This window comes from Taudactylus pleione, unplaced genomic scaffold, assembly GCF_031769625.1.
Source record: "Taudactylus pleione unplaced genomic scaffold, aTauple2 ptg000860l, whole genome shotgun sequence".
NCBI lineage: Eukaryota > Metazoa > Chordata > Amphibia > Anura > Myobatrachidae > Taudactylus > Taudactylus pleione.
This window is the reverse complement of record NW_028285262.1, coordinates 812,230-956,408: the sequence shown is the minus strand read 5'-3', so window position 1 is coordinate 956,408 and position 144,179 is coordinate 812,230. Positions and strand designations below refer to the sequence as shown.

Genomic DNA, 144,179 nt, shown 5'->3' with positions numbered 1-144,179 from the left:
GTCAGTGTACAGGGGCCATACAGCCTCTTACTGCTGTGTTACTGTGTCACTATAGTACCTGCACCAGTAAGTGAGATGTGCAGTCAGTATACAGGAGCCACAAAGCCTCTTACTGCTGTTACTGTGTCACTATAGTACCTGCACCAGTAAGTGAGATGTGCAGTCAGTGTACAGGAGCCATACAGCCTTACTGCTGTGTTACTGTGTCACTATAGTACCTGCACCAGTAAGTGAGATGTGCAGTCAGTGTACAGGAGCCATACAGCATCTTACTGCTGTGTTACTGTGTCACTATAGTACCTGCACCAGTAAGTGAGATGTGCAGTCAGTGTACAGGGGCCATACATCCTCTTACTGCTGTTACTGTGTCACTATAGTACCTGCACCAGTAAGTGAGATGTGCAGTCACTGTACAGGGGCCATACAGCCTCTTACTGCTGTTACTGTGTCACTATAGCACCTGCACCAGTAAGTGAGATGTGCAGTCACTGTACAGGGGCCATACAGCCTCTTACTGCTGTTACTGTGTCACTATAGCACCTGCACCAGTAAGTGAGATGTGCAGTCACTGTACAGGGGCCATACAGCCTCTTACTGCTGTGTTACTGTGTCACTATATTACCTGCACCAGTAAGTGAGATGTGTAGTCAGTGTACAGGAGCCATACAGCCTTACTGCTGTGTTACTGTGTCACTATAGTACCTGCACCAGTAAGTGAGATGTGCAGTCAGTGTACAGGAGCCATACAGCCTTACTGCTGTGTTACTGTGTCACTATAGTACCTGCACCAGTAAGTGAGATGTGCAGTCAGTGTACAGGAGCCATACAGCCTTACTGCTGTGTTACTGTGTCACTATAGTACCTGCACCAGTAAGTGAGATGTGCAGTCAGTGTACAGGAGCCATACAGCATCTTACTGCTGTGTTACTGTGTCACTATAGTACCTGCACCAGTAAGTGAGATGTGCAGTCAGTGTACAGGAGCCATACAGCCTCTTACTGCTGTGTTACTGTGTCACTATAGTACCTGCACCAGTAAGTGAGATGTGCAGTCAGTGTACAGGAGCCATACAGCCTCTTACTGCTGTGTTACTGTGTCACTATAGTACCTGCACCAGTAAGTGAGATGTGCAGTCAGTGTACAGGAGCCATACAGCCTCTTACTGCCGTGTTACTATGTCACTATAGTACCTGCACCAGTAAGTGAGATGTGCAGTCAGTATACAGGGGCCATACAGCCTCTTACTGCTGTTACTGTGTCACTATAGTACCTGCACCAGTAAGTGAGATGTGCAGTCAGTGTACAGGGGCCATACAGCCTCTTACTGCTGTATTACTGTGTCACTATAGTACCTGCACCAGTGAGATGTACAGTCAGTGTACAGGGGTCATACAGCCTCTTACTGCTGGGTTACTGTGTCACTATAGTATCTGCACCAGTAAGTGAGATGTGCAGTCAGTGTACAGGAGCCATACAGCCTCTTACTGCTGTGTCACTATAGTACCTGCACCAGTAAGTGAGATGTGCAGTCACTGTACAGGGGCCATACAGCCTCTTACTGCTGTGTTACTGTGTCACTATAGCACCTGCACCAGTAAGTGGCCATACAGCCTCTTACTGCTGTTACTGTGTCACTATAGTACCTGCAGCAGTAAGTGAGATGTGCAGTCACTGTACAGGGGCCATACAGCCTCTTACTGCTGTTTTACTGTGTCACTATAGCACCTGCACCAGTAAGTGAGATGTGCAGTCAGTGTACAGGGGCCATACAGCCTCTTACTGCTGTGTTACTGTGTCACTATAGCACCTGCACCAGTAAGTGAGATGTGCAGTCAGTGTACAGGAGCCATACAGCCTCTTACTGCTGTATTACTGTGCCACTATAGTACCTGCACCAGTAAGTGAGATGTGCAGTCACTGTACAGGGGTCATACAGCCTCTTACTGCTGGGTTACTGTGTCACTATAGTACCTGCACCAGTAAGTGAGATGTGTAGTCAGTGTACAGGAGCCATACAGCCTCTTACTGCTGTTACTGTGTCACTATAGTACCTGCACCAGTAAGTGAGATGTGCAGTCAGTGTACAGGAGCCATACAGCCTCTTACTTCTGTGTTACTGTGTCACTATAGTACCTGCACCAGTAAGTGAGATGTACAGTCAGTGTACAGGAGTCATACAGCCTCTTACTGCTGTGTCACTATAGTACCTGCACCAGTAAGTGAGATGTGCAGTCAGTGTACAGGAGCCATACAGCCTCTTACTGCTGTTACTATGTCACTATACTACCTGCACCAGTGTGTTACTGTGTCACTATAGTACCTGCACCAGTAAGTGAGATGTGCAGTCAGTGTACAGGAGCCATACAGCCTCTTACTGCTGTTACTATGTCACTATACTACCTGCACCAGTGTTACTGTGTCACTATAGTACCTGCACCAGTAAGTGAGATGTACAGTCAGTGTACAGGAGTCATACAGCCTCTTACTGCTGTGTCACTATAGTACCTGCACCAGTAAGTGAGATGTGCAGTCAGTGTACAGGAGCCATACAGCCTCTTACTGCTGTTACTATGTCACTATACTACCTGCACCAGTGTGTTACTGTGTCACTATAGTACCTGCACCAGTAAGTGAGATGTGCAGTCAGTGTACAGGAGCCATACAGCCTCTTACTGCTGTTACTATGTCACTATACTACCTGCACCAGTGTTACTGTGTCACTATAGTACCTGCACCAGTAAGTGAGATGTGCAGTCAGTGTACAGGAGCCATACAGCATCTTACTGCTGTGTTACTGTGTCACTATAGTACCTGCACCAGTAAGTGAGATGTGCAGTCAGTGTACAGGAGCCATACAGCCTCTTACTGCTGTGTTACTGTGTCACTATAGTACCTGCACCAGTAAGTGAGATGTGCAGTCAGTGTACAGGAGCCATACAGCCTCTTACTGCTGTGTTACTGTGTCACTATAGTACCTGCACCAGTAAGTGAGATGTGCAGTCAGTGTACAGGAGCCATACAGCCTCTTACTGCCGTGTTACTATGTCACTATAGTACCTGCACCAGTAAGTGAGATGTGCAGTCAGTATACAGGGGCCATACAGCCTCTTACTGCTGTTACTGTGTCACTATAGTACCTGCACCAGTAAGTGAGATGTGCAGTCAGTGTACAGGGGCCATACAGCCTCTTACTGCTGTATTACTGTGTCACTATAGTACCTGCACCAGTGAGATGTACAGTCAGTGTACAGGGGTCATACAGCCTCTTACTGCTGGGTTACTGTGTCACTATAGTATCTGCACCAGTAAGTGAGATGTGCAGTCAGTGTACAGGAGCCATACAGCCTCTTACTGCTGTGTCACTATAGTACCTGCACCAGTAAGTGAGATGTGCAGTCACTGTACAGGGGCCATACAGCCTCTTACTGCTGTGTTACTGTGTCACTATAGCACCTGCACCAGTAAGTGGCCATACAGCCTCTTACTGCTGTTACTGTGTCACTATAGTACCTGCAGCAGTAAGTGAGATGTGCAGTCACTGTACAGGGGCCATACAGCCTCTTACTGCTGTTTTACTGTGTCACTATAGCACCTGCACCAGTAAGTGAGATGTGCAGTCAGTGTACAGGGGCCATACAGCCTCTTACTGCTGTGTTACTGTGTCACTATAGCACCTGCACCAGTAAGTGAGATGTGCAGTCAGTGTACAGGAGCCATACAGCCTCTTACTGCTGTATTACTGTGCCACTATAGTACCTGCACCAGTAAGTGAGATGTGCAGTCACTGTACAGGGGTCATACAGCCTCTTACTGCTGGGTTACTGTGTCACTATAGTACCTGCACCAGTAAGTGAGATGTGTAGTCAGTGTACAGGAGCCATACAGCCTCTTACTGCTGTTACTGTGTCACTATAGTACCTGCACCAGTAAGTGAGATGTGCAGTCAGTGTACAGGAGCCATACAGCCTCTTACTTCTGTGTTACTGTGTCACTATAGTACCTGCACCAGTAAGTGAGATGTACAGTCAGTGTACAGGAGTCATACAGCCTCTTACTGCTGTGTCACTATAGTACCTGCACCAGTAAGTGAGATGTGCAGTCAGTGTACAGGAGCCATACAGCCTCTTACTGCTGTTACTATGTCACTATACTACCTGCACCAGTGTGTTACTGTGTCACTATAGTACCTGCACCAGTAAGTGAGATGTGCAGTCAGTGTACAGGAGCCATACAGCCTCTTACTGCTGTTACTATGTCACTATACTACCTGCACCAGTGTTACTGTGTCACTATAGTACCTGCACCAGTAAGTGAGATGTACAGTCAGTGTACAGGAGTCATACAGCCTCTTACTGCTGTGTCACTATAGTACCTGCACCAGTAAGTGAGATGTGCAGTCAGTGTACAGGAGCCATACAGCCTCTTACTGCTGTTACTATGTCACTATACTACCTGCACCAGTGTGTTACTGTGTCACTATAGTACCTGCACCAGTAAGTGAGATGTGCAGTCAGTGTACAGGAGCCATACAGCCTCTTACTGCTGTTACTATGTCACTATACTACCTGCACCAGTGTTACTGTGTCACTATAGTACCTGCACCAGTAAGTGAGATGTGCAGTCACTGTACAGGGGTCATACAGCCTCTTACTGCTGTGTTACTGTGTCACTATAGTACCTGCACCAGTAAGTGAGATGTGCAGTCAGTGTACAGGAGCCATACAGCCTCTTACTTCTGTGTTACTGTGTCACTATAGTACCTGCACCAGTAAGTGAGATGTACAGTCAGTGTACAGGAGCCATACAGCCTCTTACTGCTGTGTTACTGTGTCACTATAGTACCTGCACCAGTAAGTGAGATGTGCAGTCAGTGTACAGGGGTCATACAGCCTCTTACTGCTGTGTTACTGTGTCACTATAGTACCTGCACCAGTAAGTGAGATGTGCAGTTAGTGTACAGGAGCCATACAGCCTCTTACTGCTGTGTTACTGTGTCACTATAGTACCTGCACCAGTAAGTGAGATGTGCAGTCAGTGTACAGGGGCCATACAGCCTCTTACTGCTGTGTTACTGTGTCACTATAGTACCTGCACCAGTAAGTGAGATGTGCAGTCAGTATACAGGAGCCACAAAGCCTCTTACTGCTGTTACTGTGTCACTATAGTACCTGCACCAGTAAGTGAGATGTGCAGTCAGTGTACAGGAGCCATACAGCCTTACTGCTGTGTTACTGTGTCACTATAGTACCTGCACCAGTAAGTGAGATGTGCAGTCAGTGTACAGGAGCCATACAGCATCTTACTGCTGTGTTACTGTGTCACTATAGTACCTGCACCAGTAAGTGAGATGTGCAGTCAGTGTACAGGAGCCATACAGCCTCTTACTGCTGTGTTACTGTGTCACTATAGTACCTGCACCAGTAAGTGAGATTTGCAGTCAGTGTACAGGGGCCATACATCCTCTTACTGCTGTTACTGTGTCACTATAGTACCTGCACCAGTAAGTGAGATGTGCAGTCAGTGTACAGGGGCCATACAGCCTCTTACTGCTGTTACTGTGTCACTATTGCACCTGCACCAGTAAGTGAGATGTGCAGTCACTGTACAGGGGCCATACAGCCTCTTACTGCTGTGTTACTGTGTCACTATAGTACCTGCACCAGTAAGTGTGATGTGCAGTCAGTGTACAGGGGCCATACAGCCTCTTACTGCTGTGTTACTGTGTCACTATAGTACCTGCACCAGTAAGTGAGATGTACAGTCAGTGTACAGGAGCCATACAGCCTCTTACTGCTGTGTTACTGTGTCACTATAGTACCTGCACCAGTAAGTGAGATGTGCAGTCAGTGTACAGGGGCCATACAGCCTCTTACTGCTGTGTTACTGTGTCACTATAGTACCTGCACCAGTAAGTGAGATGTGTAGTCAGTGTACAGTAGCCATACAGCCTTACTGCTGTGTTACTGTGTCACTATAGTACCTGCACCAGTAAGTGAGATGTGCAGTCAGTGTACAGGAGCCATACAGCCTTACTGCTGTGTTACTGTGTCACTATAGTACCTGCACCAGTAAGTGAGATGTGCAGTCAGTGTACAGGAGCCATACAGCCTTACTGCTGTGTTACTGTGTCACTATAGTACCTGCACCAGTAAGTGAGATGTGCAGTCAGTGTACAGGAGCCATACAGCCTCTTACTGCTGTGTTACTGTGTCACTATAGTACCTGCACCAGTAAGTGAGATGTGCAGTCAGTGTACAGGAGCCATACAGCCTCTTACTGCTGTGTTACTGTGTCACTATAGTACCTGCACCAGTAAGTGAGATGTGCAGTCAGTGTACAGGAGCCATACAGCCTCTTACTGCCGTGTTACTATGTCACTATAGTACCTGCACCAGTAAGTGAGATGTGCAGTCAGTGTACAGGAGCCATACAGCCTCTTACTGCTGTGTTACTGTGTCACTATAGTACCTGCACCAGTAAGTGAGATGTGCAGTCAGTATACAGGGGCCATACAGCCTCTTACTGCTGTTACTGTGTCACTATAGTACCTGCACCAGTAAGTGAGATGTGCAGTCAGTGTACAGGGACCATACAGCCTCTTACTGCTGTGTTACTGTGTCACTATAGCACCTGCACCAGTAAGTGAGATGTGCAGTCAGTGTACAGGAGCCATCCAGCCTCTTACTGCTGTGTTACTGTGTCACTATAGCACCTGCACCAGTAAGTGAGATGTACAGTCAGTGTACAGGGGCCATACAGCCTCTTACTGCTGTTACTGTGTCACTATAGTACCTGCACCAGTAAGTGAGATGTGCAGTCAGTGTACAGGAGCCATACAGCCTCTTACTGCTGTGTTACTGTGTCACTATAGCACCTGCACCAGTAAGTGAGATGTACAGTCAGTGTACAGGGGCCATACAGCCTCTTACTGCTGTTACTGTGTCACTATAGCACCTGCACCAGTAAGTGAGATGTACAGTCAGTGTACAGGGGCCATACAGCTTCTTACTGCTGTTACTGTGTCACTATAGTACCTGCACCAGTAAGTGAGATGTGCAGTCACTGTACAGGAGCCATACAGCCTCTTACTGCTGTGTTACTGTGTCACTATAGTACCTGCACCAGTAAGTGAGATGTGCAGTCAGTGTACAGGAGCCATACAGCCTCTTACTGCTGTGTTACTGTGTCACTATAGTACCTGCACCAGTAAGTGAGATGTGCAGTCAGTGTACAGGAGCCATACAGCCTCTTACTGCCGTGTTACTATGTCACTATAGTACCTGCACCAGTAAGTGAGATGTGCAGTCAGTGTACAGGAGCCATACAGCCTCTTACTGCTGTGTTACTGTGTCACTATAGTACCTGCACCAGTAAGTGAGATGTGCAGTCAGTATACAGGGGCCATACAGCCTCTTACTGCTGTTACTGTGTCACTATAGTACCTGCACCAGTAAGTGAGATGTGCAGTCAGTGTACAGGAGCCATACAGCCTCTTACTGCTGTGTTACTGTGTCACTATAGCACCTGCACCAGTAAGTGAGATGTACAGTCAGTGTACAGGGGCCATACAGCCTCTTACTGCTGTTACTGTGTCACTATAGTACCTGCACCAGTAAGTGAGATGTGCAGTCAGTGTACAGGAGCCATACAGCCTCTTACTGCTGTGTTACTGTGTCACTATAGCACCTGCACCAGTAAGTGAGATGTACAGTCAGTGTACAGGGGCCATACAGCCTCTTACTGCTGTTACTGTGTCACTATAGCACCTGCACCAGTAAGTGAGATGTACAGTCAGTGTACAGGGGCCATACAGCTTCTTACTGCTGTTACTGTGTCACTATAGTACCTGCACCAGTAAGTGAGATGTGCAGTCAGTGTACAGGGACCATACAGCCTCTTACTGCTGTGTTACTGTGTCACTATAGCACCTGCACCAGTAAGTGAGATGTGCAGTCACTGTACAGGAGCCATACAGCCTCTTACTGCTGTGTCACTATAGTACCTGCACCAGTAAGTGAGATGTGCAGTCACTGTACAAGGGCCATACAGCCTCTTACTGCTGTTACTGTGTCACTATAGTACCTGCACCAGTAAGTGAGATGTGCAGTCAGTGTACAGGGGCCATACAGCCTCTTACTGCTGTATTACTGTGTCACTATAGTACCTGCACCAGTAAGTGAGATGTGCAGTCACTGTACAGGGGCCATACAGCCTCTTACTGCTGTGTTACTGTGTCACTATAGTAACTGCACCAGTAAGTGAGATGTGCAGTCAGTGTACAGGAGCCATACATCCTCTTACTACTGTGTTACTATAGTACCTGCACCAGTAAGTGAGATGTGCAGTCAGTATACAGGAGCCATACAGCCTCTTACTGCTGTATTACTGTGTCACTATAGTACCTGCACCAGTAAGTGAGATGTGCAGTCAGTGTACAGGGGCCATACAGCCTCTTACTGCTGTGTTACTGTGTCACTATATTACCTGCACCAGTAAGTGAGATGTGTAGTCAGTGTACAGGAGCCATACAGCCTTACTGCTGTGTTACTGTGTCACTATAGTACCTGCACCAGTAAGTGAGATGTGCAGTCAGTGTACAGGAGCCATACAGCCTCTTACTGCTGTGTTACTGTGTCACTATAGTACCTGCACCAGTAAGTGAGATGTGCAGTCAGTGTACAGGAGCCATACAGCCTCTTACTGCTGTGTTACTGTGTCACTATAGTACCTGCACCAGTAAGTGAGATGTGCAGTCAGTGTACAGGAGCCATACAGCCTCTTACTGCCGTGTTACTATGTCACTATAGTACCTGCACCAGTAAGTGAGATGTGCAGTCAGTGTACAGGAGCCATACAGCATCTTACTGCTGTGTTACTGTGTCACTATAGTACCTGCACCAGTAAGTGAGATGTGCAGTCAGTGTACAGGAGCCATACAGCCTCTTACTGCTGTGTTACTGTGTCACTATAGTACCTGCACCAGTAAGTGAGATGTGCAGTCAGTGTACAGGAGCCATACAGCCTCTTACTGCTGTGTTGCTGTGTCACTATAGTACCTGCACCAGTAAGTGAGATGTGCAGTCAGTATACAGGGGCCATACAGCCTCTTACTGCTGTTACTGTGTCACTATAGTACCTGCACCAGTAAGTGAGATGTGCAGTCAGTGTACAGGGACCATACAGCCTCTTACTGCTGTGTTACTGTGTCACTATAGCACCTGCACCAGTAAGTGAGATGTGCAGTCAGTGTACAGGAGCCATCCAGCCTCTTACTGCTGTGTTACTGTGTCACTATAGCACCTGCACCAGTAAGTGAGATGTACAGTCAGTGTACAGGGGCCATACAGCCTCTTACTGCTGTTACTGTGTCACTATAGTACCTGCACCAGTAAGTGAGATGTGCAGTCAGTGTACAGGAGCCATACAGCCTCTTACTGCTGTGTTACTGTGTCACTATAGCACCTGCACCAGTAAGTGAGATGTACAGTCAGTGTACAGGGGCCATACAGCCTCTTACTGCTGTTACTGTGTCACTATAGCACCTGCACCAGTAAGTGAGATGTACAGTCAGTGTACAGGGGCCATACAGCTTCTTACTGCTGTTACTGTGTCACTATAGTACCTGCACCAGTAAGTGAGATGTGCAGTCACTGTACAGGAGCCATACAGCCTCTTACTGCTGTGTTACTGTGTCACTATAGTACCTGCACCAGTAAGTGAGATGTGCAGTCAGTGTACAGGAGCCATACAGCCTCTTACTGCTGTGTTACTGTGTCACTATAGTACCTGCACCAGTAAGTGAGATGTGCAGTCAGTATACAGGGGCCATACAGCCTCTTACTGCTGTTACTGTGTCACTATAGTACCTGCACCAGTAAGTGAGATGTGCAGTCAGTCTACAGGAGCCATACAGCCTCTTACTGCTGTGTTACTGTGTCACTATAGCACCTGCACCAGTAAGTGAGATGTACAGTCAGTGTACAGGGGCCATACAGCCTCTTACTGCTGTTACTGTGTCACTATAGTACCTGCACCAGTAAGTGAGATGTGCAGTCAGTGTACAGGAGCCATACAGCCTCTTACTGCTGTGTTACTGTGTCACTATAGCACCTGCACCAGTAAGTGAGATGTGCAGTCAGTGTACAGGGGCCATACAGCCTCTTACTGCTGTTACTGTGTCACTATAGCACCTGCACCAGTAAGTGAGATGTACAGTCAGTGTACAGGGGCCATACAGCTTCTTACTGCTGTTACTGTGTCACTATAGTACCTGCACCAGTAAGTGAGATGTGCAGTCAGTGTACAGGAGCCATACAGCCTCTTACTGCTGTGTTACTGTGTCACTATAGTACCTGCACCAGTAAGTGAGATGTGCAGTCACTGTACAGGAGCCATACAGCCTCTTACTGCTGTGTTACTGTGTCACTATAGTACCTGCACCAGTAAGTGAGATGTGCAGTCAGTGTACAGGAGCCATACAGCCTCTTACTGCTGTGTTACTGTGTCACTACAGTACCTGCACCAGTAAGTGAGATGTGCAGTCAGTAACACGGCAGTAAGAGGCTGTATGGCTCCTGTACACTATGTCACTATAGTACCTGCACCAGTAAGTGAGATGTGCAGTCAGTGTACAGGAGCCATACAGCCTCTTACTGCTGTATTACTGTGTCACTATAGTACCTGCACCAGTAAGTGAGATGTGCAGTCAGTATACAGGGGCCATACAGCCTCTTACTGCTGTTACTGTGTCACTATAGTACCTGCACCAGTAAGTGAGATGTGCAGTCAGTGTACAGGGACCATACAGCCTCTTACTGCTGTGTTACTGTGTCACTATAGCACCTGCACCAGTAAGTGAGATGTGCAGTCACTGTACAGGAGCCATACAGCCTCTTACTGCTGTGTCACTATAGTACCTGCACCAGTAAGTGAGATGTGCAGTCACTGTACAAGGGCCATACAGCCTCTTACTGCTGTTACTGTGTCACTATAGTACCTGCACCAGTAAGTGAGATGTGCAGTCAGTGTACAGGGGCCATACAGCCTCTTACTGCTGTATTACTGTGTCACTATAGTACCTGCACCAGTAAGTGAGATGTGCAGTCACTGTACAGGGGCCATACAGCCTCTTACTGCTGTGTTACTGTGTCACTATAGTACCTGCACCAGTAAGTGAGATGTGCAGTCAGTGTACAGGAGCCATACATCCTCTTACTGCTGTGTTACTATAGTACCTGCACCAGTAAGTGAGATGTGCAGTCAGTATACAGGAGCCATACAGCCTCTTACTGCTGTATTACTGTGTCACTATAGTACCTGCACCAGTAAGTGAGATGTGCAGTCAGTGTACAGGGGCCATACAGCCTCTTACTGCTGTGTTACTGTGTCACTATATTACCTGCACCAGTAAGTGAGATGTGTAGTCAGTGTACAGGAGCCATACAGCCTTACTGCTGTGTTACTGTGTCACTATAGTACCTGCACCAGTAAGTGAGATGTGCAGTCAGTGTACAGGAGCCATACAGCCTCTTACTGCTGTGTTACTGTGTCACTATAGTACCTGCACCAGTAAGTGAGATGTGCAGTCAGTGTACAGGAGCCATACAGCCTCTTACTGCCGTGTTACTATGTCACTATAGTACCTGCACCAGTAAGTGAGATGTGCAGTCAGTGTACAGGAGCCATACAGCATCTTACTGCTGTGTTACTGTGTCACTATAGTACCTGCACCAGTAAGTGAGATGTGCAGTCAGTGTACAGGAGCCATACAGCCTCTTACTGCTGTGTTACTGTGTCACTATAGTACCTGCACCAGTAAGTGAGATGTGCAGTCAGTGTACAGGAGCCATACAGCCTCTTACTGCTGTGTTGCTGTGTCACTATAGTACCTGCACCAGTAAGTGAGATGTGCAGTCAGTGTACAGGAGCCATACAGCCTCTTACTGCCGTGTTACTATGTCACTATAGTACCTGCACCAGTAAGTGAGATGTGCAGTCAGTGTACAGGAGCCATACAGCCTCTTACTGCTGTGTTACTGTGTCACTATAGTACCTGCACCAGTAAGTGAGATGTGCAGTCAGTATACAGGGGCCATACAGCCTCTTACTGCTGTTACTGTGTCACTATAGTACCTGCACCAGTAAGTGAGATGTGCAGTCAGTGTACAGGGACCATACAGCCTCTTACTGCTGTGTTACTGTGTCACTATAGCACCTGCACCAGTAAGTGAGATGTGCAGTCACTGTACAGGAGCCATACAGCCTCTTACTGCTGTGTTACTGTGTCACTATAGTACCTGCACCAGTAAGTGAGATGTGCAGTCAGTGTACAGGAGCCATACAGCCTCTTACTGCTGTGTTACTGTGTCACTATAGTACCTGCACCAGTAAGTGAGATGTGCAGTCAGTATACAGGGGCCATACAGCCTCTTACTGCTGTTACTGTGTCACTATAGTACCTGCACCAGTAAGTGAGATGTGCAGTCAGTGTACAGGGACCATACAGCCTCTTACTGCTGTGTTACTGTGTCACTATAGCACCTGCACCAGTAAGTGAGATGTACAGTCAGTGTACATGGGCCATACAGCCTCTTACTGCTGTTACTGTGTCACTATAGTACCTGCACCAGTAAGTGAGATGTGCAGTCACTGTACAGGAGCCATACATCCTCTTACTGCTGTTTTACTATAGTACCTGCACCAGTAAGTGAGATGTGCAGTCAGTATACAGGAGCCATACAGCCTCTTACTGCTGTATTACTGTGTCACTATAGTACCTGCACCAGTAAGTGAGATGTGCAGTCAGTGTACAGGGGCCATACAGCCTCTTACTGCTGTGTTACTGTGTCACTATATTACCTGCACCAGTAAGTGAGATGTGTAGTCAGTGTACAGGAGCCATACAGCCTTACTGCTGTGTTACTGTGTCACTATAGTACCTGCACCAGTAAGTGAGATGTGCAGTCAGTGTACAGGAGCCATACAGCCTCTTACTGCTGTTTTACTGTGTCACTATAGTACCTGCACCAGTAAGTGAGATGTGCAGTCAGTGTACAGGAGCCATACAGCCTCTTACTGCTGTGTTACTGTGTCACTATAGTACCTGCACCAGTAAGTGAGATGTGCAGTCAGTGTACAGGAGCCATACAGCCTCTTACTGCCGTGTTACTATGTCACTATAGTACCTGCACCAGTAAGTGAGATGTGCAGTCAGTGTACAGGAGCCATACAGCCTCTTACTGCTGTGTTACTGTGTCACTATAGTACCTGCACCAGTAAGTGAGATGTGCAGTCAGTGTACAGGAGCCATACAGCCTCTTACTGCTGTGTTACTGTGTCACTATAGCACCTGCACCAGTAAGTGAGATGTACAGTCAGTGTACATGGGCCATACAGCCTCTTACTGCTGTTACTGTGTCACTATAGTACCTGCACCAGTAAGTGAGATGTGCAGTCACTGTACAGGGGTCATACAGCCTCTTACTGCTGTGTTACTGTGTCACTATAGCACCTGCACCAGTAAGTGAGATGTACAGTCAGTGTCCAGGGGCCATACAGCCTCTTACTGCTGTTACTGTGTCACTATAGTACCTGCACCAGTAAGTGAGATGTGCAGTCACTGTACAGGAGCCATACATCCTCTTACTGCTGTTTTACTATAGTACCTGCACCAGTAAGTGAGATGTGCAGTCAGTATACAGGAGCCATACAGCCTCTTACTGCTGTATTACTGTGTCACTATAGTACCTGCACCAGTAAGTGAGATGTGCAGTCAGTGTACAGGGGCCATACAGCCTCTTACTGCTGTGTTACTGTGTCACTATATTACCTGCACCAGTAAGTGAGATGTGTAGTCAGTGTACAGGAGCCATACAGCCTTACTGCTGTGTTACTGTGTCACTATAGTACCTGCACCAGTAAGTGAGATGTGCAGTCAGTGTACAGGAGCCATACAGCCTCTTACTGCTGTTTTACTGTGTCACTATAGTACCTGCACCAGTAAGTGAGATGTGCAGTCAGTGTACAGGAGCCATACAGCCTCTTACTGCTGTGTTACTGTGTCACTATAGTACCTGCACCAGTAAGTGAGATGTGCAGTCAGTGTACAGGAGCCATACAGCCTCTTACTGCCGTGTTACTATGTCACTATAGTACCTGCACCAGTAAGTGAGATGTGCAGTCAGTGTACAGGAGCCATACAGCCTCTTACTGCTGTGTTACTGTGTCACTATAGTACCTGCACCAGTAAGTGAGATGTGCAGTCACTGTACAGGAGCCATACAGCCTCTTACTGCTGTGTTACTGTGTCACTATAGCACCTGCACCAGTAAGTGAGATGTACAGTCAGTGTACAGGGGCCATACAGCCTCTTACTGCTGTGTTACTGTGTCACTATAGTACCTGCACCAGTAAGTGAGATGTGCAGTCACTGTACAGGGGTCATACAGCCTCTTACTGCTGTGTTACTGTGTCACTATAGCACCTGCACCAGTAAGTGAGATGTGCAGTCAGTGTACAGGAGCCATACAGCCTCTTACTGCTGTGTTACTGTGTCACTATAGCACCTGCACCAGTAAGTGAGATGTACAGTCAGTGTACAGGGGCCATACAGCCTCTTACTGCTGTTACTGTGTCACTATAGTACCTGCACCAGTAAGTGAGATGTGCAGTCACTGTACAGGAGCCATACAGCCTCTTACTGCTGTGTCACTATAGTACCTGCACCAGTAAGTGAGATGTGCAGTCACTGTACAGGGGCCATACAGCCTCTTACTGCTGTTACTGTGTCACTATAGTACCTGCACCAGTAAGTGAGATGTGCAGTCAGTGTACAGGGGCCATACAGCCTCTTACTGCTGTATTACTGTGTCACTATAGTACCTGCACCAGTAAGTGAGATGTGCAGTCACTGTACAGGGGCCATACAGCCTCTTACTGCTGTGTTACTGTGTCACTATAGTACCTGCTCCATTAAGTGAGATGTGCAGTCAGTGTACAGGAGCCATACATCCTCTTACTGCTGTGTTACTATAGTACCTGCACCAGTAAGTGAGATGTGCAGTCAGTATACAGGAGCCATACAGCCTCTTACTGCTGTATTACTGTGTCACTATAGTACCTGCACCAGTAAGTGAGATGTGCAGTCAGTGTACAGGGGCCATACAGCCTCTTACTGCTGTGTTACTGTGTCACTATAGCACCTGCACCAGTAAGTGAGATGTGCAGTCAGTATACAGGGGCCATACAGCCTTTTACTGCTGTTACTGTGTCACTATAGTACCTGCACCAGTAAGTGAGATGTGCAGTCACTGTACAGGGGCCATACAGCCTCTTACTGCTGTTTTACTGTGTCACTATAGTACCTGCACCAGTAAGTGAGATGTGCAGTCAGTGTACAGGAGCCATACAGCCTCTTACTGCTGTTACTGTGTCACTATAGTACCTGCACCAGTAAGTGAGATGTGCAGTCAGTGTACAGGAGCCATACAGCCTCTTACTGCTGTTACTGTGTCACTATAGTACCTGCACCAGTAAGTGAGATGTGCAGTCAGTGTACAGGAGCCATACAGCCTCTTACTGCTGTGTTACTGTGTCACTATAGTACCTGCACCAGTAAGTGAGATGTGCAGTCAGTGTACAGGAGCCATACAGCCTCTTACTGCTGTGTTACTGTGTTACTATAGTACCTGCACCAGTGAGATGTACAGTCAGTGTACAGGAGCCATACAGCCTCTTACTGCTGTGTTACTGTGTTACTATAGTACCTGCACCAGTGATATGTACAGTCAGTGTACAGGGGTCATACAGCCTCTTACTGCTGGGTTACTGTGTCACTATAGTACCTGCACCAGTAAGTGAGATGTGCAGTCAGTGTACAGGAGCCATACAGCCTCTTACTGCTGTGTTACTGTGTCACTGTAGTACCTGCACCAGTAAGTGAGATGTGCAGTCAGTGTACAGGGGTCATACAGCCTCTTACTGCTGGGTTACTGTGTCACTATAGTACCTGCACCAGTAAGTGAGATGTGCAGTCAGTGTACAGGAGCCATACAGCCTCTTACTGCTGTGTTACTGTGTCACTATAGCACCTGCACCAGTAAGTGGCCATACAGCCTCTTACTGCTGTTACTGTGTCACTATAGTACCTGCACCAGTAAGTGAGATGTGCAGTCACTGTACAGGGGCCATACAGCCTCTTACTGCTGTTTTACTGTGTCACTATAGCACCTGCACCAGTAAGTGAGATGTGCAGTCAGTGTACAGGGGCCATACAGCCTCTTACTGCTGTGTTACTGTGTCACTATAGCACCTGCACCAGTAAGTGAGATGTGCAGTCAGTGTACAGGGGCCATACAGCCTCTTACTGCTGTATTACTGTGTCACTATAGTACCTGCACCAGTAAGTGAGATGTGCAGTCACTGTACAGGGGTCATACAGCCTCTTACTGCTGGGTTACTGTGTCACTATAGCACCTGCACCAGTAAGTGAGATGTGCAGTCAGTGTACAGGAGCCATACAGCCTCTTACTGCTGTTTTACTGTGTCACTATAGCACCTGCACCAGTAAGTGAGATGTGCAGTCAGTGTACAGGGGCCATACAGCCTCTTACTGCTGTGTTACTGTGTCACTATAGCACCTGCACCAGTAAGTGAGATGTGCAGTCAGTGTACAGGAGCCATACAGCCTCTTACTGCTGTATTACTGTGCCACTATAGTACCTGCACCAGTAAGTGAGATGTGCAGTCACTGTACAGGGGTCATACAGCCTCTTACTGCTGGGTTACTGTGTCACTATAGTACCTGCACCAGTAAGTGAGATGTGCAGTCAGTGTACAGGAGCCATACAGCCTCTTACTGCTGTTACTGTGTCACTATAGTACCTGCACCAGTAAGTGAGATGTGCAGTCAGTGTACAGGAGCCATACAGCCTCTTACTTCTGTGTTACTGTGTCACTATAGTACCTGCACCAGTAAGTGAGATGTACAGTCAGTGTACAGGAGCCATACAGCCTCTTACTGCTGTTACTATGTCACTATACTACCTGCACCAGTGTGTTACTGTGTCACTATAGTACCTGCACCAGTAAGTGAGATGTGCAGTCAGTGTACAGGAGCCATACAGCCTCTTACTGCTGTTACTATGTCACTATACTACCTGCACCAGTGTGTTACTGTGTCACTATAGTACCTGCACCAGTAAGTGAGATGTGCAGTCAGTGTACAGGAGCCATACAGCCTCTTACTGCTGTTACTATGTCACTATACTACCTGCACCAGTGTTACTGTGTCACTATAGTACCTGCACCAGTAAGTGAGATGTGCAGTCACTGTACAGGGGTCATACAGCCTCTTACTGCTGTGTTACTGTGTCACTATAGTACCTGCACCAGTAAGTGAGATGTGCAGTCAGTGTACAGGAGCCATACAGCCTCTTACTTCTGTGTTACTGTGTCACTATAGTACCTGCACCAGTAAGTGAGATGTACAGTCAGTGTACAGGAGCCATACAGCCTCTTACTGCTGTGTTACTGTGTCACTATAGTACCTGCACCAGTAAGTGAGATGTGCAGTCAGTGTACAGGGGTCATACAGCCTCTTACTGCTGTGTTACTGTGTCACTATAGTACCTGCACCAGTAAGTGAGATGTGCAGTTAGTGTACAGGAGCCATACAGCCTCTTACTGCTGTGTTACTGTGTCACTATAGTACCTGCACCAGTAAGTGAGATGTGCAGTCAGTGTACAGGGGCCATACAGCCTCTTACTGCTGTGTTACTGTGTCACTATAGTACCTGCACCAGTAAGTGAGATGTGCAGTCAGTATACAGGAGCCACAAAGCCTCTTACTGCTGTTACTGTGTCACTATAGTACCTGCACCAGTAAGTGAGATGTGCAGTCAGTGTACAGGAGCCATACAGCCTTACTGCTGTGTTACTGTGTCACTATAGTACCTGCACCAGTAAGTGAGATGTGCAGTCAGTGTACAGGAGCCATACAGCATCTTACTGCTGTGTTACTGTGTCACTATAGTACCTGCACCAGTAAGTGAGATGTGCAGTCAGTGTACAGGAGCCATACAGCCTCTTACTGCTGTGTTACTGTGTCACTATAGTACCTGCACCAGTAAGTGAGATTTGCAGTCAGTGTACAGGGGCCATACATCCTCTTACTGCTGTTACTGTGTCACTATAGTACCTGCACCAGTAAGTGAGATGTGCAGTCAGTGTACAGGGGCCATACAGCCTCTTACTGCTGTTACTGTGTCACTATAGCACCTGCACCAGTAAGTGAGATGTGCAGTCACTGTACAGGGGCCATACAGCCTCTTACTGCTGTTACTGTGTCACTATAGCACCTGCACCAGTAAGTGAGATGTGCAGTCACTGTACAGGGGCCATACAGCCTCTTACTGCTGTGTTACTGTGTCACTATAGTACCTGCACCAGTAAGTGTGATGGGCAGTCAGTGTACAGGGGTTATACAGCCTCTTACTGCTGTGTTACTGTGTCACTATAGTACCTGCACCAGTAAGTGAGATGTACAGTCAGTGTACAGGAGCCATACAGCCTCTTACTGCTGTGTTACTGTGTCACTATAGTACCTGCACCAGTAAGTGAGATGTGCAGTCAGTGTACAGGGGCCATACAGCCTCTTACTGCTGTGTTACTGTGTCACTATATTACCTGCACCAGTAAGTGAGATGTGTAGTCAGTGTACAGGAGCCATACAGCCTTACTGCTGTGTTACTGTGTCACTATAGTACCTGCACCAGTAAGTGAGATGTGCAGTCAGTGTACAGGAGCCATACAGCCTTACTGCTGTGTTACTGTGTCACTATAGTACCTGCACCAGTAAGTGAGATGTGCAGTCAGTGTACAGGAGCCATACAGCCTTACTGCTGTGTTACTGTGTCACTATAGTACCTGCACCAGTAAGTGAGATGTGCAGTCAGTGTACAGGAGCCATACAGCATCTTACTGCTGTGTTACTGTGTCACTATAGTACCTGCACCAGTAAGTGAGATGTGCAGTCAGTGTACAGGAGCCATACAGCCTCTTACTGCTGTGTTACTGTGTCACTATAGTACCTGCACCAGTAAGTGAGATGTGCAGTCAGTGTACAGGAGCCATACAGCCTCTTACTGCTGTGTTACTGTGTCACTATAGTACCTGCACCAGTAAGTGAGATGTGCAGTCAGTGTACAGGAGCCATACAGCCTCTTACTGCCGTGTTACTATGTCACTATAGTACCTGCACCAGTAAGTGAGATGTGCAGTCAGTGTACAGGAGCCATACAGCCTCTTACTGCTGTGTTACTGTGTCACTATAGTACCTGCACCAGTAAGTGAGATGTGCAGTCAGTATACAGGGGCCATACAGCCTGTTACTGCTGTTACTGTGTCACTATAGTACCTGCACCAGTAAGTGAGATGTGCAGTCAGTGTACAGGGACCATACAGCCTCTTACTGCTGTGTTACTGTGTCACTATAGCACCTGCACTAGTAAGTGAGATGTGCAGTCAGTGTACAGGAGCCATACAGCCTCTTACTGCTGTGTTACTGTGTCACTATAGCACCTACACCAGTAAGTGAGATGTACAGTCAGTGTACAGGGGCCATACAGCCTCTTACTGCTGTTACTGTGTCACTATAGTACCTGCACCAGTAAGTGAGATGTGCAGTCAGTGTACAGGAGCCATACAGCCTCTTACTGCTGTGTTACTGTGTCACTATAGCACCTGCACCAGTAAGTGAGATGTACAGTCAGTGTACAGGGGCCATACAGCCTCTTACTGCTGTTACTGTGTCACTATAGCACCTGCACCAGTAAGTGAGATGTACAGTCAGTGTACAGGGGCCATACAGCCTCTTACTGCTGTTACTGTGTCACTATAGTACCTGCACCAGTAAGTGAGATGTGCAGTCACTGTACAGGAGCCATACAGCCTCTTACTGCTGTGTTACTGTGTCACTATAGTACCTGCACCAGTAAGTGAGATGTGCAGTCAGTGTACAGGAGCCATACAGCCTCTTACTGCTGTGTTACTGTGTCACTATAGTACCTGCACCAGTAAGTGAGATGTGCAGTCAGTGTACAGGAGCCATACAGCCTCTTACTGCCGTGTTACTATGTCACTATAGTACCTGCACCAGTAAGTGAGATGTGCAGTCAGTGTACAGGAGCCATACAGCCTCTTACTGCTGTGTTACTGTGTCACTATAGTACCTGCACCAGTAAGTGAGATGTGCAGTCAGTATACAGGGGCCATACAGCCTCTTACTGCTGTTACTGTGTCACTATAGTACCTGCACCAGTAAGTGACATGTGCAGTCAGTGTACAGGGACCATACAGCCTCTTACTGCTGTGTTACTGTGTCACTATAGCACCTGCACCAGTAAGTGAGATGTGCAGTCACTGTACAGGAGCCATACAGCCTCTTACTGCTGTGTCACTATAGTACCTGCACCAGTAAGTGAGATGTGCAGTCACTGTACAGGGGCCATACAGCCTCTTACTGCTGTTACTGTGTCACTATAGTACCTGCACCAGTAAGTGAGATGTGCAGTCAGTGTACAGGGGCCATACAGCCTCTTACTGCTGTATTACTGTGTCACTATAGTACCTGCACCAGTAAGTGAGATGTGCAGTCAGTGTACAGGAGCCATACAGCCTCTTACTGCTGTGTTACTGTGTCACTATAGTACCTGCACCAGTAAGTGAGATGTGCAGTCACTGTACAGGGGCCATACAGCCTCTTACTGCTGTGTTACTGTGTCACTATAGTACCTGCACCAGTAAGTGAGATGTGCAGTCAGTGTACAGGAGCCATACAGCCTCTTACTGCCGTGTTACTATGTCACTATAGTACCTGCACCAGTAAGTGAGATGTGCAGTCAGTGTACAGGAGCCATACAGCATCTTACTGCTGTGTTACTGTGTCACTATAGTACCTGCACCAGTAAGTGAGATGTGCAGTCAGTGTACAGGAGCCATACAGCCTCTTACTGCTGTGTTACTGTGTCACTATAGTACCTGCACCAGTAAGTGAGATGTGCAGTCAGTGTACAGGAGCCATACAGCCTCTTACTGCTGTGTTACTGTGTCACTATAGTACCTGCACCAGTAAGTGAGATGTGCAGTCAGTGTACAGGAGCCATACAGCCTCTTACTGCCGTGTTACTATGTCACTATAGTACCTGCACCAGTGTTACTGTGTCACTATAGTACCTGCACCAGTAAGTGAGATGTGCAGTCAGTGTACAGGAGCCATACAGCCTCTTACTGCTGTTACTATGTCACTATACTACCTGCACCAGTGTTACTGTGTCACTATAGTACCTGCACCAGTAAGTGAGATGTGCAGTCACTGTACAGGGGTCATACAGCCTCTTACTGCTGTGTTACTGTGTCACTATAGTACCTGCACCAGTAAGTGAGATGTGCAGTCAGTGTACAGGGGTCATACAGCCTCTTACTGCTGTTTTACTGTGTCACTATAGTACCTGCACCAGTAAGTGAGATGTGCAGTCAGTGTACAGGGGCCATACAGCCTCTTACTGCTGTGTTACTGTGTCACTATAGTACCTGCACCAGTAAGTGAGATGTGCAGTCAGTATACAGGAGCCACAAAGCCTCTTACTGCTGTTACTGTGTCACTATAGTACCTGCACCAGTAAGTGAGATGTGCAGTCAGTGTACAGGAGCCATACAGCCTTACTGCTGTGTTACTGTGTCACTATAGTACCTGCACCAGTAAGTGAGATGTGCAGTCAGTGTACAGGAGCCATACAGCATCTTACTGCTGTGTTACTGTGTCACTATAGTACCTGCACCAGTAAGTGAGATGTGCAGTCAGTGTACAGGAGCCATACAGCCTCTTACTGCTGTGTTACTGTGTCACTATAGTACCTGCACCAGTAAGTGAGATTTGCAGTCAGTGTACAGGAGCCATACAGCCTCTTACTGCTGTGTTACTGTGTCACTATAGTACCTGCACCAGTAAGTGAGATGTGCAGTCAGTGTACAGGAGCCATACAGCCTCTTACTGCTGTGTTACTGTGTCACTATAGTACCTGCACCAGTAAGTGAGATGTGCAGTCAGTGTACAGGAGCCATACAGCCTCTTACTGCCGTGTTACTATGTCACTATAGTACCTGCACCAGTAAGTGAGATGTGCAGTCAGTGTACAGGAGCCATACAGCCTCTTACTGCTGTGTTACTGTGTCACTATAGTACCTGCACCAGTAAGTGAGATGTGCAGTCAGTATACAGGGGCCATACAGCCTCTTACTGCTGTTACTGTGTCACTATAGTACCTGCACCAGTAAGTGAGATGTGCAGTCAGTGTACAGGGGCCATACAGCCTCTTACTGCTGTATTACTGTGTCACTATAGTACCTGCACCAGTGAGATGTACAGTCAGTGTACAGGGGTCATACAGCCTCTTACTGCTGGGTTACTGTGTCACTATAGTATCTGCACCAGTAAGTGAGATGTGCAGTCAGTGTACAGGAGCCATACAGCCTCTTACTGCTGTGTCACTATAGTACCTGCACCAGTAAGTGAGATGTGCAGTCACTGTACAGGGGCCATACAGCCTCTTACTGCTGTGTTACTGTGTCACTATAGCACCTGCACCAGTAAGTGGCCATACAGCCTCTTACTGCTGTTACTGTGTCACTATAGTACCTGCACCAGTAAGTGAGATGTGCAGTCACTGTACAGGGGCCATACAGCCTCTTACTGCTGTTTTACTGTGTCACTATAGCACCTGCACCAGTAAGTGAGATGTGCAGTCAGTGTACAGGGGCCATACAGCCTCTTACTGCTGTGTTACTGTGTCACTATAGCACCTGCACCAGTAAGTGAGATGTGCAGTCAGTGTACAGGAGCCATACAGCCTCTTACTGCTGTATTACTGTGCCACTATAGTACCTGCACCAGTAAGTGAGATGTGCAGTCACTGTACAGGGGTCATACAGCCTCTTACTGCTGGGTTACTGTGTCACTATAGTACCTGCACCAGTAAGTGAGATGTGTAGTCAGTGTACAGGAGCCATACAGCCTCTTACTGCTGTGTCACTATAGTACCTGCACCAGTAAGTGAGATGTGCAGTCAGTGTACAGGAGCCATACAGCCTCTTACTGCTGTTACTATGTCACTATACTACCTGCACCAGTGTGTTACTGTGTCACTATAGTACCTGCACCAGTAAGTGAGATGTGCAGTCAGTGTACAGGAGCCATACAGCCTCTTACTGCTGTTACTATGTCACTATACTACCTGCACCAGTGTTACTGTGTCACTATAGTACCTGCACCAGTAAGTGAGATGTACAGTCAGTGTACAGGAGTCATACAGCCTCTTACTGCTGTGTCACTATAGTACCTGCACCAGTAAGTGAGATGTGCAGTCAGTGTACAGGAGCCATACAGCCTCTTACTGCTGTTACTATGTCACTATACTACCTGCACCAGTGTGTTACTGTGTCACTATAGTACCTGCACCAGTAAGTGAGATGTGCAGTCAGTGTACAGGAGCCATACAGCCTCTTACTGCTGTTACTATGTCACTATACTACCTGCACCAGTGTTACTGTGTCACTATAGTACCTGCACCAGTAAGTGAGATGTGCAGTCACTGTACAGGGGTCATACAGCCTCTTACTGCTGTGTTACTGTGTCACTATAGTACCTGCACCAGTAAGTGAGATGTGCAGTCAGTGTACAGGAGCCATACAGCCTCTTACTTCTGTGTTACTGTGTCACTATAGTACCTGCACCAGTAAGTGAGATGTACAGTCAGTGTACAGGAGCCATACAGCCTCTTACTGCTGTGTTACTGTGTCACTATAGTACCTGCACCAGTAAGTGAGATGTGCAGTCAGTGTACAGGGGTCATACAGCCTCTTACTGCTGTGTTACTGTGTCACTATAGTACCTGCACCAGTAAGTGAGATGTGCAGTTAGTGTACAGGAGCCATACAGCCTCTTACTGCTGTGTTACTGTGTCACTATAGTACCTGCACCAGTAAGTGAGATGTGCAGTCAGTGTACAGGGGCCATACAGCCTCTTACTGCTGTGTTACTGTGTCACTATAGTACCTGCACCAGTAAGTGAGATGTGCAGTCAGTATACAGGAGCCACAAAGCCTCTTACTGCTGTTACTGTGTCACTATAGTACCTGCACCAGTAAGTGAGATGTGCAGTCAGTGTACAGGAGCCATACAGCCTTACTGCTGTGTTACTGTGTCACTATAGTACCTGCACCAGTAAGTGAGATGTGCAGTCAGTGTACAGGAGCCATACAGCATCTTACTGCTGTGTTACTGTGTCACTATAGTACCTGCACCAGTAAGTGAGATGTGCAGTCAGTGTACAGGAGCCATACAGCCTCTTACTGCTGTGTTACTGTGTCACTATAGTACCTGCACCAGTAAGTGAGATTTGCAGTCAGTGTACAGGGGCCATACATCCTCTTACTGCTGTTACTGTGTCACTATAGTACCTGCACCAGTAAGTGAGATGTGCAGTCAGTGTACAGGGGCCATACAGCCTCTTACTGCTGTTACTGTGTCACTATAGCACCTGCACCAGTAAGTGAGATGTGCAGTCACTGTACAGGGGCCATACAGCCTCTTACTGCTGTGTTACTGTGTCACTATAGTACCTGCACCAGTAAGTGTGATGTGCAGTCAGTGTACAGGGGCCATACAGCCTCTTACTGCTGTGTTACTGTGTCACTATAGTACCTGCACCAGTAAGTGAGATGTACAGTCAGTGTACAGGAGCCATACAGCCTCTTACTGCTGTGTTACTGTGTCACTATAGTACCTGCACCAGTAAGTGAGATGTGCAGTCAGTGTACAGGGGCCATACAGCCTCTTACTGCTGTGTTACTGTGTCACTATATTACCTGCACCAGTAAGTGAGATGTGTAGTCAGTGTACAGGAGCCATACAGCCTTACTGCTGTGTTACTGTGTCACTATAGTACCTGCACCAGTAAGTGAGATGTGCAGTCAGTGTACAGGAGCCATACAGCCTTACTGCTGTGTTACTGTGTCACTATAGTACCTGCACCAGTAAGTGAGATGTGCAGTCAGTGTACAGGAGCCATACAGCCTCTTACTGCTGGGTTACTGTGTCACTATAGTACCTGCACCAGTAAGTGAGATGTGCAGTCAGTGTACAGGAGCCATACAGCCTCTTACTGCTGTGTTACTGTGTCACTATAGTACCTGCACCAGTAAGTGAGATGTGCAGTCAGTGTACAGGAGCCATACAGCCTCTTACTGCTGTGTTACTGTGTCACTATAGTACCTGCACCAGTAAGTGAGATGTGCAGTCAGTGTACAGGAGCCATACAGCCTCTTACTGCCGTGTTACTGTGTCACTATAGTACCTGCACCAGTAAGTGAGATGTGCAGTCAGTGTACAGGAGCCATACAGCCTCTTACTGCTGTGTTACTGTGTCACTATAGTACCTGCACCAGTAAGTGAGATGTGCAGTCAGTATACAGGGGCCATACAGCCTCTTACTGCTGTTACTGTGTCACTATAGTACCTGCACCAGTAAGTGAGATGTGCAGTCAGTGTACAGGGACCATACAGCCTCTTACTGCTGTGTTACTGTGTCACTATAGCACCTGCACCAGTAAGTGAGATGTGCAGTCAGTGTACAGGAGCCATCCAGCCTCTTACTGCTGTGTTACTGTGTCACTATAGCACCTGCACCAGTAAGTGAGATGTACAGTCAGTGTACAGGGGCCATACAGCCTCTTACTGCTGTTACTGTGTCACTATAGTACCTGCACCAGTAAGTGAGATGTGCAGTCAGTGTACAGGAGCCATACAGCCTCTTACTGCTGTGTTACTGTGTCACTATAGCACCTGCACCAGTAAGTGAGATGTACAGTCAGTGTACAGGGGCCATACAGCCTCTTACTGCTGTTACTGTGTCACTATAGCACCTGCACCAGTAAGTGAGATGTGCAGTCAGTGTACAGGAGCCATACAGCCTCTTACTGCTGTGTTACTGTGTCACTATAGCACCTGCACCAGTAAGTGGCCATACAGCCTCTTACTGCTGTTACTGTGTCACTATAGTACCTGCACCAGTAAGTGAGATGTGCAGTCACTGTACAGGGGCCATACAGCCTCTTACTGCTGTTTTACTGTGTCACTATAGCACCTGCACCAGTAAGTGAGATGTGCAGTCAGTGTACAGGGGCCATACAGCCTCTTACTGCTGTGTTACTGTGTCACTATAGCACCTGCACCAGTAAGTGAGATGTGCAGTCAGTGTACAGGAGCCATACAGCCTCTTACTGCTGTATTACTGTGCCACTATAGTACCTGCACCAGTAAGTGAGATGTGCAGTCACTGTACAGGGGTCATACAGCCTCTTACTGCTGGGTTACTGTGTCACTATAGTACCTGCACCAGTAAGTGAGATGTGTAGTCAGTGTACAGGAGCCATACAGCCTCTTACTGCTGTTACTGTGTCACTATAGTACCTGCACCAGTAAGTGAGATGTGCAGTCAGTGTACAGGAGCCATACAGCCTCTTACTTCTGTGTTACTGTGTCACTATAGTACCTGCACCAGTAAGTGAGATGTACAGTCAGTGTACAGGAGTCATACAGCCTCTTACTGCTGTGTCACTATAGTACCTGCACCAGTAAGTGAGATGTGCAGTCAGTGTACAGGAGCCATACAGCCTCTTACTGCTGTTACTATGTCACTATACTACCTGCACCAGTGTTACTGTGTCACTATAGTACCTGCACCAGTAAGTGAGATGTACAGTCAGTGTACAGGAGTCATACAGCCTCTTACTGCTGTGTCACTATAGTACCTGCACCAGTAAGTGAGATGTGCAGTCAGTGTACAGGAGCCATACAGCCTCTTACTGCTGTTACTATGTCACTATACTACCTGCACCAGTGTGTTACTGTGTCACTATAGTACCTGCACCAGTAAGTGAGATGTGCAGTCAGTGTACAGGAGCCATACAGCCTCTTACTGCTGTGTTACTGTGTCACTATAGTACCTGCACCAGTAAGTGAGATGTGCAGTCAGTGTACAGGGGTCATACAGCCTCTTACTGCTGTGTTACTGTGTCACTATAGTACCTGCACCAGTAAGTGAGATGTGCAGTTAGTGTACAGGAGCCATACAGCCTCTTACTGCTGTGTTACTGTGTCACTATAGTACCTGCACCAGTAAGTGAGATGTGCAGTCAGTGTACAGGGGCCATACAGCCTCTTACTGCTGTGTTACTGTGTCACTATAGTACCTGCACCAGTAAGTGAGATGTGCAGTCAGTATACAGGAGACACAAAGCCTCTTACTGCTGTTACTGTGTCACTATAGTACCTGCACCAGTAAGTGAGATGTGCAGTCAGTGTACAGGAGCCATACAGCCTTACTGCTGTGTTACTGTGTCACTATAGTACCTGCACCAGTAAGTGAGATGTGCAGTCAGTGTACAGGAGCCATACAGCATCTTACTGCTGTGTTACTGTGTCACTATAGTACCTGCACCAGTAAGTGAGATGTGCAGTCAGTGTACAGGAGCCATACAGCCTCTTACTGCTGTGTTACTGTGTCACTATAGTACCTGCACCAGTAAGTGAGATTTGCAGTCAGTGTACAGGGGCCATACATCCTCTTACTGCTGTTACTGTGTCACTATAGTACCTGCACCAGTAAGTGAGATGTGCAGTCAGTGTACAGGGGCCATACAGCCTCTTACTGCTGTTACTGTGTCACTATAGCACCTGCACCAGTAAGTGAGATGTGCAGTCACTGTACAGGGGCCATACAGCCTCTTACTGCTGTGTTACTGTGTCACTATAGTACCTGCACCAGTAAGTGTGATGTGCAGTCAGTGTACAGGGGCCATACAGCCTCTTACTGCTGTGTTACTGTGTCACTATAGTACCTGCACCAGTAAGTGAGATGTACAGTCAGTGTACAGGAGCCATACAGCCTCTTACTGCTGTGTTACTGTGTCACTATAGTACCTGCACCAGTAAGTGAGATGTGCAGTCAGTGTACAGGGGCCATACAGCCTCTTACTGCTGTGTTACTGTGTCACTATATTACCTGCACCAGTAAGTGAGATGTGTAGTCAGTGTACAGGAGCCATACAGCCTTACTGCTGTGTTACTGTGTCACTATAGTACCTGCACCAGTAAGTGAGATGTGCAGTCAGTGTACAGGAGCCATACAGCCTTACTGCTGTGTTACTGTGTCACTATAGTACCTGCACCAGTAAGTGAGATGTGCAGTCAGTGTACAGGAGCCATACAGCCTCTTACTGCTGGGTTACTGTGTCACTATAGTACCTGCACCAGTAAGTGAGATGTGCAGTCAGTGTACAGGAGCCATACAGCCTCTTACTGCTGTGTTACTGTGTCACTATAGTACCTGCACCAGTAAGTGAGATGTGCAGTCAGTGTACAGGAGCCATACAGCCTCTTACTGCTGTGTTACTGTGTCACTATAGTACCTGCACCAGTAAGTGAGATGTGCAGTCAGTGTACAGGAGCCATACAGCCTCTTACTGCCGTGTTACTGTGTCACTATAGTACCTGCACCAGTAAGTGAGATGTGCAGTCAGTGTACAGGAGCCATACAGCCTCTTACTGCTGTGTTACTGTGTCACTATAGTACCTGCACCAGTAAGTGAGATGTGCAGTCAGTATACAGGGGCCATACAGCCTCTTACTGCTGTTACTGTGTCACTATAGTACCTGCACCAGTAAGTGAGATGTGCAGTCAGTGTACAGGGACCATACAGCCTCTTACTGCTGTGTTACTGTGTCACTATAGCACCTGCACCAGTAAGTGAGATGTGCAGTCAGTGTACAGGAGCCATCCAGCCTCTTACTGCTGTGTTACTGTGTCACTATAGCACCTGCACCAGTAAGTGAGATGTACAGTCAGTGTACAGGGGCCATACAGCCTCTTACTGCTGTTACTGTGTCACTATAGTACCTGCACCAGTAAGTGAGATGTGCAGTCAGTGTACAGGAGCCATACAGCCTCTTACTGCTGTGTTACTGTGTCACTATAGCACCTGCACCAGTAAGTGAGATGTACAGTCAGTGTACAGGGGCCATACAGCCTCTTACTGCTGTTACTGTGTCACTATAGCACCTGCACCAGTAAGTGAGATGTGCAGTCAGTGTACAGGAGCCATACAGCCTCTTACTGCTGTGTTACTGTGTCACTATAGCACCTGCACCAGTAAGTGGCCATACAGCCTCTTACTGCTGTTACTGTGTCACTATAGTACCTGCACCAGTAAGTGAGATGTGCAGTCACTGTACAGGGGCCATACAGCCTCTTACTGCTGTTTTACTGTGTCACTATAGCACCTGCACCAGTAAGTGAGATGTGCAGTCAGTGTACAGGGGCCATACAGCCTCTTACTGCTGTGTTACTGTGTCACTATAGCACCTGCACCAGTAAGTGAGATGTGCAGTCAGTGTACAGGAGCCATACAGCCTCTTACTGCTGTATTACTGTGCCACTATAGTACCTGCACCAGTAAGTGAGATGTGCAGTCACTGTACAGGGGTCATACAGCCTCTTACTGCTGGGTTACTGTGTCACTATAGTACCTGCACCAGTAAGTGAGATGTGTAGTCAGTGTACAGGAGCCATACAGCCTCTTACTGCTGTTACTGTGTCACTATAGTACCTGCACCAGTAAGTGAGATGTGCAGTCAGTGTACAGGAGCCATACAGCCTCTTACTTCTGTGTTACTGTGTCACTATAGTACCTGCACCAGTAAGTGAGATGTACAGTCAGTGTACAGGAGTCATACAGCCTCTTACTGCTGTGTCACTATAGTACCTGCACCAGTAAGTGAGATGTGCAGTCAGTGTACAGGAGCCATACAGCCTCTTACTGCTGTTACTATGTCACTATACTACCTGCACCAGTGTTACTGTGTCACTATAGTACCTGCACCAGTAAGTGAGATGTACAGTCAGTGTACAGGAGTCATACAGCCTCTTACTGCTGTGTCACTATAGTACCTGCACCAGTAAGTGAGATGTGCAGTCAGTGTACAGGAGCCATACAGCCTCTTACTGCTGTTACTATGTCACTATACTACCTGCACCAGTGTGTTACTGTGTCACTATAGTACCTGCACCAGTAAGTGAGATGTGCAGTCAGTGTACAGGAGCCATACAGCCTCTTACTGCTGTGTTACTGTGTCACTATAGTACCTGCACCAGTAAGTGAGATGTGCAGTCAGTGTACAGGGGTCATACAGCCTCTTACTGCTGTGTTACTGTGTCACTATAGTACCTGCACCAGTAAGTGAGATGTGCAGTTAGTGTACAGGAGCCATACAGCCTCTTACTGCTGTGTTACTGTGTCACTATAGTACCTGCACCAGTAAGTGAGATGTGCAGTCAGTGTACAGGGGCCATACAGCCTCTTACTGCTGTGTTACTGTGTCACTATAGTACCTGCACCAGTAAGTGAGATGTGCAGTCAGTATACAGGAGACACAAAGCCTCTTACTGCTGTTACTGTGTCACTATAGTACCTGCACCAGTAAGTGAGATGTGCAGTCAGTGTACAGGAGCCATACAGCCTTACTGCTGTGTTACTGTGTCACTATAGTACCTGCACCAGTAAGTGAGATGTGCAGTCAGTGTACAGGAGCCATACAGCATCTTACTGCTGTGTTACTGTGTCACTATAGTACCTGCACCAGTAAGTGAGATGTGCAGTCAGTGTACAGGAGCCATACAGCCTCTTACTGCTGTGTTACTGTGTCACTATAGTACCTGCACCAGTAAGTGAGATTTGCAGTCAGTGTACAGGGGCCATACATCCTCTTACTGCTGTTACTGTGTCACTATAGTACCTGCACCAGTAAGTGAGATGTGCAGTCAGTGTACAGGGGCCATACAGCCTCTTACTGCTGTTACTGTGTCACTATAGCACCTGCACCAGTAAGTGAGATGTGCAGTCACTGTACAGGGGCCATACAGCCTCTTACTGCTGTGTTACTGTGTCACTATAGTACCTGCACCAGTAAGTGTGATGTGCAGTCAGTGTACAGGGGCCATACAGCCTCTTACTGCTGTGTTACTGTGTCACTATAGTACCTGCACCAGTAAGTGAGATGTACAGTCAGTGTACAGGAGCCATACAGCCTCTTACTGCTGTGTTACTGTGTCACTATAGTACCTGCACCAGTAAGTGAGATGTGCAGTCAGTGTACAGGGGCCATACAGCCTCTTACTGCTGTGTTACTGTGTCACTATATTACCTGCACCAGTAAGTGAGATGTGTAGTCAGTGTACAGGAGCCATACAGCCTTACTGCTGTGTTACTGTGTCACTATAGTACCTGCACCAGTAAGTGAGATGTGCAGTCAGTGTACAGGAGCCATACAGCCTTACTGCTGTGTTACTGTGTCACTATAGTACCTGCACCAGTAAGTGAGATGTGCAGTCAGTGTACAGGAGCCATACAGCCTCTTACTGCTGTGTTACTGTGTCACTATAGTACCTGCACCAGTAAGTGAGATGTGCAGTCAGTGTACAGGAGCCATACAGCCTCTTACTGCTGTGTTACTGTGTCACTATAGTACCTGCACCAGTAAGTGAGATGTGCAGTCAGTGTACAGGAGCCATACAGCCTCTTACTGCCGTGTTACTATGTCACTATAGTACCTGCACCAGTAAGTGAGATGTGCAGTCAGTGTACAGGAGCCATACAGCCTCTTACTGCTGTGTTACTGTGTCACTATAGTACCTGCACCAGTAAGTGAGATGTGCAGTCAGTATACAGGGGCCATACAGCCTCTTACTGCTGTTACTGTGTCACTATAGTACCTGCACCAGTAAGTGAGATGTGCAGTCAGTGTACAGGGACCATACAGCCTCTTACTGCTGTGTTACTGTGTCACTATAGGACCTGCACTAGTAAGTGAGATGTGCAGTCAGTGTACAGGAGCCATCCAGCCTCTTACTGCTGTGTTACTGTGTCACTATAGCACCTGCACCAGTAAGTGAGATGTACAGTCAGTGTACAGGAGCCATACAGCCTCTTACTGCCGTGTTACTATGTCACTATAGTACCTGCACCAGTAAGTGAGATGTGCAGTCAGTGTACAGGAGCCATACAGCCTCTTACTGCTGTGTTACTGTGTCACTATAGTACCTGCACCAGTAAGTGAGATGTGCAGTCAGTATACAGGGGCCATACAGCCTCTTACTGCTGTTACTGTGTCACTATAGTACCTGCACCAGTAAGTGAGATGTGCAGTCAGTGTACAGGAGCCATACAGCCTCTTACTGCTGTGTTACTGTGTCACTATAGCACCTGCACCAGTAAGTGAGATGTACAGTCAGTGTACAGGGGCCATACAGCCTCTTACTGCTGTTACTGTGTCACTATAGTACCTGCACCAGTAAGTGAGATGTGCAGTCAGTGTACAGGAGCCATACAGCCTCTTACTGCTGTGTTACTGTGTCACTATAGCACCTGCACCAGTAAGTGAGATGTACAGTCAGTGTACAGGGGCCATACAGCCTCTTACTGCTGTTACTGTGTCACTATAGCACCTGCACCAGTAAGTGAGATGTACAGTCAGTGTACAGGGGCCATACAGCTTCTTACTGCTGTTACTGTGTCACTATAGTACCTGCACCAGTAAGTGAGATGTGCAGTCAGTGTACAGGAGCCATACAGCCTCTTACTGCTGTGTTACTGTGTCACTATAGTACCTGCACCAGTAAGTGAGATGTGCAGTCACTGTACAGGAGCCATACAGCCTCTTACTGCTGTGTTACTGTGTCACTATAGTACCTGCACCAGTAAGTGAGATGTGCAGTCAGTGTACAGGAGCCATACAGCCTCTTACTGCTGTGTTACTGTGTCACTATAGTACCTGCACCAGTAAGTGAGATGTGCAGTCAGTAACACGGCAGTAAGAGGCTGTATGGCTCCTGTACACTATGTCACTATAGTACCTGCACCAGTAAGTGAGATGTGCAGTCAGTGTACAGGAGCCATACAGCCTCTTACTGCTGTATTACTGTGTCACTATAGTACCTGCACCAGTAAGTGAGATGTGCAGTCAGTATACAGGGGCCATACAGCCTCTTACTGCTGTTACTGTGTCACTATAGTACCTGCACCAGTAAGTGAGATGTGCAGTCAGTGTACAGGGACCATACAGCCTCTTACTGCTGTGTTACTGTGTCACTATAGCACCTGCACCAGTAAGTGAGATGTGCAGTCACTGTACAGGAGCCATACAGCCTCTTACTGCTGTGTCACTATAGTACCTGCACCAGTAAGTGAGATGTGCAGTCACTGTACAGGGGCCATACAGCCTCTTACTGCTGTATTACTGTGTCACTATAGTACCTGCACCAGTAAGTGAGATGTGCAGTCACTGTACAGGGGCCATACAGCCTCTTACTGCTGTGTTACTGTGTCACTATATTACCTGCACCAGTAAGTGAGATGTGTAGTCAGTGTACAGGAGCCATACAGCCTTACTGCTGTGTTACTATAGTACCTGCACCAGTAAGTGAGATGTGCAGTCAGTGTACAGGAGCCATACAGCCTCTTACTGCTGTGTTACTGTGTCACTATAGTACCTGCACCAGTAAGTGAGATGTGCAGTCAGTGTACAGGAGCCATACAGCCTCTTACTGCTGTGTTACTGTGTCACTATAGTACCTGCACCAGTAAGTGAGATGTGCAGTCAGTGTACAGGAGCCATACAGCCTCTTACTGCCGTGTTACTATGTCACTATAGTACCTGCACCAGTAAGTGAGATGTGCAGTCAGTGTACAGGAGCCATACAGCATCTTACTGCTGTGTTACTGTGTCACTATAATACCTGCACCAGTAAGTGAGATGTGCAGTCAGTGTACAGGAGCCATACAGCCTCTTACTGCTGTGTTACTGTGTCACTATAGTACCTGCACCAGTAAGTGAGATGTGCAGTCAGTGTACAGGAGCCATACAGCCTCTTACTGCTGTGTTGCTGTGTCACTATAGTACCTGCACCAGTAAGTGAGATGTGCAGTCAGTGTACAGGAGCCATACAGCCTCTTACTGCCGTGTTACTATGTCACTATAGTACCTGCACCAGTAAGTGAGATGTGCAGTCAGTGTACAGGAGCCATACATCCTCTTACTGCTGTTACTGTGTCACTATAGTAACTGCACCAGTAAGTGAGATGTGCAGTCAGTGTACAGGGGCCATACAGCCTCTTACTGCTGTTACTGTGTCACTATAGCACCTGCACCAGTAAGTGAGATGTGCAGTCACTGTACAGGGGCCATACAGCCTCTTACTGCTGTGTTACTGTGTCACTATAGTACCTGCACCAGTAAGTGTGATGTGCAGTCAGTGTACAGGGGCCATACAGCCTCTTACTGCTGTGTTACTGTGTCACTATAGTACCTGCACCAGTAAGTGAGATGTACAGTCAGTGTACAGGAGCCATACAGCCTCTTACTGCTGTGTTACTGTGTCACTATATTACCTGCACCAGTAAGTGAGATGTGTAGTCAGTGTACAGGAGCCATACAGCCTTACTGCTGTGTTACTGTGTCACTATAGTACCTGCACCAGTAAGTGAGATGTGCAGTCAGTGTACAGGAGCCATACAGCCTTACTGCTGTGTTACTGTGTCACTATAGTACCTGCACCAGTAAGTGAGATGTGCAGTCAGTGTACAGGAGCCATACAGCCTCTTACTGCTGTGTTACTGTGTCACTATAGTACCTGCACCAGTAAGTGAGATGTGCAGTCAGTGTACAGGAGCCATACAGCCTCTTACTGCTGTGTTACTGTGTCACTATAGTACCTGCACCAGTAAGTGAGATGTGCAGTCAGTGTACAGGAGCCATACAGCCTCTTACTGCCGTGTTACTATGTCACTATAGTACCTGCACCAGTAAGTGAGATGTGCAGTCAGTGTACAGGAGCCATACAGCCTCTTACTGCTGTGTTACTGTGTCACTATAGTACCTGCACCAGTAAGTGAGATGTGCAGTCAGTATACAGGGGCCATACAGCCTCTTACTGCTGTTACTGTGTCACTATAGTACCTGCACCAGTAAGTGAGATGTGCAGTCAGTGTACAGGGACCATACAGCCTCTTACTGCTGTGTTACTGTGTCACTATAGCACCTGCACCAGTAAGTGAGATGTGCAGTCAGTGTACAGGAGCCATCCAGCCTCTTACTGCTGTGTTACTGTGTCACTATAGCACCTGCACCAGTAAGTGAGATGTACAGTCAGTGTACAGGAGCCATACAGCCTCTTACTGCCGTGTTACTATGTCACTATAGTACCTGCACCAGTAAGTGAGATGTGCAGTCAGTGTACAGGAGCCATACAGCCTCTTACTGCTGTGTTACTGTGTCACTATAGTACCTGCACCAGTAAGTGAGATGTGCAGTCAGTATACAGGGGCCATACAGCCTCTTACTGCTGTTACTGTGTCACTATAGTACCTGCACCAGTAAGTGAGATGTGCAGTCAGTGTACAGGAGCCATACAGCCTCTTACTGCTGTGTTACTGTGTCACTATAGCACCTGCACCAGTAAGTGAGATGTACAGTCAGTGTACAGGGGCCATACAGCCTCTTACTGCTGTTACTGTGTCACTATAGTACCTGCACCAGTAAGTGAGATGTGCAGTCAGTGTACAGGAGCCATACAGCCTCTTACTGCTGTGTTACTGTGTCACTATAGCACCTGCACCAGTAAGTGAGATGTACAGTCAGTGTACAGGGGCCATACAGCCTCTTACTGCTGTTACTGTGTCACTATAGCACCTGCACCAGTAAGTGAGATGTACAGTCAGTGTACAGGGGCCATACAGCTTCTTACTGCTGTTACTGTGTCACTATAGTACCTGCACCAGTAAGTGAGATGTGCAGTCAGTGTACAGGAGCCATACAGCCTCTTACTGCTGTGTTACTGTGTCACTATAGTACCTGCACCAGTAAGTGAGATGTGCAGTCACTGTACAGGAGCCATACAGCCTCTTACTGCTGTGTTACTGTGTCACTATAGTACCTGCACCAGTAAGTGAGATGTGCAGTCAGTGTACAGGAGCCATACAGCCTCTTACTGCTGTGTTACTGTGTCACTATAGTACCTGCACCAGTAAGTGAGATGTGCAGTCAGTGTACAGGAGCCATACAGCCTCTTACTGCTGTATTACTGTGTCACTATAGTACCTGCACCAGTAAGTGAGATGTGCAGTCAGTATACAGGGGCCATACAGCCTCTTACTGCTGTTACTGTGTCACTATAGTACCTGCACCAGTAAGTGAGATGTGCAGTCAGTGTACAGGGACCATACAGCATCTTACTGCTGTGTTACTGTGTCACTATAGCACCTGCACCAGTAAGTGAGATGTGCAGTCACTGTACAGGAGCCATACAGCCTCTTACTGCTGTGTCACTATAGTACCTGCACCAGTAAGTGAGATGTGCAGTCACTGTACAGGGGCCATACAGCCTCTTACTGCTGTATTACTGTGTCACTATAGTACCTGCACCAGTAAGTGAGATGTGCAGTCACTGTACAGGGGCCATACAGCCTCTTACTGCTGTGTTACTGTGTCACTATATTACCTGCACCAGTAAGTGAGATGTGTAGTCAGTGTACAGGAGCCATACAGCCTTACTGCTGTGTTACTATAGTACCTGCACCAGTAAGTGAGATGTGCAGTCAGTGTACAGGAGCCATACAGCCTCTTACTGCTGTGTTACTGTGTCACTATAGTACCTGCACCAGTAAGTGAGATGTGCAGTCAGTGTACAGGAGCCATACAGCCTCTTACTGCTGTGTTACTGTGTCACTATAGTACCTGCACCAGTAAGTGAGATGTGCAGTCAGTGTACAGGAGCCATACAGCCTCTTACTGCCGTGTTACTATGTCACTATAGTACCTGCACCAGTAAGTGAGATGTGCAGTCAGTGTACAGGAGCCATACAGCATCTTACTGCTGTGTTACTGTGTCACTATAATACCTGCACCAGTAAGTGAGATGTGCAGTCAGTGTACAGGAGCCATACAGCCTCTTACTGCTGTGTTACTGTGTCACTATAGTACCTGCACCAGTAAGTGAGATGTGCAGTCAGTGTACAGGAGCCATACAGCCTCTTACTGCTGTGTTGCTGTGTCACTATAGTACCTGCACCAGTAAGTGAGATGTGCAGTCAGTGTACAGGAGCCATACAGCCTCTTACTGCCGTGTTACTATGTCACTATAGTACCTGCACCAGTAAGTGAGATGTGCAGTCAGTGTACAGGAGCCATACAGCCTCTTACTGCTGTGTTACTGTGTCACTATAGTACCTGCACCAGTAAGTGAGATGTGCAGTCAGTATACAGGGGCCATACAGCCTCTTACTGCTGTTACTGTGTCACTATAGTACCTGCACCAGTAAGTGAGATGTGCAGTCAGTGTACAGGGACCATACAGCCTCTTACTGCTGTGTTACTGTGTCACTATAGCACCTGCACCAGTAAGTGAGATGTACAGTCAGTGTACATGGGCCATACAGCCTCTTACTGCTGTTACTGTGTCACTATAGTACCTGCACCAGTAAGTGAGATGTGCAGTCAGTGTACAGGGGCCATACAGCCTCTTACCGCTGTTACTGTGTCACTATAGTACCTGCACCAGTAAGTGAGATGTGCAGTCAGTGTACAGGAGCCATACAGCCTCTTACTGCTGTGTTACTGTGTCACTATAGCACCTGCACCAGTAAGTGAGATGTACAGTCAGTGTACATGGGCCATACAGCCTCTTACTGCTGTTACTGTGTCACTATAGTACCTGCACCAGTAAGTGAGATGTGCAGTCACTGTACAGGGGTCATACAGCCTCTTACTGCTGTGTTACTGTGTCACTATAGCACCTGCACCAGTAAGTGAGATGTACAGTCAGTGTACAGGGGCCATACAGCCTCTTACTGCTGTTACTGTGTCACTATAGTACCTGCACCAGTAAGTGAGATGTGCAGTCACTGTACAGGAGCCATACATCCTCTTACTGCTGTTTTACTATAGTACCTGCACCAGTAAGTGAGATGTGCAGTCAGTATACAGGAGCCATACAGCCTCTTACTGCTGTATTACTGTGTCACTATAGTACCTGCACCAGTAAGTGAGATGTGCAGTCAGTGTACAGGGGCCATACAGCCTCTTACTGCTGTGTTACTGTGTCACTATATTACCTGCACCAGTAAGTGAGATGTGTAGTCAGTGTACAGGAGCCATACAGCCTTACTGCTGTGTTACTGTGTCACTATAGTACCTGCACCAGTAAGTGAGATGTGCAGTCAGTGTACAGGAGCCATACAGCCTCTTACTGCTGTTTTACTGTGTCACTATAGTACCTGCACCAGTAAGTGAGATGTGCAGTCAGTGTACAGGAGCCATACAGCCTCTTACTGCTGTGTTACTGTGTCACTATAGTACCTGCACCAGTAAGTGAGATGTGCAGTCAGTGTACAGGAGCCATACAGCCTCTTACTGCCGTGTTACTATGTCACTATAGTACCTGGACCAGTAAGTGAGATGTGCAGTCAGTGTACAGGAGCCATACAGCCTCTTACTGCTGTGTTACTGTGTCACTATAGTACCTGCACCAGTAAGTGAGATGTGCAGTCAGTGTACAGGAGCCATACAGCCTCTTACTGCTGTGTTACTGTGTCACTATAGCACCTGCACCAGTAAGTGAGATGTACAGTCAGTGTACATGGGCCATACAGCCTCTTACTGCTGTTACTGTGTCACTATAGTACCTGCACCAGTAAGTGAGATGTGCAGTCACTGTACAGGGGTCATACAGCCTCTTACTGCTGTGTTACTGTGTCACTATAGCACCTGCACCAGTAAGTGAGATGTACAGTCAGTGTACAGGGGCCATACAGCCTCTTACTGCTGTTACTGTGTCACTATAGTACCTGCACCAGTAAGTGAGATGTGCAGTCACTGTACAGGAGCCATACATCCTCTTACTGCTGTTTTACTATAGTACCTGCACCAGTAAGTGAGATGTGCAGTCAGTATACAGGAGCCATACAGCCTCTTACTGCTGTATTACTGTGTCACTATAGTACCTGCACCAGTAAGTGAGATGTGCAGTCAGTGTACAGGGGCCATACAGCCTCTTACTGCTGTGTTACTGTGTCACTATATTACCTGCACCAGTAAGTGAGATGTGTAGTCAGTGTACAGGAGCCATACAGCCTTACTGCTGTGTTACTGTGTCACTATAGTACCTGCACCAGTAAGTGAGATGTGCAGTCAGTGTACAGGAGCCATACAGCCTCTTACTGCTGTTTTACTGTGTCACTATAGTACCTGCACCAGTAAGTGAGATGTGCAGTCAGTGTACAGGAGCCATACAGCCTCTTACTGCTGTGTTACTGTGTCACTATAGTACCTGCACCAGTAAGTGAGATGTGCAGTCAGTGTACAGGAGCCATACAGCCTCTTACTGCCGTGTTACTAAGTCACTATAGTACCTGCACCAGTAAGTGAGATGTGCAGTCAGTGTACAGGAGCCATACAGCCTCTTACTGCTGTGTTACTGTGTCACTATAGTACCTGCACCAGTAAGTGAGATGTGCAGTCACTGTACAGGAGCCATACAGCCTCTTACTGCTGTGTTACTGTGTCACTATAGCACCTGCACCAGTAAGTGAGATGTACAGTCAGTGTACAGGGGCCATACAGCCTCTTACTGCTGTTACTGTGTCACTATAGTACCTGCACCAGTAAGTGAGATGTGCAGTCACTGTACAGGGGTCATACAGCCTCTTACTGCTGTGTTACTGTGTCACTATAGCACCTGCACCAGTAAGTGAGATGTGCAGTCAGTGTACAGGAGCCATACAGCCTCTTACTGCTGTGTTACTGTGTCACTATAGCACCTGCACCAGTAAGTGAGATGTACAGTCAGTGTATAGGGGCCATACAGCCTCTTACTGCTGTTACTGTGTCACTATAGTACCTGCACCAGTAAGTGAGATGTGCAGTCACTGTACAGGAGCCATACAGCCTCTTACTGCTGTGTCACTATAGTACCTGCACCAGTAAGTGAGATGTGCAGTCACTGTACAGGGGCCATACAGCCTCTTACTGCTGTTACTGTCACTATAGTACCTGCACCAGTAAGTGAGATGTGCAGTCAGTGTACAGGGGCCATACAGCCTCTTACTGCTGTATTACTGTGTCACTATAGTACCTGCACCAGTAAGTGAGATGTGCAGTCACTGTACAGGGGCCATACAGCCTCTTACTGCTGTGTTACTGTGTCACTATAGTACCTGCACCAGTAAGTGAGATGTGCAGTCAGTGTACAGGAGCCATACATCCTCTTACTGCTGTGTTACTATAGTACCTGCACCAGTAAGTGAGATGTGCAGTCAGTATACAGGAGCCATACAGCCTCTTACTGCTGTATTACTGTGTCACTATAGTACCTGCACCAGTAAGTGAGATGTGCAGTCAGTGTACAGGGGCCATACAGCCTCTTACTGCTGTGTTACTGTGTCACTATAGCACCTGCACCAGTAAGTGAGATGTGCAGTCAGTATACAGGGGCCATACAGCCTTTTACTGCTGTTACTGTGTCACTATAGTACCTGCACCAGTAAGTGAGATGTGCAGTCACTGTACAGGGGCCATACAGCCTCTTACTGCTGTTTTACTGTGTCACTATAGTACCTGCACCAGTAAGTGAGATGTGCAGTCAGTGTACAGGAGCCATACAGCCTCTTACTGCTGTGTTACTGTGTTACTATAGTACCTGCACCAGTGAGATGTACAGTCAGTGTACAGGGGTCATACAGCCTCTTACTGCTGGGTTACTGTGTCACTATAGTATCTGCACCAGTAAGTGAGATGTGCAGTCAGTGTACAGGAGCCATACAGCCTCTTACTGCTGTGTTACTGTGTCACTATAGTACCTGCACCAGTAAGTGAGATGTGCAGTCAGTGTACAGGGGTCATACAGCCTCTTACTGCTGGGTTACTGTGTCACTATAGTACCTGCACCAGTAAGTGAGATGTGCAGTCAGTGTACAGGAGCCATACAGCCTCTTACTGCTGTGTTACTGTGTCACTATAGCACCTGCACCAGTAAGTGACCATACAGCCTCTTACTGCTGTTACTGTGTCACTATAGTACCTGCACCAGTAAGTGAGATGTGCAGTCACTGTACAGGGGCCATACAGCCTCTTACTGCTGTGTTACTGTGTCACTATAGCACCTGCACCAGTAAGTGAGATGTGCAGTCAGTGTACAGGAGCCATACAGCCTCTTACTGCTGTGTTACTGTGTCACTATAGCACCTGCACCAGTAAGTGAGATGTACAGTCAGTGTATAGGGGCCATACAGCCTCTTACTGCTGTTACTGTGTCACTATAGTACCTGCACCAGTAAGTGAGATGTGCAGTCACTGTACAGGAGCCATACAGCCTCTTACTGCTGTGTCACTATAGTACCTGCACCAGTAAGTGAGATGTGCAGTCACTGTACAGGGGCCATACAGCCTCTTACTGCTGTTACTGTCACTATAGTACCTGCACCAGTAAGTGAGATGTGCAGTCAGTGTACAGGGGCCATACAGCCTCTTACTGCTGTATTACTGTGTCACTATAGTACCTGCACCAGTAAGTGAGATGTGCAGTCACTGTACAGGGGCCATACAGCCTCTTACTGCTGTGTTACTGTGTCACTATAGTACCTGCACCAGTAAGTGAGATGTGCAGTCAGTGTACAGGAGCCATACATCCTCTTACTGCTGTGTTACTATAGTACCTGCACCAGTAAGTGAGATGTGCAGTCAGTATACAGGAGCCATACAGCCTCTTACTGCTGTATTACTGTGTCACTATAGTACCTGCACCAGTAAGTGAGATGTGCAGTCAGTGTACAGGGGCCATACAGCCTCTTACTGCTGTGTTACTGTGTCACTATAGCACCTGCACCAGTAAGTGAGATGTGCAGTCAGTATACAGGGGCCATACAGCCTTTTACTGCTGTTACTGTGTCACTATAGTACCTGCACCAGTAAGTGAGATGTGCAGTCACTGTACAGGGGCCATACAGCCTCTTACTGCTGTTTTACTGTGTCACTATAGTACCTGCACCAGTAAGTGAGATGTGCAGTCAGTGTACAGGAGCCATACAGCCTCTTACTGCTGTGTTACTGTGTTACTATAGTACCTGCACCAGTGAGATGTACAGTCAGTGTACAGGGGTCATACAGCCTCTTACTGCTGGGTTACTGTGTCACTATAGTATCTGCACCAGTAAGTGAGATGTGCAGTCAGTGTACAGGAGCCATACAGCCTCTTACTGCTGTGTTACTGTGTCACTATAGTACCTGCACCAGTAAGTGAGATGTGCAGTCAGTGTACAGGGGTCATACAGCCTCTTACTGCTGGGTTACTGTGTCACTATAGTACCTGCACCAGTAAGTGAGATGTGCAGTCAGTGTACAGGAGCCATACAGCCTCTTACTGCTGTGTTACTGTGTCACTATAGCACCTGCACCAGTAAGTGACCATACAGCCTCTTACTGCTGTTACTGTGTCACTATAGTACCTGCACCAGTAAGTGAGATGTGCAGTCACTGTACAGGGGCCATACAGCCTCTTACTGCTGTTTTACTGTGTCACTATAGCACCTGCACCAGTAAGTGAGATGTGCAGTCAGTGTACAGGGGCCATACAGCCTCTTACTGCTGTGTTACTGTGTCACTATAGCACCTGCACCAGTAAGTGAGATGTGCAGTCAGTGTACAGGGGCCATACAGCCTCTTACTGCTGTATTACTGTGTCACTATAGTACCTGCACCAGTAAGTGAGATGTGCAGTCACTGTACAGGGGTCATACAGCCTCTTACTGCTGGGTTACTGTGTCACTATAGCACCTGCACCAGTAAGTGAGATGTGCAGTCAGTGTACAGGAGCCATACAGCCTCTTACTGCTGTGTTACTGTGTCACTATAGTACCTGCACCAGTGAGATGTGCAGTCAGTGTACAGGGGCCATACAGCCTCTTACTGCTGTGTTACTGTGTCACTATAGTACCTGCACCAGTAAGTGAGATGTGCAGTCAGTGTACAGGGGCCATACAGCCTCTTACTGCTGTGTTACTGTGTTACTATAGTACCTGCACCAGTAAGTGAGATGTACAGTCAGTGTACAGGGGCCATACAGCCTCTTACTGCTGTGTTACTATAGTACCTGCACCAGTAAGTGAGATGTGCAGTCAGTGTACAGGAGCCATACAGCCTCTTACTGCCGTGTTACTGTGTCACTATAGTACCTGCACCAGTAAGTGAGATGTGCAGTCAGTGTACAGGAGCCATACAGCCTCTTACTGCCGTGTTACTGTGTCACTATAGTACCTGCACCAGTAAGTGAGATGTGCAGTCAGTGTACAGGAGCCATACAGCCTCTTACTGCTGTGTTACTGTGTCACTATAGCACCTGCACCAGTAAGTGAGATGTGCAGTCAGTGTACAGGGGCCATACATCCTCTTACTGCTGTGGTTCGGTGTCACTATAGTACCTGCACCAGTAAGTGAGATGTGCAGTCAGTGTATAGGGGCCATACAGCCTCTTACTGCTGTGTTACTGTGTCACTATAGCACCTGCACCAGTAAGTGGCCATACAGCCTCTTACTGCTGTTACTGTGTCACTATAGTACCTGCACCAGTAAGTGAGATGTGCAGTCACTGTACAGGGGCCATACAGCCTCTTACTGCTGTTTTACTGTGTCACTATAGCACCTGCACCAGTAAGTGAGATGTGCAGTCAGTGTACAGGGGCCATACAGCCTCTTACTGCTGTGTTACTGTGTCACTATAGCACCTGCACCAGTAAGTGAGATGTGCAGTCAGTGTACAGGGGCCATACAGCCTCTTACTGCTGTATTACTGTGTCACTATAGCACCTGCACCAGTAAGTGAGATGTGCAGTCAGTGTACAGGAGCCATACAGCCTCTTACTGCTGTGTTACTGTGTCACTATAGTACCTGCACCAGTAAGTGAGATGTGCAGTCAGTGTACAGGGGCCATACAGCCTCTTACTGCTGTGTTACTGTGTCACTATAGTACCTGCACCAGTAAGTGAGATGTGCAGTCAGTGTACAGGGGCCATACAGCCTCTTACTGCTGTGTTACTGTGTTACTATAGTACCTGCACCAGTAAGTGAGATGTACAGTCAGTGTACAGGGGCCATACAGCCTCTTACTGCTGTGTTACTATAGTACCTGCACCAGTAAGTGAGATGTGCAGTCAGTGTACAGGAGCCATACAGCCTCTTACTGCTGTGTTACTGTGTCACTATAGTACCTGCACCAGTAAGTGAGATGTGCAGTCAGTGTACAGGAGCCATACAGCCTCTTACTGCTGTGTTACTGTGTCACTATAGCACCTGCACCAGTAAGTGAGATGTGCAGTCAGTGTACAGGGGCCATACATCCTCTTACTGCTGTGGTTCGGTGTCACTATAGTACCTGCACCAGTAAGTGAGATGTGCAGTCAGTGTACAGGGGCCATACATCCTCTTACTGCTGTGTTTCGGTGTCACTATAGCGCCTGGATCAGTGCCGTACCACACCACGCAAATTCAGCTCCTGACATGGGCACACAGTATAACGTTGCACAAGGCCCTACAGGTCTCCCATCCGGTTTAGATTCTCAGGTAAGAGTGCGATGGAGCGTGCTGGCACTATACAAGTAAAATGTGAAATAATTCTAGCAGTGCTTCCATCCAGCAGTCCCGATTTTGTAGATATCCACAGTGATAAATGTGTTACTTTTAAATATAGAAAGTTACAATTCTGGCATGTAACGGTTCCGCACTCCTTTAGGTTACACAGGGCCATAAGACACTTGATTGTTTAAATTTTATTATTTTTCTTCAGAAAATAATTTACATATTCCGCCCTGCCATTGGGCGCTATACAGGTGGCACAAAGCTTAATACAAACACACATTATTTTTAAACCAGCAAAAATAAAAAATATAAAACGCATTCATAAAAACTGTAATAAATAAACAACCGCAGTCTTCCATGACGCCTGGTGTTATTCCATTGAGTTCTCAGTAAAAATGTGTAAAAGAAAAAAAAAAAAAAAAAACTAAAACGAAAGGACGTGGAGAGGTCATACCTCCAGCCTGAACCTGGCGAGCAGCGACAGGTGATCGGAGGAGTTGGTCTCGTTGGGAAGGCCATTGACGCTCCATAGATCTTGCTCGGTGAGAAGTAGCAGCCTCCCGAGGAGCTGCAGCCCGTTGCCTGGAACGTTGCTGCCTGGAGAGAGAAAACCATTCCACTCATCTACAGGTCATGCACAGCGGCTGCGGATGTCCTCAGTCACTAACGTTTATTGCTTTGCAAGGCACTATGTACTACCCTGTACCTCCAGCCTTATAACACAACAGTCACCGGTAGGTACGTCCGACATTTCGGTTTGAATAACCATCTTCAAGGACAGATATTTTATCTGTGTCCTTGAAGGTGGTTATTAAAAATATGAGATATGGTAAGAACTTACCCTTGTTATCTCTATTTCTACGAAGTCCATAGGGTTCCACAGGATACCTTGGGGTATAGGTGTGACGTCAGTCGCAGGGCACCAAAGAGTTAAGCTTTCAGCCTCCCAGGATGCACTAGGTCCCCCTCCTATACCCCGCCCCCGGGCCAAGGCACCTCAGTTAGTTACCAAGCCATAGGCCGGAGGAGGAGAAGGAAGAGAGAGAACAAAGATCTGGACACATACAAGAATCACATTCTCACCAGAGGGAGACGGAAAACCGGTGACCAGAGCAAAGCCCATCTGCAGCACAGGTGCGACAGGGCGGGAGTCCTGTGGAACCCTATGGACTTCGTAGAAATAGAGATAACAAGGGTAAGTTTCTTACCATATCTCATATTTTCTACTTCAGGGTCCATAGGGTATCCACAGGATACCTTGGGGATGTCCCAAAGCAGTATCCTTTAAGGGTGGGGACGCTCCTGTGCAGAAAGGAGAATCCGCCGCCCGAAGGAAGCATCCTGAGAGGCGAAGGTGTCAAACCTGTAATACCTCACGAAGGTATGGACAGAAGACCACGTAGCAGCCTTGCAGATCTGAACTGCCGAGGCACCACGTCGAGCTGCCCACGAAGGACCCACAGACCTAGTGGAATGAGCCTTCAGAGAAGGAGGGACCGGTAGGCCTTCATGAAGATAAGCTTCAGAAATAGCCATACGGATCCAGGCTGCCAAAGTTTGCTTTGAAGCAGGCCAACCCTTTTTACGGAAGCCAAAGAGGACAAACAAAGCGTCCGACTTCCTAAACGAAGAAGTGCGGTCAACATAAGTCCTTAAGGCCCGCACAACATCCAAAGAGGCCTCACCCACGGAAAGACCCGGTGAGTTAAAGGCCAGAACAACTATTTCCTCGTTAATATGAAACTGGGAAACAACTTTGGGAAGAAACTCGGGCCGAGTGCGGAGCACTGCCCTGTTCCCATAAAAAACCAAGAAAGGGGGTCTACAAGAAAGAGCCCCTAACTCAGAAACACGTCTGGCCGAAGCAATGGCCAGAAGGAAAACAGTCTTAGCTGTTAGCCATTTAAGATCCACTGAGCCCAGTGGTTCAAACGGCGGTCCTTGGAGAGCCCTCAGGACCACAGCCAAATCCCAAGGCGCCACAGGTGGAACAAAGGGCGGCTGAATGCGGAGAACACCCTGCATAAAGGTGCGCACATCCGGGATTGTAGCAATCCTACGGTGAAACCAGACAGATAGGGCCGAAACCTGTACCTTCAAAGAAGCAAGGCGAAGCCCATGATCTAGTCCCGCTTGCAGGAAGGCGAGAATCCGAGACAGACGAAACTCCCGCGGTGCATAACCTCTCGGTCGACACCACTGGAAGAACGTATGCCACACGCGATGGTATATCCTCGCGGAAGACGGTTTCCGAGCTCGTAACATGGTCCGCACCACAGAGCTGGAAAACCCCCGGGACCTCAGCATGGCCGTCTCAACAGCCACGCCGTCAAAGACAGCCGAGTCAGGTCCGGGTGAAGGCAAGGACCCTGAGACAGAAGGTCCGGTCGTAGCGGCAACCGCAGAGGAATGTCCACGGACAGACCCTGAAGGTCTGAGAACCAGTGCCGTCTGGGCCACGCGGGAGCTATCAACAGGAGCGTCCCTCCTTCCTGTTTGAATTTCCGGATTACCCGTGGAAGAAGGGAGACCGGAGGGAACAGGTATGCGAACCGGAACGTCCACCGGACGGACAGAGCATCCACCAGAGACGCCCCTTCGTCTCTTGTGCGAGACCCGTACACCGGCAACTTGTTGTTGTGCCGGGACGCCATGAGGTCGATTTCTGGAAGACCCCACCTGTCCACCAGTAGTTGAAAAACGTCCGGGTGCAGGGACCATTCCCCCGGATGAACGTCCTGGCGACTTAGAAAGTCCGCCTCCCAATTGAGCACTCCCGGGATGAAGACCGCTGATATGGCCGGAAGATTGCGCTCCGCCCAAACCAGGATCCGAGAGACCTCTACGAGAGCCGCCCGACTGCGAGTTCCTCCTTGCCTGTTTATGTAGGCCACGGTGGTAGCGTTGTCCGACTGGACCTGCACCGGGCGACCCTGGAGAAACCGCTGTGCCTGCTGGAGAGCATTGAAGACCGCACGGAGTTCCAAGATATTTATTGGAAGCTCCGCTTCTGTCGGCGTCCACCTGCCCTGGAACAAGTGTGGACCCGAAACTGCTCCCCAGCCCCGAAGAAGACTGGCGTCCGTTGTCAACAGGACCCAATTTGGAACCCAGAACGGACGTCCCTTGTTGAGGTGGGTCGTCTGTAACCACCACGTAAGGGACAGGCGAACCTCCTGGGTGAGCACAATCGTCTGGGACTTCAGAGACTGAGTCAGCCCGTTCCACTTGGACAGGATCAGGTGCTGCAGAGGTCTGGAGTGAAACTGGGCGTATTCCACCATGTCGAACACCGACACCATGGAGCCCAGTAACCTCATCGCCGAGTGTAAGGACACCCGGCGGCTGTGCAGACAACTGCGCACCCTTGACTGTAAAGCAGAGATCTTGTCCTCCGTCACGAAGATCCTTTGCTGTCCCGAGTCCAATAAGGCTCCAAGATGCAGAATCCTCCGAGACGGGATTAGAGTGGACTTCTGCCAGTTGATTAGCCAGCCGTGCCGTTGCAGCAGTGCAATGGTCAGGTCCAAGTGGCGTAAAAGGAGCTCTGGAGATCCTGCCACCAATAACAGGTCGTCCAAATACGGCAACATGCGGACTCCCTGCAGCCGCAGAGAAGCCGCCATGACCGCCATCACCTTGGTGAAAACACGTGGTGCTGTTGCCAGGCCAAAAGGTAACGCCCGAAACTGGAAGTGGTCGCTGCTGATTGCAAACCTGAGGAACTCTTGATGGCGCAAAAGAATAGGGACATGCAGGTAAGCGTCCTGTATGTCCAATGACACCATGTAGTCCCCAGGTTCCAGCGCCAGAATGATGGAACGTAGGGTCTCCATCCGAAACTTCGGGACCCGCAAAGACTTGTTGAGTGCTTTGAGGTTGAGAATCGGACGATATGACCCATTGGGTTTCTGTACCAAAAATAGATTTGAATAGAAACCCTGGCCCCTCTGGGAGAATGGAACAGGCACTATAACTCCAGCCTGGAGCATAGTGTGCAATACCTTCCGCAGCTCCGTACCCGTGGGAGACCACCTCCAGAACCCAAGTGTCTGTCGTAGTGAACGACCAACACCGGGAGAACTGCAGCAGGCGGCCTCCCACCCTGGGATCCCCCAAGGGGAGACCCGGACCGTCAGGCCGCAGGCTTGTCATCTGGCTTGGGGGCCGGACGTCTGGTACTCCATGCCTGTTTCCGGGGCTTGACCGATTTCTTAGGGCCAGCCTGTCGAGGAAACGACTGTGGTTTGGGCCTGCCCTGGGCCCTAGATGACCGAAAGGACGATAGTCCAGAACCAGAAGGAGCAGCGGCCGACAGGAGACAAGCAAATTTGGCTGCCGCCAGCGTGGCCACAATCTTATCCAGATCCGGACCGAAGAGAACTTCTCCGGTAAACGGCAACGCTTCCAGACCTTTCTTGGAATCTGCGTCCGCCTTCCAGGATCGCAGCCACAAGGTGCGACGAGCAGCTACCGCTGCTGAAGAAATTCTAGACACCAGAGTACTAATGTCTAGAGCCGCCTCGTTGATGTAGGTGGCCGAATCACGGAGATTGCCAATCAACTCCGCCTGTTCGGCCGGACAGTCGGATTCAAAAGAAGCCTCTAATGAATCCGCCCAGCGCTCCATCGCTCTGGCAACCCAGCAAATGGCCATAGCCGGCCGTGCTGCCCCCCCTGCAAGGGAATAAGCGGACTTCAGGCAGATTTCTACCTTGCGGTCCGTAGCATCCTTAAGGGAGGACATGGATGGCATCAGCAATGTGGCACTACGGACAAGACGGGTCACGTGAGAATCCACCTGTGGAGGGGATTCCCACTTAGCAAAATAATTATCCGCGAACGGATAAGCCACCGCCAGGCGTCTCTGCGGCTGGTATCTTTTGCCAGGTTGTTTCCACGCCTCCTCTAAATGGTCCACCAACTGACCCGAAAGAGGAAAGACTGTGGCATCGCCCTTCACATCTTTGAAAAAGGCACTTAGATTTAGCCGCTGGGGGAACTTCGTCCTCAATCACCAAGGCTGTGCGGACCGCCCGAATAAGTCCAGGAATATATACTTTGGACTTAGCATCAGCGTCCTTAGTATGGAGAGGTTCCTGATCGTAAGGATCCAGAATCTCCCCATCATCAGACGTCCCTTCGTCATCCTCATAAGGAGCGGACAGAGACGCCACCGGTCTTTTATGAGGCCGCATCACAGACTCCCCTTGCAACACATCCGACAAGTGCTGTACAGAACTCGTCAGGGAGTTAACCCACGCTGGCTCCTGAGAACCCGGGAGCGGGGAAATAGGGAGACTGTGGGGTACCACCAATTGTCGTGGGAACCCCTGCATGGGTGACGACATCACAGACTGCTGGGACAAACCCATCGGAGTAAACGCGGGCTGCGGAGCTAACTGGACCACTAAAGCTGTTAACGCCTGAGCGAAACAAGCCCAGGGCGGCTCCTGTACCGGTGCTGTAACCGTAATAGGCCGCGCCATGGACAAACACTGCCGGCAAAGGCCCTCCGCGCTACCCTCCCCCTCCGCTAACGGTACTTTGCACGTGGTACACTGTAGCCGGAGGGGAAAATCACTTTCAGACATGATGGCACCACGTATGTGACCTCTCTCACCAATTAAGTATTAAATAGGCGAGAGACCACCCTGCAGCACCGCACCGCACCGCAAGGGCTTTAGCAGAAAATACAGGGACAGTAATAAAGCTGACAGTTTAGAGAAGAAAAGTTACAGGCAGCGCTAGCACAGTCACATACAATGCAGAGAAATAACAATTCCTGCACTAACAGCGCTGATCACTCAACTACACAGACACAGAGCCTGGTAGGACACAGCGATGCATACACAGACCTGAGCCACAGCGGAGGAGAGGTATGCGGGGGGACCCAGACCACGATGCTTCCTTCCAGACTTCCAGCAGCGTTCACCATGCGTTGCAGAGAAGATGGCCGCCGAGGAGCAGAGAGAAGCTGGCCTGGGGGAGGAGCGCTGACACAGGACCAGTCAGCACAGTGCAGAGAGGGCTGTGTGCAGCGGGGGAGGCGCCGGCTGTGAGACAGGGAAGGCGCGCTCCCCTGGCATGCATTTAACCCCTGGGACGCCGCAGCGCTACCACTCTGCTGCGGTCCGCTGTCCCAGGGGGTAGTGGAAAGCGCAGGTTCAGTACCTGGCTCCACGCTGCAGCCAGTCCCCAGGGAGCCCCCTGCCTGGGGACTTAGGACCATGTGACCAGCGGGGACCCACCACGGGACCCCGCTGCTTACCTTTGTCCCCCTTGGATCCGGCCATGGTCCGGAACATCTGGGGTCACCGCTAGCTGTGACCCCAGATGCTCACCAGCATCCCCGGATCGGTACCGGCGTTCTGGTACCGGCGGGGGTGTAGGGAAGACAGCATGGACGTCAGGACTGACTGTCCATGCTGTACATCCAGATGTGCAGCCACAGCTGCACTGAAGAAAGCTTCAGGGGCTCTTCTAGCCCCCACTCCGACAGGTGCACCCGACGCCGGCCGGGCACCAAACTAAACTGAGGTGCCTTGGCCCGGGGGCGGGGTATAGGAGGGGGACCTAGTGCATCCTGGGAGGCTGAAAGCTTAACTCTTTGGTGCCCTGCGACTGACGTCACACCTATACCCCAAGGTATCCTGTGGATACCCTATGGACCCTGAAGTAGAAACTGAAACGTCCGACACACCGGTATGCAGTCTGTAAGCCGGCAGACCTAATCCCGACAACCAGATTCTCGACTGTCATATCCCGGCAAGGGTTTAAAGACAGGCATCGATATGCCACGAGCCCGACATCCCGATCGAAGGGACGCCGGACACGGATAGCCGCGGGGGTTGAGGGTTAGCATTAGGCACAACCAGGGGGGCGGGGGATTTAGAGTTAGCCCCCCCCCCTTAGGTTTAGGCAGCCCCCTGGGAGGTTAGGGTTAGGTACCCCCGGGTGGGGACTTAGATTTAGGCGTCGGGGAAGGGGAGTTAGGTTTAGGCACGGGGAGGGGGGGGGGGGGGGGGGGGGAAGGTTAGGATTAGGCACCTCTAAGGGAGGGTTAGGGGGTAGAATTAGGTTAGAGCAGTGGTTCTCAAACTCGGTCCTCAGGACCCCACACAGTTCATGTTTTGCACGTCACCTAACTGGTGCACATGTGTACTCATTATTCACTGACACGTTGTAAAAGATCCACAGGTGGAGCTAATATCTCACTTGTGATTCTGTGAGGGAACATGCAAAACATGCACTGTTTGGGGTCCTGAGGACAGAGTTTGAGAACCTGTGGGTTAGAGAATACTTACCTTGGACGATCGGGATTTCCTCCTCTGCCGGGATGCAGCTGTCAGGATTCCAACCACCGGGCATGGGTCCGGCGGTAAATCATACAGATTCCGACACACCTACCTGTGACTGTTATACATATACAAGCTCTGGGTGCCGCCCTTTTTCCATTGTAGTTACAGTAAACCCATTATATACCTGCCATATACAGTCTCCTACCTGGCCGCGTGAAAGTGTCGCTCTTCGCAGCGGAGTAGAAGATGTAATCCACAGTGATGGCAGACTTGGAGTGACAGGTGGTGATCTCCGGCATTCCCGTGTCCGGGAAGAAGTGGGAATATACGGAGGACAGGTGGAAGTGATGCTGCAAACTGGGGTCCACCCTGGAGAAGCAAGAATGAGACATTGGAGGCACAGGTGCAGGTATTCCTATACTAGTGACCTACGGTGCACAGACCTGCTGTGCCAAATACATAACCATACAATATTTGCTTTATAAATACACACAAATTTTTATATATATAACAGGTGCCTGTTATGAATATTTAAATACACTTGTTTTCATGAAAGTCTCCGAGTGCCGCCGTCTGTTTGCTGTTCGGATGTATGCAGAGGGCACCGGAGTTGATGACCACTGTATATGCGAGTGCCGATCCACGCAGCTATATATATATATATATATATATATATATATATATATATATATATATATATATATACACATATACATACATACATATATATTCTCTCCTGTATTGAACATCCGACAGGAAAAATACACATGCAAATAGCGCTGTGACTGCACTGTACGTAGACGGGACCACGGCCGGGTGCACAGAGGGACTTAGCAGGATACATAACACAAAAATAACCATCAGGGCGCTGGTCTAACTGGTGACAATAAATAACTAATCAAACTGCAGCTTTCTAAGGATATTGCGCTCTTAAAAACTTAAATATAAATATTTTTGGGGAAAACCTTCGTAAAAAGAAAGCGCTATTCAATTAGTTGGAATTGAAATATTAACATGTATTAAATAAAGGACTGAACTTCACATAAAAGACATAAAAATAAATATAAACAGCAGGAATAATTATTAGATTCAATTACAAGTAGCAGATGCCACCGATATCCATTACTGACAGCAGAAGCAGCAGCCATAGGTCAGATTTTTGCATTCCAATATTGGCCCCGGGAAGCCAACATCACCTCCATATGGCATTAGAAGCTGTGGCTACTGTGTTGCCAATATTACCAGGAGAGGGTTCCCTTAAGAACCATCCCCAGTAATTGCCGCCACACGTGCAGTAAGAAGACCGCGTATGCGCAGGGAATCGGTATGAAACTTGCGTCCGGCGGTACAAATCCCAGCGACTGCCCGACATGGGTGAAAATCCCGATCGTCCCCAGGTAAGTATTTACTAACCTAACCCCCCCTTTCCCCGCCGCCTAACCCTAACCTCCCAGGGGGTTCCTAACCCTAAGTCCCCCCCAGGAGCCCTAAACCTAACCCTCCCCCCCATCCCGCGCTCGGAATCACCTCGATCGGGATGCCAGGCGCCGATCTCCCGGCGGTCGGTAAAATGACAGGCGTCTAGATTTAGACACCTGTCATTTAACCCTCGCCAGAATAAAGCAGTCGGGAAGCCGGCCGTCGGGATTACGTCCGCCGGCTTCCCGACTGCATACCATGCGCAGTGGGTCCTGATAAAGAAGTGAAATAACAGGATTTTGGTACTTGCTCTAGTCTGCTTGGAAGCCGGCCAACCCCAATGGCCGCATCATAAAGGACAAAAAGAGCATCCGTCTTATGGATCCCCTCACGGCGAGATACATAAATTCGTAGGACTCGCACCACATCCAGAGGGTCCAAGGCTCCAGATTAATCCATCAGTGCCACATCCCAAAATAGGTTGATTTATGTGGAACGCCGACACCACCTTAGGCAAGAAGGACGGGCAGGTACGTAGTACCGCTCGGTCCTATAGTAGGGAGACCTGCAAGAAAGGGCGCCCAATTCCGAAACTCTCCTAGCAGAAGCCAGCGCCAACAACAAGATCAGTTTCCCAGTAAGGAATTTCAAAGGCAATTTCAGCCAAAGGTTCAAAGACCATGAACTGAAGGAAAGAAAGAACAAAGTTAAGATCCCATGGGGACGTAGGCGGAACAAAGGGAGGTTTCTACACAAAACTCCTTGGAGAAAAGCCTGAGCCTCAGGAAGCAGCTCCAGACGACGCTGAAAAAAAAAACAGATTAATGTAGAAACCTGCACCTTAAGGGAACCCAACCATAGCCCCATATCCATACCTTTTTGTAGAAAAAGGCGGCGGCCACGTAAATGGAAAGTAGTAGAGGAACCACGCAGCTCACACCAGGACACATACGATTTCCAAATTCTATGGTAATGTGCCATGGTGACCGGTTTACGAGCCCGAAGTATGGTCTGAACAACCTTAAATCGGAATTCCCTGTCTTAAAATGGCGGTTTCAGCCGTCAAGCGAAGATGACGTAAATCGGGGTGAACGAAAGGGCCCTGCTGCAGAAGGTCTGATCGAAGCGTAAGAGGCCAAGGATCGTCCACCAGGAGGAAGAGAAGATCAGAGTACCAAGCTCGGATCCGGAGCCACCAGAATGACTGTCACCAACTCGCGCTTGAGCACCCGTGGAAATTAGAGGAAATGGAGGAAACCGATACACCAGATCGTATAACCAGGGTAGAGACAGAGCATCCGCTCCTACCACCTTGGGACCCCTCGTCCTGCAGAAATACAGAGGTAATTGGTGATTGCTCCTGGAGGCCATGAGATCTGAAGTACGCCCCAACGGAACACCAGGCGCCGAAAGATCACTGGATGGAGAACCCATTCCCCCCGGATGAAGATCCTACTGACTGAGGTAGTCTGCTTCCCAGTTGTCAACTCCCGGAATGAAGATTGCTGAGACGTTTCTTTCTGCCCATCTGAGAATGTGTCTTGCCTCTTGCATTGCCATACGGCTGCGAGTCCCCCCTTGCCGATTGATGTATGCTGTGGCATTGTCCAACTGTATATGAACCGGTGTCCCCCGTAACAGAGGAGCCGCTGCAATGAGAGTATAATAGACAGCTCGCAGTTCCAGGACATGGATTGTCAAGAGAGACTCCTGTCGTGTCCAGTGTCCCTGGTACTGGTTGTTCAAGGTCACTGCCCCCCAACTGTGGAGACTGGCGCCCGTGCTGCAAATGCTGAATCGACGTCGTGCCAGTAGGCGATCCGTCTGGAGCCACCAAAGTAGGGAAATCCGAGATTGCGGAGATAAGGTCACCAGATGATGCAGATGAGATCCGGACCATTGGGACAAAAGAACCAACTGGAACGTCCTGGAGTGAAACCTGCCGAAACTAGATGGCCTCGAAAGATGCCACCATTTTCTCTAGGAGTCTGATGCAAAAGGTGGACAGAAACACGTTTGGATTTGAGGACTAGACGTACTAAGGACCTGATTCAGAGTTGGGAATAGAGAGGGATATCTCTCTCAACTAAATTGTAGAGTAATAATAAAAGCTGTGCAGTATTTGTGGGCTACATGCAAAAGCAGCCAGTATCACCCCACATGCAAAAAATTTTTTTTATGTATTTACACCCCTTGCATTGCAATATGGTTTGTTCAGGTTCACAGTTAAGTGCTTTGTGTCTCTCTATTCCCAAGTCTGAATCAGGCCCAAAGTCCCGAATAGCCTGTGCCTTGTCCGGAGGAAGGAAAATTTGCAGTAACACAGTGTCCTGAATCATCACTAGAAACTGAAGCAGTTGAGATGGCATCAACTGGGACTTCTGGAAATGGATGATCCAGCAGTGTTGAATGAGGAACTGGTGTGTCAAGGCTACATGTTCCAGTAGATTTTCCCCTCGACGATGCTTTGATGAGAAGGTCGTCCAAGTATGGGACAATGTTGACTCCACGTGAGCGAAGATTGGCAATCACCGCCATTGTCTTGGTGAAGACCCTGGGAGCCGACGATAGGCCAAACGGCAGGGCCTGAAACTGGTAATGGCAATCCAGAATCGCAAAGCAAAGAAATGCTTGATGCAGTTTCCAAATGGGGATGTGAAGATACGCATCCTCTTTCAATCACTGACTGGAGGGATTCCATCTTGAATCCGTGATAATACGGATAAAGGTTTATGGATTTTAGGTTCAAGATGGGTCAGACCGAACCATCTAGTTTGGGGACTACGAAAAGATTTGAATAGAAACCCTGGTTCCTTTGGGGAGTCGGAACTGGAACCAGGACCTCTGAGGCCAAAAGTCTGTCGATGGCCTGCAGAAGGACAAAACGTTTCTCCGGATCTACAGGAAGACCTGTGGTGACAAACCGAACTGGAGAAGGAAAGGCAAAGTCGATCTTGTAGCCTTGACCAACCAAACTGCAAACCAAGGAGTCCGAACACATCTTGGCCCAGACCTCCGCAAACCCTAGAAGGTGAGCACTCACCTTGAAGTTCCCCAGGTGGGACAGGTGCCCGTCATGAGACAGGCTTATGGGTAGGCTTGGGCTCAGGACGACGAGAGCTGGCTTGGTCCTCTAGCACGACCTCCTCCGGTAGAGGATGAAGCACCCCTGGGTCTGCTCTGGAATTTTGCAAAAGTGCGAAAGGAACGAAAGAAAGGCCCTTTAAGAGGGCCAGCGTGGAGAAGGTGCTGAAGGCGGCAAAAAGGTATTTTTTCCACCTGTGGCTAGAGAGATCCATTTCTCTAGTTCGGGACCGAATAGGAGATCACCTGTCCTTCAACCGCACGCTTGGATTCCGCATCCGCCTGCCAGGAACGTAGCCACATGGCTCGTTGAGCAGCAACAGCAGAGGCCGAAATCCTAGAGCCTACCTGGCCTATATCACGCACAGCTTCTCCCAGGTATACAGCAGATTCCTGGATATGTTCCGCTAGGGTGATAAGCTCCGATCTAGGAGCATTCAATCTTAGACCCTCCGCTAGATGCTCAGCCCACTTTTCTACCACCTTGTTGACCCAAGAGCCGATAAGGGCCAGTCTAAGTAGAGCCCCAGCAGCTACGTAGATGGTCTTGAGAGTGACTTCTATTTTGCCATCTGATCAGTCCTTCAAGGTCGTAGTGCCTGGTGCCAGAAGGGTAATCTTCTTAGAAAGGCGAGAGACCGAAAAGTCCACCTGCGGAGGAGTTTCCCCATCTACTCCGATTATCTAGAGGAAAGGGTTACAGATAAAGAAAACGGCACGGAAGTTGAAACTTTCGATCTGGATGTTTCCAGGTAGCCGCCATATGTTCGTCTATTTTAAGGGAAACAGGAAAGGTAACAGTGGATTTAGGTTTCTTACCGAACGGGTCTGCATCCACCGATTCCTGAACATCTGTATCTGACACCTGAAGGACCTCACAAACGGCGAGGATCAAAGCCTCCATCCCTTGCAACTGTGGTTCTGGCTCACGAGAGAAGACTTCCGTATCAGTGTCCTCCAGCGTCTCGCCTTCCTCCTCTTCCTGTGAAGAATCATTTCCATCAGATTCTCCTTTAAATTTAGTTTTCTGGGCTGCCGGCTGGTGCCGACATTCGATACAAGGGCCGTCCGATTCTCCTCCCCTTGTATCGGGAGGAGAGCTGTCACTCCCCATCAGTGCAGGCACCAAGTGCCGCACCGAGAGCCCAGACTTAATACAGCTCCTGCTAATCATGAGCGGTGTGTATACTCACAGTCTGCTGCGGCTGGGGTGCTGGGCTAAAGGGGAGTGAGGATCGGCACAAGCTCAAGCTTCTGCTGTGGCGGATCTCACTGAGACTGAGGTCTCACTTGATTACTCATCAGGGCACCGGAGACTGGCAGCAGTAGCCATGGCGGTGCCCTCCCCAGCGACTCCCACGTAGCAGGCAGGCTGTCGCAGAAAGCAGCTGCCTGTCCTCATCAAATCATGGGAGTAACATAAATCCAATAGGGCTGGAGACAGCCCCCCCACAGTGTTCCGGCTTATCTCGGGCACATTTTAAAAACTTGAGCTGATGGGGTATAGAGGGGGAGGAGCCAGTCACAACTTTAGAAATGTTTAAAGTGCCAGGCTCTTCTCCACCCACGTCTATACCCCAGTGTTGTAACTCCAGTGCCCCCTAGTGGATGAAGGAGAAAATAGCATCAGCAGTCAGTTCACCCCTCCAAAATTCTGATAACTAATAAGTCTCTCCCTCATCTGGAAAGAACCCCCTCCCCCCGTCATCATCCAAGTTTCCCCTTTAAGTGTAACAGGTCAGGGGCCGCTCCTCTGTGGCCCAATAGCAGTGTTTTATAAAGGTGACCCTATGGGTTGTACTGGTCAATTCTATTTAGCATCGCGCTACATGGAGACCTACCTTCTATCCGCGTCCTCTATCTGCTCCGCATCCTTAGTGGTTTCTTCTTTTAAACGTTCTGAAAATAAATAAATAATAAAAAAAAAAATCAATCTTAAAAATCTGTTTATAGGTCATATTATTACATCTCCAACTATTTAAACTGAAAAGTTACTCCAGCAGTTCCAGAATATTGGATATGAAATAAATCCAAATCTAGGAGAAAAAAAAAAAAAAAAAAAAACAACACCACACCCACATACACCCCACAATTACAGGCACTGCAGGTGTTACGGAGTCAAAGACATGCAGAAAATAACTGATAGGACATTAGGAAGATCTGGAAAGTCACACACAGAGCGTTAGTCCCCAGTGGGGGACGACATTCAGACCTGGATTTAGAGTGGTTGAGTTTTTCTTATGATCCAAAGTGAAGTACAACTTCCTGTAGATATAGGGATTGTTGATCCCTAATACTAATAGAGTCCTGCACACGCAGGCAGCAGTGACACAAAACAGTAGATGCCCAATTTCCACACATCCATATCTGGCATAATAGGATGACTGCCCACAACATGGGAGGTACGGGGAGGAGGGATCAGCAGACATCAGGGACCCTATACCCGCATCTATCCCTCAGTAAGACACACACAGGACATTGAATAGTCCCAATGCACAAGCTGGGGGCTGTAATGTTCCATTTCCAAGTCTTGCTTCTGGTTTCAAAAGAACATTTTGAAGAGGGTAAAAAGGTTTTAGTTGCAAAGTATAACGTAATATGGCGCAATCTTATAGATCACACAATTAGGCCTAGGAGCCGTTTACAAAGTCATTTATGCATCACCTGCTAAATGCTACTAGTGTAATACATGTACAATTTGTTTGGAAGAGGAGCACCCCCTGTACCAATAACGATGTTCAACGTTCCATTAAATAAACTGTACCCATGGAAATATTTTCGGCAGATGAGAAGGTCTTTGCACTTGTCTTTTCGCCATCCTTACGGGCTTCATAGACGCATTTCTGGTTGATGCCTAAGCTGTCAGGCCAAATTGGAATAGATAAAATCCTTTGTCCTCGGGGATACCATTCTTGGCCCGATACCTACAAGACAAACATCTTACTGGATGATAACCGCAATGGAGCCTTCTCTGCCTTGTGCCATTCACCAATCTCAGATAATACAAAGCGGCTGATATAGGCTCAGTGAGCAGGTGACTAACACTGACCTACATCCGGCTGATATTCACCTGCTCACTGAGCCTCTATAACACTGACCTACATCCGGCTGATACTCACCTGCTCACTGAGCCTCTATAACGCTGACCTACATCCGGCTGATATTCACCTGCTCACTGAGCCTCTATAATGCTAACCTACATCCGGCTGATTCTCACCTGCTCGCTGAGCCTCTATAACGCTGACCTACATCCGGCTGATTCTCACCTGCTCACTGAGCCTCTATAATGCTAACCTACATCCGGCCGATACCCACTTGCTCACTGAGCCTCTATAATGCTAACCTATATCCGGCCAATACCCACTTGCTCACTGAGCCTCTATAATGCTAACCTATATCCGGCCGATACTCACCTGCTCACTGAGCCTCTATAACGCTGACCTACATGTAATGTGATAATCAGTGCGTCACAGATGTGCCCCTACACTGCGCAAGAACCCCAACATAAGCGTATTCTGGCTTCAGATATTTAGCTCTTGTAGACGCCGGGACTTCTCTTATAGACTTCAGGTTTTTCCTGAACACGTCTTAATGGGTCAGTCACCTGGAGGGCCACTTATTGCCCCCTCCCATCTATTCTAGAACCTATTATTCTAATGAGGGGCGTAGTGGAAAAAGTCAATATTCCGGAGGACGACATGTCAAACGTTGACAGTCGGTATATCGACCATGTGGTTTTTCCATCAGGGTCTATACTAAACCCAAGATCGGCTGTTGATATTACGTCTTGTCGACATCCCGTCCATATTGGCATTGTGAACTTCTACCCAAATAAGGAATCACATGACCGGCTTACAATGGCTTCCTATAGGGTCACTGATGACCTGTATTATATCAATCTACAGCTCCTGAGCAGAGGATAATCGCCGGATATGGTCACGCCAACGTCTGCACAGCCAGGGATGCCCAGAGTGTGGAGTCCCCATTATTGTATGGCCGTTATTGTATGGCCGTTATTGTATGGCTAGCCCAAAACAAAAGATAAATACAAAACAAAAAGGTAAATGGCGTTTACAGAACATTTTATATTATTCCTCTATACACAAGCGGGTCTTTAAAATTGGGCATGACATGGCTAGCTGGGTCCTGTAGTACACCAGCAAACATAATATTATAACCCCACAACCACTGCTACATGGGTGAGGGGGGGGGGGGGGTGGAATAGCCCAGGTGCGGTTGGCACTAGAGCTGGGAATACTCAGGAAGGACATAAAATTTCTGCAGGTCAACTCCAACTAGGAAACCCAAACCTGGGTCCAACTGGCTTAGGCTGGTGGAAAGATGGCATTGGGGGACCCCCCCCCCCCACACCGCAGGTCTCCCCTCTATAATTTTAGCAGGCCTGGCTTGTAAAACTTACTGCTGGTTAGTGGAAACGCTCCTCGTCTCCCCAATTTTTATTTGCAAAAAAGTGTCACTATTGTTTAATATAGCGGACGGCACAGATCCTAGGGCTCTGTGGACTGGTTTCTAAAAACACACCTGTCTTATGCAGGTTACTATAGATTTAGTAAAAACGTCAATGAAGCTTCCATGTTCTATTCTAAGTTCTCAGCGGTTGAGACTAAGCAGAGTGAATGCGGTGCCACCAATAATCGCTGCTTAGTAATTATACTCCTTAGTCACCTCCCAGCGCGTGTAGTGAGCCCTCAGCTGTCACTGACAATATAAATGGCTTTATTGGAGCTGTAATACGTCCATTATACCTGGAATTAGCACAGAATAAGACAGGCCTGGAATGAGGAGGCTGATTATTACCTTCCCAATGGTCATGCCCTCGTAGTTCAGCGTCCCTTCCTTAATAAAGCGATGTAGGGGTGAGCCGGGTACGGAGTTAAAGTCTCCGCACAGGACAATGGGACAGAAGTTCCCATCATGCAATCGGGCGACCTCCGTGATCTCCGCCAGGAGAATGGCCAGCTGGGCGAGTTTGATGTCCCCTCGCCGGGGATTGTACAGCAGGTGGGTGTTCGCCACGCAGACCGATGAGGCCAGTCTTCCGGTTTTGGGCTGCAGCATTAGCACCAGGCCTACGTTGTCGCGGTCTAGCAGCGCTATGTTGTGTCTGTAGTATTCCACGGGTTTCGCCAACTTTAAAGTAAATTTATCAGATTTGAAGCATATGGCGCAGCCGTCGGGCTTATCTCCAGTACGAGCCTTGTACTCACAGCAGTAACCTGCAAGACAGGATATAATTATATAGATAATAGCGCCCACAGACGGAGCAGACAGGATATAATTATATACATAATAGCGCCCACAGACGGAGCAGACCGGATATAATTATATACATAATAGCGCCCACAGACAGAGCAGACAGGATATAATTATATAGATAATAGCGCCCACAGACAGAGCAGACAGGATATAATTATATAGATAATAGCGCCCACAGACAGAGCAGACCGGCCTCCATCCAGACCAGTGCCGTCCTGGGCAGATTCAGGAGTCAGCCAGTTACTAGTCATAAAAACACAAAAGTCGACAAATCAGTGGTGGAACAAATAATGAAAACCCTGTTACCCTGAAGTAATACACCCAATGCAGTATTAGCTGCATCTCCTCCTCACATGAATTTTAATAACGCAATACAAGACGATGATTAGTTCTCTTCCCATGATAACTTGGCCGTGTTCTATTACAGATTACCAGAGCATTGGCTATAGCTTAGAATGTAAGCTCTCACGAGCAGGGCCCTCTTCACTCATGTGTTTCCCCTTTACTTAATTATACTTTAATATACAGCAGCAGCACCTATCACTTGGTTACAGACACCATGCTGCTTATTTAGGTGTTATGCAGCAATATATTAATCCTGTATCTGTCCTGCATTCTTTGTACTGTTAATAACTGTTGTTCTTGTGTGCTCATTTGTTTCTGTACTGTGTAAGGCGCTGCGGAACCCTTGTGGCGCCATATAAATAAAGGATAATAATAATAATAGCCGACGGCTCCCTTACTTCGGCCGCATTCAGGACTTTCATAAAGTCATGTAAAAGTTCTGATCGCGATGAACGATTAACTTTATGCAACCAAATAATAACTCTTGAAAACGTTACAAAGCAAAACGATGCTGGTTTGGGAGAGGGGGTTGAGAGTTCTTCAGTATTAAAATACTTCACAAAAAGTGGACCCATGCTTTAAGCAGTGAATATATAGAACATCGCATAAAGATGTCGGAACCTCGTCAGACGCCCGGCTGCGGACATTTCCGGTTATTACAGTAGGATAACCTGCTCACACCTCTATGAGATGTAAACACACACGGGTGACGTTACGGCTACCTTACCATCCTGCAGGTTCCCGCTAACTGAATCTGCCTCCGTTACAGGTAATACACACGTTACCCGTAGCTACACATACATGGGCTTCTCCCAATAAGCAGGTACGCGGCCATGATTGCACCAGGAAATCCCCATACATCAGCAGGACATCGTATTCACTGGTGCTTCTCCCCAATCACACGTCCTCACGCACGGTGTGCAGCCATCATGGCGGCCATGCACTGACTACGCTCGTCTAAGGCCGTACACAGCTGGGCCCCAGGTACGTGGAACTTTGTATTTTATCACATCTTCGTGAATTCCAAATAAAACTAATGGGGAGATCCTTTAATGGTTAATTTTCTCTTTAGTTTGCGATTTACATGGCGCCATGTACATCAAAATACACAGAAATTATAAAAGGTCTGTAAAATTGGTATGTAGATCCCCAAACACAATCTGACTGGTTTCAATGAGAAACTAGGGCAATTTCCCATTGAAAACGGGCAATGCGTTTTACATTAGCCCAGAAAGCTGATATAAATGTATCACCAATAGAAAAGAGTATGAAAATACTCAGATAAATACAGAATAGTGCAATGCTACATACATACATACATACATACATACATACCCAAGGCTTCCAGACTGGGTTTGATCTGCTCCTGGTAGTGATTTTCTTGAACCTCTTGTAAACAGAGAATCTGCAACAACAGAAAAAGCGTTATAAACCCATGGGGGAAAAACCGCCTACACTTACACCATGGTTATAATGTCGGCTTCCAGGGGAGAACTTACTAACGTCTTAAACATCATCAACTATGAAGGCATGCAGCCATCATTGTCCCCGATTATGCACCTTCACCAAACACAAGGCAAGAACAAAGAACAGAGAGACCTAAACAAATGCCCTAATATACTGTATATAATACGTCAGCTGTGACAATGTGACTAGAGCAGCGTTTCCCAAACTCATTCCTCAGGGAGCACCGACAGGGCAGGGTTTCCATGTCTCCTAGTCTGAGCACAGGTGTAGTCATTACTGGCTGACGCATTTTAAAAGATCCACAGGTGGAGCTAATTATTCCACTTGTCATTCTGTGAGGAGACATGGAAAACATGCACTGTTAGCGTTCCCTGAGGAATGAGTTTGGGAAACACTGGGCTAGAGTTTTGTTATTTTACATGAAAGGTGCGGGGTCGCCCTCAGGTTTTCCGGCTAGTGTTCTGGAGACCATTTTCCTGGGCATATAAGGCGGCAATCTACATGACGGCGGTGGCAGAGAGCAGGATGTCGGATGTATTCTCTGAACACCTGTCTCCAGCATGGTATTAATGCTGACCTTCCATTGGCAAACTGTTTGGGCCTATATAGGGATGCTCTCTAGATGACCTGCTCTGGGCAGACATATTAAGGGTTTCTTTTTTTGGTGTCTTTGAATTACATCTAGTCCCTGATTTGTCAGCACTGCCCGACCCCCTAGCGCTTATACTTTGAATTTGCAGATAGCAGTAACCTTTGTAGGGGGCCGTTCACTATGCTACATCTCAGTCTACCCGGGTTATGCCATTCAAATATGACGGAAATTGTCCAGTACACACACAGCGATCAGACAATGACCAGATATCGTTGTCTGACCGTCCTGCATGTGCTGGATGATCGATACTAAACATCCAGCAACATACACCAACCCCAAAACGAAGTAACAGGTCCCTATAGCAAACGGGCTAACCTGGTCGATATCGACCATCGTTTGGTTGTTTCGGGGGTTAAAAAACAAAAAACGAACGATATAAACGATCAATGATATTGTTAATATCGTTCTTTTTAACTGGCCGTGTGTAAGCACCATAACCCGGATGGATGCTGCATTGTGCGAGTTAATATCTTGGGTGTACAGGATTATTCCTGCACTAAAGATGGCAGCATCAGGCTTACCACTGGGCGCTACAATCCTTACATAATAAGCGGTGTGGTGCAGTGATTAGCCTGCTGCCACACAGAACTGAGGTCTTGGGTTGGATTCCCACCAAGGCCGTGTCTGAATGAAGTTTGTATGTCCTCTCTGGGTTTACACCCGCAATCCAAGAACATGCAGGTAGGTTAACCATGTTCAGTCAAAATCTCCCCCCACCCCGCAAAAAAAATAAAAAACACACCCTACTTTGTGCGTGTCCATGTGGTACAGAATATAGAGTGTAAGCTCCACTGGGGCGGGGGCTGACGTGAGCGACTAGAGGAGTGTCTGTAATATATATGCGCTATATAAATAACTGGTAATAAAGACTAATTTATTCCCTGAACATCTATACGAATATAAGACTATTGTGTCTGTTTGTTCCAAGTTAGTACAAACACTAAAGAACAGATAGTCATGAAAACAACATAATTGTGTAGTGGAAACTCCTAGTAATAACCTGCACTTTGTTTTATCTCCATCTGTCAAGTGAAAGCTGAGCAAGAACAAAAAACTAAATATATTGACATCATCAATGCAAGAGATAGGTGTGGCACCATGTGTGTGGCTGGTAAGGGGTGGGGGGAGAGGGGCTTTGGGCCTGCAGCCACATGAATAGGATAGGCTACATAGCAGTCTGTGCACAGGGCACACAGTGACATTGGTGAGATAGGTATGGCACCATGTGTGTGGCTGGTAAGGGGTGGGGGGAGAGGGGCTTTGGGCCTGCAGCCACATGAATAGGATAGGCTACATAGCAGTCTGTGCACAGGGCACACAGTGACATTGGTGAGATAGGTATGGCACCATGTGTGTGGCTGGTAAGGGGTGGGGGGAGAGGGGCTTTGGGCCTGCAGCCACATGAATAGGATAGGCTACATAGCAGTCTGTGCACAGGGTACACAGTGACATTGGTGAGATAGGTATGGCACCATGTGTGTGGCTGGTAAGGGGTGGGGGGAGAGGGGCTTTGGGCCTGCGGTCACATGAATAGGATAGGCTACATAGCAGCCTGTGCACAGGGCACACAGTGACATTGGTGAGATAGGTATGGCAATATGTGTGTGGCTGGTAAGGGGTGGGGGGAGAGGGGCTTTGGGCCTGCGGTCACATGAATAGGATAGGCTACATAGCAGTCTGTGCACAGGGCACACAGTGACATTGGTGAGATAGGTGTGGCACCATGTGTGTGGCTGGTAAGGGGTGGGGGGAGAGGGGCTTTGGGCCTGCAGCCACATGAATAGGATAGGCTACATAGCAGTCTGTGCACAGGGCACACAGTGACATTGGTGAGATAGGTATGGCACCATGTGTGTGGCTGGTAAGGGGTGGGGGGAGAGGGGCTTTGGGCCTGCAGCCACATGAATAGGATAGGCTACATAGCAGTCTGTGCACAGGGTACACAGTGACATTGGTGAGATAGGTATGGCACCATGTGTGTGGCTGGTAAGGGGTGGGGGGAGAGGGGCTTTGGGCCTGCGGTCACATGAATAGGATAGGCTACATAGCAGCCTGTGCACAGGGCACACAGTGACATTGGTGAGATAGGTATGGCAATATGTGTGTGGCTGGTAAGGGGTGGGGGGAGAGGGGCTTTGGGCCTGCGGTCACATGAATAGGATAGGCTACATAGCAGTCTGTGCACAGGGCACACAGTGACATTGGTGAGATAGGTGTGGCACCATGTGTGTGGCTGGTAAGGGGTGGTGGGGGGGCACAGTGTGACATTGGTGAGATAGGTGTGGCACCATGTGTGTGGCTGGTAAGGGGTGGGGGGAGAGGGGCTTTGGGCCTGCGGTCACATGAATAGGATAGGCTACAAAGCAGTCTGTGCACAGGGCACACAGTGACATTGGTGAGATAGGTATGGCAATATGTGTGTGGCTGGTAAGGGGTGGGGGGAGAGGGGCTTTGGGCCTGCGGTCACATGAATAGGATAGGGTACATAGCAGTCTGTGCACAGGGCACACAGTGACATTGGTGAGATAGGTGTGGCACCATGTGTGTGGCTGGTAAGGGGTGGTGGGGGGGCACAGTGTGACATTGGTGAGATAGGTGTGGCACCATGTGTGTGGCTGGTAAGGGGTGGGGGGAGAGGGGCTTTGGGCCTGCAGCCACATGAATAGGATAGGCTACATAGCAGTCTGTGCACAGGGCACACAGTGACATTGGTGAGATAGGTGTGGCACCATGTGTGTGGCCGGTAAGGGGTGGGGGGAGAGATGCTTTGTGCCCGCTGTCACATGAATAGGATAGGCTACATAGCAGCCTGTGCACAGGGCACACAGTGACATTGGTGAGATAGGTATGGCAATATGTGTGTGGCTGGTAAGGGGTGGGGGGAGAGGGGCTTTGGGCCTGCGGTCACATGAATAGGATAGGGTACATAGCAGTCTGTGCACAGGGCACACAGTGACATTGGTGAGATAGGTATGGCACCATGTGTGTGGCTGGTAAGGGGTGGGGGGAGAGGGGCTTTGGGCCTGCAGCCACATGAATAGGATAGGCTACATAGCAGTCTGTGCACAGGGCACACAGTGACATTGGTGAGATAGGTATGGCACCATGTGTGTGGCTGGTAAGGGGTGGGGGGAGAGGGGCTTTGGGCCTGCAGCCACATGAATAGGATAGGCTACATAGCAGTCTGTGCACAGGGCACACAGTGACATTGGTGAGATAGGTATGGCACCATGTGTGTGGCTGGTAAGGGGTGTGGGGAGAGGGGCTTTGGGCCTGCAGCCACATGAATAGGATAGGCTACATAGCAGTCTGTGCACAGGGTACACAGTGACATTGGTGAGATAGGTATGGCACCATGTGTGTGGCTGGTAAGGGGTGGGGGGAGAGGGGCTTTGGGCCTGCGGTCACATGAATAGGATAGGCTACATAGCAGCCTGTGCACAGGGCACACAGTGACATTGGTGAGATAGGTATGGCAATATGTGTGTGGCTGGTAAGGGGTGGGGGGAGAGGGGCTTTGGGCCTGCGGTCACATGAATAGGATAGGCTACATAGCAGTCTGTGCACAGGGCACACAGTGACATTGGTGAGATAGGTGTGGCACCATGTGTGTGGCTGGTAAGGGGTGGTGGGGGGGCACAGTGTGACATTGGTGAGATAGGTGTGGCACCATGTGTGTGGCTGGTAAGGGGTGGGGGGAGAGGGGCTTTGGGCCTGCGGTCACATGAATAGGATAGGCTACATAGCAGCCTGTGCACAGGGCACACAGTGACATTGGTGAGATAGGTATGGCAATATGTGTGTGGCTGGTAAGGGGTGGGGGGAGAGGGGCTTTGGGCCTGCGGTCACATGAATAGGATAGGCTACATAGCAGTCTGTGCACAGGGCACACAGTGACATTGGTGAGATAGGTGTGGCACCATGTGTGTGGCTGGTAAGGGGTGGTGGGGGGGCACAGTGTGACATTGGTGAGATAGGTGTGGCACCATGTGTGTGGCTGGTAAGGGGTGGGGGGAGAGGGGCTTTGGGCCTGCGGTCACATGAATAGGATAGGCTACAAAGCAGTCTGTGCACAGGGCACACAGTGACATTGGTGAGATAGGTATGGCAATATGTGTGTGGCTGGTAAGGGGTGGGGGGAGAGGGGCTTTGGGCCTGCGGTCACATGAATAGGATAGGGTACATAGCAGTCTGTGCACAGGGCACACAGTGACATTGGTGAGATAGGTGTGGCACCATGTGTGTGGCTGGTAAGGGGTGGTGGGGGGGCACAGTGTGACATTGGTGAGATAGGTGTGGCACCATGTGTGTGGCTGGTAAGGGGTGGGGGGAGAGGGGCTTTGGGCCTGCAGCCACATGAATAGGATAGGCTACATAGCAGTCTGTGCACAGGGCACACAGTGACATTGGTGAGATAGGTGTGGCACCATGTGTGTGGCCGGTAAGGGGTGGGGGGAGAGATGCTTTGTGCCCGCTGTCACATGAATAGGATAGGCTACATAGCAGCCTGTGCACAGGGCACACAGTGACATTGGTGAGATAGGTATGGCAATATGTGTGTGGCTGGTAAGGGGTGGGGGGAGAGGGGCTTTGGGCCTGCGGTCACATGAATAGGATAGGGTACATAGCAGTCTGTGCACAGGGCACACAGTGACATTGGTGAGATAGGTATGGCACCATGTGTGTGGCTGGTAAGGGGTGGGGGGAGAGGGGCTTTGGGCCTGCAGCCACATGAATAGGATAGGCTACATAGCAGTCTGTGCACAGGGCACACAGTGACATTGGTGAGATAGGTATGGCACCATGTGTGTGGCTGGTAAGGGGTGGGGGGAGAGGGGCTTTGGGCCTGCAGCCACATGAATAGGATAGGCTACATAGCAGCCTGTGCACAGGGCACACAGTGACATTGGTGAGATAGGTATGGCAATATGTGTGTGGCTGGTAAGGGGTGGGGGGAGAGGGGCTTTGGGCCTGCGGTCACATGAATAGGATAGGCTACATAGCAGTCTGTGCACAGGGCACACAGTGACATTGGTGAGATAGGTGTGGCACCATGTGTGTGGCTGGTAAGGGGTGGTGGGGGGGCACAGTGTGACATTGGTGAGATAGGTGTGGCACCATGTGTGTGGCTGGTAAGGGGTGGGGGGAGAGGGGCTTTGGGCCTGCGGTCACATGAATAGGATAGGCTACATAGCAGCCTGTGCACAGGGCACACAGTGACATTGGTGAGATAGGTATGGCAATATGTGTGTGGCTGGTAAGGGGTGGGGGGAGAGGGGCTTTGGGCCTGCGGTCACATGAATAGGATAGGCTACATAGCAGTCTGTGCACAGGGCACACAGTGACATTGGTGAGATAGGTGTGGCACCATGTGTGTGGCTGGTAAGGGGTGGTGGGGGGGCACAGTGTGACATTGGTGAGATAGGTGTGGCACCATGTGTGTGGCTGGTAAGGGGTGGGGGGAGAGGGGCTTTGGGCCTGCGGTCACATGAATAGGATAGGCTACAAAGCAGTCTGTGCACAGGGCACACAGTGACATTGGTGAGATAGGTATGGCAATATGTGTGTGGCTGGTAAGGGGTGGGGGGAGAGGGGCTTTGGGCCTGCGGTCACATGAATAGGATAGGGTACATAGCAGTCTGTGCACAGGGCACACAGTGACATTGGTGAGATAGGTGTGGCACCATGTGTGTGGCTGGTAAGGGGTGGTGGGGGGGCACAGTGTGACATTGGTGAGATAGGTGTGGCACCATGTGTGTGGCTGGTAAGGGGTGGGGGGAGAGGGGCTTTGGGCCTGCAGCCACATGAATAGGATAGGCTACATAGCAGTCTGTGCACAGGGCACACAGTGACATTGGTGAGATAGGTGTGGCACCATGTGTGTGGCCGGTAAGGGGTGGGGGGAGAGATGCTTTGTGCCCGCTGTCACATGAATAGGATAGGCTACATAGCAGCCTGTGCACAGGGCACACAGTGACATTGGTGAGATAGGTATGGCAATATGTGTGTGGCTGGTAAGGGGTGGGGGGAGAGGGGCTTTGGGCCTGCGGTCACATGAATAGGATAGGCTACATAGCAGTCTGTGCACAGGGCACACAGTGACATTGGTGAGATAGGTGTGGCACCATGTGTGTGGCTGGTAAGGGGTGGTGGGGGGGCACAGTGTGACATTGGTGAGATAGGTGTGGCACCATGTGTGTGGCTGGTAAGGGGTGGGGGGAGAGGGGCTTTGGGCCTGCGGTCACATGAATAGGATAGGCTACAAAGCAGTCTGTGCACAGGGCACACAGTGACATTGGTGAGATAGGTATGGCAATATGTGTGTGGCTGGTAAGGGGTGGGGGGAGAGGGGCTTTGGGCCTGCGGTCACATGAATAGGATAGGGTACATAGCAGTCTGTGCACAGGGCACACAGTGACATTGGTGAGATAGGTGTGGCACCATGTGTGTGGCTGGTAAGGGGTGGTGGGGGGGCACAGTGTGACATTGGTGAGATAGGTGTGGCACCATGTGTGTGGCTGGTAAGGGGTGGGGGGAGAGGGGCTTTGGGCCTGCAGCCACATGAATAGGATAGGCTACATAGCAGTCTGTGCACAGGGCACACAGTGACATTGGTGAGATAGGTGTGGCACCATGTGTGTGGCCGGTAAGGGGTGGGGGGAGAGATGCTTTGTGCCCGCTGTCACATGAATAGGATAGGCTACATAGCAGCCTGTGCACAGGGCACACAGTGACATTGGTGAGATAGGTATGGCAATATGTGTGTGGCTGGTAAGGGGTGGGGGGAGAGGGGCTTTGGGCCTGCGGTCACATGAATAGGATAGGGTACATAGCAGTCTGTGCACAGGGCACACAGTGACATTGGTGAGATAGGTATGGCACCATGTGTGTGGCTGGTAAGGGGTGGGGGGAGAGGGGCTTTGGGCCTGCAGCCACATGAATAGGATAGGCTACATAGCAGTCTGTGCACAGGGTACACAGTGACATTGGTGAGATAGGTATGGCACCATGTGTGTGGCTGGTAAGGGGTGGGGGGAGAGGGGCTTTGGGCCTGCAGCCACATGAATAGGATAGGCTACATAGCAGTCTGTGCACAGGGCACACAGTGACATTGGTGAGATAGGTATGGCACCATGTGTGTGGCTGGTAAGGGGTGGGGGGAGAGGGGCTTTGGGCCTGCGGTCACATGAATAGGATAGGGTACATAGCAGTCTGTGCACAGGGCACACAGTGACATTGGTGAGATAGGTGTGGCACCATGTGTGTGGCTGGTAAGGGGTGGGGGGAGAGGGGCTTTGGGCCTGCGGTCACATGAATAGGATAGGCTACATAGCAGTCTGTGCACAGGGCACACAGTGACATTGGTGAGATAGGTGTGGCACCATGTGTGTGGCTGGTAAGGGGTGGGGGGAGAGGGGCTTTGGGCCTGCGGTCACATGAATAGGATAGGGTACATAGCAGTCTGTGCACAGGGCACACAGTGACATTGGTGAGATAGGTGTGGCACCATGTGTGTGGCTGGTAAGGGGTGGGGGGAGAGGGGCTTTGGGCCTGCGGTCACATGAATAGGATAGGGTACATAGCAGTCTGTGCACAGGGCACACAGTGACATTGGTGAGATAGGTGTGGCACCATGTGTGTGGCTGGTAAGGGGTGGGGGGAGAGGGGCTTTGGGCCTGCGGTCACATGAATAGGATAGGCTACATAGCAGTCTGTGCACAGGGCACACAGTGACATTGGTGAGATAGGTGTGGCACCATGTGTGTGGCTGGTAAGGGGTGGGGGGAGAGGGGCTTTGGGCCTGCGGTCACATGAATAGGATAGGCTACATAGCAGTCTGTGCACAGGGCACACAGTGACATTGGTGAGATAGGTGTGGCACCATGTGTGTGGCTGGTAAGGGGTGGGGGGAGAGGGGCTTTGGGCCTGCGGTCACATGAATAGGATAGGCTACATAGCAGTCTGTGCACAGGGCACACAGTGACATTGGTGAGATAGGTGTGGCACCATGTGTGTGGCTGGTAAGGGGTGGGGGGAGAGGGGCTTTGGGCCTGCGGTCACATGAATAGGATAGGCTACATAGCAGTCTGTGCACAGGGCACACAGTGACATTGGTGAGATAGGTGTGGCACCATGTGTGTGGCTGGTAAGGGGTGGGGGGAGAGGGGCTTTGGGCCTGCGGTCACATGAATAGGATAGGCTACATAGCAGTCTGTGCACAGGGCACACAGTGACATTGGTGAGATAGGTGTGGCACCATGTGTGTGGCTGGTAAGGGGTGGGGGGAGAGGGGCTTTGGGCCTGCGGTCACATGAATAGGATAGGCTACATAGCAGCCTGTGCACAGGGCACACAGTGACATTGGTGAGATAGGTATGGCAATATGTGTGTGGCTGGTAAGGGGTGGGGGGAGAGGGGCTTTGGGCCTGCGGTCACATGAATAGGATAGGCTACATAGCAGTCTGTGCACAGGGCACACAGTGACATTGGTGAGATAGGTGTGGCACCATGTGTGTGGCTGGTAAGGGGTGGTGGGGGGGCACAGTGTGACATTGGTGAGATAGGTGTGGCACCATGTGTGTGGCTGGTAAGGGGTGGGGGGAGAGGGGCTTTGGGCCTGCGGTCACATGAATAGGATAGGCTACAAAGCAGTCTGTGCACAGGGCACACAGTGACATTGGTGAGATAGGTATGGCAATATGTGTGTGGCTGGTAAGGGGTGGGGGGAGAGGGGCTTTGGGCCTGCGGTCACATGAATAGGATAGGGTACATAGCAGTCTGTGCACAGGGCACACAGTGACATTGGTGAGATAGGTGTGGCACCATGTGTGTGGCTGGTAAGGGGTGGTGGGGGGGCACAGTGTGACATTGGTGAGATAGGTGTGGCACCATGTGTGTGGCTGGTAAGGGGTGGGGGGAGAGGGGCTTTGGGCCTGCAGCCACATGAATAGGATAGGCTACATAGCAGTCTGTGCACAGGGCACACAGTGACATTGGTGAGATAGGTGTGGCACCATGTGTGTGGCCGGTAAGGGGTGGGGGGAGAGATGCTTTGTGCCCGCTGTCACATGAATAGGATAGGCTACATAGCAGCCTGTGCACAGGGCACACAGTGACATTGGTGAGATAGGTATGGCAATATGTGTGTGGCTGGTAAGGGGTGGGGGGAGAGGGGCTTTGGGCCTGCGGTCACATGAATAGGATAGGGTACATAGCAGTCTGTGCACAGGGCACACAGTGACATTGGTGAGATAGGTATGGCACCATGTGTGTGGCTGGTAAGGGGTGGGGGGAGAGGGGCTTTGGGCCTGCAGCCACATGAATAGGATAGGCTACATAGCAGTCTGTGCACAGGGTACACAGTGACATTGGTGAGATAGGTATGGCACCATGTGTGTGGCTGGTAAGGGGTGGGGGGAGAGGGGCTTTGGGCCTGCAGCCACATGAATAGGATAGGCTACATAGCAGTCTGTGCACAGGGCACACAGTGACATTGGTGAGATAGGTATGGCACCATGTGTGTGGCTGGTAAGGGGTGGGGGGAGAGGGGCTTTGGGCCTGCAGCCACATGAATAGGATAGGCTACATAGCAGTCTGTGCACAGGGTACACAGTGACATTGGTGAGATAGGTATGGCACCATGTGTGTGGCTGGTAAGGGGTGGGGGGAGAGGGGCTTTGGGCCTGCGGTCACATGAATAGGATAGGCTACATAGCAGCCTGTGCACAGGGCACACAGTGACATTGGTGAGATAGGTATGGCAATATGTGTGTGGCTGGTAAGGGGTGGGGGGAGAGGGGCTTTGGGCCTGCGGTCACATGAATAGGATAGGCTACATAGCAGTCTGTGCACAGGGCACACAGTGACATTGGTGAGATAGGTGTGGCACCATGTGTGTGGCTGGTAAGGGGTGGTGGGGGGGCACAGTGTGACATTGGTGAGATAGGTGTGGCACCATGTGTGTGGCTGGTAAGGGGTGGGGGGAGAGGGGCTTTGGGCCTGCGGTCACATGAATAGGATAGGCTACATAGCAGCCTGTGCACAGGGCACACAGTGACATTGGTGAGATAGGTATGGCAATATGTGTGTGGCTGGTAAGGGGTGGGGGGAGAGGGGCTTTGGGCCTGCGGTCACATGAATAGGATAGGCTACATAGCAGTCTGTGCACAGGGCACACAGTGACATTGGTGAGATAGGTGTGGCACCATGTGTGTGGCTGGTAAGGGGTGGTGGGGGGGCACAGTGTGACATTGGTGAGATAGGTGTGGCACCATGTGTGTGGCTGGTAAGGGGTGGGGGGAGAGGGGCTTTGGGCCTGCGGTCACATGAATAGGATAGGCTACAAAGCAGTCTGTGCACAGGGCACACAGTGACATTGGTGAGATAGGTATGGCAATATGTGTGTGGCTGGTAAGGGGTGGGGGGAGAGGGGCTTTGGGCCTGCGGTCACATGAATAGGATAGGGTACATAGCAGTCTGTGCACAGGGCACACAGTGACATTGGTGAGATAGGTGTGGCACCATGTGTGTGGCTGGTAAGGGGTGGTGGGGGGGCACAGTGTGACATTGGTGAGATAGGTGTGGCACCATGTGTGTGGCTGGTAAGGGGTGGGGGGAGAGGGGCTTTGGGCCTGCAGCCACATGAATAGGATAGGCTACATAGCAGTCTGTGCACAGGGCACACAGTGACATTGGTGAGATAGGTGTGGCACCATGTGTGTGGCCGGTAAGGGGTGGGGGGAGAGATGCTTTGTGCCCGCTGTCACATGAATAGGATAGGCTACATAGCAGCCTGTGCACAGGGCACACAGTGACATTGGTGAGATAGGTATGGCAATATGTGTGTGGCTGGTAAGGGGTGGGGGGAGAGGGGCTTTGGGCCTGCGGTCACATGAATAGGATAGGCTACATAGCAGTCTGTGCACAGGGCACACAGTGACATTGGTGAGATAGGTGTGGCACCATGTGTGTGGCTGGTAAGGGGTGGTGGGGGGGCACAGTGTGACATTGGTGAGATAGGTGTGGCACCATGTGTGTGGCTGGTAAGGGGTGGGGGGAGAGGGGCTTTGCGCCTGCGGTCACATGAATAGGATAGGCTACAAAGCAGTCTGTGCACAGAGCACACAGTGACATTGGTGAGATAGGTATGGCAATATGTGTGTGGCTGGTAAGGGGTGGGGGGAGAGGGGCTTTGGGCCTGCGGTCACATGAATAGGATAGGGTACATAGCAGTCTGTGCACAGGGCACACAGTGACATTGGTGAGATAGGTGTGGCACCATGTGTGTGGCTGGAGGGGTGGTGGGGGGGCACAGTGTGACATTGGTGAGATAGGTGTGGCACCATGTGTGTGGCTGGTAAGGGGTGGGGGGAGAGGGGCTTTGGGCCTGCAGCCACATGAATAGGATAGGCTACATAGCAGTCTGTGCACAGGGTACACAGTGACATTGGTGAGATAGGTATGGCACCATGTGTGTGGCTGGTAAGGGGTGGGGGGAGAGGGGCTTTGGGCCTGCAGCCACATGAATAGGATAGGCTACATAGCAGTCTGTGCACAGGGCACACAGTGACATTGGTGAGATAGGTATGGCACCATGTGTGTGGCTGGTAAGGGGTGGGGGGAGAGGGGCTTTGGGCCTGCAGCCACATGAATAGGATAGGCTACATAGCAGTCTGTGCACAGGGTACACAGTGACATTGGTGAGATAGGTATGGCACCATGTGTGTGGCTGGTAAGGGGTGGGGGGAGAGGGGCTTTGGGCCTGCGGTCACATGAATAGGATAGGCTACATAGCAGCCTGTGCACAGGGCACACAGTGACATTGGTGAGATAGGTATGGCAATATGTGTGTGGCTGGTAAGGGGTGGGGGGAGAGGGGCTTTGGGCCTGCGGTCACATGAATAGGATAGGCTACATAGCAGTCTGTGCACAGGGCACACAGTGACATTGGTGAGATAGGTGTGGCACCATGTGTGTGGCTGGTAAGGGGTGGTGGGGGGGCACAGTGTGACATTGGTGAGATAGGTGTGGCACCATGTGTGTGGCTGGTAAGGGGTGGGGGGAGAGGGGCTTTGGGCCTGCGGTCACATGAATAGGATAGGCTACATAGCAGCCTGTGCACAGGGCACACAGTGACATTGGTGAGATAGGTATGGCAATATGTGTGTGGCTGGTAAGGGGTGGGGGGAGAGGGGCTTTGGGCCTGCGGTCACATGAATAGGATAGGCTACATAGCAGTCTGTGCACAGGGCACACAGTGACATTGGTGAGATAGGTGTGGCACCATGTGTGTGGCTGGTAAGGGGTGGTGGGGGGGCACAGTGTGACATTGGTGAGATAGGTGTGGCACCATGTGTGTGGCTGGTAAGGGGTGGGGGGAGAGGGGCTTTGGGCCTGCGGTCACATGAATAGGATAGGCTACAAAGCAGTCTGTGCACAGGGCACACAGTGACATTGGTGAGATAGGTATGGCAATATGTGTGTGGCTGGTAAGGGGTGGGGGGAGAGGGGCTTTGGGCCTGCGGTCACATGAATAGGATAGGGTACATAGCAGTCTGTGCACAGGGCACACAGTGACATTGGTGAGATAGGTGTGGCACCATGTGTGTGGCTGGTAAGGGGTGGTGGGGGGGCACAGTGTGACATTGGTGAGATAGGTGTGGCACCATGTGTGTGGCTGGTAAGGGGTGGGGGGAGAGGGGCTTTGGGCCTGCAGCCACATGAATAGGATAGGCTACATAGCAGTCTGTGCACAGGGCACACAGTGACATTGGTGAGATAGGTGTGGCACCATGTGTGTGGCCGGTAAGGGGTGGGGGGAGAGATGCTTTGTGCCCGCTGTCACATGAATAGGATAGGCTACATAGCAGTCTGTGCACAGGGTACACAGTGACATTGGTGAGATAGGTATGGCACCATGTGTGTGGCTGGTAAGGGGTGGTGGGGGGAGAGGGGCTTTGGGCCTGCGGTCACATGAATAGGATAGGCTACATAGCAGCCTGTGCACAGGGCACACAGTGACATTGGTGAGATAGGTATGGCAATATGTGTGTGGCTGGTAAGGGGTGGGGGGAGAGGGGCTTTGGGCCTGCGGTCACATGAATAGGATAGGCTACATAGCAGTCTGTGCACAGGGCACACAGTGACATTGGTGAGATAGGTGTGGCACCATGTGTGTGGCTGGTAAGGGGTGGTGGGGGGGCACAGTGTGACATTGGTGAGATAGGTATGGCACCATGTGTGTGGCTGGTAAGGGGTGGGGGGAGAGGGGCTTTGGGCCTGCAGCCACATGAATAGGATAGGCTACATAGCAGTCTGTGCACAGGGCACACAGTGACATTGGTGAGATAGGTGTGGCACCATGTGTGTGGCCGGTAAGGGGTGGGGGGAGAGATGCTTTGTGCCCGCTGTCACATGAATAGGATAGGCTACATAGCAGCCTGTGCACAGGGCACACAGTGACATTGGTGAGATAGGTATGGCAATATGTGTGTGGCTGGTAAGGGGTGGGGGGAGAGGGGCTTTGGGCCTGCGGTCACATGAATAGGATAGGCTACAAAGCAGTCTGTGCACAGGGCACACAGTGACATTGGTGAGATAGGTATGGCAATATGTGTGTGGCTGGTAAGGGGTGGGGGGAGAGGGGCTTTGGGCCTGCGGTCACATGAATAGGATAGGGTACATAGCAGTCTGTGCACAGGGCACACAGTGACATTGGTGAGATAGGTGTGGCACCATGTGTGTGGCTGGTAAGGGGTGGTGGGGGGGCACAGTGTGACATTGGTGAGATAGGTGTGGCACCATGTGTGTGGCTGGTAAGGGGTGGGGGGAGAGGGGCTTTGGGCCTGCAGCCACATGAATAGGATAGGCTACATAGCAGTCTGTGCACAGGGCACACAGTGACATTGGTGAGATAGGTATGGCACCATGTGTGTGGCTGGTAAGGGGTGGGGGGAGAGGGGCTTTGGGCCTGCAGCCACATGAATAGGATAGGCTACATAGCAGTCTGTGCACAGGGTACACAGTGACATTGGTGAGATAGGTATGGCACCATGTGTGTGGCTGGTAAGGGGTGGGGGGAGAGGGGCTTTGGGCCTGCGGTCACATGAATAGGATAGGCTACATAGCAGCCTGTGCACAGGGCACACAGTGACATTGGTGAGATAGGTATGGCAATATGTGTGTGGCTGGTAAGGGGTGGGGGGAGAGGGGCTTTGGGCCTGCGGTCACATGAATAGGATAGGCTACATAGCAGTCTGTGCACAGGGCACACAGTGACATTGGTGAGATAGGTGTGGCACCATGTGTGTGGCTGGTAAGGGGTGGTGGGGGGGCACAGTGTGACATTGGTGAGATAGGTGTGGCACCATGTGTGTGGCTGGTAAGGGGTGGGGGGAGAGGGGCTTTGGGCCTGCGGTCACATGAATAGGATAGGCTACATAGCAGCCTGTGCACAGGGCACACAGTGACATTGGTGAGATAGGTATGGCAATATGTGTGTGGCTGGTAAGGGGTGGGGGGAGAGGGGCTTTGGGCCTGCGGTCACATGAATAGGATAGGCTACATAGCAGTCTGTGCACAGGGCACACAGTGACATTGGTGAGATAGGTGTGGCACCATGTGTGTGGCTGGTAAGGGGTGGTGGGGGGGCACAGTGTGACATTGGTGAGATAGGTGTGGCACCATGTGTGTGGCTGGTAAGGGGTGGGGGGAGAGGGGCTTTGGGCCTGCGGTCACATGAATAGGATAGGCTACAAAGCAGTCTGTGCACAGGGCACACAGTGACATTGGTGAGATAGGTATGGCAATATGTGTGTGGCTGGTAAGGGGTGGGGGGAGAGGGGCTTTGGGCCTGCGGTCACATGAATAGGATAGGCTACATAGCAGTCTGTGCACAGGGCACACAGTGACATTGGTGAGATAGGTGTGGCACCATGTGTGTGGCTGGTAAGGGGTGGTGGGGGGGCACAGTGTGACATTGGTGAGATAGGTGTGGCACCATGTGTGTGGCTGGTAAGGGGTGGGGGGAGAGGGGCTTTGGGCCTGCGGTCACATGAATAGGATAGGCTACATAGCAGCCTGTGCACAGGGCACACAGTGACATTGGTGAGATAGGTATGGCATCATGCGTGCGGCTGGTAAGGGGTGGGGGGAGAGGGGCTTTGGGCCTGCGGTCACATGAATAGGATAGGGTACATAGCAGTCTGTGCACAGGGCACACAGTGACATTGGTGACCTAGGTGTGGCACCATGTGTGTGGCCGGTAAGGGGTGGTGGGGGGGGCACAGTGTGACATAGGTGAGATAAGAGCGGCTGGACTGATCTCACAGCGTTAGGACTGGAGCAATGTCGATCCTCGGCTGACATAAAAATACTACACAACTACAATTCCTGCCCCATTCTTCTTGCCTCAGCCCTTGTAGATCTCTCATGCAGATGTATAGCTTATAATATACGGTCAGTAGAGGAGCGAAGCCGCGTCATCCTGAGGTAAGAACTGCGTATGATAAAACTTTGGAGTTGTAGTTTATATCCTGGCCGTCCGGATGCCAGTGCTCAGTATGTGGGCGCCGGAATCCCCACACCAGTCAGAATCCCGGCGCTAGGATTCTGACGGCAAGTATTGGGCTTAGTGGGAGGGTTACGCTGCGGGGGGGAGGGGGCCTGTCGTTGGGATTCTGAGCGCCGGCATCCTGTACCCAACCCAGATCTTGTTATGAGATATTATTACAGCTTAGGACAGTTCTAGGCTCAGCGTATGTTTTTGTAGATGTAATAACGTTTGCAGTATATATGTATAAGAGGCTCAGCGTATACCCTCTGTCACTCATTGTATTGGGACACCAGGATCCGCACCGGTTTTATTATGACATTACGCCGGGATGCGCTCTACAATAAATTAAAAATAATTCTTTTCCATCGGATTTAGTATAAAAACCCGAGAAGATAAACCTAGCCTCCAAAGGCTGAAAATGTAATTTCAGAATAACCCAAATTCATTTGGATGTAGTCCACAGAACTTTCTACACCAGGACCCCAGGCCAACAAGCGTGACCGGATCATACAGCCCACCAAGACCCTCTGCAATCTGCATGGATTTACATCAGGCTAAGTTCTACATACTACATATATCACACCCCCATTTCTCTAAAAAGCAGAGGTTCCCAAACTCCGCCATTACAGTCCAGGTTTTAAGGCTATCCAGGCTTGAGCCCAGATGGTTAAATCAACTTGACTGAGGTGCTAATTAAGTCACCTCTGCTTAACCATGGATTCCCTTAAAACTTGGACAGTAATGGCAGAGTTTGGGAACTTCTTCTATAGAGTGTAAGCCTGCGAGCAGGGCCCTCCTACCTCTCCGTCCGTTATTGCCCAGTCTTTTATTATAACAATATTCTCACTTGTAAAGTGCAATGTACTATGCCGGGTCTGTAAATAATGGTCAATATTAATTAAGGTTTGGGGGACTTTAAAGGTGAAACATCGATCAAACTTACGTCGGCGTCCATTTCCTGCAGCTCATGTAAGATATTGGGGAGGCGGTAATTCCAGAACAGGTACGGTCTCCGGCAGTGGCTGTACAGGCTGCAGTTGTCCTCCAGCAGGTCCTGGGATAGGATGTTATAGGACATCACTGTAAAGTCAAACTTCATCTGCGCCGGTCGGTCAGAATGGAGGTGGCGGAAATCCTCCCATCTTCTCTTTGCACCAGCTGCTGAGGACAGCTCAGTTTAGCAATTATACGTTTATAAGACGTCTATAGTGAGAAGAAATAGTATTCCCCCTCCTGCAATATTATTCACATTTTATTTTCTTACATTATGGAGTTATAATGGAACTGGGAATTCTTACCGCTCATCAACACAAATCTGCACAAAATGCGCTCTTAAAAGTTGGGTATCCACTTGCCGATTAAAATGAGCGATTGAACGATAACGTTAAATCGCTCATTAATCGTGCACAAATCGGGCATGAAAATGTCGGAAACGACCAGCGGGAGCGCGCGTCGCTGGTTGTTTCCGACATCAATCATCGCCTGAACGTGGCGGTCAATCTGCAGATAAGGACAGATTGGCCATGCTCAGGGATGAGGGAGGGTGCCTGCACTGAATGATATATCGCTTAGTGTAAGCACTGCAGGGCAGGAGGAACGATATTGTAATCGAACTGTCCTTCCCCTATCTACTAGTGGATACGCACCTTATTTAAAACCTTAAGTTGCAAATAAATCTAACATAAAAATGGATTCAATAAATTGTTCACAACCTTGTTATAATATTGGTAGAAACCCCTTAGCTGTAATTAGAGACGTGATTCTATTTGGGGGAAATCAATCAGCTTTACCCCACTCAAAACCCTGCAATGCCCTCATACTCATGACACTCTAGCAGTGCAGATTTTAACGATATCCATGCTTAAGCACAGGTGACTCAATTAGTCTGTTTGATTATACCAACTGTGCCGAAGCATGGATATTCTTAAGACCTGGACTGTTTCCTGGAGGAATACGTTTTGGAAACCCTCGCTTAGTTCTCATTTAGAGCAGAGGTGGACAATAAGTAACACTCCAGCTGCTGCATACCCCGATAGCAAAACTGTGACAGGGCTTGCTGGGATGTGTAGTCCCACAGCAGCTGGAGGACCACTTTTTGCTCACCACGGAACGGAAGGAAGAGGTTAGCACTGGAATTCGCTGGGGTAAATGATAGTGGTGAAGAGATGCACCAAGGGGGCTCTGTAGCCGTGGTTCTTACCTTTCACTTCTGTTTGGGGGTCTGGCATCTCCGATGAGCTATGTGTTGGTGAAACCCTTAAGTCACTCGCCGGCGGGTAGGACCGTTTTTGCCACGATGTGCGTCCCCGGTCTTCATCCTCTGCATTTTTCCTACGTTTTCTAAACGATTCGTCTCCTGTAGAGCTCATATTGCAGTAAGAAACCTGTATCCAGGATGGGCGAGGAGGGAACCAGGAGGAGGAATTGGGGCCTGGCGGGGCCGTTCTTTGTGGGAGAAACCAGTTATAGGGCCTTGACTGTCCTGGGGGACACTGGCTGACCATAGGCAGATAAGGAGACGAAGGGCACTGTACGGTCCAACATGGGCATCGAAGAAAGTTACTATTCATAAATGGAGGCCGTGAAGGACCAGCACGGGCAACACACCTGCTGCCCACACTCTGCAGGTGACGGGGTAACATCGGGCACTCTGGGAAGAAACGTCCTGGTAAGCAGAAGTGTTAGGAAGAAATATTTGCTGTTACCATAAATGCACAATCCTTCTAGTCAGCAATACATTCTGGATATACATACATACAGGCACCGGTCTCATCTATTAATCCCCTTATGTTGTGGCCCTTTGCTTTGTGTCTTTCTAGTGAATTCTGTCGTCTGTTACCAATTTGTTTTTGTACCTTTGCTGCTTTATGCGAGGAAATGAGAAGGGGGTGAGGGGAGCAGACCATGCCAACATAAGGACAACATACCGTCACTCATTACAACTGAGCGGTGGAACCCAACTTCTGCCAACTGTTAAGGCTGGTTCATTAAGGAGCCTTCTCTAGGCTTTGTTAGCGCACATGTAGATGTACGCCATAGTCCGTATTTCCTTGTCCCAGGAGTAGTCAGTGACCAGAGTGAAGCTACAGGATACTAAACCACTACAGGCCTAGTGACCAGTCACACACAGGAAGCATAGGCATTATACAGCAGTGTCCTCATACATCTACCATCCATATGCCACGTAACCCGAAATGCCTGGTGTGTGCGTGTCAGCAGCCAGGTCCCATGTAACTCCTCTAGTGTCAGGCGTCTCTTTCCCCGAAAATGCATATCAGGGAGCTTAGACGCTCCAGGAGACTGCGCTGAGTAATGTGATATGTGACACCTGTATATCTGTGTGCTCCTGAGTCTGTATATGGGAGACTGCGCTGAGTAATGTGATATGTGACACCTGTATATCTGTGTGCTCCTGAGTCTGTATATAGGAGACTGCGCTGAGTAATGTGATATGTGACACCTGTATATCTGTGTGCACCTGAGTCTGTATATGAGAGACTGCGCTGAGTAATGTGATATGCGACACCTGTATATAACAAGAGATATGGTAAGAACTTACCTTTGTTATCTCGGTTTCTACGAAGTCCATAGGGTTGACCTTGGGTCTGGATCCACGGGCACCATACAGTTAAAGCTTTAGCTCCCAGGATGCACTTGGGTCCTCCTCTATACCCCGCCCCAGAGCCACAGGCACCTCAGTTGGTAAGTAGCCTAGGCCGAAGGAGGAGACTAAACAGAGAGAAGGAAGACTGGAACACACAAGAAACCATACTCACAGAAATGGGAGACGGAAACACCGGTGACCAGTACCACAGCCCATTTGAAGCCAGGTGCGTCAGGGCGGGCGCCCTGTGGACCCTATGGACTTCGTAGAAACAGAGATAACAAAGGTAAGTTCTTACCATATCTCTTGTTTTCTACTTCAGGGTCCATAGGGGGTCTACAGGGTTGACCTTGGGCATGTCCCAAAGCAGTTCAACTAAGGGCGGGGACGCTCCTGAGCAGAAAGGAGAATCCTGCGCCCGAAGGATGCATCCTGAGAGGCAAAGGTGTCAAACGCATAAAACCTCAAAAATGTCTGAATTGAAGACCAAGTGGCTGCCTTGCACAGCTGAACAGCGGAGGCACCACGTCTAGCAGCCCAAGAAGGGCCTACAGACCGAGTGGAATGAGCCTTAACCGAGGCTGGAACAGGCAAACGTTCCTGTATATAAGCCTCCCTAATAACAGAACAAAGCCAACGGGCTAAAGTTTGTTTGTTGGCAGGCCAACCCCTCTTATGGAAACCAAAGAGGATGAACAACGAATCGGACTTCCTAACAGAGGCCGTCCGTTCAACATAAATTCTGAGAGCCCGGACCACATCCAGCGAAGCCTTGCCAGCCGTAAGACCCGGAGCCTGAAAAGCTGGCACCACAAGTTCCTGATCTATGTGGAACTTAGCAACCACTTTAGGCAAAAACTCATGAAGGGGGGGATACAGGAAAGTGCCCCCAACTCGGATACCCTCCTGGCCGAAGTAAGAGCCAGGAGAAACACAGTCTTAAGTGTTAACCACTTGAGGTCAACCGACTCAAGAGGCTCAAAAGGAGGTCCCTGCAGGACCCGAAGAACCACCGCCAAGTCCCACGGAGCCACTGGAGGCACAAAGGGAGGCTGGATCCTCAGAACACCTTGGAACAAAGTGTGAACGTCAGGCAGTGTGGTAATCCTTCGTTGGAACCACACTGACAGGGCCGATACATAAACTCTTAGGGAAGCAAGCCGTAAGCCCAGGTCAAGACCTGACTGCAGAAATGCCAAAATCCTAGAAAACTCTGAACACCCGAGGGTCAGAGCTTCTAGACTCGCGCCACTGAAAGTAAGTGTGCCACACTCTGTGGTAAATCCGTGCAGAGGCAGGTTTACGTGCCCTAAGCATGGTACTGTTGACAGCGCTTGAAAAGCCCTGGGACCTTAAGACGGCTGTCTCAAGAGCCACGCCGTCAAAGACAGTCGACCCAGATCCGGGTAAAGGCAGGGACCCTGAGACAACAGATCTCGACGTTGAGGCAGAAGGTACGGAGCGTCTACAGACAGGCCCCTGAGATCGGAGTACCAAGGACGTCTGGGCCAAGCTGGAGCCACCAGCAGAAACGTGCCTCCGTCCTGTTAGATCTTTCTGAGTACCCGAGGGAGCAGGGAGACTGGAGGAAACAGATACACTAGGTGAAACGACCATTTCACTGACAACGCATCCTCTAGGCTTGCGCCTGCGTCCCTTGTCCTTGAGCCATATATGGGCAACTTGTAATTGTGACGAGAGGCAATCAGGTCCAATTCCGGCAGTCCCCACCTGTCCACGAGAAGTTGAAACACCTCTGGGTGAAGCGACCATTCCCCGGGATGCACGTCGTGACGGCTGAGGAAGTCTGCCTCCCAATTGAGGACTCCCGGGACGAAGACTGCCGATATTGCTGGAAGGTGGCACTCCATCCAAGTCAGGATTTGGGACACTTCCAACATCGCAGCTCGACTGCGAGTTCCTCCCTGGTGATTTATGTAAGCCACCGTGGTGGCGTTGTCTGATTGCACCTGAACTGCTCTTCCGAGAAGAACGGTGCCTGACGCCAGAAGAGCACGGTACACTGCCCGTAGCTCTAGAATGTTTATGGGAAGGACGGCCTCCTCCGCCGACCAACGGCCCTGAAGAGACAACGAGCCGGTCACTGCCCCTCAACCCCGGAGATTGGCATCTGTCGTGAGCAGAACCCAGTCCGGAATCCAAAAGGGGCGACCCTGGCTGAGATGAGCTGACTGCAGCCACAACGCCAAGGACCGGCGCACTTCCGGGGACAATACCAGTATCTGGGATCGTATCCGGCGGGACAACCCGCTCCATTCCACAAGAATCTGCCCCTGCAGGGGTCTGGAATGGAACTGGGCGAACTCCACCATGTCGAATGCCGACACCATGGACCCCAGGACTCATTGCCGAATGTATTGACACCCTGCCACTGCTTAGGCAACCGTGTATCCTCAGTTGTAGAGAGGATACCTTTTCCAGAGTCAAGAAAATCCCTTGTTGACTGGAGTCCAGAAGTGCTCCCAGATGGACCATCCGTTGAGATGGGATCAGAGACTACTTCTTCCAATTTATCAACCACCCATGTGCTTGAAGACAAGCAATTGTCAGGTGGAGATGATGAAGAAGCACCTCCGGGGAGCTCGCCAGCAGCAGCAGATCGTCCAGGTACGGCAGCAACCAAATACCCTGACCCCGAAGGTGGGCAGCCATGACTGCCATCACCTTGGTGAAAACCCTCAGAGCCGTGGAAAGAACGAAAGGCAATGCCCGAAATTGGTAGTGTTGGTTTAGGATAGCAAACCTCAGGTACCGCTGATGTGCCGGTGCCACGGGCACATGGAGATAGGCGTCCTGGATATCGAGGGAGACCATGAAGTCCCCCGGTTCCATCGCCAGGATGATGGACCGCAATGTTTCCATCCTGAACTTGGGAACTCTGGAGGTACTTGTTCAGAGGCCTCAAACTCAGAATAGGGCGATGAGACCCATTGGGTCTCTGCACCAGAAACAGAGATGCGAAGCTTTGGACTCGTCCAGCGAAGGACTCGTGCAAAAAAATTGGTGGGGCGGCCTGCACCGAAACGACAGGGCGTACCCTTGAGAGACTACTTCTCGAACCCAAGCATCCGTGGTGGTACTGAACCAACACTGGGCGAATCTGAGAAGTCGGCCTCCCACTCTGGGGTCCCCCAGGGAGAGGCCCGTCCCGTCAGGCAGCAGGTTTATCCTCCTGTTTGGAAGAGGGGCGCCAAGCATTCCATATGCTTCTTGGGTTTGGATGAGGCTTTGGTCGCTGAATGTCTCGGGAAGGACTGGCCCTTGGCCTTACCCTGAACCCGAAAGGACCGAACTGCAGTGCTCCTCACCCTAGCCGGCGCAGAAGCCGAAGGGAGGAAAGCCGACTTGGACTTAGCCAAGGTATCCACTATTTTGTCCAAATCTGGACCAAATAGCAAATCTCCATTAAAGGGGAGAGCCTCCAGACCCTTTTTAGAGTCCGCATCAGCCCTCCAGGACCGCAGCCACAAGGATCTCCGAGCAGACACAGCCGCAGCCGAAACTCTAGAGGTTAACATGCTTGCGTCCAATGACGCTTCCCCAATATAGGAATCGGCATCCCTCATTTGTGCCACTAATGCTCTCTAAACATCCGGAACACCGCCCATAAGAGAATCCTCCAAGGCTTTGGCCCAGTTCTCAATGGCTTTAGCCACGCAGGAACTGGCCATGGACGGGCGCACCACCGCTCCGGAGAGCGACTTCAAACAAATCTCCACTTTCCTGTCCGTTGGATCCTTTAAAGAGGAAATAGACGGCAATGGTAGCGTAGCGGTTTTAACCAAGCAAGCGACATGTGAATCCACCGCTGGTGGAGTCACCCATTTCCTGCAATGATCCTCAGGAAAGGGATAATGAGAAGCCAACCCTTTCTGCGGTTGGAATCTCTTGGCTGGGTAATTGCCAGGCCGCCGCCATATGATCCGCCAACTGATCGGACAGAGGGAACACATTAGAAGTAACCTTTGCTTTCTTGAAGTCAGGAAACTTCGACTTAGGGACCGGTGCCTCCTCTTCTATATTGAGAATAGCCCGCACCGCCCTAACTAATGCTGGAACATTAATGGAGGACCTAGGCTCAACCTCCGGTCCCACCGCATCCAAATCAGAATCCTCATGGACCTCTCCATCATCTGAAGAGGGATCCGATTCTGATACCTGCGCAGTGAGTAAACTCACAACAGGCCGCTTAGTCGCCTTCTGTGGCACATCACCCTGCAAAAATGACTGAAAAGTCGAGGATGAAGGCGCCAAACTCTGTACCGAGTTGGAGAGAACATCCACCCAAGGCGGAGGAGCCGACTGAGGGAAGCCCTGAAAAGTCACTACAGACTGTTGTGATACAGAGGGAGGCTGGACATACACAGGCAGCCCCGAATACTGTCTCACAGTCTGGGCCCCGGAGGGAGACCGAAATACCTGCGGAATATCCGGGGAATGGGAGATAGAGTGCTGGGACAATGCCCCAGAAGGGGTCACTGTAGGGATCGACATCTACAATAGATGTCAGCACTTGTGAAAACATCGCCCAAGGGGGGTCCTGCTGCATAGGGGGTATAGAGGGGCCTGGTGCCAGCTGGCACTGCCCGCAAAGACCATCCTGAGATAAATCCTCCCATTAACACCAGCAGAACAGCGTCTGCAGGAAAGCAACACAGGAGCCCCGGAGTGCTCAGTCTCCTCATCAGACATGATACAGTAATTATACAATAAATACTTATCAGCAGAGGACATACGGTGTTAACACCCCCGCACTCACCAGCATGCAGCACAAACAGGCCCAAAAATATGGTACTGTGTAGCACACAACAGTATGTGACTGACCTCACAAATACATGATTTATAAAAGTGAGGTTAATAGAAAAACGCCCCTCCCCCACACACCTTCGGGCTGTAGGAGAAGCAAAGGGATAGATATAAGCTGACAGCAATTAGAGAATAAGTACAGACAGCAGCACTAGCAAAGTCACATACAATGCAGGAAGATTGTACTTACTGCACCAAACGCTGCCCTCAACCACCCAGATTCAGTGTCTGGGGGGAGTTATAGCGCTGTGTACACTGTCCTTTAGGTAGGGGAGAGGTACACAGGGGGACCTGACCATGCACCTGCCTGGGAGCCTGCGTTAGCCGGAGAGCTCTGAGGAGTGGCCAGCAGAGGAGCAGCTCAGCGACGCCAGTACACGTGAGAAAAGGCGCGCTGAGCTGAGGGGAGGAGCCGCTAAACCAGGGAAGGCTGCCTCCCCTGGCTAGTATTTAACCCCAGGGATGCCGGTTCCCCTCCGGAACTTATACCCTGGTGGTCCAGCGGAGCGCGGGGTATGCCTGCATGAGGGGGAGCCCGCCGCCGCTACTAGCGCCGCCGGTCTGTCCCCAGAGACCGGTGGCAACTGACAGCATTTACCCCCGCGAGCGGCGATAAGAGCGCCGCTCGCGGCTTACCTGTTCCCCGTAGAGTCCGGCAGCAGTCAGAGGGAGGTCCCGGAGCCATGCTAGGAATAACTCCGGGGTCCCGCTGCAATCCCCAGAGCAGTACTGGCGTCGCAGCGCCAGCGGGGTGTTGAAGCAGCAGCATGGACGTCCAGAAGGACAGTCCTATGCTGCTGCATTAAGTGTAAAACAAGAGAGAAAATAAAAAACTTTTCTTCTGTAAAAATAAAGCTTAGGGGCTGCTCCTGCAGCCCCACTGCACAGTGCAACCGACTTCGGCCGGCACCAAACTGAAACTGAGGTGCCTGTGGCTCTGGGGCGGGGTATAGAGGAGGACCCAAGTGCATCCTGGGAGCTAAAGCTTTAACTGTATGGTGCCCGTGGATCCAGATCCAAGCTATACCCCAAGGTCAACCCTGTGGACCCCCTATGGACCCTGAAGTAGAAAAGTGTGCTCCAGAGTCTGTATATGGAGACTGTGCTGAGTAATGTGATATGTGACACCTGTATATCTGTGTGCTCCTGAGTCTGTATATAGGAGACTGCGCTGAGTAATGTGATATGTGACACCTGTATATCTGTGTGCTCCTGAGTCTGTATATAGGAGACTGCGCTGAGTAATGTGATATGTGACACCTGTATATCTGTGTGCTCCTGAGTCTGTATATAGGAGACTGCGCTGAGTAATGTGATATGTGACACCTGTATATCTGTGTGCTCCTGAGTCTGTATATGGAAGACTGCGCTGAGTAATGTGATATGTGACACCTGTATATCTGTGTGCTCCTGAGTCTGTATATGGGAGACTGCGCTGAGTAATATGATATGTGACACCTGTATATCTGTGTGCTCCTGAGTCTGTATATGGGAGACTGCGCTGAGTAATGTGATATGTGACACCTGTATATCTGTGTGCTCCTGAGTCTGTATATGGGAGACTGCGCTGAGTAATGTGATACCTGTATATCTGTGTGCTCCTGAGTCTGTATATGGGAGACTGCGCTGAGTAATGTGATATGTGACACCTGTATATCTGTGTGCTCCTGAGTCTGTATATGGAGACTGCGCTGAGTAATGTGATATGTGACACCTGTATATCTGTGTGCTCCTGAGTCTGTATATAGGAGACTGCGCTGAGTAATGTGATATGTGACACCTGTATATCTGTGTGCTCCTGAGTCTATATATGGAGACTGCGCTGAGTAATGTGATATGTGACACCTGTATATCTGTGTGCTCCTGAGTCTGTATATGGGAGACTGTGCTGAGTAATGTGATATGTGACACATGTATATCTGTGTGCTCCTGAGTCTGTATATGGGAGACTGTGCTGAGTAATGTGATATGTGACACATGTATATCTGTGTGCTCCTGAGTCTGTATATAGGAGACTGTGCTGAGTAATGTGATATGTGACACCTCTATATCTGTGTGCTCCTGAGTCTGTATATAGGAGACTGCGCTGAGTACTGTGATATGTGACACCTGTATATCTGTGTGCTCCTGAGTCTGTATATGGGAGACTGCGCTGAGTAATGTGATATGTGACACCTGTATATCTGTGTGCTCCTGAGTCTGTATATGGGAGACTGCGCTGAGTAATGTGATATGTGACACCTGTATATCTGTGTGCTCCTGATTCTGTATATGGGAGACTGCGCTGAGTAATGTGATATGTGACACCTGTATATCTGTGTGCTCCTGAGTCTGTATATGGGAGACTGCGCTGAGTAATGTGATATGTGACACCTGTATATCTGTGTGCTCCTGAGTCTGTATATGGGAGACTGCGCTGAGTAATGTGATATGTGACACCTGTATATCTGTGTGCTCCTGAGTCTCTATATGGGAGACTGCGCTGAGTAATATGATGTGTGACACCTGTATATTGGTGTCCTCCTGAGTCTCTGAATCTATTTAAAAAAAAAAAAGTGTAAAATATCAAATTATCAGTACAGTATTCTTTGGCGCATTGCGATGCAATTGGGACGCACGACATGCATTTTCGGCTAAAAGTGGGAATGAAAGAAAAAAAAAAAAAAACGTCCAGCGCTAGCAGTCAAGACCTGGCGCATCATGAGGGTTCTGTGTGGCGTGACTGCGGCAATGATGTGTGAGGAGACATCTGCAGATGACTTAGGTGAGTAGGTGTCACTAAACTAAGTGGGCTTTTGTCATCTCATGTGTCACATCCCGTCAGGCAATGAGCCTGTAGTGACAGTTGTCTAGGCCTCCCTGCAACATGTGATCAATGTCTCCATGTAAGCGCATTACTGTAGCAGCATGACAAGGCTCTGCCGCCATCTTGGGTGCATGATACGGAACGGGATTAAAATACAAATCCCGACTGCGGAAACTCAACAGGAGGAGATCCCTACTGGGGCTGATAAGTATCGTAACCCTCCCCTTGGTGGTGCCTAAACCTAAAGCTGGGCATACACTATACTGTTATCTGTCAGATATCTGTCCAATCTGGCTGGTTGGAATGAAAACCTGGTAATGTATGGGAGCAAATGACAATCGTCCATTTGCTCACAAAAACTGGACAACAGTCAAAAATGGTTTATTCAAACAAATTAGTTAAAACACAGGAATTTAACAAATTTTAACATTTTTTTTGTCCTTTTTACAATGTTTAAGACCATATGGTTGATTGTCATTTGCTCCCATACATTACCAGGTTTTCATTCCAACCAGCCAGACTGGACAGATATCTGACAGATAACAGTATAATAGTGTATGCCCAGCATTAGTCTCCCCAGGAGTACCTAAACCTAACCCCCTCTGAACACCCTAACCCTCCAGGGGGAGGGCCTAACACCCCCTTCCCAAGCCTATCCCTAACCCTCCACAGGGGGTGCCTACCCCTAAGTTCCCCCATGGGGTGGCTAAATCTAACCCTCCCCCACCCCTCACGGCTAACTGCTAAGACGCCCCGGACTTACCTTGTTTGGGATGGCGTCCTCCTGCATTCCGACACTGGGATTAAGATAAATTCCACGTCGGGCTTTAGCAGTCAGGATTTAGACCAGCGCATCCCGGCCGGCGGTCTAATAACTACATCCCCATGATGCATACCACCGGGGATCTAGGGTCTTCCAGTGTCTGTCTCTATTCTCTGAATCCAATCCTCTTCTACATCTAGGTCTTTGCCTGCTGCATAATTCACATTTCCCCAACTCACTCCCACATCTATCCAGCACCTCCCACCTCTGCCGTGTCTCACTGCCCCATCATGCGTTTCCTCCATACATTACCCACCCCCCTCCATCCCTGGCATGCACCTCCCCCTCCCAGTACCTCTTGGACTGTTACCCCTTCACACTCAGCCTAGAGTTTCCCATCACACTTATGGTGCATACACACTGGGCGATATTACTGAGCGATTGCATGATTACGTCATCGTAATCACGCACCATAATGACGGAAACGACCAGCGACGCGTGCTCCCGCTGGTGGTTTCGGACATTGTCCATCGCCTGAACACGCAGCACAATCTGTCCATAACGACAGATTGTGCAGGTTCAGGGATGAGGGAGGGAGCCTACACTGACCGACTGATCGTTCCGTGTAGGCACTACAGGGGGATCAGGAACGACTGTACGATTACGATATCATAATCGTACTGTCTTTCCTGATTGCCCAGTGTGTACGCACCATTAGGCTACGTACACACCTATAGATATATCTCTGGTGGGAAGGGAAATCGGGTCCGTTTTCCAGTGTTTGGGAACAATTTTATATTGTTATTTGATCCCATACGTTACCAGATTTTCCTTCCCAGCAGCCATATTGGACAGATCTAGCTATAGGTGTATACGCAGCCTCACCAGACACTCGCTACCTGAGGTTCCCATCACAATACACCGTGTCTCACTCCCCATTTCTCTTTGCTTATCCTCCAGGAACCTCTGGGCCTCTGCTCACCACACTGGCCTTTGTTACACCCTTCTCTATTGGTTCAATTCAGACTAGCCAAAACCCCCTCCTTTGCTTCTACCTCTGGCTCTGCCCCCCTGCACCCATGGGAGTCCCACAAAGCTCCATCCTCAGCCCTCTGTCCGACCTCTGCAGACGACCTCGCATTCTGAGCCAATCACCTCCTTCAGGTTCCAGTGCGACTTCTATGCCGACGACACCCAAGTGTACATCGCCCCCACTATCCCCCCCCCCCCCTCTTGTGTTTTGGGCAGTCTTGTTGCCATCTCTCTAAGTCATTGCTCACCCTCCTGCCATCCCTCTCTGCGGACATTACACTCTTCTCTGTTCCTTGCGTTTGCTGCATGGGTGTCTTATCCCCGACTGGTCCCTCTTCTCTCCCCACATCCAGTCCCTCCGCCTAAGCCTGTCGCTTCCGCCTATGAAACATCACAAGTATTAAAACCTTCCATATACGATCAAAGCCGCTATCCCTACTTATTTTCCATCTGCTTTCTGGCCTCCCTCTCACCCAACCCTTCCAACTTCAATCCCATCCTCCGTGCAGCGGCAACACAGATTTTCTCCACTCGTTGACCTTCTGTCTCCCAGCTTTGCCAGTCCCCAAACTGGCTGCCTACATAACCCAATTCAGATTCCACACGTACAAAGCTCTCAGCCTCTTCTCCACCCTACTCCTCCTGCCTCCCCTGGATCCCTGGATCCCTTCCCCCGCATGCCGACAATTGGCGCCTCAACTTACTGTGGATAACCACATCCCATTCCTACCTCCAGGACTTCTCCTGTGCTGCCCACAGCTATGGAATACCCATCCATGTCTAAATCAGACACCAACTATTCAACACCCCTACTAGTCTCAGCCGCACTAGCTCTACCTCCATACAGACATTCTGTCACCCCCTTTGTCTCAGCCTCTCCCCTTCTCACCATAAGAAGGGATCCTCCTTCCACATCTGCTGCCACCTGTCCACCCTCGCAGTGGCTTCCTGCATGTACATTAGGTCAGTGGTTATGTATCCTGCTTTATACTTTTCGTATGTCCCCTATGTCATCGCGAAACATCGCCTCAGATTTCTGTAGCACCTTAGAAATAGCGCAGTGTGGATTGCAGCATTTACACATGGGCCTAAATAGCGTCAGGGGACTAATGGATGGGAAGAGAATTATTTATCTTTGAACAGAACTACAGAGTGACCATAAGCAGAGCAGTCTATATTCATGGTTCATAGCCTAAAGCTGGCCACACATCTAAAGATTATCTGTCCAACCAGCCAACTAGTTGATTGGTTGGAATGAAAATCTGGTAAGGTATACAGTCAGCAATTTTCTCCCAAACGCTGGAAAATGGACAAAAACTGTTGTTTAAACAAATTATTTAGATCAAACATTTAACAAACTTGTCTGAACGACCATTTTCATCTGTTTTCTGGCATTTAGGAGCAAATTGCTGTTCATTATTTACTCCCATACCTTACCAGATTTTCATTCCAACCAATCAACAAGTTGGCTGGTTGGATGTAAGTTGGTCTAGTGTGTGGCCAGCTTAAGACTTACAGATGTGGGAGTCTTAGACACTATGGGCCATATTCAATTTGGGAGCGAAAAGTCCGTGCTGGACTTTTCACTCCACATCGGAGGTTTTGCAGGGATAAAGTATCGAGCGCGCACGCTTTATCCCCGCATTCAATTAGGACCCAGCGAAAACAGCACCTGGCGGAGAGGTAAGTATTGCAAAAATTCAGGAGTTTTCAGGAATTCTTCCTAGGACCCCCCTAAAGATGTCCTGTCGTGGGGGATCACTATGGGTACCCCAGTTTTTCCCTGCTGAAGCCAATTAGGGGTTTTAAACAGCCACGGCAGGTGCTTTTTTGCGCCTGTGAAGAAATGATGCAGAATAGCACTTATTTTTTAGAAAGAAAAAAAAAAAAAAAAAACCTTAACTATGGCTATCAAATTTGGGGTACAAGAAAATGGGTGCAAGCATATTTTTAAAGTCCCTAAAGTGCATTTTTAAAATTCTTCAAAAAGGCACCTGCCGCTACTACCCACAATGAAGAAAACACCTGCCGCATACTTGGGAACCCCTCTGGAATCTATTTAGCTACTTTAGGATTTTGTCCCCCATATTTTTTTTTATGTATACCCAAAAATTCAAGTACATTTTTTGGGGTGTCCCGATTTTTTTCTAAACTTTTTTTGACAGATTATTTTTAGGGGACACTCCCAGGGGTGCAGGCTATTTTGGGGGTTTAGGGGTACAGGCTTAAATAAAAGCCTGCACCCCTAAACCCCAATTCTGCACATGGAGAAAAGTTATCCTCGTTTTTTAACAAAGACTTTTCGCACTGGCAAAAAGGAGCAGATGACAGCTATATAGGGGTATTAATACGGCCCTAGCAGGATACAATATATGCACCAATAGGTTATATACAGTTATAATTACCATGACTCCAGCATTAGGAACAGATGACAGCTATACAGGGGTATAGATACGGCCCTAGCAGGATACAATATAGAAGTGTTCTGTACTATTATATAAGCACCAATAGGTCATATAGAAAAGGCCCCAGTGTGTGTGTGTATAGATTTATTACTGGGAAATACAACATGGGATTATATAAAACAGGGGTATTCAGCCTCCAGTTGCTGTGGAACTACAACTCCCAGCAAGCCTTGCCACCGATTTAGCATGCCCTAATAACAGAACTGTAGCAGTGCATGCTGGGATTTGTAGTCCCACAGCAGCTGGAGGCCTATGGCTGAATTCCCTGCATGGCAGAGTTACTGCTGTTACCCAGCCTCACACCATATGCTCCCCCATCACCCCCGGAAGCGCCCTGGTGCCCCAGGATGGGAGCTAAGCGGCCCCAGCACTCACCTGGCAGTCACCGGCCCCCGGCTAGGGGCAGAGCTGGAGAGCAGGAACCATCTCCAGCCTTCATGACAGCGAGGGGCATGATGGGAGCGGAATGTAACAATGCAGGGAATTGGTCAGCCGGCGCCGGCCGCTGATTGGTCAGGGAACCGTGCGGCGATACATTGTAGCAGCCGTCTGCTCTGCGCATGCGTCACGTTCTCTCTCTCTCTCTCTGGCAGAAGCCACCAGCACCAGAATACACTGACTGCTATTCATTCATCAGTCACACAGCACACACCGACTGCTACACACTCACACAGCACACACCGACTGCTACACACTCACACAGCACACACCGACTGCTACACACTCACACAGCACACACCGACTGCTACACACTCACACAGCACACACCGACTGCTACACACTCACACAGCACACACCGACTGCTACACACTCACACAGCACACACCGACTGCTACACACTCACACAGCACACACCGACTGCTACACACTCACACACCGACTGCTACACACTCACACAGCACACACCGACTGCTACACACTCACACAGCACACACCGACTGCTACACACTCACACAGCATACACCGACTGCTACACACTCACACAGCATACACTGACTGCTATTCATTCATCAGTCACACAGCACACACCGACTGCTACACACTCACACAGCATACACCGACTGCTACACACTCACACAGCACACACCGACTGCTACACACTCACACAGCACACACCGACTGCTACACACTCACACAGCATACACTGACTGCTATTCATTCATCAGTCACACAGCACACACCGACTGCTACACACTCACACAGCATACACCGACTGCTACACACTCACACAGCACACACCGACTGCTACACACTCACACAGCATACACCGACTGCTACACACTCACACAGCACACACCGACTGCTACACACTCACACAGCATACACCGACTGCTACACACTCACACAGCACACACCGACTGCTACACACTCACACAGCACACACCGACTGCTACACACTCACACAGCACACACCGACTGCTACACACTCACACAGCACACACCGACTGCTACACACTCACACAGCACACACCGACTGCTACACACTCACACAGCACACACCGACTGCTACACACTCACACAGCACACACCGACTGCTACACACTCACACAGCACACACCGACTGCTACACACTCACACAGCACACACCGACTGCTACACACTCACACAGCACACACCGACTGCTACACACTCACACAGCATACACTGACTGCTATTCATTCATCAGTCACACAGCACACACCGACTGCTACACACTCACACAGCATACACTGACTGCTATTCATTCATCAGTCACACAGCACACACCGACTGCTACACACTCACACAGCATACACCGACTGCTACACACTCACACAGCACACACCGACTGCTACACACTCACACAGCACACACCGACTGCTACACACTCACACAGCACACACCGACTGCTACACACTCACACAGCACACACCGACTGCTACACACTCACACAGCACACACCGACTGCTACACACTCACACAGCACACACCGACTGCTACACACTCACACAGCACACACCGACTGCTACACACTCACACAGCACACACCGACTGCTACACACTCACACACCGACTGCTACACACTCACACAGCACACACCGACTGCTACACACTCACACAGCACACACCGACTGCTACACACTCACACAGCATACACCGACTGCTACACACTCACACAGCATACACTGACTGCTATTCATTCATCAGTCACACAGCACACACCGACTGCTACACACTCACACAGCACACACCGACTGCTACACACTCACACAGCACACACCGACTGCTACACACTCACACAGCACACACCGACTGCTACACACTCACACAGCACACACCGACTGCTACACACTCACACAGCATACACTGACTGCTATTCATTCATCAGTCACACAGCACACACCGACTGCTACACACTCACACAGCATACACCGACTGCTACACACTCACACAGCATACACCGACTGCTACACACTCACACAGCACACACCGACTGCTACACACTCACACAGCACACACCGACTGCTACACACTCACACAGCACACACCGACTGCTACACACTCACACAGCACACACCGACTGCTACACACTCACACAGCATACACTGACTGCTATTCATTCATCAGTCACACAGCACACACCGACTGCTACACACTCACACAGCATACACCGACTGCTACACACTCACACAGCACACACCGACTGCTACACACTCACACAGCACACACCGACTGCTACACACTCACACAGCACACACCGACTGCTACACACTCACACAGCACACACCGACTGCTACACACTCACACAGCACACACCGACTGCTACACACTCACACAGCACACACCGACTGCTACACACTCACACAGCACACACCGACTGCTACACACTCACACAGCACACACCGACTGCTACACACTCACACAGCACACACCGACTGCTACACACTCACACAGCACACACCGACTGCTACACACTCACACAGCACACACCGACTGCTACACACTCACACAGCACACACCGACTGCTACACACTCACACAGCACACACCGACTGCTACACACTCACACAGCACACACCGACTGCTACACACTCACACAGCATACACCGACTGCTACACACTCACACAGCATACACTGACTGCTATTCATTCATCAGTCACACAGCACACACCGACTGCTACACACTCACACAGCATACACCGACTGCTACACACTCACACAGCACACACCGACTGCTACACACTCACACAGCACACACCGACTGCTACACACTCACACAGCACACACCGACTGCTACACACTCACACAGCATACACTGACTGCTATTCATTCATCAGTCACACAGCACACACCGACTGCTACACACTCACACAGCATACACCGACTGCTACACACTCACACAGCATACACCGACTGCTACACACTCACACAGCACACACCGACTGCTACACACTCACACAGCACACACCGACTGCTACACACTCACACAGCACACACCGACTGCTACACACTCACACAGCACACACCGACTGCTACACACTCACACAGCATACACTGACTGCTATTCATTCATCAGTCACACAGCACACACCGACTGCTACACACTCACACAGCATACACCGACTGCTACACACTCACACAGCATACACCGACTGCTACACACTCACACAGCATACACCGACTGCTACACACTCACACAGCACACACCGACTGCTACACACTCACACAGCACACACCGACTGCTACACACTCACACAGCATACACCGACTGCTACACACTCACACAGCATACACTGACTGCTATTCATTCATCAGTCACACAGCACACACCGACTGCTATTCATTCATCAGTCACACAGCACACACCGACTGCTACACACTCACACAGCACACACCGACTGCTACACACTCACACAGCACACACCGACTGCTACACACTCACACAGCACACACCGACTGCTACACACTCACACAGCACACACCGACTGCTACACACTCACACAGCATACACTGACTGCTATTCATTCATCAGTCACACAGCACACACCGACTGCTACACACTCACACAGCATACACCGACTGCTACACACTCACACAGCATACACCGACTGCTACACACTCACACAGCATACACCGACTGCTACACACTCACACAGCACACACCGACTGCTACACACTCACACAGCACACACCGACTGCTACACACTCACACAGCACACACCGACTGCTACACACTCACACAGCACACACCGACTGCTACACACTCACACAGCACACACCGACTGCTACACATTCACACAGCACACACCGACTGCTACACACTCACACAGCACACACCGACTGCTACACACTCACACAGCACACACCGACTGCTACACACTCACACAGCACACACCGACTGCTACACACTCACACAGCACACACCGACTGCTACACACTCACACAGCACACACCGACTGCTACACACTCACACAGCACACACCGACTGCTACACACTCACACAGCACACACCGACTGCTACACACTCACACAGCACACACCGACTGCTACACACTCACACAGCACACACCGACTGCTACACACTCACACAGCACACACCGACTGCTACACACTCACACAGCACACACCGACTGCTATACATTCACACAGCACACACCGACTGCTACACACTCACACAGCACACACCGACTGCTACACACTCACACAGCACACACCGACTGCTACACACTCACACAGCATACACTGACTGCTATACATTCATCAGTCACACAGCATACACCGACTGCTACACACTCACACAGCACACACCGACTGCTATACACTCACACAGCACACACCGACTGCTATACATTCACACAGCACACACCGACTGCTATTCATTCACACAGCACACACCGACTGCTATTCATTCACACAGCACACACCGACTGCTACACACTCACACAGCATACACTGACTGCTATTCATTCATCAGTCACACAGCACACACCGACTGCTACACACTCACACAGCACACACCGACTGCTACACACTCACACAGCATACACCGACTGCTATACATTCACACAGCACACACCGACTGCTATTCATTCACACAGCACACACCGACTGCTATTCATTCACACAGCACACACCGACTGCTACACACTCACACAGCATACACTGACTGCTATACATTCATCAGTCACACAGCATACACCGACTGCTACACACTCACACAGCACACACCGACTGCTATTCATTCACACAGCATACACCGACTGCTACACACTCACACAGCACACACCGACTGCTATACACTCACACAGCATACACCGACTGCTACACACTCACACAGCATACACCGACTGCTACACACTCACACAGCATACACCGACTGCTACACACTCACACAGCACACACCGACTGCTATACACTCACACAGCATACACCGACTGCTATTCATTCACACAGCACACACCGACTGCTATACATTCACACAGCACACACCGACTGCTATACATTCACACAGCACACACCGACTGCTATAAATTCACACAGCATACACTGACTGCTATACATTCATCAGTCACACAGCATACACCGACTGCTATACATTCACACAGCACACACTGACTGCTATTCATTCATCATTCACAGAGCATACACCGACTGCTATACATTCACACAGCACACACCGACTGCTATACATTCACACAGCATACACTGACTGCTATACATTCATCAGTCACACAGCATACACCGACTGCTATACATTCACACAGCACACACTGACTGCTATTCATTCATCATTCACAGAGCATACACCGACTGCTATACATTCACACAGCACACACCGACTGCTATACATTCACACAGCATACACTGACTGCTATACATTCACACAGCACACACTGACTGCTATACACTCACACAGCACACACTGACTGCTATTCATTCATCAGTCACACAGCATACACCGACTGCTATACACTCACTGCTACACACTCACACAGCATACACCGACTGCTATACACTCACACAGCATACACCGACTGCTATACATTCACACAGCACACACTGACTGCTATACATTCACACAGCACACACTGACTGCTATTCATTCATCATTCACACAGCATACACTGACTGCTATACATTCACACAGCACACACCGACTGCTATACATTCACACAGCACACACTGACTGCTATACATTCACACAGCACACACTGACTGCTATACACTCACACAGCACACACCGACTGCTATTCATTCATCATTCACACAGCACACACCGACTGCTATTCATTCACACAGCACACACCGACTGCTATACATTCACACAGCACACACTGACTGCTATTCATTCATCAGTCACACAGCACACACTGACTGCTATACATTCATCAGTCACACAGCACACACTGACTGCTATTCATTCATCAGTCACACAGCACACACTGACTGCTATACATTCACACAGCATACACTGACTGCTATACATTCATCAGTCACACAGCACACACTGACTGCTATTCATTCAGTCACACAGCACACACTGACTGCTATACACTCACACAGCACAGATGTCATGACCTCTCTCCCAGTCCCAAGAGACACTGCATGAGACAGAGGAGGGGGAACAGCAGCAGAAAGCTGCCATGTGTAATGGTAGCGGTGCGCACAGCAAAGGAAGAGCCGGGCCCACCGCTACTGATACTTGTGGCACCAGAGTGGACATCAGTGCGGCACCCGGTGCACATGACCCCTCAGCCCCCCCCAGTTGTGGCCCTGACACAGAATACACCGACTGCTATTTATTCATCAGTCACAGAGCATAGGATTATTTATTTTTTGTTTTATGACCTAATTATGTGCACTTTTTAATTTAAATACATTTTATATTACTTGACATACTGCACTGTATATCTGTCTGTGCCAGGACCCCCTTGTTGTACTATGTTGACACTTTATAAATAAAAGATAATAAAACATCCCAGATGGTTGCAAACCTTTTTATGTGTCCTGTCTTAACCATTATGAGAGCTTTATAGCAAATACATGGTTTATGCCCCCTGCCCCCCCCCCCCCCCACCCAGCATAAAACATGAATTTGCTATAAAACACTTATAATAAACGGTCACTTGACCATCAGCAATAAGAACCTGTATAAATGAACATTGTTTAAGCAGCAGAGGGACTTCCAGACTCCGTTATTCCCATCATTTAGTCACAACACGGAAGACAAAATTACAACAGGGAATAGATAAGACATCAAAAATGCTCCAACCCCAATATTGAAATGTGCAGGGGGTATATTGGTCAGTAAAGCTGGGTACACACGTATACAATAGTCAGCCCGTTCTTTTAATTTCGAGCCAGTCGTTCAATATCGAAAGAGCGCGTGCGCACATTCGATCCGGTTTTGTCCGATGAAAACTTGTAGAATCGTATCTTCTGTGCAGTTTAATTTTCATCCGATTCGACAGGGCCTGGTGGTACCGACAGTGCTGTGTGTATGCCCCTTCCACCGTTCCTGGGACCGACTGTACACCAAACCAGCCCAGGGCTGCCTCCCTGGGCGTGCATAATGACACTCAGGAAGTATTCTGTGTGCCACGCTCCTCTTCATGTACATATTCACCTTTATTTTACCTTTACACCACGGCCTATACTGCAAGGCTTGGCTTGCTGGAGAGTGTAGTTCCACAACTTGCTGGGCTTCCTGAAGAAGAGGATTTCTGCTACCGATATCTTGAATTGTTGTCGCCATAGCTACAAGAATACCAGCTCGAGCCTCTTTTTCTCATGCTGAAGAATGACAGACAAAAGAACATTCTGACCTAAAACTACTGTATCTAGTTCAGAAACGAATGGACGTAATAGTTCTGAAAATGTCATGTAGGCTTGTTTTGGTCTCATAATCGCACCCCCTCCCTGCAATTATGTCAGTTTTAGGTACACTCTCTGTGAGCGCAGGCTGAGATCGGGAACATGTGTGCCCTGGTACAATCATTTCCTTGCGATATTTTGGCAGCGCGGGATCGAAGGTCACACATTGGATTGTATATGTGTGTACGCGCGGATCAGCACTTCTGAATGGGAACATTGTCAATCGAACCATTGCAATGAATGTGTGATTGTATAGGCATGTACCCAGCTTTAGTATAGATAGGGGGTGAGCGGATTCGGTTCTACTCGGTTCCGTTCGGTTTTAAAAACCGAATCTTATTGGCTATCTAAAACTCGTGACAGCTGATACCCAATAAGATTCGGTTTTTAAATCCGAACGGAACCGAGTAGAACCGAATCCGCTCACCCCAGTTTAAATCTCAGCAATAAGCAGTACAGGTATATTTCATTTAAATTGATTAGAACTATTCCAGAAACAAAAACAAACCAGTGCAATCAATCATTATTATATCATAATAAATCACACATCATATATATATATATATATATATATATATATATATATATACACACACACATACATATACATATACATACATACATACACACACACACACACACATACATACCTCCTATACTCCTCTACACATTAGCCTATCTAATGGAGCATACACACGGTCAGATTTGTCAGATGAACGATTGAGCGATCTGAACGATTTGAACTATGAACGATTTTTTACTGCATTAAAATTACTGAAATTGTCCAAATCTGACTGCAAACACATCAGATGTCAGATATAGTTATCTGACCATCGGGAACACACATCGTTCAGACATGTCAGATTTTCCTTCAGATATGAACGATTTTTTAAATCGTTATCATTCAGATCTGAAGAAAAATCTGACCATGTGTATGCACCGATATCTGACCGTGTGTATGCACCGATATCTGGCCGTGTGTATGCACCGATATCTGGCCGTGTGTATGCACCGATATCTGACCTTGTGTATGCACCGATATCTGACCGTGTGTATGTACCAATATCTGACTGTGTGTATGCACCATTATCTCACCATGTGTATGCACCGATATCTGACCGTGTGTATGCACCGATATCTGACCGTGTGTATGCACCAATATCTGACCGTGTGTGTGCACCGATATCTGGCCGTGTGTATGCACCGATATCTGACCGTGTGTATGTACCAATATCTGACTGTGTGTATGCACCATTATCTGACTGTGTGTATGCACCGATATCTCACCGTGTGTATGCACCGATATCTGACCGTGTGTATGCACCGATATCTCACCGTGTGTATGCACCGATATCTCACCGTGTGACTATGCACCATAAGAGTAGCCAATGTATTTTCCTAATTTTGGACCAATAACATTAACTGAATACCTCTTCCTTTGTTAGCCAGCATGTCCATGTCTTGTATATCCACTGAAATGTTTACTCTGATAACTGGGGGTGACTGCTTTATCCTCTGACCTGACAGGTGCAAGATCCTTTAGAATAGACATTTCCACAGAATTAATTTCACCTGTTACAAAACACTCTGGTCCTGATTTTCCCCCTATGTTATATGCCTATAGCAGGGGTAGCCAACCTCAGTCCTCCAGAGCTACTTATACCCCTTTTCCACCTAAATTCCGGGTCTGACCCGGAGTTGGAACAAAGTTCCTATCCAGATCAGACCCGGAATTTTGCCGGCACCGACTCGGGATATTCCTGAGTCAGCGCCGCTCACACCGCAGTCGGGTCTGCATAGACCCGGCTTTTGCGGAGTGAAAGTGGTTGCTTGGAGATGATGTCATCTCCAAGCGCCACTGAAGCTGGACCAATCGGCCGGCTAGCAGCGCACTCCAGGTCATCGTGACCCGGAGTGCGCTGTTCTCACAGCAGGGTTTCACGGGCTACGCCCGTGTTAAACCCTGCAAGTTACCTGGGTTGGATAACACCAGGGAGCTGCCCGGGTTAACCCTTCAAAAACCCAGGTTTTAGCTTCGGTGTAAAAGGGGTGTAAAGCTGGCCACACATCTAAAGATTATCTGTCCAACCAGCCAATTAGTTGATTGGTTGGAATGAAAATCTGGTAAGGTATGAAAGCAAATGACAATCAGCAATTTCCTCCCAAACGCCGGAAAATGGACAAAAACTGTTGTTTGAACAAATTGTTTAGATCAAACATTTAACAAACTTGTCTGACGTCATTTTCATCTGTTTTCTGCCATTTAGGAGCAAATTCATCATTCACTCCCATACGTTACCAGATTTTCATTCCAACCAATCAACTAGTTGGCTGGTTGGACAGATATAGGGGTATTCAATATGGAGCGCAAACTCCGTTTTTGCGATGTTTTCGCAAAACATGACCTGTGTGGGGTCCTGAGGACCGAGTTTGAGAACCACTGCTCTAATGAATGCATTTAGTGATGATGGTGAATGAGTGGAGTTGTTTTCATAGAATGATTATATTTAACACATTGCAGGCAAATGATGGCAGGTTCTCTTTAGGGGAGATGTGTCAATCCCGAGAGAGAGATAACATGGAGAAGCTGCCCAAAATAACCAATCAGCTACGGGCCGGGATGTAATAAAGGAGAAATGCGGTAAAAAAACAATTTTCAGGGTTTTTACCGCATTTTCATATGTACTAAGCCCGATTTTCGATGTGGAGGGTAACGCCAGGTTTTCTGGTGTTACCATATAGAAGCCTATGGGCTTCTTACCACATCCTGCTCCCGACGCTTCGCCTCCTCACCGCTCAGCAGTCGCCCCAGCACCGGTCCCCCCTCACCTCAGCCTGCTGTATGCTGGCTGGTGCTCCTCCTGGGTCCCCCGACTCCTTCTCCTCCTATTCTTCTTCTGGGTGTAGGGAGGAGGAGCAGGAGCCCGGGACTTCCTGCAGAGGTCACCAGCAGGAAGCTCCTGGGCTCGGAGGGGGAGGAGACACGCGGAGAACCTCTCACCCGGCGGCGGCAGCTTCGCAAAGGGCAGCTCTTATTGCAAGAGCTGTCCTGTGCGATACTAATCTCATATATTACTACATATGCAATTAGTATCGGTGCGATGACTGGCGGGATGTATACCACAAGGTTAGTACATCACGATCTGTTATTTTAAAGACTGTGCAAGATAAATTAGTAAAGCTGGGTACACACGTCAGTGATGTGCTGACCCAGTGACACGGTGATCAGCGCGGTAAATAGCGTCCCCGATGCAGGCCATGCCCCCTCTGCGTGATGTCATGCGGAGAGGGCAGGGCCACAATCAGCGGTGATTACAGCAATGCCCGTAGCATCCTCAGGATACTCCGGGGGGCTGTAAGGGCAGTGGTGGGCACACCTGAAGCATCCTAAGGACTGCTGCAGAGATTCTGGCTGCAGGGTGCCATTCTAGGCATGCCAGATGCACGGGCCATGGGTGAGCATCGGTGTTGCCCATAGAGGTCTGCGCTCTGTGCAGCTGCACCGCTCATGCACGCCTAGTTACGGCCCTGGCGGTGATGCAATGTAACAATATATTGCATCGCCGTACACACATAATAAACCCCCCGTACGATGTGGCTATAGAACATTAAATGTAACAACACTGCGTCGTCTATGGCATCGTCCCAGCTGATGTGCGGAATATAATTTGGGAAGATGCGACTGCTCAAATTATCACACAAGGAATTGGGTGGGTTTGGGGGTACACACTACATGATGGACTTTGTGATCCATTGCGGATCTCAAAATCTGCCAATATATCGTATAGTGTGTACCCAGCTTTACATGATTGGTTGCTATAGGCAACTTTCCCACTTTATCTCTCTCCCAGGCTTGGTACATCTCCCCCTGTGTCTGCAAACCTCAGTTGTGAAAGATGATTTTCCAGTGTTTGGTGACTTCTGGTTACTGAGGACCAGCAGCCATAGAGACCTATAAAGAGATAAATAGAACAAGCACAACCAGCTGGGCAATCAGGGACATAACACTGTATCATACTTACCTACCCTCCCGATTCGGCCGGGAGCCTCACGAAAATTGGGTGCCGCTCCCGGACCCCCGGAAAGGCAGGCCCGTCCGCCGCCCCCCGTTACAGTGTAGATCTCCGGCAGCAGGGGGCCGGTGAAGCGATTGCCGCTGAATCGTGTCATCGTGGCCCCATCCCCTGCTTCACGATGCCATTAATAACAGCAGTGTGAAGAGGGGGCGGGGCCACAATGACGCTATCACGCTGTCACGCTCTCCAAGCTCCGCCCCCAAATTTGTGTAATTTGCCGGTCATGCCCCCCATGCCCTCCAATTTGGTTTTCACTCTACATGTGTTAAAGCTGGAGAGCGCTGCTGCACTTACACCATATTGGCAGGGCCGGTTCTACCCATATGTATGGTACGCAGCCGAGTAGGGCGCCACATAGTGGAGGGCGACTCAGCTGCAACCATGCGGACCGCGGGCAGTCTGTCTCTGTGACACAGCTGCACCGCGTGTGTAGCGCTGTCCAGACGGAGTTCGGTCGTCACTACACAGTGACAAACACACAGACTCCGGCGCCGGCAGCGGTGTGTTTGTTTTAGCAGCTGATGAGAGTCAGACAGACTCTCACTGACTGCTACGCCCACTGACGGAGCCGGGCTGGAGCTCACTCATGAGCTCCATCTTCCGGATCCCGCAGTGGGTAATGGGAGAGACGTCATGACATCATGACGTCTCTCCCATAATGCAGAGCGGCCCGGCCCGGGAGGACGGTCGGAGGAGCGGATAGCGGCAGCGGGAGCCGGAGCGGGGATTCAGGTAAGTGTTTTTTTTTTATTTGATTACATGTCTTCCTGGGGGGGGGGCTACTACTGGGGGCACTTCATAGGGGGGATCCTCCACTGGGGGCTCAACAAGGGGAGGACTACTACAAGGGGCGACTACTACTGGGGGCTCAACAAGGGGGGGACTACTGCAAGGGGGGGCTACTACTAGGCACTACAAGGGGGGGACTACTACTAGGCACTACAAGGGGGGGACTACTACTAGGGGCACTACAAGGGGGGGACTACTGCAAGGGGGGGGCTACTACTAGGCACTACAAGGGGGGGACTACTACTAGGTACTACAAGGGGGGCTACTACTAGGTACTACAAGGGGGACTACTACTAGGCACTACAAGGGGGAGACTACTACTAGGTACTACAAGGGGGGGACTACTACTAGACACTACAAGGGGGGACTACTACTAGGGGCACTACAAGGGGGGGACTACTACTAGACACTACAAGGGGGGACTACTACTAGGGGCACTACAAGGGGGGGACTACTACTAGGGGCACTACAAGGGGGGGGGCACTACCACTTGGGGCACTGCATTGGGGGACCACTACATCAGTTAGGGTAAGGTAGGGACAGTCTCCTGAGGTATTGCACTACAGCAGTAGGAATCTTACCACCCCGCAAAAAGAGCTATAACATTATATACCTATGGTACATTTGCTAGGAATCAAATTTCCTTTTTTTAACCTGTTTTGTAACTTGTTTGTTTATTTTCCTTCACTTATTTTGTAATAGTCTTAGAAGTAAGTTTTAGAAGTTTTTAAAGAAAGAAGCTCAGAAAGTTTAAATACAAGTGTTATATGGACTATATGGATAAAAGTATTTGGCCACACCTGTTAATTATTGAATTGAGGTGTTTCAATCAGACACGTTGCCACAGGTGTATAAAATCAAGCACCTAGCCATGCAGTCTCCATTTGCAAACATTTGTGATACAGTGTGGTACTGTGATAGGAAGCATGGTACTGTGATAGGAAGCGTGGTACTGTGATAGGAAGCGCGGTACTGTGATAGGAAGCGTGGTACTGTGATAGGAAGCGCGGTACTGTGATAGGAAGCGCGGTACTGTGATAGGATGCGTGGTACTGTGATAGGATGCATGGTACTGTGATAGGATGCATGGTACTGTGATAGGATGTGTGGTACTGTGATAGGAAGTGTGGTACTGTGATAGGAAGCATGGTACTGTGATAGGAAGTGTGGTACTGTGATAGGAAGCATGGTACTGTGATAGGAAGCGTGGTACTGTGATAGGAAGTGTGGTACTGTTATAGGAAGCGTGGTACTGTGATAGGAAGTGTGGTACTGTGATAGGAAGCATGGTACTGTGATAGGAAGCGTGGTACTGTGATAGGAAGCGTGGTACTGTGATAGGAAGTGTGGTACTGTTATAGGAAGCATGGTACTGTGATAGGATGTGTGGCACTGTGATAGGAAGTGTGGTACTGTGATAGGAAGCGCGGTACTGTGATAGGAAGTGTGGTACTGTTATAGGAAGCATGGTACTGTGATAGGATGTGTGGCACTGTGATAGGATGTGTGGTACTGTGATAGGAAGCATGGTACTGTGATAGGAAGCATGGTACTGTGATAGGATGTGTGGCACTGTGATAGGATGCATGGTACTGTGATAGGAAGCGTGGTACTGTGATAGGAAGTGTGGTACTGTTATAGGAAGCATGGTACTGTGATAGGATGTGTGGCACTGTGATAGGATGCATGGTACTGTGATAGGAAGCATGGTACTGTGATAGGATGTGTGGCACTGTGATAGGAAGCATGGTACTGTGATAGGATGCATGGTACTGTGATAGGATGCATGGTACTGTGATAGGATGTGTGGTACTGTTATAGGAAGCATGGTACTGTGATAGGATGCATGGTACTGTGATAGGATGTGTGGTACTGTGATAGGAATTGTGGTACTGTGATAGGGAGCATGGTACTGTGATAGGAAGCGTGGTACTGTGATAGGAAGCATGGTACTGTGATAGGATGTGTGGTACTGTGATAGGATGCGTGGTACTGTGATAGGAAACGTCGTAATGTGATAGGATGCGTGGTACTGTGATAGGAAACGTAGTAATGTGATAGGATGTGTGGTACTGTGATAGGAAGCGTGGTACTGTGATAGGAAGCGTGGTACTGTGATAGGAAGCGTGGTACTGTGATAGGAAGTGTGGTACTGTTATAGGAAGCATGGTACTGTGATAGGATGTGTGGCACTGTGATAGGATGCATGGTACTGTGATAGGATGCATGGTACTGTGATAGGATGCATGGTACTGTGATAGGAAGTGTGGTACTGTTATAGGAAGCATGGTACTGTGATAGGATGTGTGGCACTGTGATAGGATGCATGGTACTGTGATAGGATGCATGGTACTGTGATAGGATGCATGGTACTGTGATAGGAAGTGTGGTACTGTTATAGGAAGCATGGCACTGTGATAGGATGTGTGGCACTGTGATAGGATGCATGGTACTGTGATAGGATGCATGGTACTGTGATAGGATGCATGGTACTGTGATAGGATGCATGGTACTGTGATAGGATGCATGGTACTGTGATAGGAAGTGTGGTACTGTGATAGGAAGCGCGGTACTGTGATAGGAAGCATGGTACTGTGATAGGATGCATGGTACTGTGATAGGATGTGTGGTACTGTGATAGGAATTGTGGTACTGTGATAGGGAGCATGGTACTGTGATAGGAAGCGTGGTACTGTGATAGGAAGCATGGTACTGTGATAGGATGTGTGGTACTGTGATAGGATGCGTGGTACTGTGATAGGAAACGTCGTAATGTGATAGGATGCGTGGTACTGTGATAGGAAACGTAGTAATGTGATAGGATGTGTGGTACTGTGATAGGATGCGTGGTACTGTGATAGGAAATGTAGTAATGTGATAGGATGCGTGGTACTGTGATAGGATGCGTGGTACTGTGATAGGATGCGTAGTACTGTGATAGGAAACGCGGTACTGTGATAGGAAGCATGGTACTGTGATAGGATGCATGGTACTGTGATAGGATGTGTGGTACTGTGATAGGATGCGTGGTACTGTGATAGGAAACGTAGTAATGTGATAGGATGCGTGGTACTGTGATAGGATGCGTAGTACTGTGATAGGATGCGTGGTACTGTGATGGGAAGCGTGGTACTGTGATAGGAAGTGTGGTACTGTGATAGGAAGCTTGGTACTGTGATAGGATGCATGGTACTGTGTTAGGATGCGTGGTACTGTGATAGGATGCGTGGTACTGTGATAGGATGCGTGGTACTGTGATAGGATGCGTGGTACTGTGATAGGATGCCACCATTGCAATGAGACGATTCGTGAAATTTCATTCCTGCTGGATATTCCACGGTCAACTGTAAGTGATATTATTAGAAAGTGGAAGCATTTAGGAACAACAGCAACTCAGCCACGAAGCGGAAGACCACGTAAAATCACGGAGCGGGATCAACAACTGGTAAGGCGTGTGGTGCGTAAAATTCATCAATGCTCTGCTGATTTCATAGCTGAGGAGTTCCAAACACTGGCATTAATGTAAGTGCAAAAAATGTGTGGCGGGAGCTTAATGGAAGGGGTTTCCATGGCCGAGCAGCTGCATGCCAGCCTCACATCACCCAGTCCAATGCCAAGTGCCGGATGGAGTGGTGTAAAGCATACCGACACAGGACTGTGGAGCAGTGTTCTGTGGTGTGACGAATCACGCTTCTCTGTTTTGTAATCAGATGGGTGACACTGGGTTTGGCGGATGCCAGGAGAATGTTACCTGCCTGACTGCATTGTGCCAACTGTGAAGTTTGGTGGAGGAGGGACAATGGTATGGGGCTGTTTTCAGGGTTTGGGCTAGGCCCCTTATCTCCAGTGAAGGGCAATCTTAATGCTTCAGCATACCACAACATTTTGGACAATGCTATGTTCCCAACTTTGTGGCAACAGTTTGGGGAAGGCCCTTTTCTATTCCAACATGACTGTGCCCAGTACACAAAGCGAGGACTATAAAGACATGGTTTGATGAGTTCAGTGTGGAATAACTTGACTGACCCACACAGAGCCCTGACCTCAGCCCCATTGAGCAGCTCTGGGATGAACTGGAACGGAGATTGTGAGCCTGGCCTTCTCATCAAACATCGGTGCCTGACCTTATAAATGCTCTACAGAATGAATGGGCACAAACTCCCACAGAAATACTCCAAAATCATGTGGAAAGACTTCCAAGAAGAGTGAAAGCTGTCATTACAGTCCCTGTTGGTGTAATACTCAGGCATCCGAAATTTTGTCCAGTACAATACAGTGAATGTCACAAAATAGATCAGAAAACATTTGAATGTAAGCAGAAAAATGTTAAGGCTATGCAGAATAAGAAGTGCAATGGTAAAGATGAGTCAGCTGTAGAACAGAGTGTTTGTATATCAACTCAGGTGCTACCAGACATTTCAGCTGCAATGAAGCATGATTCTCCACACTAGCTGCATGTGATCCTATAACAATCAAAGGAATTGACAATGAAGTGCTAATAGCTGCAAAAGTTGAAATAGTTACTACCCACTTGCAAATTGTGACTAAAACTAAAGTTCCAGAAATCCAAAATGTAGTTTATGTACTAGAGATGGGAACAAATCTCATAGCCATCAGTGTCTTAGAGCAAAGAGGTCACATAATTCATTTTGCAAGAGGCATTGTACGGAACAAAACAGGGGCCGTAATAACAACAGGTACCCAGTGCCATCAATTATACGTCCTTGGCACACAGCAGTGTTATGTGATGATGATGACTGAGTCGCAGTCTATGGAACTTTGGCACAAAAGATTTGCTGACCTTGGATATGAGTGTTCAAAAATGACTGAACGTGATGGTTACAGGAATATCAGTGACTGCTACAGACAGTACAAACAGATGTGTGTCATCCAATGGAAGTCAAGTCAACAAGTGGGTACAGATACTTCATAATGTTCATAGATGACTTCACAAGAATGACACACATATAATTCATCAAAGAGAAGTCTGAAGTAGTGAAGAAAATTGCAGAGAACAAGAGACTTGTAGAAAATCAAACGGATCACAGACTAAAGACCTTAAGATCTAAAAAAAAAAAAAAAAAAAAGATGTGGAAATTTTCCTAAAGAAATATGGAGTTGAACATCAATTGACCATTATGTACATTCCTGACGGTTCGAGCTTCCAGCGTCGGTATTTAGTCTGCCGGCATTACATCCAGCGGCATTATATACCGATTCCTCCAGAACAAAACGGTGTGAGTGAGCGAGCAAACCCCACCGCACACTACAGTAGTTGAGAGCCAGATGTATGCTGAATGATGCAGGTCCAGAGACAAGAGTCGCCCCCCCCCCCCCTCCCTCACAGCAGCTCAGCACACAGCTTGTGCTGGGCTGCTATGTGAGACTGCTCATGGCTGCTGCAGCAGCAGGAGCAGTCTCCTATGGCTGTGGGGGGGAGCGATCACACTGATTGCGCCCTCCCCTGCTTAGCACCAGGCTGGGGGGCTTACAGCGCCCCCCTCCCCAGCGCGCAGTGCCGCTATGTGGCGCTGAAAAAGTGATAATTTTTCTTTTCTTTTTTTTTCAAGGGGGCATGGCCATGCCTCCTACGATTAGGCCATGCCCCCTCCTTTACCCAGGCCCGGCCAGGCTCTCTACGGCCCTGCCCTTCCGTACTATTAAAACAATTTTCTTACTGCTCCTGTGCCTGCCCAGGATAGCACAGAGGTCCGCTTACGTTGCACATTGCTCCTGGCTGGTACTGAGGCCCGTCGTGCTGCTCTTGCCCCGTCCGCTCAGTGTCCTGTTACTGAACATGGAGCTGGCTCTCTGCAGTCACTTGCTCACAGCGTGTCTTCCCAGCATGATGGCACACAGGCTGCGTGCCAGAGTTTCCTCCTAACCAACAGTATTGGGGCACATCCACTAGCAGACATAGAAACGACTGTACAATTACGACATTGTAATCGTGCAGTCGTTTCACAGTCTGGTGCCGTGCCTACACTGAATGATCAGTCGTTCAGTGTAATCACATCAATCATTGCCTAACAAGCTCAACCTGATGTTATCGTCAGGTTGACCAGCATGTTTGGGCGATGATTGATGTCGGAAACGATCAGCGGGAGCGCGCATCGCTGGTCGTTTCCGACATTTACATCCCCGATGTGTGCCCGATTACTGAGCGACTGCACGATTACGATGTCGTAACCATGCAATCGCTCTATGTAATCAGGTAGTGGATACCCGGCATATGGGCGTAGCCATGTTGGACTGACGCTCTCCCTCCACTCTGAGAGTCTCATTCAGATCTGGTCGCAAGTGCCAATGCGCTCGCAACTGGGTTGATGGTCCCCACAGAGCATGCGCACGATGGAGCCGGCTCCGTCGTGCACATGCGCAAGACATGGCTAGCGACGGGCACTCCGTCGCTAGGGGTCTCATAGCAGACGGGGCGAGCTGTCGATGTTGAGTGACAGCTCGCTGCGTTTGCTGGGCGGGCTGGGGGCGTGCCCGGCCAAACGGAGGCTTTCCAGTCGGAGCGCTTGCCGTTTGGGGGCGGCCCCACTGACATCATTGCTGATATCAGTGGGGAACTTCCTGCTCAAACAGAGCAGGAAGTTCTCTGGGGCTTACAAGAGCCCAGACCCAACCTTAGGGTCTGGTCGTAAGCCCCGATGGTCGCGATGGTGATGACCATCACCCTGGTCGGTCGCTATAGCTGTGGGTGGTAACCCACAGCCTAGCGATCGACCAGAAGGTGGCACTTAAAAAAGTAAGTGGCCGCCCTCATTCAGAGCGATCGCTTGCAGCAAACGATCGACTCTGAATGAGGTCCTGAGTGCTGCTCCCAGACTAGCTGATCACAGCATCCCCTGGGGATCCACAGTGCTGAGCTCCCTGGCACTGTGTCAGGATGAGGCCCGGGATCGGCCGCTGCTTACCTCTGTGTCGGCAACTTCAGGCTCCGAGGCGTCCAGATGTCAGATGCAGTTTAGGTAGTGGTTCGGATCTTCTCCCGGAGTCTGCTAGGCCTCCATGAGCGCGTCCTAGTTGCTGCGGTGGCGGTCATGGGCGCCGCCATGTTGGTTAGTATCAGTTGTTCAGTTCCCTCCAATGGTTCTCAGTGGTTGGTCAGCTGAGATCTTTGGCCAATGATCAACTACCTAAGGGTATTTCAGGGAGTATCATGGAACAGGAAGCTACCTGTACAAGTTCGCTTCACTAGTGACTTCTTTCTGTGTGTGCGTCCCAGGCTCCACGCTATATGTTAATGTGTACACTCAGTAAACCTTATTCCAGTGTTTCTCCAGCATTTGTTATCAGTCAGCGTCTGATTCACCGGAGCTGTTACCCATCACATCTGGATCCCCAGTATCGAATGTCCATTACTGCCTACATCTGTATCTCCAGCTCCTAATACTCGGATCCACTCAGGACTTTCTGGAAACACCTCTGCTACTATTTCTAGTGACACATATCTTTTGTTCTACTAGTAATATATATATTGCTGATATTAGGACCTCTGGCCCTGATTCAGAGCCGGACGCTCTGACAGAGCGCTCGCTCTGAATCAGGGCCGGTCTTCTTTTTTTTTTAAAACGGCCTCCTGGCCGCTCGCATAGCTGTGGTGACCACCCACAGCTATAGCGAGCGGCCAGGAAGATGGTCGTGATGGTCAAGACCATCGCGACCATCGGACTTGCGACAAGACCATTGTGGTAGGGTCTCGTGTCTGCAAGCCCCAGAGAGATTTCGGCTCTAACAGAGCCGAGTCCCTCCCACTGACATCACTTGTGACAGCCCACTGACAGCCAGCTCCGTTGTGCGCATGCGCACTGGGCCACCAGCGACCATAGCGCTCGCGAGCGGGTCTGAATCAGGCCCTCAGTTTCCTCGCTTCTCCCAGGTACCTACCCTGAGGGCCGCGACCTGTTCACCTTGTGTAGAGAAACCCACATCCCGCTTGGAGGGGTCACTGGTGAATACCATCTGGTGGATGAGACTACGCGCCTCAGGCTAGGTTTTGCCAACATCTGGTAGTGGCATATGAGGAAGTCCTATATACTACAGCCCCGTCTCCTGTCACCAACTCACCCTAGCCCCTCGCCCACTGATCCTTCTGCTGAAGTCAATCAATACAGGGTCTGACAATCTGTATCTGAATGGACCCAGTCCGTTATATCCAGTTACTATATCTTGTTTTTACCACTGGACTTGTTCTTACAGCCACCATCGGTTCCAGCCGATACCTCCAACCATCGGTCTCATTCCGATGCTTCCAACATTGGACTCATATTAATTAAATTCTTCAAATCAGCCACATCAGTCCCAACCAATCAAGTTCATCAATATCGGTCTCAAACTGATCCAGCTCTCAATCCAGCATCATCGTGGCCAATCCGATTCTGCTCATTCATTCAGTATTATCACCTCCAGTTCTCATTCCAACCTGCTGTATAATAAATACATTCCATCCTTGTTCTCACCTTCGGGACCATCATAATCTGCAGCTCCTCTACCTCCTCACAGCAATACACGAGGAAGTCCTGGCTCAGCCGCACAGGTTTATTTACACCTCCCAAGTCTCCTCTTCAGCCTCCCACCCCTGTTCCAGCCCAAACCAATCCTCAGGTGTGACAGAGAGAAGACGTAAGCTGGATTCAAAGTCAATGACGTGTATGATGCTCGGTTATTGCCATGAAAGTAAAGGGTACAGACTCTGGATTGTCAAGTCAAGAGATGTCATATTTAAGGAAACAGCACAAATGAAAGGAAAGCTGGAATTTGAAACGCAGAGTATGTATGTGACACTGGATGTGTCGGCAGCTGGAGACATATTTGACCCAGAGGCCACCAGAGTGTCCATCCAACCATGGAAAATAACCTCTGTGAGATCAAATACTGGAAAACAAAAAGAGATATGATGAGGAATTCACAAATATTGTGAATCTTAAGGAAGTCCAAAATAGGCAAAAATACTTTGCATAAACTGAATTTCACAAATGTGGAAGACATCAACAATGTTGAGAGTAACAGCAGTTGTGAGTCTGTGAAGAAAGAGACTGTTGATATCAGTGTCGGACTGGGGCAAGAAGGGCCCACCAGGGAATGCAGTGGTAGGGACCCAAGCTTAAAGGGTACGGACAGCCACCAGAGGGGGTGTGGCCAGCCACCACAGAGGGACTTGGCCAATCTTTATAGAGGACATGCAAAGAACAGGGCCCCTTTATAAAGGAGAGGACAGGGATGTATCAGGATCACCCAATACGATTGGCAGGAGTGCTAACCTTGGTGTAGCTTCCATAGAAACAAACCCAGCATTCAAGTTAATCCATGAATCTGTTCAACCAAGTTACTGACCCTTAGAAGAGAGGGTTGGGTCCTCAGGCAGCCAGACCCACCAGGGATTTCCCCTGTACACCTGTGGGCCAGTCCGACAATGATTGATATGGGCCCTAATTCATAATTGTACGCTACGCTGATGTTCAATTAGTTGAACAATTATTGGCCACCTGCGGCCGCACAGCAATCGCATTGTGAACACTCTAGCCCAGAGGATTTATTGGCAAGTGATGGACAGGCAGGGGCTTTTTGTGGGAGCTAACAGGGAGTGGGGAGGAAAACGTGGGTGTGTCGTAACCAGTGGAGGCTCCAGGGGTGGGGCTGCAGCACATTCCAAAATTCAAATAGGGGAGTCACACCAACTGCCAGTGAGTCCCAGCCAGTGATGTTTGGCAGAATTTGGGGTGGCAGTTGGTGTGACTCCCCTATTTGAATTTTGGACTGCGCTGCAGCCCCACCTCTGGAGCCACCACGATCGCAACTGCGATCCTGTATGCACAAAACATGGTTTCGGTGTCTCAGTTAGGGTGGCCATTCTGCGTGATCACAGAGTCAATGAGAAAGTCGATGTTTGCATGACCTGCATCCATTGAGGCGTATGCGTGCGCAGTTGTGGACAGCTGTGATGGCTCAGGTGAGCGTCTTAGTACAAGTCCCAGCTGCCGCGGCATTAGCATATTTTCGCACATACACAGCTGCGACAGCATTAGCGTATACCGGGCACATGGTCCGCACATTCAGTAGTAGGAGTCTTGCTGATTTACCGACCAATAAGTGTGGCCTGAAATGTTGATGATTTCTCGCTAGACTAACTCTCATTGTTTACAGGTTGCTACAAGAAAGCGGAGAGAACGTGTTTATGTAACATGGAAACACTTGTAACGGGGGGGCGATGAAGTAGGAGAACGCTACTGTGCATACTCTGCATTGGCTCCTTTAGGGAGGCTTCATTTCCTAACCAAGATGGCAGCCGTCAGTACTTCTGCGCATACGTGGCGCCATCTTGTCACAGTGGGACACAGACGTTTCCCATCTGATTCAGATGTGGGAGCTGAACACGCAGCGCTGTGTGTACCATCGCCAATAATACACACATATTCCAACAACATGCACCAGCCCCTGCGGATGCTCCCAATAACTGAGTGGAGGTCTCTGTTGCTAGTTCCAGCATTGCCAGGTCACATGGCGTTCCCCATGGGCGGTGCTGGCGGCGGTTTTGCCTCTGATTTCTATCACCACAGTGTAAGGACTGCTGTCGGCAGGAACATATTTGATCATGATTGTGGTTGTGGTTGCTATAATATCCCTGTAATTAAGGGCACATGTGCATTATGCTGGGTACGCACTAGGGGCAAATAATATATCGTTCAATCCACCTGGCAATGTGTATATACAATTTATCTGTGACATCATACAGAGATACTGTATATTGCACTGACTGTGCTGCCTGGCAGATGCCATATATCTTAACGGTCATGAAGCACATTACACCCAGACTGAAGGTCACGCAGCACATTACACCCAGACAGAAGGTCATGTAGCACAAGCACATTACACCCAGGCAGAAGGTCATGCAGCACATTACACCCAGACAGAAGGTCATGCAGCACATTACACCCAGACAGAAGGTCATGCAGCACATTACACCCAGGCAGAAGGTCATGCAGCACATTACACCCAGGCAGAAGGTCATGCAGCACATTACACCCAGGCAGAAGGTCATGCAGCACATTACACCCAGGCAGAAGGTCATGCAGCACATTACACCCAGGCAGAAGGTCATGCAGCACATTACACTCAGGCAGAAGGTCATGCAGCACATTACACCGAGGCAGAAGGTCATGCAGCACATTACACTCAGGCAGAAGGTCATGCAGCACATTACACCCAGGCAGAAGGTCATGCAGCACATTACACCCAGGCAGAAGGTCATGCAGCACATTACACCCAGGCAGAAGGTCATGCAGCACATTACACCCAGACAGAAGGTCATGTAGCACATTACACTCAGGCAGAAGGTAATGCAGTATATTACATCCAGGCAGAAGGTCATGCAGCAGCGGGACATTATACCCAGGCAGAAAGTCATGCAGCACATTACACCCAGGCAGAACGTTGCACCCAGTCAGAAGGTCTTGCAGCACATTACACCCATATAGGCTATATAGAGTTATTTTCTAGCTATTTATCTGACATCAGGCTGCAGCACACTACATAGTACATCCACACTGTAGATAAATGATACATTGTATCAGCAGCTGTGGTTACATTATAGCAGTGTCCGCCAATCAGAGGAGACAGAGGGGTCTCAGCCAATCAGAGCCCCGGACACAAACCCGGCGAGCGCCGCTGTCTCCCAGTTCCCCGGAAGCTATGGACAAGGTCTGGTGTCATCAGTGACCGGGCTGTGTACAGTGCTGAGTATACTGTGTGTGTGTGTGTCAGTGACTGGGCTGTGTACAGTGCTGAGTATACTGTGTGTGTGTCATCAGTGACCGGGCTGTGTACAGTGCTGAGTATACTGTGTGTGTGTCTCAGTGACCGGGCTGTGTACAGTGCTGAGTATACTGTGTGTGTGTCATCAGTGACCGGGCTGTGTACAGTGCTGAGTATACTGTGTGTGTGTCAGTGACTGGGCTGTGTACAGTGCTGAGTATACTGTGTGTGTGTCATCAGTGACCGGGCTGTGTACAGTGCTGAGTATACTGTGTGTGTGTCTCAGTGACCGGGCTGTGTACAGTGCTGAGTATACTGTGTGTGTGTCATCAGTGACCGGGCTGTGTACAGTGCTGAGTATACTGTGTGTGTGTCATCAGTGACCGGGCTGTGTACAGTGCTGAGTATACTGTGTGTGTGTCATCAGTGACCGGGCTGTGTACAGTGCTGAGTATACTGTGTGTGTGTCAGTGACCGGGCTGTGTACAGTGCTGAGTATACTGTGTGTGTGTGTGTCAGTGACCGGGCTGTGTACAGTGCTGAGTGTACTGTGTGTGTGTGTCAGTGACTGGGCTGTGTACAGTGCTGAGTATACTGTGTGTGTGTCATCAGTGACCGGGCTGTGTACAGTGCTGAGTGTACTGTGTGTGTCAGTGACCGGGCTGTGTACAGTGCTGAGTATACTGTGTGTGTGTGTCAGTGACTGGGCTGTGTACAGTGCTGAGTATACTGTGTGTGTGTCATCAGTGACCGGGCTGTGTACAGTGCTGAGTATACTGTGTGTGTGTGTCAGTGACCGGGCTGTGTACAGTGCTGAGTGTACTGTGTGTGTCAGTGACCGGGCTGTGTACAGTGCTGAGTATACTGTGTGTGTGTCATCAGTGACCGGGCTGTGTACAGTGCTGAGTATACTGTGTGTGTGTCATCAGTGACCGGGCTGTGTACAGTGCTGAGTATACTGTGTGTGTGTCATCAGTGACCGGGCTGTGTACAGTGCTGAGTATACTGTGTGTGTGTCATCAGTGACCGGGCTGTGTACAGTGCTGAGTATACTGTGTGTGTGTCATCAGTGACCGGGCTGTGTACAGTGCTGAGTATACTGTGTGTGTGTGTGTCAGTGACTGGGCTGTGTACAGTGCTGAGTATACTGTGTGTGTGTGTCAGTGACTGGGCTGTGTACAGTGCTGAGTATACTGTGTGTGTGTCAGTGACTGGGCTGTGTACAGTGCTGAGTGTACTGTGTGTGTGTCATCAGTGACCGGGCTGTGTACAGTGCTGAGTATACTGTGTGTGTGTCATCAGTGACCGGGCTGTGTACAGTGCTGAGTATACTGTGTGTGTGTCATCAGTGACCGGGCTGTGTACAGTGCTGAGTATACTGTGTGTGTGTCATCAGTGACCGGGCTGTGTACAGTGCTGAGTATACTGTGTGTGTGTCATCAGTGACCGGGCTGTGTACAGTGCTGAGTATACTGTGTGTGTGTGTGTCAGTGACCGGGCTGTGTACAGTGCTGAGTGTACTGTGTGTGTCAGTGACCGGGCTGTGTACAGTGCTGAGTATACTGTGTGTGTGTGTCAGTGACTGTGCTGTGTACAGTGCTGAGTATACTGTGTGTGTGTCAGTGACTGGGCTGTGTACAGTGCTGAGTGTACTGTGTGTGTCAGTGACCGGGCTGTGTACAGTGCTGAGTATACTGTGTGTGTGTGTGTCAGTGACTGGGCTGTGTACAGTGCTGAGTATACTGTGTGTGTGTCAGTGACTGGGCTGTGTACAGTGCTGAGTGTACTGTGTGTGTCAGTGACCGGGCTGTGTACAGTGCTGAGTATACTGTGTGTGTGTCTCAGTGACCGGGCTGTGTACAGTGCTGAGTATACTGTGTGTGTGTCTCAGTGACCGGGCTGTGTACAGCGCTGAGTATACTGTGTGTGTGTCATCAGTGACTGGGCTGTGTACAGTGCTGAGTATACTGTGTGTGCGCAGTGTCCTCTGTGACAGGGCTGTACTGTGTGTGTCAGTGACAAGGCTGTGTATAGTGTCATCTGTGACCGGGCTGTGTATAGTGTCATCTGTGACCGGGCTGTGTATAGTGTGTGTGTGGTGTCATCTGACAGGGCTGGTGTCAGTGATACTACTGTTCAGCTCTTGTAGTGTGTGTGTGGTGACAGTGCTGTGTCTGTGTAAGGTGTGTGTCAGTGCTGTGTATTGTGTGTGGTGACAGTGCTGTGTATGAAGTGTGTGTGGTGTCTGTGCTGTGTAAGGTGTGTGTCAGTGCTGTGTATGTAGTGTGTGTGGTGTCAGTGCTGTGTATGTAGTGTGTGTGTGTCAGTGCTGTGTAAGGTGTGTGTGTGTGTAGGGTGTCAGTCTGGAAGGATATAGGGCTCTCCCCTGTGCATTCCCAATCCTGGGCACACGCTGGCAGAGACCTACCCAGGAGTGATGTGATTTGGGCACATGGGGATGACTCTCTGACATCGCTGCTGGCTCCCTGACTTAGGGCTGCAGACGGGCTGCTCTCATGGCCTCTCCCCGGGATTAGCTGGACACTATGATCTCCCAAAGAGACAGAGGGGAGCTGGCCCGCTTCTACACAGTCACTGACCCCAGGAAGCACCAGAAAGGCTTCACCATCTACAGAGTCACTGCCAGGGTGAGTGCGGAGCCTCTGACCTTACACTAATGCTCATCCCCTACACTGCTGTTCTTATGTTTTTATATGTATTTGAAGGTGTAATACCACCTAGGGAAATCCGTGCCCCCATCCCCCGCTTAGTATTGTGTGAGGGTGGCGGTGAGCAGGAGATTGACATTCTGGGATTGATTCTCCTACACAACCCCCTCCCCCCCGCCCCCCTACATCACCATTTAAATCTGGTGCGTTTTATTGATTCTCCAGTTCTATAGCACAGACCCCCCCCCCCCCTGTACAGATGGCTCTATGCTGATGGGATATTTTCCTAGGTGGTAGCGCAGATTGCAGGAGGTGTATGAGTGAAATGTTACATGACAGTCTAGGTTTAGTGTACATGTTAGTATAAGCCCGGCCACGTGCAGACATGCTGGTTCCACGCACTGAGATCCAGTCTTTCCACCTAATCTCACACTGGGAACCAGCTGAGCGACATGTGCGCAGAGATTGCTAAATTGTCCAGGCAGCAGGGCAAATATTCAGCACACGGCCCACCCTCGTCCTCTCCTTCTCCCTGACAGCCGGGTATTGGGTTATTCGTCATCATATTCATCCTACTTGGAATGAGCATTTCGCTGGTCACTTTGGGGAATATCTACTAAAGCTTCTAAAACAGACAAGTGGTGATATTGGGCCTGATTCACCAAGGATCGCAGTTGCTAATACGCACGCAATTGGGCGATTGTTGCGTTCTGTGCATGCATCGCAGTGCGCAAGCTGGCCACTGCGATCACAGACCCATCGCAGAGTGATTGACAGGAAGTGTCGTTTGTGTATGGTGATGGGGAGGGGGGGTGGGTGATGGTCGGCCAAACGCAGGCGTGGCAGTGTGTCAGAACGCCGTTGCTGGGGCGTGCATAAATTATCCACTGCGTAACCATATGCGGTGTGAGCTCTCATAGCGTCCGTGGCTGTTACCAATTTCTGAGTAAGGTCAGGTGTGCAACTGTGCATATGGGTCCGATGGTAATCGATGTTACCAATGGTTTTGCTATTCTGGTAAGTATTACGGATGTGCATATGGTAAAGTGGGCGTCCTTATGCAGAGCTAAGTTTGCATTGTGATCGCAGTGCCTTGTTATCATAGTTGAACTGCGTGCGTATGCAGGATTGCGATCCATAGTGAATCAGGCCCATAGCAACCAATCAGATTTTGTGTATCATTTTCTAGAATGCAATAGAGAAATGATTGCTAGAGTCTGATTGGTTGCTATGGGCAACGTCAGCACATGTCTGTTTTAGAAGCTTTAGTAAATCTACCCCAAAATGTACATTGTCCCAATGTTATGTGTGTTGGGGGGGTGACAGGATCCCTTGTCACCTACAGACTCTTCATAACCAGGAGAGGATCTGTCCAGCTGGGCAATGACTGCCATTGCGGCCCCCTGGGTAGGTCTAGAGCAGGGGTATTTAACTTACGGCCCTCCTGCTGTTTTGGGACTACACATACCAGCATGCCCTGCCACAGTTTTGTTGCAAGGGCATGCTAAAACTGTGGCAGGGTATGCTGGGATGTATAGTTCCACAGCAGTCGCCTGTTGAATACCCCAGCTGGTGCAGAGCAGGGGGCAGCGAGGGAAGCGGCAGGGCACATCTTAGTATGAGAATAACATAATAACTTCTAGACACCTCTATAAATTTACTCTGCACACAAACGGTTTCCGAGGAAACAAAATACCAAACTGACATCTTAGGTTACAGCGTCCGTATACAGCAGGCCTGGCCAACCTGTGGCTTTCCAGCTGTTGTGAAACTATAAGTCCCAGCATGCCCTGCCACAGTTTTGTTATTAGAGAATGCAAAAACTGTGGCAGGGCATGCTGGGATATGTAGTTTTACAACAGCTGGAGAGCCACAGGTTGGCCGGGATACTTGTCCGGTTGGGGGCTGCCACTCTGCTTAGTAGTCCATCCCGCTATGGAGGCTATTCAGGCTGCAGGCGTAGTTGTCTAACTCTCTGTGGGTTACAGGACAGGGACCCTGTGAAGTGCAGCAACATGGGTGGGCATTCTCATGAAATGGGGGCCTATTGTGTTGCAATGCCGGCGTTATTACATGCGAATGAGAGAGGGAGGAGCCAGATTTACCCCATGAAATTCTCCCGGCAGACTCTGATAGAGAAAACGTCCTTATTCTGTGACTGCTGCAAGAGGAATAGAGCGAAAACTCTTATTTTATTAGATTTGTAAAGGCACATTGCTGGCTATCTGCGGTAGTGATGGTTGGCCCTCTGATATGACCCCTGAGATGGGTGTGAGCGGGAGGGTAAGCTCTCAGTGGAACGGCCCCTCTCCCCTTTTGTTTTCTTTCTGTAATTATTTACTTTACGGATTAAAATTATGTATTTGTTTGTGAACCTGTTCGTCTCTGTGTACACTGTTCACCTTGTACCCATGTAACCTTGTATGTTCTATGACTATGTACATCTGTAACTAGTTATGTAAATAGGGGTGAGGGAGTCTCTTCTATACTCACATTCCCGCTACCTGATGCCAGGAGCTGTATCACTCCGGTCACAGGAGAACACTGTCCATCCAATGCTCACCAATAGCGCTAAATCATAGGGATTGGGCAGTGGCGTAACTATATGTTTTGCATCCCCCCCCCCCCCGCCAAAATAGTTTCTGACACCCCCTCCCCCCACGGCATTTTGGTAAAATAATTACAGGGCCATTTGTATGCGGTGTGGCTCCCAGTGCAAAAGTTAAAAATGTGTCCCGCCTCCCCCTGGACAGTTTACAGTATTTTAAATTTTTCCTCATTATTCCACACACCATAATGCCCATTACACATTATTCCACACACCATAATGCCCATTACACATTATTCCACACACCATAATGCCCATTACACATTATTCCACACACCATAATGCCCATTACACATTATTCCACACACCATAATGCCCATTACACATTATGCCACATACTGTAATGCCTATTACCAAAGTGCCACTTACATATTTGCCCCCTCACACCATTTTATGCCCCACAGTAAGGCTTATAGTTACTTTTAAATTACCTGCTCGTTTTCAGGGGTCTCATGCTTGTTGTCAGGGGTTTTATGCTCATTACTAGGGGTTTCATGCTAGTTGCACGGGGTCTCTGGGTTTCATGCTTGTTGTCAGGTGTTCCATACCCGTTGCGAGGGGCTCCATGCTCGTTGCCAGGGGTTTGCGCTCGTTACCAGGAGTATAATGTACATATATTTGGGAGTGTATGTAAATGGGGCCACCGGTGCTACTTTAAATTCACAGGGCATCCCTTCTAATTCACAGGGCATCCCTTCTAAGTCACAGGGCATCCCTTCTAATTCACAGGGCATCCCTTCTAAGTCACAGGACATCCCTTCTAAGTCACAGGGCATCCCTACTAAGTCACAGGGCATCCCTACTAAGTCACAGGGCATCCCTACTAAGTCACAGGGCATCCCTTCTAAGTCACAGGGCATCCCTTCTAAGTCACAGGGCATCCCTTCTAAGTCACAGGGCATCCCTTCTAAGTCACAGGGCATCCCTTCTAAGTCACAGGGCATCCCTTCTAAGTCACAGGGCATCTCTCCCAGTCGTATAAAGCATCCTATACCACCAGCATCCCTCACACTGCATTTATATGTACAGTACGCCATGTATCACAGCGCACCAATCATCATCACCACAACGAGCATCCTGCACAGATCATCCTTCCCGTACACAGAGCACAAAAGCAGAGCATTGCTCCATTACACAGAGACAGAGTATTGCAGCCTGCACACAGCAGCATCTGGTACCAGGGGTGTTATAAGAGAGGAGGGGGCCCGTGTGCACTCCTTGTGCGAGGCCCCCTCCTCTCTCCCTGGTGGCTGGCAGCCGACTGACGCGACTGGCCAGCCACCAGAGCACTAGTAGACTCCGGGCACTACAGTGTATCCAGAGTTTACTGCGCATGCGCAGAACGCCGGAAAAATGGCTGCGGCGGCCATTTTCCGGCGTTCTGTGCATGCGCAGTGGGCTCCCGGCACACTCTAGCGCCCACAGTCTACTGCGCATGCGCAGAACACCGGAAAACGGCAGCGGCGGCCATTTTTCCGGTGTTCTGGGCAGCAGTGACACCTGGTGCGGGACCTCGGACAGCTAAGTTTAAAAAAAATATGGGTGCAGTGCGGGGCCCCCCTGGACCTGGGGGCCCGTGTGCCCCGCACACTCTGCACCCGTTATAGATACGCCACTGTCTGGTACACATCCAGCATTCTGATTGGCCTGGGTGCGGGATTTGGGTGTGGGGGGACGTTAGGTTGTGGTGTCTGACAGCCCCGAGGAAGAGGAGAGAGAGCGAGCCAGTATGAGTCCCTGTCAGACAGCAGGAAGCGGCTGTATTCCTCCGTCTCCTCGGAACAGTGACCCCTGGATGACTAACAGATACTAGAGGTCCAATAGGACCTCTAGTATTTGTCTCCTCCTAGGTGGCGGTCATTTTTGGAAGGCCGTCTTCAGCAGATTTCATGTGGACGGCTAGTCCGCATGGAATCTGCAGCCACCACGCCCCAAAAGCCTCCGCGCTCCCAAGCCACAGCGGGGTCTGCAGGGGCGGTAGTTACGACACTGGGAGTGGGGATGACCCATTTGCTACATAAAGGGGGGGGTCAACTGATACATAAGACAGGGTTGCCCATAACTCTTTAAAGACGTTGTACATGTTTTGTCTCCTTGTCCCTAGTTGGTTGTTTTCCATCTAAATGCCTGTGAAGTGGGGCTTTCCTAACGTGGACCTCTAGATTCCTCTTTGGACACCATTACAGTTAGACATATGGCTTTTATTTGCTCTTACAATTGACATTTATTTATCTCTGGCCAGCATTTTCCATTACACTTTACAATTGGGAACATAACCGTAAAAATAAAATGAAGCTGGGTAATGACAGGCAGGAAGGGCAGAGGGCTCTGCTGGCAGGCTTACAATCAATAGATGTTATGTTGCATAGGGTAATTAGTGTTTGGTGGGCTATATGTTCCAGTCACCCAGCAATGTTTGCCTGTGGTCAGAGGGTTGTTGAGTGTAGAAAGAGAACACATGTAAGTTTTGTGTGAACTGTGCAGAGTGGGAGGTAATTAGGCAGAATAACTTATTGAGGTTACGTGGGTGATTCAGAAATTTGCTAAGCTTGTCTGAAAAAGGTGAGATTTCAAGGAACGCTGGAAGGTTTGGAGGCTACAGGAAAATCCTCTTGTGCAAGGGAAGGCATTCCACAGAGTCCTGTAACCATGACTGGGAGTAGGTAATGAGTGTGGATGAGAGGTGCAGATTTCGCGCAGAACAGAGGGGTTGGGAGATATTTTGAGATAATAAAGAGACATATATATGTCTTGTTGATGGCTTTGTGTGCTAGAAATATTTTAGATTGGATTTGATCAAATACAGGCAACGAATGTAGGGCCTCAACGAGCAAATCATGGGGGCCAAGTCAGTTAGAAGTGAGTTGGATCACCTGCGAGCCGCACTCAAAGCAAATTCGCACTACATATTGCATTGGCAATTCAATTCCAAACTCATTGCATTTTCTCAATATAATCGCACTTTTTGTGCACGCCCCACTGAGCAGGTGAAAAGGTAGGGAAATTCTTTATTTTTATGTAAAATTGTTAGAACACAGGGCTTGATTCACAGTTGAGAACAGATTAAGAAACGGCAAGTAACTGATCATCTTGGTAAAACCATGCTGCACTGCAGGGAGGGGGGGGGGGGGGGGGGCGCGATGTGACCTGTGCAGAGAGGTTTAGATTTGGGAGGGGTGTGTCCACACTGACCTCTAAATTGCAGTATAAAAATAAAGCTGTCCAGCATTTGTGGGCTACATGCAGAAGCAGCCAGTATTTACCCTGCATGCCAAATAAAAATGTATGTATTTGCCCCCCTTGCATTGCAACATGGTTTGTCCAGGTGCACAGTTATTTACTCTACGCTATTCCCAAATAAATCGGGCACACAGTGCAGAAATACTGGTACACCCCTATCAATGAATAATCATGCACGTGGAGGGGTGTAAATAGCATAGTTTGGCCAAAAAAGACATGTATGCAAGTTGTATGACGTGAGTTCAATTTCGCACATTTGCATCTAATTGAATTTACCCCATGGAATGGTCGCTGTCTTTAGGCGCCAGCCTTGCCCAGAATGGCGATCCCCTAATGAGAGCTCGATATCTCCCGATGGACTTTAAATTACACTATGACATTGACTAGTGTTCCCAGTAGCCTGCGGGAACGGCAGGGCGCTGGGGAGCGTCCGCAAGTCTCTCTGGAAAGGGGGCGTGGCCGGGTGGGGAGGGGGCGTGTCATTGGGACACATTTCCAATTTTCACGCTTGGGGGCATGCCCAGCACTTAGAGGTGCTGGACTTCCCCCAAGGTCTCCCCTCCTCGCCGGTGTTCATTCCCCGCAACTTTCCCCACCCGCGGGACACTGCGGCCCGCCGGTGGGGAAGGCTGAGTGCATGATGTCTTAATGGGGTGCCACTAAAAGTGAAGGGCGCATTTTGCCCTGTTAAAATTGGCCAGGGCACGGAGCCCCGCTAAAGCAAGCTACCGGGAACACTAGTGACCCCTTACATGCCATGAAAGGGCAAGAGGCATTTTCTGCAAGCTTTCTCCACAAATATTAAGGAGAAATGTTCAGTCTTCTGTTTAATGATTTTCTCTGGAAATCTGAATATTTGTGTAGATCTAACGTTACATGAGCCGATAGAGAAGAGATTACAGATTCAACACCCAGAAATCGTTCTGTAATAGTGACAGTCTGTGTCACGTCGCAGCAGGACCCCCTGATGGCCCTATGTACCAAATGATGCAGTTTGATGACCTGTGCGCCTTTTGTCAGTGTTGCCAATGTTTTCGCACTTGAGCGATTATCTGCTGTGTGCGCACGTGTCAATGTACATTACTGTAGTTGCTCGCAGCAAGTATTTATTTGCATTGTGACTGACAGTCGGGGAGCGTTTGGGGGAGGTAACGGGGGCAGATGTATGAAGCTTTGGAAAGTGATAAAGTGGAGAGTGATTAAACCACCAGCCAATCAGCTCCTAACTGTCATGTTACAGGCTGTGTTTGAAAAATGACAGTTGGGAGCTGAGTGGCTGCTGGTTTATCACTCTCCACTTCCCAGAGCTTCATACATCTGCCCCAGGGAGTGTTGGCTAAAAACGCAGACGTGTCATGACTGTTTCCGGGGGCGTGTAACATCCTGCGCCTGCGATCCTGTAAGTGGTAAACGTGGCTTCTCCTTTCTCGTGGCCATTCTGCGCGACTATAGAGTTGCTCAGGACTGCTAACATGGAATGTTCTGCGGCCCAGATGGACGTCTCATTACATATCCCGACGGTTGCGACATTTGCAGATTTTTGCACAGTAGCGGTGTACGGGATCACTGCTGCGGTGACAATCGCGTACATCTCTGAATAAGACTCCGCATGCACATGAATGACGGGACGGATCAATGCTGTCAGTCCTTAGGCGGCAGTAACCTTTAGCAATGATAGCGCTAATGTTCCGTCTGTAACGCAGATTTAGTTCAGTGTTCTCGGTCTTACTGCAAGCGCCAGGTGCTATGAGTCTTATTTGCGATAAGTTGCTTGTGATAAAATCACTATTCTATGTGCAGCTGGCGGAACGTTACATTGTTACTATTCATGCATTTGTTTGGATCTGTTATTTCCACTCCGCTCTATAAGTAGTTTTATATTTGTCTGGGTATAATTAGCAATAAAGAGAAGGGACATGGGCAGGTTGAGCCTTTAATCACCGTTCTATGATTTGTCAACATTTCTCTATCAGGACCAGCAGTGAATAAAAGCACCGGTTACCCCAGTATTTAAGGTGTCAAGATCCAAACAGGGTCATCCCTAGCTTGTTGCGCCAATTAGAAGCCGCCTATAATGTCGTCAATTGTCTCGTGCTGCTCCTCGTCACTGCCTGGTAGAACAGAAGATGGGTGCACTCGCCAAAATGATCCATTTCCGGTTTCTATCCAAACCTCAACAGGGAGAACACACAAGCTCCACACAGATAGGTCCTTGGTGGAAATCAAACACGAGGCCTCACAGCACAGCACATTGTAACACTGTGCTGCCCAAACAATGGGCCGTACTTACCAACCACCACCCCATACACGTGCTAGAGATCCCATATTATACACTGTACCAGCTGCATGGCAATAAACACTATATATAGACACAAAACAGAACCACAATTGTTGTCTGTGATTTCCTGGGATGGGTACGGAATGCCGGTGGTCAGAATCCAGATGCCGGCATTCTGACTGGGTTACAATACCGACACCTGACGGTAGGTATCCTAACCCTCCCTGGTGCTTGAACCTAACCTCCACCCTAGTGCCTAAACCTATCCTCCCCCTCCCCGCACCCTAAACCTAACCCTAGTGCCTAACCCCCTAACTCCACTACTTACCTTTGGGATGCCGGCGCCGATATTCTAAGCGCCGGTATCCCGTTCTCGATAACTCTGTGCTCCCTACATTGTGGCAATTCTACGGATATGTGTCTGGATTTCAGCGCCAGCATTCTGACCGCCGGAATCACACTGGTCGGGATGTTGACCATATCCCTATTTCCTTACTACAGTAGTTCTGTATAACCCATGTCTTGGGTCCCAATTCCTGCAAGTAAGATATCTGCATGAGCTTGGTCAGCTGTCACATGGAGCGTGGACTGGTCAGCTGTCACATGGAGCGTGGACCGGTCAGCTGTCACATGGAGCGTGGACTGGTCAGCTGTCACATGGAGCGTGGACTGGTCAGCTGTCACATGGAGCGTGGACTGGTCAGCTGTCACATGGAGCGTGGACTGGTCAGCTGTCACATGGAGCGTGGACTGGTCAGCTGTCACATGGAGCGTGGACTGGTCAGCTGTCACATGGAGCGTGGAATGGTCAGCTGTCACATGGAGCGTGGAATGGTCAGCTGTCACATGGAGCGTGGAATGGTCAGCTGTCACAGGGAGCGTGGAATGGTCAGCTGTCACAGGGAGCGTGGAATGGTCAGCTGTCACAGGGAGCGTGGAATGGTCAGCTGTCACAGGGAGCGTGGAATGGTCAGCTGTCACAGGGAGCGTGGATTGGCCAGCTGTGACATGGAGCGTGGATTGGCCAGCTGTGACATGGAGCGTGGATTGGCCAGCTGTGACATGGAGCGTGGATTGGCCAGCTGTGACATGGAGCGTGGATTGGCCAGCTGTGACATGGAGCGTGGATTTGGCCAGCTGTCACTAGTAGCCTGGATTTGGCCAGCTGTCACTAGGAGCCTGGATTTGGTCAGCTGTCACTAGGAGCCTGGATTGGTCAGCTGTCACTAGGAGCATGGATTGGTCAGCTGTCACTAGGAGCGTGGATTGGTCAGCTGTCACTAGGAGCGTGGATTGGTCAGCTGTCACTAGGAGCGTGGATTGGTCAGCTGTCACTAGGAGCGTGGATTGGTCAGCTGTCACTAGGAGCGTGGATTGGTCAGCTGTCACTAGGAGCGTGGATTGGTCAGCTGTCACTAGGAGCGTGGATTGGTCAGCTGTCACTAGGAGCGTGGATTGGTCAGCTGTCACTAGGAGCGTGGATTGGTCAGCTGTCACTAGGAGCGTGGATTGGTCAGCTGTCACTAGGAGCGTGGATTGGTCAGCTGTCACTAGGAGCGTGGATTGGTCAGCTGTGACAGGAGCGTGGATTGGTCAGCTGTCACTAGGAGCGTGGATTGGTCAGCTGTCACTAGGAGCGTGGATTGGTCAGCTGTGACAGGAGCGTGGATTGGTCAGCTGTCACTAGGAGCGTGGATTGGTCAGCTGTCACATTGGACTTATGTGTAGCTGTAATTTCTCTGCCTAGAAGTGATATTCATGCTGGGGATCCTGCCTCAGATCTCCGTGTCTGCTCCTGGCTACACTGGACAAGTCGCCCTATTTTGTTTCTGAATCACTATAATGAGACATTTTATGATGAATGCAGAATTTGCCACAACTGAGCAATAAACTGCAATCACAATTTGTGTTCATTAAAAAGGTTTGTGTCCACATGCGGAGCGGCAGCCATCTTGAGATGCGTACCTGTCCGCCACATTAGCCGTATTTGCCATCATCACTCAATAAGTGCACCTGCCCCGATAACCTGGAAATGCTAAACGTATTTATGCCCATCCTGCCTACTCCGATGCAAGCAAGCATCTGGCAATATCCTGCCAGTCTGCATGGTGCCATTTTTATGAGCATACACATAGAGATCGATGCCATGCAAACTGGCATCCTCACTTGGCATCTAGGACCTTTATCATCTTCTCTATAATACTGATGCCACAACTGTCCACCCTCCGCCCATGGAGAGGTACTAGAAGCACTGCAAAATATGAAATAGCATTTTGATTAAGTCCTTATTAGCCTGGCGACGTCCTAGCGGATAGACTAGTAACAAGTCCTCCTGCTGCCATGGTACTTGGCTCCAGGGACCTGGAGAATATTCAGTGGGGAATAAGTGCGTTTTAGGTGTTGTCTGCAGTTTGTACATCTCCCATCTGCTCTCCTGCCTCATAGTTCTGCTAGTGACACCCAAGAGCCAATCTCCTATTGTTACTGTGGTTCTGAGCTATGGAAATTCTCCTCTGGAAAGTGCGGTGTTTATGATTAGTGCATTATTAGAGATCTTGGCCCCTAGTGTTGTCCAGCTGTTCTCTATGTGCATTTGTCTTGCAGATTACACCCCAATTGACGTTTTCTGCACTCTGTTTCATGTCAATATTTACTAACACCGCTCAAAGGTGCGATAGCCCCTTCCAACCAATCAGCAATTAGCTGTTATCAGTCTAGTGTAAGCTAGCCAATTACAGCTAGTGCCTGACTGCAGCGTTTTAGTGGATATCTTGGAGCAATGTTGGTAAATTGCGCTCAGCGTATCTCGCTCAATCCTCGATGGGGCCTCTGCTTTATGTCAAAATATCACTTTCTCTGCTATCTACATGTCCTACTGTCCTCCTATTGTCAGATGATGTAATAGATGCTTATTCACCCTTGTTTGACTCTCTCCAGCGGCTCATTAATGTAATGTTTATGCTGATGGCTTCGGATATTACCTCACCTATTCCGCCATTCCTGGTAATAAAAATGGGTGATCTGGTTACAGATGAATTGTATTTTGCAGGTGTCCAGCTCATTCTAACTGATATTTCTCTTGCAGATTGTGTCCAGGAAGAACCCAGAAGATGTTCAGGAGGTAAATAAATATCTGTTCCGCTGGTAATATATATAATTTTAGTACACACTGTATCTGCACCCCAATAGTAGACCATGTAAGCGCACATTACCTGCAGGAGGCTTTGATGCACTCTATGGGGGCGATTCATTTCAGCGGGAGTTGAATATCGCTGGGAAGTTGGTCTCAGAGCTATTAAATTCAGTGCACTGTTTAGTCCGACTGTTACAAGTGAAGTCAGAGAATGGCGGCTCTCATTACTTAACGTGGGTGTTTAGTCACGAGAAGCGGCTTTCTCTGACTAAAGTGCCAGCTGTTAGCGCCGCGCTTAGCCAGAAAACAGCCTTGCAATCAGCACTTTAGTCGGATTTCACTTTGCACCCTCAGGAGGCTGCGAAAATAAATCTTTTAGGCGCCCTAGCAGCACACTGAATTGAATTGGCACCTACAGTATGAATGTTGGTGCTAACGATCCTAGTATATTATGAGCCTTGTATATGTTGTGTTCCACAAGATAGAAATGCCTCGGCCTTAATTACTTTTCTGTCATTAGTGTTAAGATGACAGGAGGTTCTGGTGGTATCCGGTCATTAGGTCTACAGTAAAAAGGTAGACAATGGAAGTTAGACAGGCAATAGGTCGACAGGGTCTGAAGTTCGACACACTAAAGGTCGACTAGTAAGAGGTCGACAGGGACAGAAGGACAATAGGGTCATTAGGTCAACACACAAATGGTCGACACAGACATGGTCGACACATGTTGTTTTTGTGGTTGTTAGGGTTAGGTACTTACCCCGACGGTTAGGTTTAGGCACCAAGGGGAGGGTTAGGGTGAAGATTAGGGCTAGAAAAAAAAAAAGCATGTCGACCATGTATGTGGCGACAATTTGTGTCTCGATCTTCTTACCAGCCGACCTTCAGTGTGTCGACCTTCAGACCCTGTTGACCTATTGCCTGTCTGACTTCCATTGTCTACCTTTTTATTGTAGACCTAATGATCCACAGCCGGTTCAGGTACAATAAATGAATTGGAAAGTTTTCCATTCATGACTGGGACATGCTGAGCAGACAAAGGGTTGTTCCATGTGGAGTGTACCAGGGGTTCCCATCCGACTATTTCCACTTTTGATAGTTGCACCCATCCCTACTTTTGAGGGCCATAGGTTTGCCACTATTGCATATTGTCCAATAAATGAATGTTATTCTGACATAATTGCCTACCTTCATGTAACGTTTTATCAAAATTGGAGATGGTCAGATGGGGACAATCTTCAAGAGTGGAATGACCCCAAAATAAGCGCAGACATGAAAGTAAGTGGAAGGACAGGGAGGGCCCTGCTCACAAGAGAGCTAGTTGGAATTGTAATTGGACAGGACACTCCTGAGACGAGGACAGAGTGTGACTCAGAGTGGAGATTGGGGCTGTTGTGGCAGCAGAGACCGGTGATGTGACCTGAGAGTAGGAAGGACACAGTGTAGGACATTAGTGACCCAGGTAGGTATTGGAAGTTCTCTTATCCGTCATAGATGAGTGGCCGCTCCTGATTGGCTAGTCTTCTGTTAAATAGAGGGACACCTAGTCAGTAACTCATTTTGTGTTGGGGTCTCCGAGTCTCTCTCGCTTCAGTGGGATTATTTACTTTATTCTTTTTAACCAATGCATTACTGTGTATGAAGAAAAGAAGAGTGTAGGTAAGTACTTACTGATACCATTAAACTATGGAAAAGTTTAGGAGGCCATAGGTGAAAAAATGATTATGGGGGCACAGGTAATTACCAGAATCCATAAGGAATCATGGTTAATTTTTAACATCATGAAGACGGCACAATTATCCAATAAAGGGACAACCAGCATTCTTTTTGTCTATATCATCTACTGGGGCACATTTTTACTATCTTTCCTAGGTAGCCACAGGCCAGGAGTACTACAATGGGACCCCACCCCAGCAGGAGTGGGGTTTGGTGATTTTCTGTGAACTGCATGCGATTTAGGGGTTTGAAAATCGCTTCACATCGAGAACCGTTTTGTCTGCGATGTGCTGAAGCTGCCAACAAAACCTCAGCTTTCTGTATTTTACCTGCCTGCCTGTCTCTGAGAGTATGACGGCAGCTTTCTCAGGCAGAATGCTGTGACAGTTATAGCAGCTTCCTGTATGTTACCTGCCTGTCTGTCTCTGGGAGTGTGACGGCAGAATGCTGTGACAGTTATAGCAGCTCTCTGTATTTTGCCTGCCTGTCTCTGGGAGTGTGACGGCAGCCTTCTCAGGCAGAATGCTGTGACCGTTACAGCACCTCTCTATATTATACCTGCCTGCCTGTCTCTGGGAGTGTGACGGCAGCCTTCTCAGGCAGAATGCTGTGACAGTTATAGCAGCTCTCTGTATTTTACCTGCCTGTCTGTCTCTGGGAGTGTGACGGCAGAATGCTGTGACAGTTATAGCAGCTCTCTGTATTTTGCCTGCCTGTCTCTGGGAGTGTGACGGCAGCCTTCTCAGGCAGAATGCTGTGACCGTTACAGCACCTCTCTATATTATACCTGCCTGCCTGTCTCTGGGAGTGTGACGGCAGCCTTCTCAGGCAGAATGCTGTGACAGTTATAGCAGCTCTCTGTATTTTACCTGCCTGTCTGTCTCTGGGAGTGTGACGGCAGCCTTCTCAGGCAGAATGCTGTGACAGTTATAGCAGATCTCTATATTATGCCTGCCTGCCTGTCTCTGGGAGGGTGACGGCAGCCTTCTCAGGCAGAATGCTCTCACAGTTATAGCAGCTTCCTGTATTTTACCTGTCTGTCTCTTTACATGTGACGGCAGCCTTTTCAGGCAGAATGCTATGACAGTTATAGCAGATCTCTATATTATACCTGCCTGCCTGTCTCTGAGAGGGTGACGGCAGCCTTCTCAGGCAGAATGCTCTCACAGTTATAGCAGCTTCCTGTATGTTACCTGCCTGCCTGTCTCTGGGAGTGTGACGGCAGCCTTCTCAGGCAGAATGCTGTGACAGTTATAGCTGCTCTCTGTATTATACCTGCCTGCCTGTCTGTCTCTGGGAGTGTGACGGCAGCCTTCTCAGGCAGAATGCTGTGACAGTTATAGCAGCTCTCTGTATTATACCTGCCTGCCTGTCTGTCTCTGGGAGTGTGACGGCAGCCTTCTCAGGCAGAATTCTCTCACAGTTATAGCAGCTTCCTGTATGTTACCTGCCTGTCTGTCTCTGGGAGTGTGACGGCAGCCTTCTTAGGCAGAATGCTCTCACAGTTATAGCAGCTTCCTGTATTTTACCTGCCTGTCTCTGGGAGTGTGACGGCAGCCTTCTCAGGCAGAATGCTCTCACAGTTATAGCAGCTTCCTGTATGTTACCTGCCTGCCTGTCTCTGGGAGGGTGACGGCAGCCTTCTTAGGCAGAATGCTCTCACAGTTATAGCAGCTTCCTGTATTTTACCTGCCTGTCTCTGGGAGTGTGACGGCAGCCTTCTCAGGCAGAATGCTCTCACAGTTATAGCAGCTTCCTGTATGTTACCTGCCTGCCTGTCTCTGGGAGTGTGACGGCAGCCTTCTCAGGCAGAATGCTGTGACAGTTATAGCAGCTCTCTGTATTATACCTGCCTGCCTGTCTGTCTCTGGGAGTGTGACGGCAGCCTTCTCAGGCAGAATGCTGTGACAGTTATAGCAGCTTCCTGTATTTTACCTGCCTGTCTGTCTCTGGACGTGTGACGGCAGCCTTCTCAGGCAGAATTCTCTCAGTTATAGCAGCTTCCTGTATTTTACCTGCCTGTCTGTCTCTGGGAGGGTGACGGCAGCCTTCTCAGGCAGAATGCTGTGACAGTTATAGCTGCTCTCTGTATTATACCTGCCTGCCTGTCTGTCTCTGGGAGTGTGACGGCAGCCTTCTCAGGCAGAATGCTGTGACAGTTATAGCAGCTCTCTGTATTATACCTGCCTGCCTGTCTGTCTCTGGGAGTGTGACGGCAGCCTTCTCAGGCAGAATTCTCTCACAGTTATAGCAGCTTCCTGTATGTTACCTGCCTGTCTGTCTCTGGGAGTGTGACGGCAGCCTTCTTAGGCAGAATGCTCTCACAGTTATAGCAGCTTCCTGTATTTTACCTGCCTGTCTCTGGGAGTGTGACGGCAGCCTTCTCAGGCAGAATGCTCTCACAGTTATAGCAGCTTCCTGTATGTTACCTGCCTGCCTGTCTCTGGGAGGGTGACGGCAGCCTTCTTAGGCAGAATGCTCTCACAGTTATAGCAGCTTCCTGTATTTTACCTGCCTGTCTCTGGGAGTGTGACGGCAGCCTTCTCAGGCAGAATGCTCTCACAGTTATAGCAGCTTCCTGTATGTTACCTGCCTGCCTGTCTCTGGGAGTGTGACGGCAGCCTTCTCAGGCAGAATGCTGTGACAGTTATAGCTGCTCTCTGTATTATACCTGCCTGCCTGTCTGTCTCTGGGAGTGTGACGGCAGCCTTCTCAGGCAGAATGCTGTGACAGTTATAGCAGCTCTCTGTATTATACCTGCCTGCCTGTCTGTCTCTGGGAGTGTGACGGCAGCCTTCTCAGGCAGAATTCTCTCAGTTATAGCAGCTTCCTGTATTTTACCTGCCTGTCTGTCTCTTTACATGTGACGGCAGCCTTCTCAGGCAGAATGCTGTGACAGTTATGGCAGCTTTCTGTATTTTACCTGCCTGTCTGTCTTTGGGAGGGTGACGGCAGCCTTCTCAGGCAGAATTCTCTCACAGTTATAGCAGCTTCCTGTATGTTACCTGCCTGTCTGTCTTTTTACATGTGACGGCAGCTTTCTCAGGCAGAATGCTCTCACAGTTATAGCAGCTTCCTGTATTTTACCTGTCTGTCTCTTTACATGTGACTGCAGCCTTCTCAGGCAGAATGCTGTGACAGTTATAGCTGGTCTCTATATTATACCTGCCTGCCTGTCTCTGGGAGCGTGACAGCAGCCTTCTCAGGCAGAATGCTCTCACAGTTATAGTGGTGTTGTTCTGCTAAGCTGGTTAATTCATGAGGAAGATCCCCTTTATACTGTAATGTAGGGTACACACTTAAGTGACCCTGTGGCCAGCTTACCTCACGACTGTTTTGGTGATATGTCTGGCTAGACATCACAACTGGGTGGGCATGTGCCCGCCTAGTTGTGATATCACAGTTGGCGGTTTCTGTCGCCAGATGCACACGATATATCTGCACTATATATCGCATCTGCTGTACAGCATGACCGACACAATATATCTGTCAATGACATTGTTTACACTCAAGCTCTCTGCCCTGTAGTAGGTGCATAAGATACGCCACCTAATAAGCTTATGTATACCTATATGCTGATCTGCAGCGGGTGCATTTGTGTGGATATGTCCTATATGCAATCGCCACTTCCCTTCCCCCGTTCTGCTTCTTCACTCATTAGATTTGATATGTGCAAAATGCATACGCTGCGCAAACAGGCGCATGTTCCATTCTGCCTCATCCCCTAAGTGTTCCCACCCCCCAGGTTTTTTTATTATGCATGTGCCGTCCTGCAGTTTTAATTAAGTGCACTTCTGTACCTTCCTAGTTTGTGTTCATAAACCATGCATTGTATCATCAGTTAGATCCGTTATAATCTTGCCCCTGAGTAACCTCACAAAGCCGGTCACTGTACTGTAATCGTATACAATGGGGAAGGAGCCAAGAAAGAGAAACAACCCTTCTTGATGATATAAATACATGGCTGAAAAGCATAGAAGGAAAAGAAAAAGACGCAGAAAGGTGTTTAGTAAAATCACCGGAAGGTGGGTTACACTTGTTTGCAGTATTTACCAATTCGGCAGCGTAGTGTCATGTAGTATTGAGAGTTACACCTGGTTCAGAGATGGACGCTATAGCACAGACACGGCGTATTTCTAGGCAGCAGCTGGGGTAAAATGTTCAAAAGCCGCAGGTGGCATCTTCAGTAATAAGACGCCCACTGTCAGCTTCTCTGATCCAATGGGAATGCATTGGAGCTGGTCTGCACATCTCTGTATTAGGCCCTGTGTTATGTATGTCTTCTGTAATGTAACCTTCTCTGTGTTACATTGTAGCAAGTAACCAATGGATTGAAAGTTTGTAGGTAAGAGGGGGTGGGGGGCTGCCTCCCGCACCAGTAAATAATCTCTGAGATCATTGTAGATAAAGCCGTCCACTGATACCTTAGTGCAGATATAACACTTGTCTCCTCTTGTCCCCTCAGATAGTCACTTGGAAAAGATACAGTGACTTCAAGAAATTGCACCGAGATCTTTGGCAGATACATAAGAATCTCTTTCGGCAAACCGATCTCTTTCCACCGTTCGCAAAAGCCAAACTGTTTGGTGAGTGTCTCTCTGCCGTAACTTGTTATAGCTGGAATATTTCTGCCCCCCATAGATGAATGCTGTAACGTGAGACTGGGAAATAGACTTTCCCCCACTGGTCACCTCATAAGGTCTGTACAGAGGTGTCTCTCTATTACGCTCTGTAAGCCAGGTGGAGCACTCTCATGTCACAGCATGTTACACTCTAGCTGTCACTGTCTTTTTTTGACGTTGCGATAAGCTGTGCAAAACGCGCAGGATTACTGTCCAATATGTACTAATACCTATAACAGTGCCCATTCTAACATGTACGAATACCTATAACAGTGCCCATTGTAATATGTACTGATACCTATAACAGTGCCCATTCTAATATGTACTAATACCTATAACAGTGCCCATTGTAATATGTACTGATACCTATAACAGTGCCCATTCTAATATGTACTGATACCTATAACAGTGCCCATTGTAATATGTACTGATACCTATAACAGTGCCCATTCTAATATGTACTGATACCTATAACATTGCCCATTCTAATATGTACTGATACCTATAACATTGCCCATTCTAATATGTACTGATACCTATAACAGTGCCCATTGTAATATGTACTGATACCTATAACAGTGCCCATTGTAATATGTACTGATACCTATAACAGTGCCCATTGTAATATGTACTGATACCTATAACAGTGCCCATTCTAATAGGTACTGATACCTATCACAGTGCCCATTGTAATATGTACTGATACCTATCACAGTGCCCATTGTAATATGTACTGATACCTATCACAGTGCCCATTGTAATATGTACTGATACCTATCACAGTGCCCATTGTAATATGTACTGATACCTATCACAGTGCCCATTGTAATATGTACTGATACCTATCACAGTGCCCATTGTAATATGTACTGATACCTATCACAGTGCCCATTGTAATATGTACTGATACCTATCACAGTGCCCATTGTAATATGTACTGATACCTATCACAGTGCCCATTGTAATATGTACTGATACCTATCACAGTGCCCATTGTAATATGTACTGATACCTATCACAGTGCCCATTGTAATATGTACTGATACCTATCACAGTGCCCATTGTAATATGTACTGATACCTATCACAGTGCCCATTGTAATATGTACTGATACCTATCACAGTGCCCATTGTAATATGTACTGATACCTATCACAGTGCCCATTGTAATATGTACTGATACCTATCACAGTGCCCATTGTAATATGTACTGATACCTATCACAGTGCCCATTGTAATATGTACTGATACCTATCACAGTGCCCATTGTAATATGTACTGATACCTATCACAGTGCCCATTGTAATATGTACTGATACCTATCACAGTGCCCATTGTAATATGTACTGATACCTATCACAGCGCCCATTGTAATATGTACTGATACCTATCACAGCGCCCATTGTAATATGTACTGATACCTATAACAGCGCCCATTGTAATATGTACTGATACCTATCACAGCGCCCATTCTAATATGTACTGATACCTATCACAGCGCCCATTCTAATATGTACTGATACCTATCACAGCGCCCATTCTAATATGTACTGATACCTATAACAGTGCCCATTCTAATATGTACTGATACCTATCACAGTGCCGTGCAGTTTCCTAGAGAGATTGAGGGAGACACAGAGCAGGCAGTGTCCGTGGCCTGTCCGTGGCCTGTCCGTGGCCTGATGAGACAGGATAAGACGTTTTGGCCTCCTTCAGTGGTTGGTACGAGCCTAGCACCGCGCTTTGTCACTGACTGCTGAAGCTTGGTGGCCGGAGGTTAACGCTGTGCGGAGATTTGTTGGACCAAGGTACTGCCAAATCTTGGGGGAACACCTCCTGCAGTCTGTGAGAACATACCAGGACAATGTACCAAAACATGCACCAAGAATCTCATTGTTGGGGCTTAAATCCGAAAAACAAGGTCCAAATTGTAGAATCATGTGAAATTTAGCAGATCACAACCTGTCACCGGACACATCTGAGAGACGCCTCGTCCTTGTGGTGTTGCCATGCAGTGACTGGACACAGTGTATAGTTATTACCAGGGCCGTAATTAGGGGGGTGCGACATGTGCCATGGTATAGAGCACCGCAGGGCAGGGGGCGCTGCTTGGGCCTGTCAGTTTTCTGTTTATAAATATTCTCACTTGTAGCTTCAATTTCTTTTATCCCCGGCATCTCCTGGCCGACCCCTATGTCCTACCTGGCCCATTTCCCCTCCATCTGGCCACCTCCTCAAGCACCTTCGGTCACATCCTCTTTTGTTTAACACTCACATCTTAAAATCCTGTCATACCCGGGACTCAAACCTATTACCTCTCACATGGCAGTCAGACACCTTACACATGGAGTTATCTGCCCCACAATGTCTTATGGCAGCCATGAACACAGCCACTGACTCCAGATCCAGGTATTACCAGCACACCTCTAGTACCTTTGCCAGTGAGCACAGCTGCTGGTGCAGGGTACATACATGGATCTCCCTGTCGGCGATATGTGCTACATATACACTGCAAGTCTCGCTCTTTTTATACCGTCAGTCGGTGACCTGCACTGCTGGGCCCAGGCTGTTCTGATGGACAATCCTGCTGCAGGTGCAGCCTCACCAGTGCTCTCCTACACCTAGTGCTGGTGATTATACTGTATAATTACTGTGTATCATCACTGCAGCCTCACCAGTGCTCTCCTACACCTAGTGCTGGTGATTATACTGTATAATTACTGTGTATCATCACTGCAGCCTCACCAGTGCTCTCCTACATCTATAACTGGTGATTATACTGTATAATTACTGTGTATCATCACTGCAGCCTCACCAGTGCTCTCCTACACCTAGTGCTGGTTATTATACTGTATAATTACTGTGTGTCATCACTGCAGCCTCACCAGTGCTCTCCTAAACCTAGTGCTGGTGATTATACTGTATAATTACTGTGTATCATCACTGCAGCCTCACCAGTGCTCTCCTACACCTAGAGCTGGTGATTATACTGTATAATTACTGTGTGTCCTCACTGCAGCCTCACCAGTGCTCTCCTACACCTAGAGCTGGTGATTATACTGTATAATTACTGTGTATCATCACTGCAGCATCACCAGTGCTCTCCTACACCTAGAGCTGGTGATTATACTGTATAATTACTGTGTATCATCACTGCAGCCTCACCAGTGCTCTCCTACACCTAGTGCTGGTGATTATACTGTATAATTACTGTGTATCATCACTGCAGCCTCACCAGTGCTCTCCTACACCTAGTGCTGGTGATTATACTGTATAATTACTGTGTATCATCACTGCAGCATCACCAGTGCTCTCCTACACCTAGTGCTGGTGATTATACTGTATAATTACTGTGTATCATCACTGCAGCATCACCAGTGCTCTCCTACACCTAGTGCTGGTGATTATACTGTATAATTACTGTGTATCATCACTGCAGCCTCACCAGTGCTCTCCTACATCTAGTGCTGGAGAGTTATACTGTATAGTTACTGTGTATCATCACTGCAGCTTCACCAGTGCTCTCCTACATCTAGTGCTGGTGATTATACTGTATAATTACTGTGTATCCTCGCTGCAGCCTCACCAGTGCTCTCCTACACCTAGTGCTGGTGAGTTATACTGTATAATTATTGTGTATCCTCGCTGCAGCCTCACCAGTGCTCTCCTACATGTAGTGCTGGTGAGTTATACTGTATAATTATTGTGTATCATCACTGCAGCTTCACCAGTGCTCTCCTACATCTAGTGCTGGTGATTATACTGTATAATTACTGTGTATCATCACTGCAGCATCACCAGTGCTCTCCTACACCTAGAGCTGGAGAGTTATACTGTATAATTACTGTGTATCATCACTGCAGCCTCACCAGTGCTCTCCTACACCTAGTGCTGGTGAGTTATACTGTATAATTACTGTGTATCATCACTGCAGCCTCACCAGTGCTCTCCTACATCTACTGCTGGTGATTATACTGTATAATTACTGTGTATCATCACTGCAGCATCACCAGTGCTCTCCTACATCTAGTGCTGGTGATTATACTGTATAATTACTGTGTATCATCACTGC

The 144,179-nt window shown here is 49.2% G+C and overlaps 2 protein-coding genes across 5 annotated transcripts in view; one reads left to right on the top strand and one right to left on the bottom strand.

Annotated features, from left to right (window-relative positions):
- Nucleotides 1–45,000: 45,000 nt before the first annotated feature.
- ANGEL2 (angel homolog 2) lies at nucleotides 45,001–104,736 on the bottom strand. Of its 3 annotated transcripts, none has more exons than XM_088458850.1 (9): nucleotides 104,648–104,736; nucleotides 82,088–82,552; nucleotides 80,831–81,045; nucleotides 63,551–63,620; nucleotides 61,412–61,830; nucleotides 59,358–59,517; nucleotides 58,435–58,492; nucleotides 52,296–52,459; nucleotides 45,001–45,386 (listed from the first exon to the last, which is right to left on the bottom strand). In XM_088458850.1, exons 1-9 carry the CDS (start codon nucleotides 104,673–104,675, stop codon nucleotides 45,238–45,240), a joined length of 1,728 nt encoding a protein of 575 aa, XP_088314976.1. In that variant the 5' UTR covers nucleotides 104,676–104,736; the 3' UTR covers nucleotides 45,001–45,237. The 3 variants fall into 3 exon arrangements, with proteins under 3 accessions (XP_088314976.1, XP_088314973.1, XP_088314974.1); XM_088458847.1 differs by lacking the exon at nucleotides 104,648–104,736 and adding an exon at nucleotides 95,760–95,830; XM_088458848.1 differs by lacking the exon at nucleotides 104,648–104,736 and adding an exon at nucleotides 95,760–95,830 and having other exon boundaries at nucleotides 82,088–82,537.
- Nucleotides 104,737–121,212: 16,476 nt separating this feature from the next.
- The window catches only part of RPS6KC1 (ribosomal protein S6 kinase C1), a 194,056-nt gene continuing 171,089 nt past the window's right edge, over nucleotides 121,213–144,179 (top strand). For both annotated transcript variants that reach the window (XM_088458853.1, XM_088458852.1), the window contains exons 1-3: nucleotides 121,213–122,490; nucleotides 133,723–133,758; nucleotides 139,952–140,072. In XM_088458853.1, coding sequence (XP_088314979.1) covers nucleotides 122,389–122,490; nucleotides 133,723–133,758; nucleotides 139,952–140,072 — 259 coding nt within the window. In that variant the 5' untranslated portion in view covers nucleotides 121,213–122,388. The remainder of the gene's footprint in view (nucleotides 122,491–133,722; nucleotides 133,759–139,951; nucleotides 140,073–144,179) is intronic.

Coding starts and splice junctions, on each gene's coding strand:
- ANGEL2 (XM_088458850.1), bottom strand. CDS start 104,675: ATGGACATGCTGGCTAACAAAGGAAGAG. Junction 63,621..80,830: donor TGCAGGAAATGGACGCCGAC/GTAAGTTTGATC, acceptor CTGTTGTTGCAG/ATTCTCTGTTTACAAGAGGT. Junction 59,518..61,411: donor AGGGCATGACCATTGGGAAG/GTAATAATCAGC, acceptor TTTGTCTTGTAG/GTATCGGGCCAAGAATGGTA.